The following is a 128,409-nucleotide window of genomic DNA, read 5'->3' as shown; positions in this document are numbered from 1 at the left end:
TTTTTCACATCAAGTCACTCAGAGAAATCTTTTCCGTGCTCAATCTGCTTTGCTGTCATTTCCAGTTTTGAACATATCCCATCAGAGTTGAGCCATCCATCCAATGTAACAGATGGGAATAATCCCTCCCCAGACAAACTCTCCTTCTCCTGGAGGATCCCAAGACTAAAACCACTTTCTTTCACTGCTCTCTTCCACATCTTATCTGTAGGGGTGAACCTGGTCCAATATGAAAAATATCCTTTTCAGCTGCTCCAGGTTCTCCTAATTTTAAACATGATCCTATGGTGATGATAAGAACAAATCAAAATGAAAGCTTTCCACTCCTTACAGACCAGAGACCAACATTAACTGTCTCCGTTTGAAGCAATAACTCAATCCCAATCAAAAGAGCATTCCTTCCCTGGCTGCACACCACCCCTGTGTCTGCCATATTGCTTGAAGATGCCTACATAGCCACATCTTCTTGTGGCAAGGTGGAGAAACAAGGGCCTGGGTGGGATTTGCTCCCCGGACTCCCAGGTAAGAGTCACGTGCGCTAACCAGTCAGCCAAAGGGACATCCCCTTGGCCAAGTAGCCAAGGCGCATGATCAATCAGGTCACAGTGACAGGACGTCCACACTGTCACATTCTACGGGATGACTTTTCCAACAGACTACTCTCTATGACTAAATGATGAGCTCTGTTAACACCATTAACAGGATGAGATCTTTGTTTTTACTTTTAAACTTTTTTGTTGCAACACTTTACATTTATATGTGTCTGACCCGATCATACAGGGAGATCACCTTTTTAATAGGTGCTGACTAAAAATGGGGCTTTGCAGCACTCATTTTCAGTGTGTGCCAAAACTGCCCGCAATACAGCATCAGCTTAAGTGAACAAACACCACAACCAAAATGTGTGTGTGTGTGTGTGTGTGTGTGTGTGTGTGTGTGTGTGTGTGTGTGTGTGTGTGTGTGTGTGTGTGTGTGAGAGAGAGAGAGAGAGAGAGAAACAGAGAGAGAGAGAGAGAGAGAGAGAGAGAGAGAGAGAGAGAGAGATGCTTTTTGCAGAGCTCAACACTATTGGATCAGTGAGTGTGTGTGTGTTTTCCATCCAGTTCACAGTGCCGCACCCTGTCTTCTGCGCGTAAATCCTCCCACATAGCGACACCATCACTCAGCCCGTTTGCCCCAGCAGTAGTAGTAAGGGAAGAAGGTGGCACCCCCCGGACTGGTTGGACTCAGAGATGGGAGAGGAGCGGTGCAGGTTCGGGCTATGACACTGACACACTGGCCGGGAAGGATGGCTCTCAGCAGCCGGGAAATGTTGCGCTTGATCGGATCCGCCTGCCTCTGGCTGTCGCTGCTGGCGGAGGTATGTATGGGACTCGGTCTGGTGATGACCAGGTGGATCTCTTTCTGTCGGCATGGCCTGATCTTTGTACCATAATAACCTGCTCCTCGTTTGATTAATTAGGCAGATAATTGAATTAATTTTCCAATTAAAGCAGCCATAGGAGAGCTCGTGTTGGGTGTTTATAACCTGCACCCATCAACAAAGCGGGTGCAGGTCGGGGCGTTAAGGAGCGCCACATCCGCATTTTATCCAATTACCACAGGCACCGTCCAATTAAACGGCCTCTTTATTGATTCTCACGCACGCAGACACGCATGCACGGTTTTGTGCGCTCTCCACTCTCCCTCCTCGCGGTGCTGTGGAGATGAACCCTGCGCGCCCGGTTGTAACCTGTCACACCGATTCTGGTCAAAGTCAGACGTGTTGGAGCAGAAAACGGCAGGAGTCTGTACTGTCAGGTGGAGGTCAGAGGAAGTGTCCGCTAACATTCTCATGCAGGAACAAAACAAAAAAAAGTAGAGGAACAGTTAATGCATTTGTTTTTAATCTCATCCACTTTAATTTGTAAAACGTGTTTCCTGTTAATGCACATCATGAACTATGCAGAAGTCACGCTCTTCCTTGTATTTTAAAAGGATTTGGGCAGAAAGGGTTATATTATAATGAATGATGAATTTATTTTTTAGTTAATAACACTGAGCTTATTTAAACAAGAGTATTTTAAACGTATTTAATTTAGTACTTTATTATGTATTATTTTAGTTAAAAATATGCAGAAAAAATGTAAATGACCTACATTTGTGTAGCACTTTCTTAGGGTTCTACAACCCCCAAGGCACTTTACAACACAATCATTCACACAGACATTCACGCGCTAGTGATGAGGAGCTACAATGTAGCCACAGCTGCCCTGGGGCGCACTGGCAGAGGCGAGGCCTGCTGAACACTGGCACCACCGTTCCCTCTGACCACCACCAGCAGGCAAGGTGGTTTAAGTGTCTTGCCCAAGGACACAACAGCTGCATTCTCTGGTCGGAGCCAGAATCGAACCTGCAACCTTCCAATTACTGGACAACCTGCTCTGAAAAGCATCCATCCATCCATTATCCATGCCTCCATATGTTTATGTTTGTTTATGTTTATGCATTTAGCAGACACTCTTGTCCAAAGCGACTTACATATCATGCAGGGAATTGTCTGGTGCCTATATCCCCAGCAGTCTTCATGCAACTGCCTGAACATTTTCCCAGCCCACAGCAGTACAGAGACGCACAGGACAAACAACCACACACACATGCACACACACCTAATGTCAATTCAGAGGCCAATTAACCACTACAGTCATGATTTTGGGCTTTGGGAGGAAACCAGAGAACCCAGAGAGAAGCATGCCGAAAGACCCCCAGGCTGGCATTTGAACCCAGAACCTTCTTGCTGCAAGCAAACAGTGCTAACCACTGCACCACTGTGCAAACCCACAGAAAATGTCCTCTACCAAATGACCTAATTAGTTTAAACCTAAAGCTGCTATAGCAAATGCACAGAACAAGATAGGTTTTGAATGCAAACACTGTCCCTGAACACACCCCTCCCCTTGGGTATCTTCTCTGAGACCCTTCTGCAGGAACCGGAAACCCCCATTGCCAGAGGAAACGAGATAGTTCTAAACACCAGTCGCTGTATTCTAGGTCCAAACGTCTTTTATTGACCATGACTTCAAATGGTGTTTTTATTTTTGGGAATCTGGTAGTTTGTCCCAGAGTTGAAGTGGTAGCAGCCAGCTGTTTCTCCTCCTCTGATATTATTGAGTGGAGAACCTCTCACACCAGTGGTGTTCTGTTGCTAAATACACAAGTGTGTAATGAATAGAGGATCCAGGGAAGTGCTGCGGTTTGCCAAGACCAGCAACTTAATGGTCCAGGTTTTGCTTTCGGTCCAAAACGTGTTATTGGCAAAGATTTTGAGACCAATGTGAGATAACCACTTTTTCTCTGTTATCTCCAAAATATATGTACAGCTATACTGTGTTAGAAAGTTGTAAGGAGGCATGATGTTTTCCATCAGGAAGACATCAGATGACATGGGCTTTTTATTAGGTACACCTCATCAGCACTGGGTTGTTCAGCCTTTATCTTCATGTCATCGATTAAAAAGATGTTAGAAACATCCCTCAGAGGTTCTGGTCAATGTCAACATGACATCCGTTATGTGCATCTCCTGTTCCACCACATCTCAAAGCATCTGGTGACTGTGGAGGTCGTTGGAGACCAGTGGACTCACTGTCATGTTCTAGAAACCAGTTTGAAACGATCTGAGGTTTGTGGTGTGTTGTCACACTCAGACCAGCTTGTCTGGTTCCAACAAGCAGGTAACATTTAAACATTTATCCTCTTCCTTCTTCATTCTGATGCTAAGTGTGAACCTCAGCTGGTTATCTTCATCAGATCTAGAAGCTTAAAGGTGTGGAGCACATCTTTGTGGTACGAATCTAAATTACACAAGATTAAAATATGTAACAAACACCATCATTTGTGTAAAAGCAACCGATCAAATGTATCTAAAACATTTCTTATTATTTAGTGGGAGAGGAGTTAAATGCCCGCCCTGCCCCAAAACTGGAGGGTTGCAGATTTAAGCTCTACTTAATCTGTCACAGCCGACGTGTCCTTGGGCAAGACACTTCACACTTTTGCCTGCTGGTGGTGGTCAGAGGGATCTGTAGCGGTGGCAGCCTTGTTTCAGCCAGTATGGCAGCTGTGGCTGCATTGTAGCTCATCACCACCAGTCTGTACGTGTGTGTGCGTGGATGAATGACTGATTGTGTTGTAAAGTGCCTTGGGGGGCTGTAGAACTCTAGAAGGCTCTATTTAAACACAGTCCATTTACTATCTTTGGTTTGACATGTTTCTACATTTTATTTGACAAATCTTCAGCAGAAGATGAAATGCTGACCATAAAACTAAAAATGTTAGCTCTGATGTTTTTTAAGAGAGGACCAGATTTATAATGTAGGAGTCTGTTTCTGACACGCTGTCCTCAAACAATCTACAAACCGATATTATCTGAAATCAGCAGCACAACTTTTAAATAAACCAGTTGATTGACCTGGAAGGCTTTAGAAATGAAGATTCTCACTAACACTCTGTAATATTAAAACTGTAATCTGATATGTTACAAACAGAATTATAGATTAAATAATAGATCGTAGATATTAGCCTATCTTTCAGGTGTATAAAATACCAGATTACAAACAGATGTGAAAACAACCAGCTTCATGGTCGTGTCAACAATAATAATTTAGTTCTGGTCATGCTGTTTCAGAGTGCAACTTCAAGCTTCTGATGTTCCAGACTCTTTTTGACATTTAATCTGAATGCGCTGCAGGGTTTGAAGGGTCATTGATGAATTAAAGAGCAATCTACTGAGCCTTTTTCATTTTCATCTTCAGATTAAAGGAAAAACATCACCAAACAACACGCAAAATGAAGTGTCATAAAACAACTTCAGAATAAAGCATGAGATCAATAAAGCGTTTGATATCAGTCACCAATCTAGATGCCGATCATCATTTCAGTTTTAGGCACAAAATCCCACAAGTTTATTACTTTGTATTACAACTGCACTAAAATGTCTTTATCTGACACAAATTTTGTTTATAAAATGTCTTTTTAAGAGTTAAATAAAAATATTAACAAATTATTACAGAAACATGCTTACATGTGTGATACTTACATCAAATATATGAGCTCATTTATCCATTACATACAAAATGCTTGTAGCTCTTTTTTCTATCCACCTGTATGTGTGTGTATGCGTGTGTTAGCAATCGCCAAGTGGCCGCAGCTGCAGCAGATTATTGCCATAATGGAGCCATGGAATTGACATGAATGGAAGTATCAGCACTCATGTTCTCCATCACAGGTCACCTGTTAGAGCTGCAAAACCATTAGGCGGAGTACTTTCCTCTGGGAGGTGTTTGATTGTTGGTTTTCTAATGAATCTGCAGAAAGCGTTTGTTTGGGTGGTCAGACTGAGACCACTGGTTTGCTGTTATTGTTTATCCTGTTGCACGTGGCTTCACAGTATAAAGCTTGGTTTATGCTTGACACATTTACTTTCCGCATGTTGATGCGGCTCGCGGATGGAACACGCTTCACAACTCGCAGCGTTTATGGTTCATGCGGCTTGTCTCTGCGGTGAGCCAATATTCTCCTAAACTGTAGGGGGCAGCATGGAGCTCTACAGCATGCATCCAACACTAAACCATAGTAAAAGTAAAAATGACTGTTGTTTACAACATGGCATTCCAGCATTTTTAACAGCGTTCTCGTCTTTTCCGACAGTACGAGCTATTTCTCTCCAAGAATTATTAACAACATGTTGATCACGGTGATCTCTGAGAGCTGAATCATGCAAATGTCTGTGTTTACGAACCTCTGCCATACTAGTTCTTGCCAGTCCGCCAAGTTTTTCCGCGTCCGTCCGCGTGGTTAGAAAATGTCCTAGGTGCGCGGTGCGGAAAGTTTGGGCCGTGCGGAGGCGCGGTGGAGGGGCGTGGTTGTTAAAATGACGCAATTTTGCCACGCGGAGCCGTGTGGACCTCGCGGACGCGTCAAGCATAAACCAAGCTTTCAGATCATTTCACATGCAGTCATGATGCAGGTAGACTTTAGCTGTTTCTTATTTAAGCATAAACTTTGCTGTGCCTCAGGTTATGCCTTTGGATGACATTTATTGTAATTTTTAATAGATTTTCTATGTGACTGATTAGTTTGTTCACTTAGAAAAATTCACATTTTCCATTCTGTTTACTTTCATCAACATTTATGGCCATTTGCTCTTTTATAATTCAATAATACTGAATATTTTTTACCCAATTTCAGTGTTTTCACTTCATAAATCTTCATGATGTATGAAGCCTGAAAGCGACAGTCCTTATGTAGTCCTTTATTGTGTGGGGTAGCCAAGCTTTAGTGGGTGGTGGGCGTGGCCACCGCACCGTCCATGCTTAGCTCTGCCCATGGGTATTAGTGTAGTTTTGTGTGCTTGTGTGCAGTATTTTGTAGCAGTGACAAGAGGCACGGAACAGAAGTCATCCGTGCGAAGGTGAAATGTGTTGTCCTTGTTATTGTTATTCCACAGAGACTCTGTGTGTGTGTGTGTGTGTGTGTTTATATGTGTGTGTGTGTGTGTGTGTGTGTGTGTGCGTGCGTGTGTGTGTGTGTGTGTGTGTGTGTGTGTGTGTGTATGTGTGTGTGTGTGTGTGTGTGTGTGTGTGTGTGCGTGCGTGCGTGTGTGTGTGTGTGTGTGTGTGTGTGAGTGTGTGTGTGTGTGTGTGTGTGTGTGTGTGTGTATGAGTGTGTGTGTGTGTGTGTGTATGAGTGTGTGTCTATGAGTGTGTGTGAGTGTGTGTGTGTGTGTGTGCATGAACAATCTTAACTGATTTCACAGATAAAAACACCTCTGTGTGTGTACGCTGCAGTAACAATGTGTACCAGTGTTACCTGTTAGGTTTTTTGTTGAAGTGAGGATACAATGAAACTAATCTGTGAATGGGTCTGAGACATTTAATGTACACGAGTACGTAAACACCACTCTGAAATCCTCACTGCGGCAGTTATTGGACCAACTCTTTATCCGCTGCACGTGGATCCAGATACAATCTAACCACGTCCAAGGCTGGTCTTGATGAATGAGTCAACTGCGTTCTTGGCAGAAACCATTGAATTCGTGAGAACATTCCCTGAAAGTTTCAGAACCGCTGACTCCCAACGTTAGAAATAACGATAATAAAAAAAGAGCTTGTACAAATGAGTTTTACTGCATAACTGATGCAAAAATCTTTCCTCAGTGAAGTTTTGTACAAGGACACTTATTGTCACTCCATGCATTTTTCTGGCAACCAAATCAATTTCTAGTCATATGTTAGGTTTCTCTTTTCATAAATGATTGAATTTCAAATGAGCAAGAACAAAAATTCTCCGCTGCTAATTAACCCTTTCAAACATAATAGTTTCCAGTTTGCCTTTTGTTGGCACATTTGCAAATAAGCACTAAACTGTCATCATATATTACTGAATGGTAATAATGGGAATGTTAATTTATCAAATATATATTTCAGTCAAAACTCAAGTTGATTTGATTAAACATATGAAAATCAATTTTTTTTATTGACACACAAATGAAAATATATATATATATATATTGCTTTAAGATGATTAAAATCTCTCCAGAAACACCCTTTCATGCATGAAAGGGTTTTGGACGTTCAGCGTGGTGATTCTGGAACCTTCTGGCTGCAATAATAATCATAGATTATAAAGTAACTTGATCTATTTAGTGTAAAAGTGTATGCAGTGTGTGCCACTTGTGGTATTTTTATGATTTTATATTTAGCCTAATTTCCCATCGTGACTCATTTGTTCAGATTTTTAAGGTGTATTTTTTATTTCTTCCTCTGAATATTCCACCGATGAGATTCCTAAGGATTTTGTTAAATAAAAATAACAGATAATTAGATATGTTGTTCCAACAAAACAAAAAGTAAAAGTGAAACTATTAAAACTGTTTAAATGTCTTCCTCTTTTCCTGTCTGCAGGTCGTGGCCCAGGACAGTTATTTAAACGAGGTGCAGAACTCAGGTAGGCGGTTCCGTCCATCCTTCCTCTGCCTTTTTTCACCATTTGCTCGTTTTTTGTCCCTCTCTCCATTTTTCCCCCACATTCTGATTGTCATAAAGCACATCTCCTGCTGCTTTTCCCATCTTAAATCCTCCCCCTCATCCACTCCGCTCAGCCTCTCATTTTCATTTTTTCTCCCCGTACGTCCCTGAGAGGAGTGAAGGCTGTGATGAAGATGATGATGGGGGTGGGGAGATGAGCTCCTCCTTCTCAGGGTGAAATATCGGAGCTTTCACAGCGACAAATGAGTGGAATGTGGCGATAATGTAAAATAAAAAACAGCTTCATCATCACCAGATTCCTTATGAAAACCACCTCAGTGCACTTAGGCTTGTGAACAGACTGAATCATTGATCTTTTGTTGCACAAATTGGCCCAAATCATGTTTGTGCAAATTCTCCGCATGTTTGTTTTGTGAGGAGATTTTGTTGCCACACAGACACACCGAGCATGTGACTGTGAACCGTGTCAAATTCTCATTGTGGCTGGGAAATGGATTATAGGACCAGGGAGGCTGAGCGTTCCCATGGCGATGAGCAGACTGTTGTCATGGCAGTAAGGAGGGTGTGTGAGTGTTGCGGGTGTTGTGACGAATTAGAGCCTGAATGACGCAAAAATATGAGGGAGGAAGTGAGATTTGGAGAAAAAGAGAACTAAAAAGGTACGTTTATCATTGTTGAGGCAACACAATGAAAACTTATTGGTTTACATTATTCTTTTATTTAAATTTAATCTGAGTATATTAAGGTTTGATTACTGAACAAAAGGCACACAATTTATATATTTTAAACAACACAGCACAAAAAACATTTTTAAAAAACGTGTAAAATATGGATATTAGCGTAAAAAAATCACAATAAAATGAAAATAAACAAAGTTTTAAGCTTCCAAGTGGAATCCCTCTGTTTAAATGACTAGCTGCACATGAGGGATTAAAAACAAATCTGATAACTAAATCTCAGTTATGAAGGATTAAATTCAGATAAAAGTAAGCAATTTGTCATTTAGCCATCCATTGCAATTTTATTTTTGGTTAAGGGATACTAGGTCATTTTGGCTTGCACCCCCCAGAGATCAGTTTGGAAAAGATTAGTGAAATATACGTCTCCTTGCCTTCATTAGTGTCTACAGGAGTACCTCATATCTAAATCAAACAAATCAGCTGTGTTCATGATCTAAATAAAACATGCTGGAAGCAGACTGCAGCGAGAGGCATCTCAGCTCAACTTTACTAAGTCCAACGGGGAGCGGACCGGCATTCTGGCCACAGTGGCGTCTCCTTCTGACTGGAAATTTAACACTTCTCAGTTTAGTTAGTGAGAATTTAGCAAATAAAATTTGAAAGACTTGCAAACAGACATAATTATGGTATTTTGTGAACAAACTGTGAAAAGAAAATGTGCACGAATGATGCTTCAGTGTCACAATTTTTTTGTTGTCAAGCGTTACAAGAACAAATTCAGTGACACAAAGAGAAAATCAACTTATGTTTGCATCTCAAACGTGTAGCAGTCTAGTGAGATGACCTCATTTTCTTACCATTTTAGTGATCCAGAAAAAACAGAAAATACAACCCGAATAAATGACTCATGTCAGCTCACTCTACACTACTGACAGGAACTATTATCATTGGACCCAAGTTTGAACCATACTCATTATCACAGGGATTAAAGTACGGGTAGAGCTCCTCGCTAAACAAACATTCAGTAAAAGAGTAAATTGGTGTTGCTTTGACGACGTCAAAGAAGGATATCTCACCTCCATCCCAATCAACAAACACCCCAACCTTCTCCACTTTCCCAGCATGCACAGACACACCTGGAGAACTGAAAGTTTCAAACTTGTCCATCAGGAACCAGATAGACCAAAGTCCACAGTCAGAATTCCGAACCATCGCCCCGTTTTTCTGAATGGATGCTGTGGCCACGCCCAAGCACCACTCTGTCTTCTGACCCACAAACACCTCAAAATAAAACTTACATGACGAGAAGCCTCTTTGTCCCAGAGCTGCGAGGTGCATAGTGAACGTGTTGGGTCTCAGAATCTGGTTTCCCCACAAGCCCGTACCGCTGTTGTACCAGACTCGCTTCCCATCGGCAGATACGCTGAGCAGAGGGTGGGCCGTTTCTGGATCGAGTACGATGTTCACTTCATGCTGCTGCATGTATTGGAGCATCACCTCGTTCGATGCATCCGGGCAGTTGGAGAATCGATTTATCTCTTTGTTCATTTGACTCACCAATGTCCGCAGCTGAGAAATGGATCTTCTTAAAGATGTATGCGTGTGTTGTATCTCCAGGTGTTTGGTGAATACGAATCCAGACAGGTCCATGGTGGGTGGCAGAAGGGGCTGGTTCTGGTAGCTCTGGAGAAAACTAGGCAGATCTTTACTCCGTTTTAATTTCTCCAGCTTGGTTGCAGTCTCCTTTAAGTCAGAAATCTCCCTCTCCAATTGATTAATAAGTCCCTCTGCTTCTTCTTCTGCTGTTTTTCGCTTCTCCTCCACTACCCTGACAAGCTCCACCTGGATCTTCTCCATCTCAAACACCAGCTCAGATAAGTCCTGAGTTCCTTTTGCCATCACCTCTTGAGCCTCCCTCTTGCTTTTTTCCACTGACGTCCTCATGTTCTGCACCTTCTGCAGACGTTCTTGAATCTTTCGTTGCACTTTGATCTCCAACTCTCCCAGCATATCCTGCATATTGTTGTAGCCCCACTGCACAGGAACCACATCATGGTTTGTGTGGTGTGAGCTGACGCAGATGTCACACAGCACCACACCGTCATCTCTGCAGAACAACTTCAGCAGCTTGTGATGCTCCTTGCAGACATTGTCCACCAAGTTTGCCACAGGTCCGACCAATGTGTGTCTCCTCAGTGCAGAATCTGTGTAATGTGACTCCAGATGATCGTTGCAGTATGAAGAGAGGCACTCCAGGCAGGATTTGGTTGCAGCGTTTCGAGGATCTATACAGAAGTCACACTGCACCTCACTGCCAGAGCTCTGGAAGGAACTATTTGTCACATGAAGCGATCTGAATTGTGACACCAGCCCTGAAATAAAAGTGTTGACCTTCAGATTGGGTTTTCTTGTAAAGGTCTCCTTACAGACGGGACACCAGCACTTAGCTGCATTGTCCCAGTAGGATGTGATACAGGACATGCAGAAGTTGTGTCCACAGGGAGTGGACACTGGTTTGTTAAAGGTTTCAAGACAGATTGGACAAAGAAACTCCTCCTCAGATAGCAAACTGCTGCCTGATGCCATTTCTGAAACACAGAGGGGAAAAAAAAAATCACATTAACATCTAGTTTGGCTGCCATTTTACAGTAAGAAGATGCAGGGGGCTTTTTCAAACAGATATGGTGGTGGTGAAGGGCCATAAAGACTGGTCCTAGTTGAGATTCGTCAAACATTTGGATTCAGAAAACAGATGATATGTAGCATCTTAGCTCTCTTTGTGTGTGTGTTGTTGTTTTGTGTGTGTGTGTGTGTGTGTGTGTGTGTGTGTGTCTGCTCTGTCTTCTTGATCGAACACATTCCGTCAGTTGTAGTCTAAAGGGGTTCGAATGAAGACATCTGGACTTATTTGGTTCTTTGAAGAAGTTTCACTTCTCATCCAAGGGGCTTTGTCAATTCTGACTGGAATATTCCAGAAACCAAAGAAGTTAATTTGTCTTCATTCAAACTTCCCTTGGATTACCATGACCTGGATGACTGAGAACCTTCACCAGCACATTCTGTCATTTGGTTACACCAAACCTTCTCCCTCTTTTATCCAATACCTGGAATATTTTGGGAATATTTTCCAGAAATGATCTCGTTTGTGATTTTAATGATCTTGTTCATAACTTTAGGAAAAGTGAAGTGGATTTAATATGGAAACAGCTAAACTTTACTTAAAGTTAATATGAATTATGTCAGAATCTTAGGATGACTAGTTGATCTAAAAACAGGACAATTCTGTTTAAAAGGGCGTGGATCAGGAAGTGTGACCAACGAAGGTTTGATTTGGCTCCAACTTTGTCAATAAGCTCACAGTTTATTTTATTTCATATATCTGGTCCATGATCATTCATTTACTATAGTGTTTTCAGTATTTCAGACTTTTTGTCAGGGACAAATTTGTCCCTCACTCTCCTCCACCTTTTCATGCGCTTGCCACCTCTAAACTCACGTTGACCCCGGCTTTCCACGGGAGCCGTCAGCAGCACGTTACTGCAGCAGCACGTCATAGCTGCTGATAGGAACCGCTGTGGTCAACAGAACCTTTTCCACTGGAGCCGTCGGCAGCCGTCAGCAGCGCGAGTCGGCCGCGTCTCAGGAGCAGCATGTTGCGACCTTTACGCGCCGGTTCTATTTCCTACACGCGACGCCTCTGAAACGGGTCAAGTTCGACATTTTTGGGGAAGGAAAGACAGGAAATCGGACGCGGAAATGGAGAGAAGCTCCCGAGATTTTCAGAATAAAGAACGTACTGCCTTCCGGTCGCTTTACTTTAAAAAAGGTTACTAACTGTGCGGCCCCGTGAGAAGTTATCACCTAGCTAGCGGTCTCCTTTGTTTTTCAGGTCCGTATTGGCGATTATAAAACGGACAGAACATAAAAACACAAACATTTTGGAGCCATGTTGTAGTTTTCTCCTGCTTGTTGTTGTGTTTACTGACGAAGTCACTCGTGTGACTTCGTGCTCTGTCGGTGACAGCTGCTCCCCTGCTGATTCGCGTCTCGTGGGAAGGGCCAAGCAGCAGCTTACGCGAGCAAGACGTGCTGCTGCAGTAACGTGCTGCTGACGGCTCCCGTGGAAACCCGGGGTTACAGTAATTTCTATCCACGAATAGAACGCTCGCTGCATATCTTTCTACACATCCTGTGTCGAGGGAATAAAGCATTCAAATTTGTAGAGTTTTGCATGGGGTATTCTTTAAGCTGCTCCATGCTTGCCATTAGATATCTTCGGCCTTTTTTTGTTTTTGTAATGGCGGTGCTGTTGACGAAAGCGGCATCCTGACCAATCACAGTCTTGCTTTCTCCATTTTGTTGTTTGTTTATAAAAGTGGGCTCGACTCTGGCCGTCCTTGCAAGCCTGCTGGAGAGCCCTCGCAAGGACGGATAATGGCGCTACGCGTCTCCGTACTGACGCAGAAGCATAAACTAGGCACACCCTTACCATAACCACCCACTCACCAAAAATGTATGCTTTGCATAATTATAATGTACGAAAGGACATTTTTTATGTTTGTTTTAGGGTTATGGCTAGGGTAAGGGTTAGGACATGCATTTTTGGTGAGTGGATGCTTCCAACTGGCGACTAGGTAGAGCCGAAACAGATCTTGAGGGGGGAACTCAAATCGACGTAACACCGGCTTTAACATAGGATGTTGTAGACCAACTGCTTTGCCTCAGTGCTGAAAACCTGCATCTATGAGCTTGTGGCACAAACACAGGGGTACTTTGGGGCTAGTCGCGACGTCTGGGTTAAACTGGCTGCCTATTTCTACCAGAAAAGTGCGTTGTCGTCACTCTTTTAATAACAGGCTCCAAACAGAAGGCTGCAATTTCAGCTCCGACTTGCTCCTCTTGTGCCGAAGGGACCTGCATCTTTCCCGGTAATTTTTTGTTAGCACAAATTGGCTCATCAGTGTTTACTGGCCCTCCTTTATCGTATGCTTTGAACCTGAAATACTCCCAAATTGCATAAGTTGTGCTGTTTTTAGACACCAAGTTATTTGGTGCGCGACCGGTCATTTTTCTCTCCATTTTTCTCACACTCGAGATGACATTACATTCATAAACTTTATGGAACGTCTCCGAAAATTGGACAAATCATTTAAAACTATTTAAAAGGCAACTAGGCAGTTTTGCTTTGCTTTTAGCACCCCCTAGTGTCCGTTTGTAGAACCACTGCGCGTTCATCTTTTTAACACCTTAATCCAACAGCTGAAATGTCTCCCCAGCCTTGCTTAGTGTCTACAGGAGTGATTCATCACTAAATTAAACAAATCCACTGTGTTCATGATCTAAACATGCAGGAAATGTGCTGGAAGCAGATTGCAGCACCAGGTATGTCAGCTCCATTTTTTAAAGTCCCAACAGAGCAGCCGCCAGTCTGAAGTTGCAAATGGAATATTCTGCCCACAGGAGGTGACAGGGCTTAGGTGGTCTTTCACTAACCCTGTAAAAGGTCATTTTAGCTCATAGTGGCTCAAGAAAAAAAAATTAAAATACGAAGTTGCAAAAATATGGCTTTAAATAAAACAGAAAATGTAACCACATATGTTTATTTTTTTTACATGAAATTACTTTTATTTTCTTTATTTATTCCTATTTTATTCTTTTTATACTTGACCTATGTGCTCAGCTTTTTGATGGTATTGGAATTGATACCGTTGCTATTTTTTAAACACTGGCCTAATGAGTGGGTAAAATTTATTTATACCTGTACTATGTCCTTTAATTGAAATGTTACTAATGTTTGAATTCGCTTCTTAGACTTGTTATAATTTCTTTGAAAACAGGAAACTAAGCTTTTCAACGAACTACAACAAGACTAAACATCACATGTTTTGGTGCGTTCAGCAAAGCGGTACTTGATTTTTTAGACTGTTGGGGGATCACGTGACCAAATGTAACTAATTACCCTTATTGTGTCTTAAAACCAGTAAAAACAGAGAACTGGCAACCTAACTAAATGCTCTGTTAATGTTCATCCATTTGAATCATAAAACCAGTAAAACATTCAAATAGAAGAAAATAAACCCATAAATTATTCTGAAGTCCGTCCCGTGCTGATCAAGTAACTCATGGCTACATGTGGTTCAAACATCCTAAAGCACAAAAATTCACTTTGCAATGATAAAAATATGATAAAAGCGCCAGAGAAGGTGAATTTGTTTGTTTACACAAAAATCTGCGGAGGGGGAATTTGCCACATCACTTGTTTCTAGTAAGTTTCTGGTGTGTACAGAGCTTGTACAGATCAGCTAGAGATCACACAAGAAGACCTTCTGGTTCTAAGTTACAGGGAGAATAGACTTACATGAGCTGGTTTAGGCCTGGACTTCAGCCGCGAGGAGAGAGTAGAACCCACAAAGGTTGTTGTAAAGACTTTCAGTTTCCTTCTCACGCCCCTTAAAGGGACAGGCACGTGTGCGAGCAGGAACTATTTCTAGGTAAACTATCTCCATTTTGTTAGCCCAGTGAACTAGACCTAAAGTTTTCTTAGCAAAAATAATAATATATTTATGAAATGAATTAAATTATATATTTAGTTAAGTCTGGCTTACCAGGCTACATTTTAGTTTCATTATCAGCAACTCTGTGTGATTCACAGTTTCCCGTTTAATTTGTGTGTGTGTGTGTGTGTGTGTGTGTGTGTGTGTGTGTGTGTGTGTGTGTGTGTGTGTGTGTGTGTGTGTGTGTGTGTGTGTGTGTGTGTGTGTGTGTGTGTGTGTGTGTGTGTGTGTGCGTGTGTGTGTGTGTGTTTGGTGGGCATTGGGATTTGCCGTAAGGAGATAACACTGGTGGATGGCCAAGCTGCATGTGTTTCAGAGATAAGAGTGTTGTTCTGTTTCTGGAACACCTCCACCATTAATCGTAGTTTAGTTCTTCCTGTGGCTTTACGGTGGAAGAACTACCAGAGTTTTCAGGAAGAAATACTTCAGAATGACCAAAAAGTGAATTTTATGATCTTAGGATCTTGAAGGCAAGGCAGCGTTATAGCACATTTCATACACAGAAGCAGTTTAGTGTGCTTTCCAGGTGCAAGCTCAGCAAGAACACACAACATTAAAACCAACATGGCAACAGAAAGCAGCAGTTTTAAAAATAAAATTTAAAAATACTCAAATAAAATTAGATATAAGAATAAGATTAAAAAGACAAAGTTAAGGGTGAGCAGTAACAGTGCTGAAGTCATCAACGGTTGACGAAAGCATGACATTTTAAAATTTGGATTTAAAAGTTTCTTGAGTTGGGGCACATTTGAGGTCGTGAGGAAGCTGAATCCATCCGTGTAGCATATAGCTAAAAGCAGCTTAACCCTGATTGGTTCTGACCTGAGGTTCTACCAGCTGACTGTTTCATAAGGATCTCAGAGCCCTGATGGGCGTATATAAGGTGATCCGACATGTATTCTGGCCCCATACCACTGAGTGATTTATAAACTAGTAGAAGTACTTTGACATTGATTCTGTAGTTTACTGGTAACCAGTGTAGAGATTGGTTCTCTTGGTTCTTGTTAGGACTCTTGCAGCAGCATTCTGAATAAGCTGCAGTTGCTTCACAACTTTTTTGGGAAGACCAGTCAAAGGACCATTGCAATAGTCCAGCGTGCTGTAGATGAGCGCATGAATGAGTTTCTCTAGGTCTGGTCTGGACATGAGACCCCTGAGTCTTGCTACGTGATGAAGATGATAAAACGCTGATCTAGTTATAGCCTTAATGTCACCAGTGGAGCTGAGGTCTGAATCAATTATGACACCAAGATTTCTAACCTGGGTCTTGGTCTTTATTCCTCTGGAGCCAAGCTGAGTAATAACCTCCATCCTATCCATCTTATTTATAAAGACAAAAACTTCAGTGTTGTCTTGGTTTAACTGGAGAAAGTTTGACTGCATCCAATCATGAACTTGCTCTAAACACTGACAGAGTGAATCTGGGGGACCACAGTCACTATAGTTATAGAGCTAGGTAGATGTGGGTGTCATCTGCATAACTATGATAGACAATGCTGTTCTTGAAGAAGAATCGAAGACGCGATGATGAAGAATAGTAATCTTTTGTGTTAGTGAAAGACTGGAACAAGAGTGTAGTGTCTACCACTGGGGGCAGTGGAGGATAAGAAAAGTAGGTAAGCGAGAGAAGCGAATGAGGAAACAGACATCATAGGCCCAGTCCCAACACTGTGCATAGGGTGTCCCAAATCTCAAGTGCAAAAGTTGACCACACCCAAGTCTGCATTGATGGGGACTTCGGCAAAGGGTATTACCCACAATCCAATGCTGCGGGAGCAATGGCTGAAGAGCCTTTTCTGAAAATATGTATTTTCAAAAGAAAGTAGATAGTTTTAGGGCAATTAATTTATGCTCTTAATATCTAGACTAAGATTTTATGTGGACAGCAGTGAATGTAAATTACGTCAAATTATTTGTTGGTTATTTTATGCTCCCTGCCTCAATTTGGTAATTATTTGCACACGTTTGTACCACACACTCGAAGCGTTACTGCACACTTCCTCCAAGTGCACTTCACAGCAGACTGTAGAGCGCAGTGCGAGTATTGGGATTGGGCCGTTTACATAAACGCCCCGTGGACTGGCGCTGTCTATAGGAGATGCTGTAGTGGCTGGATGCCATCTTAGATGGGTCTCCATTCGCCCCCAGTGCATTTTTTTCCATGGAGGAATGTGTTTATCCATCTAAAAAACACATTTTACAATGCTTTTTCACAAAATCAGGCATATGGTATGGCATGATTGATTCAATATAAATATAATTACAGGAAATAAATAAAAACATGTTTTTTATATATATATATATATATATATATATATATATATATATATATATATATATATATATATATATATATATATATATATATATATAAAATCACAACAGGTAGGCTAGAAAAGTCTCAGATTAGTCCCACATGATCTGTTTTCAATAGCGTGCCAGCTGTTGCAACCATAGGTTGTACAAAAAGCGGGCATAGTTGCTCACTCCTCATTGACTCCAGTTGGGTTTGGGGAGTGAGAAACCCATCCATTGTGGTGGCAACGCTGTAATGCTGTCCAGCACCCATGGGGCGTCTACATATTCATGTCAATATCTGATTCTGCTACATGTGACGTTGGTTTAAATAAAGTTTGGAAAAGGAATTCTTGCCTACTCGTGCTACTTCCTGATTCAATGGCCGACCATAACAAAGAACCTTTGAATGGGGGGGGGGGGGGGGGGAATTCCCTGAAGCATTTTAAGTTTTGAACCAGTTTTACTGTGTACACAAAAGAGACATTCACCAACACAGCCCCGTCTAAGTATCCTCACAGCTACAAATTCAGGTTTCAGTGCCCACATATTAGAGGTTTTCAGTTTTATCTGCTGAATGAATTCATTATTACCAGTTCCTTTAAAAGTTGTGCCATTTTCCCCACATGTTGAAACAAGTCACTGAGGCCACAATGAAGTATGTGCAACCCGCTTTGTTCAGATTTAAACAGAAAACTTCCTCCTCAACTGGTTGTTTCAGAGGGCTGGGTTTACTCTGTGGGTATGCTGTGAGGTGTTTTTTCTTAAATACTTTAGGATCATGCTGCAGTCAATAGACAGATTGTTTATGGAATTGTGTTTCAAACTAAGCCACGTGGACGTGAAGCATTAGTGACCCTTACTCCACACCACTCTGGCAGGATATTCTCAACATTCCTGCTGAAATAATCTCTTAATGTGAAACTGACACAGGTTTATAAATAATATTACATGAACCAATGTGAACTTTTGGAGACTGAAGTCATTTAACTTATTGACTGCCAGCCGTTTTGTGATCAGAAAGCGCCTGGCTGCCAGTGTTTTAGAGCGTTTTTAGAGTCACAGAACATTGCAGTCTCTGATGATGTCAACCCCCAAACTACCAAAACAAAGAGTAGACTCACCTCTTACATCAGGAAGAAACTGTGTTTCTAGCGTTGTCTGTTCTTTCATAATCTGTTGTCGGATTGTGAGCTGCAGAAGTTTTTCCGGTTCATGCCTCGCTTTTTTCACAGCAGCGGCCCAAAACAATCTCCTAACACACAGATTTTCTGCTGATCACGTGACGTGTGATATTCGTGTGTGAAGATCAGCTTTAGAGCTGTGATGTTTGTTCTCACGGTGCGAGGGCTCGTTTCGATGCCCACCCAGTCAATGCCATTGAAGACTTCAGTCACCAACGGCAGCGATCCGTTGAATTTAAAATGACGACTTTAGTCATCAATGGCCGTAAATGAATTAAAGACAGCGGTTTTTCTCTCTGCTGCATTTGCGTTTACTGTTACCTCATCAGTCCTGCTGAATGTGAACACCATTTCTCAGAACAGAGGCTGTTCAGGAAGCGGTCTATGAAGTTTTTGTGCGACAGCGGTGGAGTTTTACTGTTTAGCAGGGCTACATGCTGAATCTTTTTAAATATGAGTCCAAGTTTTCTTTTAAACCTCCGAGTGTGAATATGCAGGGACGTGTTTTTACATGAGCAGTGACTTCTGAAAGTAGTTCAAAGTCAGTAGGCATCTCTTTGGGACGCACCGTGGATCGTCCGCCAGCTGCCTCAGATGTAGGAGAAATGCTGAAGCTGAAAATAAAAGAAGCATATGAGGCTTGTGCTTTGTAAATTCAGTCACATTCTAATGTTAATGATTGATGAAAATTTTCACAATAATATACTCTTGCAGTCCAATGTATGTCAAAATTGATTTATTTATTATTTTGATCATGTTTCATGGTCTAGTACAGGTTGGCCTGGTGGTTGGACTAAAGTCTGTGGCTCTGCAAACACAAAACACTAATGCTGAGTTCAAAGACAAATGGGACTTCAGACCATTAGATTTCCAAAAGGGAGATTTTTTCCCTCTTTAATCATTGAAAAATCAATTTATCAAAATACAAAATATAAGTAATGCACTGTTAGACTCTTGTTAAACATTTTTCTTAGCTTAAATGAAGAACAACTCCTGAAGATTAACTCTCAGTGAATGCAGCAGGTTTGATAAATTTGAACTGTAAATCTGAATACTTCACTGTCACTCACCCAGCAGCACCTAAATGATGTTTTTATGACTTCTATAATCTAACTGTGTGTCTTGAAGGTCAGAACTACATCGTGTTTGTTTCCAGCCACAGTGGTTTCTGCTCAGCTTGTTTAGGCCTTTTCATTAAAGCATGTGTTGGTTATTAATAAGCTACAGCACAAACTGCCTTCATGTTGTGGCCTAATTCACTCCTCTTTGATGTCAGCAGTTTTCCTCTCAGTCTGAGCTTCACTCCCATTTTATTTCCCAGGGAAGGTTTCTGAGGGAAGCTGGTCACCAGCGTGTTACATTAGGACTGGTTTGATGTTCTGCTCAGCGTGGATTAGGGGTGAACACACCAGGCGGGGTCCTGCTGGACATGAATGAGAGTCAATCATGTTAGCTTTTTATGTTCAGATGAAATGCAGACACGGAGATAATGAGATCTGAAATGAGTTTTACTCCGCTTCTATTCACAAACCATCCACCCCTCTTACACTCTCTGACCCAGATCCGCTTCATTTCATCCAAAAGGTCTTATTCTGATTTCCTCCTCAAGGTTTTCTCATCCTTGCCTTTCCTCTCTGTGCAGTTCCTCTGTCCTGCTCTGAGGGGTTCACAGAGCTGGGGTATTACAACGGCACCGTGTCCCAGACGGACTCTGGGGCCCCCTGTTTGAAGTGGACAGAATTTCCTGACTATGTGATGCAGTACCCGGGTCGTGGGCTCGGGGACCACAGTTACTGTAGAAACCCGGACCGTGAGTCCAATCCTTGGTGCTTCTTCAGACAAAACTCAGGAGCCATTGGGTGGGCTTATTGTGACTGCCACCAAGGTCTGTCTACACCTATTCTGATAAAAAATACAAGTAAACAAAGGTAAACATGGGACTGTTGCCACTTAACATCAAACCCGCTCTTCTCTGTTGTCAGGTGCGGTCCGTCTGGTTGGGAGTTCTGTATCTGGCAGTGGGCGTGTTGAAGTTTACCTGAATGGCCAGTGGGGGGCGGTGTGTAACTCTCACTGGACAGACCGAGATGCCAGTGTGATTTGTCGTCAGCTCGATGTGGGGTAAGAGAAAAAAAAAGCTAATGTTGGTGACACGTCTGTGTTACGGCTCCAGTTTAGGATCCGGGCACAGGTAATTAAATGAAGGTAAAAGGAGTGGGAGGAGTCGTAGGGCTGTTAAATAACAATATCTTTTAATAACATAAAAGGAGGGACTATAACCGCCTCACAGGATAATACCAGTTACACAAAGGGAAAAAGGGCTGGGGAACCAGCCCCAGGAATAAAATACAACAAAATATACCAAGCTTTCTGGTTTAGCTGGAACCTCTAAAACTTTACAAATTAAAGGCTGGTGTTCTACACCTCTGGATCAAGATAAACAAATCAAATAAACGAAACTATAACCACCGTCTGTCTAGCGTAGGACCTCTAAAACACGCACACTATTCGATTACAATCGGACACGGAACGGGAGTGAGGAGCAGGGAGACAACCCATGGGTAAGAGTTGCTCGCCGAACAGCTGATCCCACGTCATCTTTATCCTCTCCGGCACAGCTGACATAATCAGTCCTCATCTCATGCAGCTGGACTCTCCGCGCTTCGACCAGGGTTCCTGGATGACGACACTGCCACAAGTTCATTTTGAGGGAATCCCCGACGTCGCCATGGAGACGAGACGCTCTTCCTGGTTCTCACGCGCCGACAGGTTTCTTCCGCTATGCCGCTCCACAAGGAGTATGCCATAAAAAAAATGAAATACAATAATAACCACAAGCACTTACAGGCCCCACTGAATAGGGGACGTAACAGTCTGATTCAGCTCAAACCAGTTTGGCCGTGCCAGGGCCTGTGGGAGGTTACCTGGGTACCCAGAGAAAACCCGCACATGCATGAGGAGAAAATGGTTACGTCTGTGCAGAAAGGCTGCAGCCAGGATTTAAGCCTGCAATCTTCTAGCTGTGACACAACAGTGCTACCAACAGTTTCACCATGCAGCTTACAAACCTGTTCAGTTTAGTCCAACTCAATTAACAGTTCACTTTAACTCCAAGTGTCTTTTTAATGCAGCTATTTTAGTAACGCTGGATCACTGTAGGGTTAACATAAGTATTAATTTTGGGTTATTTTTAAGTTAAATATACTACACTACATGTGACCAATAAGATGTGAATTTCTATATAAATATGGAAATCCAGTCTGATTGGTCTTTGAATGTTTAACCAGAAGATTTAGAATTCTTTGTTTATTCAGGGATCGTAAGACACTTCGTATTAATTCAAACAGAGTCAAGTTTATAAAAAGTAAGACATTTATTTTCTAAATAATTAAAAACATGACAACTAGAAAACACTTAATGTGATGAATGAATCTAAGTGGATGGAATGTGAGGTGTGATGATGTGTGAATGTGATGTTATCAGAACCCTCGTATCTGGAGAAACTGAGTTCTGAGTGGGAGTGAATTTGGTCTGCTATAAACTATAGTGATGGTTTATAAAACCACATCAGACGTAATCTGTCGCGTCTACGCGCCCTCTCGGAGACCCCCCGTGGTAGATCCGGAATGTGTTGAGGTCCGGGGACCCCAAAGGTACCGAAGTCCGTAGAAGAAACCGCAGTGCAGACTAGACCGGTCTTGAGATGTCTCCAGGTCATGACAGGTAGTTATTTGTGTCTATGGAGGACTCTTAAGGAGTCGGAGTTGGTTCAGCTTTATTCTGAAGGAACCGTTTGCGGTTGGCTGTAGCATGCAACAGGTTTTGACAGCTTGTCAAAAGATGCTCTGGGTTAAAGAGGTATTGCTTCGGATGGTGGGTCCGAAGCTTTCTCAAAAACTGACTCCCTGAACTGAGTTCTGTTTTAACAACGGCCATATTTTGATTACATGGCCAACCAGAATTTGACACGTAAAGGGCTTTTACCAAACAAACCTCAGAACATCAGATAGAAGAGCTCTGATTTGTGGATCAGAAAATCTCTATGTGCAGTGACGTTTAACTTTAACTTGCGTCATGGAGATATGGTGAGTGGGTGTGAGCTTGTCAGTAGATAGTGATTCACTTGTTAAATCAATTTACTGATCATAACATAATATTCATTTCAACTTCAGTAATTTAAGCATAGATTAATCACAACATTTTTATTATTCTTCAGCCATTATTATTCATTCAATGTAGGATTTTTTTAACACTCCATTATTCATAACGTATTCATATCCCTCCTACTGTTTGAAAGTTGAATTAGAACTGTTGTAAAAAAAAAACTTGCTGCAGCCTGCTATAGCTAGTGCTAGCAACGAGCTAACACTAATATGAGCTGACTAAGAAAAAAGCCATGAAGTAAAAAGATCCACTGTCGGACAAAAAAATATTATAACTTACAAATCCAAGTGCAACAAAGCCAGGTCACCAGCAGTGTGATTTTGTAGCCTCTTTTAGCTCCCTCAAACTATTGTAGGCCGTGCCAATGTTCACTCTGGTTTTAACTCTTTGATTCACCTTCAAAGACACATTACTGTCTTACTTTTACTTCCAGGCTCCACCATGGTGCCAACAACTAAAGATTAATACTTCTTCTCGTACTTTTTATTGACGGCAAACAGAAACAGCTAACTGCTAGCCTTTATATTAGCTACCAGCTCTAAAAACAGCTAATGCTGTAAAGCAGAGACCTTCCACTAGTGCTCCCTTATGAACCTCAAAACTAGTAAGTGCAGTTTCTCTCCAGCAAAGGGCTACAGAGTTCTGTCCGATGTGAAGCTGCTCAAGTTTATGGCTCAAGAACCTCTGACACCAGTTTCAAAGCAATAGCTTAAGAAGTTAAAAATAGTCAGATTCTGATTAATTAATTTAGATTCAAAACTCTAATCCTTACATTCCAACTCAATACAGTCAGATTCAGCAAACGTATAATTATAAATGCTCACATGTGACAGTTCAGCTGAGGAAGCTTACAGATTGCATCAGATGTTCAGTCCAGTTTCTTGATCTAACACTTGAAAGCAGCCGACTAACTGAAATAGTCTTCATCACATGCAGATTACTTAATTTTGTTCTAATAAAATTCTTTCTTGCTGACTTTTAGTGACATTGGCACCACACTGCAGCACTCTCAATTTGGCTCCGGCTCCGGCCTCTTTCACTACGAGCGTTTGGGTTGTCATGGAGATGAGGACACCCTGAGTAAGTGTCGGAGCAGGACGTTCGTCACCGGTGACTGTAGCCATGGAAACGAGGCGGCAGTAGTGTGTGCACCACCAGAAGGTCAGTGTGACTTTTACACCATTGTTGCTATGAGACCTGAATATTTTCTCCCCCACAGCTGAGAAACAAGAGGCTGATGAAGGTCACACAATTAAAAGTGTGACAATCTGGGGCAGATGCTGCACATGTCGTTGTCCTCCTCTCTCAGGTACCGGCCCTCCACTGCGATTGGTCGGAGGCGAGGAAGACTTTGAAGGTCGTGTGGAGGTGTTTCATGCAGGACGGTGGGGCTCCATTTGTGACGACCAGTGGGACGACAGAGACGCAGAGGTGGTGTGCAGACAGCTCGGGTTTGGGTACGTTTAAGACTGAAGACAGGCCATAACTGTGACTGGTTCTGTAGCTGCAGGTTCAGAGGAAACTGTGTTTTTGGACAGTATTGCTATCCTTCATTTGCTTTTGACAAGATTTTATCAAGAAGTTCTGCATTGATTTGATTGGTTAACACTTAGATGTGATGTTCAAAATACCTATGGAGTACTTTTTAAAAGTGCCTTCCCTAGACTAAACTGTTCAGTAGGTCTTAGCTAAGAAGCAACCCCACACATAGATTGTCTCTGGATGCTTTATTGTTGGTAGGACTCAGGACTGATGGGAGCGCTCACCCTCTCTTATTTCTGGATGCTCTAAACAATCAGAAAGTGAATTATTCAGAGAAAATGACTCTACTCTTCATCTGACCAAACCCTGGACCTCAAGTAAAATATCAATCAGTCCCTGATGGTTTACTTAGAGAGCATGAGCTTTGCTGCTCTTCTCCCTTTGTGGGATGATGCTCTCACACTGCTCAGGTGGTGATCCGATCCCACAGCTGGATCAGCTGGTGATGGTGCGGGCAGAAGCCTTTTCCACAAACGCAGTAGGTTTTAAAGGGTTTGAGTTTATTTGCATCCCAGTGAGGGGGATTTCATTTACTTTTATTCATTCAGAACATTCTGGAGTTGAAACTTCATCGTAAAACAAACACATAACATTTTGACGATGTTTTTCTATTTAACTTCCAAACTTTTGGCCTTCTAAATATCTCAGAAGAGCATCAGAAATGAAGAACAATTTTGAATCATTTGTGTAAAACATTCAGTTTAAGTATTTTTCCTTTTTTGAAAAGATTAAATTAACAGACGCTGCAAAGAGCTGCTCCTCTCCTTAGGGGCTTAATTAGGAAGTCTTTTTTGATACAACCCAGGAGAGCAAAGCTTTGTTGTTTAAATCAGGATGAATTTGTGTGGATTACATCTGAACATGCGCAGGCGATGCCTCCTCTCAGTCTGAGCTCTCCAAAAAAAAAAAAAAAAATCACAAACAGCAAACAGGTTGTAGCTGTGAAGTGAAAAACATCCCTCAACACGCGATTGCATTATGTCTCCCAAAACACAAGAGACACATCTCGCCCTCTGTGTCTGCGTTCATAAATAATAAATAACCCGGCAGGTTTGTACAGGGCTGCACACAGACTGACGCTCACGAGTTTTGACACAGTTTAACAAAAAAGTTGCTGCGTTTCTTTCCCCAGAAGGGTTGGTTTATTCTCTCTGAAGTGTTCATGTGTGTCAAACACCGACATTTTTTCAGGTTACCAGAGTTTTACCAGTTCTCTGGAGAAAACTGGCATGCAGGTTTTAATATTTCAATACAAATAATAAAAACATTTAATAACTAATCATTTACAAATAAGTAATTCATGAATTTAACACTACTCATATGTAAAAATGTTAAAATTTGATTTCATCACAGCACAAATACACCAACCGTTTGGTTGTTTCAGAAAAGTTTTTGTGGAACCTGTTCTTACACAAACTGTGTGCATGTGTGTGTGTGTGTGTGTGTTGTAGAGGTGTAGCAAAGGCCTGGTCCTGGGCCCACTATGGTCAGGGTTCAGGCCCAATTCTGCTGGATGCTGTAAAGTGCACCGGGAATGAGCTGTTCCTGGATCAGTGCCCCCACGGTGACTGGGAGCAGCACAACTGTGACCACATGGAGGATGCTGGGGTCTCCTGCAGCCCTTATACAGGTCACACACACACACACACACACACACACACACACACACACACACACACACAGCTCCTGTAAGCAGCGGTGACCCCGGCACTGCTATTTATATCTCCAGAGCATCAATAAATCATGACTCTGTGAAGCAGCAGCTTCCTGTTTGAGACAAACGGGTTTATGAGGGGAAACAAGTCGACTCATGTAACTAAACTATGATCAATAATTGATCAGAAAAAGTTAAATGAGAGTTGTATCATTAAAGTGTATTTACAGAGTTTTGGCTTTGTTTCAGATGGGGTGGTGCGGCTGGTTGGAGGAGACAGTCCCTGGGAGGGCCGGGTGGAGGTGCTCCACAACGGAGACTGGGGGACGGTGTGTGATGACCACTGGTCCCAGCAGCATGCAGAGGTGGTCTGCAGACAGCTGGGCTACAGGTACAAACACTAGATGAAAATCAGATTTAATAACATAGTTATCAACACACATAAGGGACTTCCATTATATGCTTTTAATTTAAAGGGCATTCATTGAGTTAGCTATTTGACAATAATTCATTTCACATATTTAAAAACAACATTTTTAAACCTTTTAAAACTCTTTTTTTTTTAAGTTTCAGGCTTAAGCTGAAAAAAAAATCCTAAAGTGTTTACAAATGATCTGGCACTAAATAGGATTAACCCATTTAAAATACTTTCTCTTTTATGGAGTTTGTTTCCTGATATTTTATTTTATTCAGTGAAGTTGTCCATCCACACATCCACATCATCCCTCTGTGATCCTCTTCCCTCATTCTTGGAGCATCTTATTGCCAGGAAAAACCTGCTGATTACTTCCTGTTCAGGATGGACCTGCTAGACAGAAGAAAAGTGAATCACGTACACACAATTCCTGCAGACTGATTGACAGCGGACTCGAGAACTCATTAAATCTGGACGTCACATCCCACAACAGACGTGGCTTGTTTTTGCCTCCGTTTTTACCAGATAAATCAAAGTAAAAATAAAGGATAATGATAAAATTAACCTTTTGGTTCATCTTTTATTGAGTACATAGTATACTATACAATAGACTGCATTTGTTTAAAAAAGGAAGACCCAACGAAGATCCAGATGATACAAACCAGACAAACCAACAATAAACTCACCATTGAATATTTGAGTTTCAAAGTTTTATTTTGTTAAGGATGATCAGAAATATTGGGTTTTTACATTCTGCACATTTGGGGCATATATACTCACTGCTGTAAAAAAAACAAAGCTGAACAAAAAATGAGTGGAGATCAAAACTAGAGTCAAAGGCTGGTATAAGAGAAGGTCCTTAAGAGTCCTTAAGAGTTCTTTATGATCCAAATAATGTAGAAAAGAAAACAGCAATTATGATATTGAATATATTTTGCAGTTTTAAACTAAGATTTCTATGAAAAATGGAGGAGAACAGTTATTACACAAACCAATCTCGCCATCAGTGATGATGATGAACAGGAGGAAAATGACATTGAGGAAGATTGTCAAATATAAAATATTCTTAAATATTAAAATCTCTGATCAACTATGGATTCTTTCGGTCTTTCGGTGACTGAAAGAACGAGATCGCGGATACAAGCAGCCGAAATGAGTTTTCTTTGAAGAGTGGCTGGGATCTCCTTTAGAGATAGGGTGAGAAGCTCGGTCATTCGGGAGGGGCTCAGAGTAGACCCGCTGCTCCTCCTCATCAAGAGGAGCCAGTTGAGGTGGCTCGGGCATCCGATCAGGATGCCTCCTTGACGCCTCCCTGGTGAGGCTTTCCGGCCACATCCAACAAGTAGGAGACCTAAAGTCATGGTCTGTGTCTCTTTGTGTTCCTCATGTGTCCCCTGGTCTTCAGCCCTCCAGATATTCCCTCTCAGGTCCTGTGTTCCTTCAATCTCCCCCAGTCACCCCTCTGCAGTTTTTATAGGTTCAGCTTCTCATTTTATTAGTCTCTTTAGAATGTTTTTTCCACAGGTTTTTGTAGTTTCCCTTCCCCTTAGAGTATTAGTTTATTTAGCTGCTCATCTTGTCTTTAGGTTTTTTTTACTCTTACTCTTAGGTTATGTTAGTTTCCTCCCTGATTAGTTAATTGGTCTCACCTGGTTCTCTCTCCATACACCTGCAGCCCATTTGCCTCCCATCATGCCCCAGTGTATATAAGCCCTGTCTTGTCTCAGTGTCTTGTCGGTCCATTGCTTGTGTGTCAGCGTTGTTTTGTGCTCCAGGTGAGCTTTCGTATCTTGTCTCCATGTTTGGTGCTCTAAGTGAGCTTTTGTTACCTCGCCTCTAGGTTTTGTGCTCTGCGTGAGCTTTCATTCTCCTGGTACTCAGGATTTTGTTTTTGGCTTCCTGCCATTTTGGATTTTGGTTCATCTCCTTAATAAAAAGGGTTTTACTTTTAAACGCTCCTGCTTCATGTCATCTGGGGTATCTGCATCTTGGGTCCTAACAACCTCCTTGTTCTCAACGTGACACCTAAAGGTAGACCCAGGACATGGAGGGACTATGTCTCTCACCTGGCCAGGGAACGCCTTGGGATTCCCCTGGGGGAGCTGGCCCAAGTAGCTGGGGAGAGGGAAGTCTGGGCCTCTCGCCTTAGGCTACTGCCCCCGCGACCCGACTCCGGATGAGCGGATGAAAATGGATGGATGGATGGATGGATGGATGGATGGATGGATGGATGGATGGATCAACTATAGATTATTCTTTTTATTGTTCAATAACTTTTCAAAAATATTCCACAGTAATCTGTTTTTATAAAATATACTATATTGTTTAATAATTGTGATATATTCTGTATTTCTGAACAGTGATATGATGTTCTAAAATTAGCTAGATTATTCTAAAGTGTCTTATAAGTTAGCTATACAGTTGAAAAATAATGTTTAACCTGTTCATGTTATTTTATGTTGAGGTTTCTTTTACCAGAACAGGGTCAACGTCCATATTTGATCATTTTAGAAAAATGTAACAACAGAAATACACTTTGGTTAATAACACCCTGTGGTTGAAAAAAAAAATTAAACTACTTCAATGCGTGCCCTATAAAGGGTTAATCTTTTTTTTTCTTTCAGAGGTCATGCTGAGGTCGTAGCAGACAGGACGTTTGGTGAGGGCGTTGGTCTGATCCTCCTGGATGATGTCCACTGTGAGGGGTCGGAGACGTCCCTGCTGGACTGTAGACATGGCATCTGGGGACGGACTGACTGCTCCCACAGTGAGGACGTGGGTGTTCGCTGCAGAGGGAGATCCAGCCAGGAGACCAATGAAGTGCCGGTCATTGCTCCTTCCACAGGTAAACCATGACAGGGTCAACTGAAGTCAGGCTGATGGAGGCAGCAGTTTGAAGGTTGTTAAAACTCACTAACATTTACTGGTGTTGGACAATTTAACCAAGATCAAAACTATTAGTCCTTTTTTTTTCACAAGAAGCAACAGGATTTTTGTTATATTCAGATTTATTCAGAACATTTTGTCCTTCCACCTAAATATGGAACATGATAGTTTTCTAATGAGAATGCTGGTGTTTGACAGTCTGGACATACAGTCAGATCCATAAATATTGGGACATCGACACAATGCTAACATGTTTGGCTCTATACACCACCACAATGGATATCAAATGAAACGAACAAGATGTGTTTTAACTGCAGACTGTCAGCTTGTATTTGAGGGTATTTACATCCAAATCAGGTGAACGATGTTGGAATTACAACAGTTTGCATATGTGCCTCCCACTTGTTAAGGGACCAAAAATAATGGGACAATTAGCTTCTCAGCTGTTCCATGGCCAGGTATGTGTTATTCCCTCATTATCCTAATTACAATGAGCAGATAAAAGGTCCAGAGTTCATTTCAAGTGTGCTATTTGCATTTGGAATCTGTTGCTGTCAACTGTCAAGATGAGATCCAAAGAGCTGTCACTATCAGTGAGGCAAGCATCATTAGGCTGAAAAAACAAAAGAAACCTATCAGAGAGATAGCAAAAACATTAGGCATGGCCAAAACAACAGCTTGGAACATTCTCAAAAAGAAGGAACGCACCGGTGAGCTCAGCAACACCAAAAGACCCGGAAGACCACAGAAAAAACTGTGGTGGATGACCGAAGAATCCTTTCCCTGGTGAAGAAAACACCCTTCACAACAGTTGGCCAGATCAAGAACACTCCAGGAGGTAGGTGTATCTGTGTCAAAGTCAACAACCAAGAGAAGACTCCACCAGTGTGAATACAGAGGGTTCGCCACAAGATGTAAACCATTGGTGAGCCCCAATAACAGGAAGGCCAGATTAGAGTTTGCCAAATAACATCTAAATAAGCCTTCACAGTTCTGGAACAACATCCTACGGACAGATGAGACCAAGATCAACTTGTACTAGAGTGATGGGAAGAGAAGAGCATGGAGGCAGAAAGGAACTTCTCATGATCCTAAACATACCACCTCATCAGTGAAGCACGGTGGTGCTGGAAGTGTCATGGTGTGGGCATGTACAGCTGCCAGTGGAACTGGTTCTCTTGTATTTATTGATGATGTGACTGCTGACAAAAGCAGCATGATGGATTATGAAGTGTTTTGGGCAATAGAATCTGCTCAAATTCAGCCAAACACCTCAGAACTCATTGGACGGCGCTTCACAGTGCAGATGGACAATGACCCAAAGCATACTGCAAAAGCAACCAAAGAGTTTTTGAAGGGAAAGAAATGGACTGTTTTGCAATGGCCAAGTCAATCACCTGACCTGAATCTGATTGAGCATGCATTTCACTTGCTGAAGACAAAACTGAAGGGAAAATGCCCCAGGAACAAGCAGTAACTGAAGACTGTTGCAGTAGAGGCCTGGCAGAGCATCACCAGGGATGAAACCCAATGTCTGGTGATGTCTGTGTTCCAGACATCAGGCTGTGTTTGACTGCAAGGATTTGCAACCAAGTATTGAAATGTATAAGTTTGATTTATGGTTCTTATTATGTCCCATTACTTTTGGTCCCTTAACAAGTGGGAGGCGCATATACAAACTGTTGTAATTCCTACATCGTTCACCTGATTTGGATGTAAATACCCTCAAATACAAGCTGGCAGTCTGCAGTTAAAGCACATCTTGTTCGTTTCATTTTGATATCCATTGTGGTGGTGTGTAGAGCCAAACATGTTAGCATTGTGTCGATGTCCCAATATTTATGGACCTGACTGTATTCTCAACAACAGAAAATAAAGCTTTGCTCGCCATATCTGGTCTTTGGGGGGTCCTGCTCTGCCCGTCTACACGATCTGGTGATTAGAATAGGAACAAAGATGCACCGGATGACATTTATAACACATAACATCACTTTAGACTGGGCTTTGTGGAGGCACAGGCATGAATATGAATGAGAGTTTTCTTCCTGCCAGGCCCCCTGGTGCGTTTGGTGGGTGGCAGCAGCAGGAAGGAAGGTCGAGTCGAGGTGTATCTCCATGGAGACTGGGGAAGTATTTGTGATTCTGGCTGGAACGACCTGAACGCCGCCGTGGTGTGCAGACAGCTCGGACATAGGTTTTTGTTTCTGTCTGTCTAAAACTGTTTTGTTTTAAAACTGTACAAAAGGATAACATATTCTGGCTTTTCCTCAGTGGTGGAGCGGTGGCAGCTGGAGGGTTTGGTCAGGGGAAAGGACCCATCCACCTGGACCAGGTGAGGTGCACAGGGAAGGAGGAGTTTTTGGGAGAATGCCCCTCACTGGGTCAGAACATCCAGGGCTGCAGACGCAGAAAGGATGCAGGGGTGAAGTGCGACGTCGCACCTCGAGGGGCATCGAAGAAGACCAAGCCTCAGGAGCTGAGCTGTGGGCTGAGGAAGCTAGTAGAGGAAGAGGGGAAGGAGAGGAGCCAAAGAGAGGAGAACATGCTCAGGTACTGCAGGACCATCCATCTTCTGAACCCGCTTATCCACACAGGGTCACGGGGGGCTGGTGCCTATCTCCAGCAGTCTCTGGGCAAATAGGTGGGGTACACCCTAGACAGGTTGCCAGTCCACTGCAGGACAACACAGGACACACACACACACACACACACACACACACACACACACACACACACACACATACTTAAGGACAACAGAGAGAACAATCAACCTGACAGTCATGTTTTTGAACTGTGGGAGGAAGCCAAAGTACCCGCAGAGAATCCACACGTGCACAGGGAGAACATGCAAACTCCTAGCAGAGAGACTCCAGGCCGGGATGTGATCCCAGGACCTTCTTGCTGCAAGGCAAAAGCACCAACTATTGCACCACTGTGCTGCCCACTGCAGAACCACTTACTGTAAATATCCTCATATTCGTTCTCAAACCGTGGGGAAGGAGCTCTCTCTAGTGGTCCTAAATGGAAACTTTAATCATGCATGAAATAAAAAGGTGCTTCAGACCAGATATGCTAATAATTAAAAACAGTAGTTTTGCTTTTATGTCATTAATTTGGAGCAAAAACAGTCATAATAAAAATCCAGCATGTACATTTAATAATATTATTACTTAGGGTAAAAGTAAATGTATTTATCTGATTACCTTCACCAGCATTATATATATATATATATATATATATATATATATATATATATATATATATGTATATGTATATATCCCTTATATGTCCTTAGTGCATTTTTTGTGCAGTCAGGTGTGTTTTTGTGAATAATTTTGGCTATGCAAATGCAGTTTATCTAGTATATTGAGACGTTGTGTGTTTTGGGGGAAATTACGAAAAACAATTGCTGTACTCCATTCAATATAACAGTTAAATAATTTTGTAACATTAATGGAGTTGGTGCATTTTTAGCACCACTGACTTCCATGTAAATAAGTTTTTCTAATGAGTCTAAATATTAGCATTATTATTATTATTATTATTCTGTCTGGGTTCCCAGGCCAGTTGCAGATTCAATTTTGAGTTTTTAATGTTTCCCACTAGACTGCACATTTTCCCTATGTATATACCGGGGCAACAATTAATGCTGCATTCAAAATATTAAATAAATCAATAAAATTGATGAAAATATTTTTATGCCCATTGATGACACTCAAATGAGAAAATTTGCCCACAAAACAAATAATCTGGATATAACACACAAGAAATGTTTACATTTTTTTCCTTTGTTCACATTTCTGGTTATGATCATACACTTGGACAATAAAGGGCAAAATAAAAGGGTTAAACCTCTATATAAAATATTTTATTATATTTTGTGAGTACTGAAGCCAAGGACATAATTCATGTAAAAAATAGGGAGTTATGAAATATTATATGAGGAAATATTGTGTCTGCATTTTTTGTGCACTAAGGTTAAAATTGGGACTTTTTTATTTTTATTTTTAGAAAATATGAAATTACAGAAAAACTATAAAGTAAGCAAAAATAAATTGTATGCCTATTTGTGACACTCCAAAGCTGTGATAGTTTAACCCCAAAACAGGTCATCTGAACGTAAAACATAAAAAAATAGTAATTTAAATTTTTTTAATGTTTTTTCACATCTCTGGTATTGATCATAAACCTGGCAATAAAGGAGTTAAATCTCAGAAACACATGCATTTTTATTATATTTTGTTAGGGCTGAAGCCTAGGATGACATTCATGTAAAAAAATTGGGACATATGAAATATTATATATATATATATATATATATATATAGAGAGAGAGAGAGAGAGAGAGAGAGAGAGAGAGAGAGAGAGAGAGAGAGAGAGAGAGAGAGAGAGAGAGAGAGAGAGAGAGAGAGAGAGAGAGAGAGAGAGAGAGAGAGAGAGAGAGAGAGAGAGAGAGAGAGAGAGAGAGAGAGAGAGAGAGAGAGAGAGAGAGAGAGAGAGAGAGAGAGAGAGAGAGAGAGAGAGAGAGAGAGAGAGATCACCTTTATATTAAGCTCTATAATTTATAGTTTATGCCTTGTTTGATGTCATTCTTCTCAGCCAAACATCACCTATGTGAATTTAGATGCATTTCTTCATTTTTTCATATTGTATTACCACACTGAATTTGAAGGTAAACAAAACATTTTAAATCTGAGTAGAAAAAAATGACATATTTATTGCAGTGAAAACCCCAAATATTTGTAATGAATGCTTTTCAGCTCTCAGAATAGAACTATAGGGTGGGAGTAAAATCAAAAAAGGTCAAATGTTGCAAACAATTGTTAAATGCAAGGTTTTTTGCATAAAAATGCAAGGCATGTCTCAAGTGTTTTTCATGTAAAATTGGTAGAGTTCCACACTTTCTGTCTACCTCTGCTACTTCCAGAAATGTCCACCAGAAGACAGGTTCAGGTTTAGCAAGCCATTAACTTATACACATATATTTACAAAGAAGTTGTCATGACCAAACGCCATAGTTTATGTGTACCAAGCCTCAAAATCACACACAGCAGAACAGCAGAGGCTTTACAAGTCCAGTGGGTGTCCTTCCTGACTTTGTCCACCTGGAGGCAGCATCGAGCACACTCCCTGAAGCAGAAAGCTTTCCCTGCCTGCACCTGGCAACTATTAACATCTGATTTTGTGATGTGGTTCATAACTCAGCCTATAGGATGAGCTTGGTCTTGTTTTTCTTGCTGACTCCCGAGTCCTAACTTATGGTGAAGGGCAGCGAGAGCCATCGGGGCCAACAGAGAGCTCTGTTTGTAGGATTTCATCCTGCATCTGCCACAGATTGAATGCGCAAAAGCACCTTTACTCTTATTTAGTTTTAAGCCCCCTTTGTTTTTAAAAAGCTGTAATCGTGACGCTAAGTGGTTTCCTGGTTGCATAATAACAGGAGTAATGCGACCAGTGCGCTATCACGCGTCAGCTCGTGGATTAACTCCAGAGGGTTAAAAACACATAGTTTTTGTATTCTCTGGCAGGACCACTTGGCCATGGCAGGTGTCGGTGTGGCTCCAGTCTCAGGAGGTGGTCGGTGGCCCCCTCTGCAGCGGGACTTTGATCAGCCCTTGCTGGGTGCTGACGTCTGCATCCTGTCTCACCAGGTAAACGCTGAACTTAATTGTAATTCACTTTCTGTTAGCAGGAGGCTGATTCACTGGAACAAGTCAGCATGTCTACCTGAACTTACAGGTTTGGCAGCGATCCGTCCAGGTACGTGGTTCGAGTCGGAGCGTCTGAGCAGAGTCTCACCCCAGAGAGGGTGGTGGTTCACAAGAAGTTCAAGGGTCAGAGTGGAGGTCATGATTTAGCAATGCTAAAGCTGCCCAGCACCAAGGGTCACTGCCTGACCTTTGCACCCAAGACTAATGCAGCATGTCTTCCTGCTGCTGAGGCTGCAGCAAGAGAAACAACTCCATCATCGTGTGTTGTCATGGTTACTACAAGCTGGTCAGGTCCAGGTTTGTGTTTTTTTTATCTCGGCTTTTTCATGATAAACAGCATTCATGTCTTTTTTAACAGATTTACACATTTACACGTATAAGAGCCTGACTGTATTATTTTACTGTGAACTATTGAATCATTGGTTCTAAATATTGAACCCAAGAGTTGGATGAAGTATATTAGCTGGTTTAGACAGTTTGGTAAATCATAAAAAGCATATTATCTATCGATCACCTGTTGTATTGCTGGTAGGCTGTGCCTGTGATCCATCATTCCAGGAACAGCTGCAGTGATCAGCTTTACTGTTGAAATGATCCTTTAACTTGTTTCTCTTCATTTTTTCTGCCTCTGTCTTACATAAAGACCCATTTCACGCCAAATCCATCAGAAAGCATCAATACTTTTCTGCACATTTGAGTCAAACAGCTGCAGAAGCATAATTTAGTTTAGTTTAACACAGCTATGAGGATGCAGTGCAGTCTAAAATATTAAATCATAAAATCTAATACCAAATGTTTAATATTGAGTGTGAAGCCCTTTGTTCTTGGCCTTTTAAGTTATAAATAACCACCTGATGCACATTTTTCACACCACTAAGGGGAAACTTATAATATTAATTTACTACAAATAAACTAATCAGTGAGGTATTGTAGAAACTGTCTCTTTCACTTGCGGTGGTTGCAGAGCACTGATCTAAATGATCTCATCAGTCTAACTTTGGCGCCACCGTGTGGCTGATATTTAAAGTTTAGGATCAAATATGACAGTCTGCTAAAAATATGATCATTACATCTGTCAAGACATCATTTGAGGAGACTGAGCTGAAATGTTTTCATGGCTCTAGGGTGAATTATGGCTGATGTGTCACCTTTTAACCCCTCCCAGATTCTGTTGTGGCCTCCTGGGTCCCTCTGATGTCGTCATGGCAATGCAAGAAGCGCTATGGCAACAGCTTCTCCAGTCATGGCACACTATGTGCTGGCAGCCCTCCAGACACCAGCCTCCTCCATAGTGACGGTTGCCAGGGCAACTCGGGAGGCGGACTGGTGTGCCAGGAGGAAGAGAGCCGATGGGTCCTCGCAGGGCTTGTTGCCGGGGGTTACGGCTGCTCCGACCCATCCTCTCCAGCTCTGTACACCCGAGTCAGCCGCTTCAGGAGCTGGATCGATGAAGTCATGGACTTACACGGGCGTCCTGAGGAGACGCACACTCTCACAACGCCACAAACTGACCTGACACATGCCGACAGTGACCTTTCACACATATACGACAGGAAAGATGAGCCTTCCCACACACATGGCAAGCTCAAACACACACATGCACACCCTAACCAGCAGCCTCATGTTAAAAGCACACACACGTTCCACACAGAGGATGTGGATAAAAAACAACAAATGGTCTGATTGGGGCTGTGCTGCTGGTTACCACTTGTGCCATGTGACCACCAGAGGAGGAGATTCTCCAACTTAAAGTTTCATTCAAACCTGAATAAGATGTGTTGAAAGTATTTTTCATTGTCAATTTGTTTATGTGAGGCGGAGCAGAGACTGGTGGCTTATTTAGGTCAAGCCTGACCAGTTAATCAGCATGCTATCCAGGACCTTTTACCGATAAAGAACTGAAAAATCAGCACAGCATGATTTAAAGGACAGTAGAGTTCAGAAAAAAAATCCAAGGGGCATTTCAAAGATGGTCACACATGAATCTATGCTAATACCATCCATTCTGTGTCCTCTGTTTGACCTATTAGGAATCTAACCAACAAAATGTGTGATATTTGTGCAGGATGTGCGTCATCTCTGCCCCTCTCCTGATGTAGATTAACTCCTGCAGCAGGAGAGGCTTGTCTTCAAATTAGCGCTTTATAAAACGTGTGTTTATTTTTCAACAGGGCTTATCTTATCAGGGTGTTGTCTTATACCTTAGCTGGTGAAGAGGCTGTAGGGAGCTCAGCTCTTTAACTCAGGACCATACCACAGATTCTGCATGTTTTATCACATTTAATTAGTTTGCTTTTGGCTGAATGGTGCAAATTTTACATGGAAATTACTAAAAATTAGGTCAAGCATTCAGGGTGTGTTCATTGTAAAGAGTGGCAGAAGTGACAAAGGGAGTGATTTTTGAGTTTGCTCACATTTACAAGCACTTTTCGTTTGAACTGAGGTTTGTCTTCAAAAATAAAGAAAAGGCCCAGCTACATTTAGTCTGACCTTTAGGAAAGAAGGTGAATCAACTCAGAATAACAAAAACACAAGGAAGTGAGGGATAGGAAACAGGGTTTGTATAAAACACATGGAGCCCAGTTCTGATGTAGTCTGGGCGAAACTCAGAATAAAGGAAAAACAACATTTTATTCCTGTAATTCTCTAAACTAAACGAATTAAACAGCGGCTCTACCTCACACCGCCTCCTATTATAAGCTGCATTATCATTTCATCAGTTCTCTACAGTGTATGTAAATTAGCTGTAAAGTCCCTCTAGTGTTCAACACGAAGCACTCGGCCAGTCTGAATTCCCCCTTTTGTGAGGCCGTCGCTGCAGGCCTCGCCTGGAGCGTTGACGGCTGACGTTTTGTGAGAAACAAAAAACAGATTTTTACATGATGGCTTTAAATGTGGAGTGCAGCTTGTCAGAAATGCATGCACAGTTCAACCCATTTAATCTGCATAAGGAAGCAGAAACACAACTCAGTTTGGCAAGTGGTTAAATGTTCTGAAACATGCAAAAACGTTGGTATGGTCCTTTGAATGTGTTCAGAAGCTATTGAAGCCATTTAAAGCCGACTGCCGGGTCATATTTATGTTCTTTTGTACTGCTTTAGATAGAAACCGTAGATAGATGCTCAGATAGTTAGCTTTGTAGATAATAAATAGCCTCCCTGATGAAGTGGTGTGAGCAGAGATGTTGAACCAGCCAGAAGATGGCGCTGTTTCTCTTTCTAACAGGGCTCCCTATTAAAGTCCCTGGTGAGTTTGTTTTTCTAAGGTTGTTCTACGTGTTTTGGACCTGTGATGTTCTGTGAGTCCTTGTGTCGTGAAGCATCTTGTTACCTGCTGCTACCGTCCTCAGCCTGCTCTTCTGATTCTGTACATAAGTTCCCAGTTTCACCTCCCCAGACTCGATGTTCTGCTACGTAGAAGCTCCAAGTTCATGTGAATACAGCTTGTCCATAAGATGTGAGGCTGCAGAGTGAAAATGCTCACTCTGAACCCGTCAGCTGTTCCGTGGTGTTCTGTGCTGAATCATGGTGGAGTATTAAAGCAAAAACCTGATGAGAACAACTTCCACGTGTTGCTGTCACGTCTGTTTCCTCTCAGAACAATCACACCATCCCAAAACACACAGACTCAACAATAAAAGGGATTCATTCCAAGAGTATAATTGAAAAGTAAATCTTTTCAGCTGCTGCTTCCAGCGTTCCCTCAAGTGCTTCTAATCATTTCTTTTGTTCCTTCCTGAAACCACGGATCAGAGGAAGGCCCAGTCGGAGCGGATCGACCAGTCTCCATTGACATTCACAGAAACAGTTATTCAGAATAATTAGCTATGTTATTGTCTAATCTAAAATGGGATGAGATTACTAGAATAAAATATTGATGGTTGTGTTTGATTTATTACAAAAACCCTCCGAGTAAACATCTTTATGTTCCCACTGTCAATAAGATCGACTCAGGTTGGATGAAACGCAGCTTTAAAAAAATGAATTATTTATTAGGGAAAATCTAATGGAAGCTATTAGAACCGAGTGGTGAAGAACCTTTATTTTTCCTTATAGGTGATAAATGATTAAACTGCATCTTTGCCTCCAGTTGCCAACACATTGACATGTTAGAGTTAATTTAGCTCCATTTTTCTTCTGTTTCAAAATGGAAGTGTCACCATGTGGAAATACTTCACCGTATTTAATGTTTCACAAATAAAATAGCACAAACGAGTCTTAACTCATTGTTGATTGCTCTCTGAATGGCCTCAGTTCAGAGAAATCGACTCAAACAGGCAGGACTAGTTGTCAGATTCAGTGTTTTGAAGCTACACTTAAGAGCTTTTAACATTTTCAGCTATTGTTTTCAAACCGGTTCCACTGATTCTTGAGTAAGAAATGTGAGCAACTTCCCATTGGACAGGACTCTGCAGCCCTTTGCTGACCAGAAACTGCACTTGACAGTTTTGTGGTTTGGGTTGGAATGCTAGTGGGAAGTCTCTACCTGCTTTATGGCAACAGCTGGTGTGATGGTAGCTGATATAAAGGCTAGCAGTTAGCTTTTTCAGTTCGCTGTCCATCAAAAAACTCAGGAAGAAGAATTTAGTTTTTTCTATTGGCATCATGGCAGAGCGTGGAAGTAAAAGCGAGGAAATGGCTTTGGAGGTAAAGCAAAGAGCTGACGCCAGAAGGAACATCGGTGCAGCCTACACTCATTTGAGCTGGGCTAAAGGAGGCTACAAAATCACGAACAGAAAAAAAAGGCAGCACCGGTATTGTAGATGGTGTGAAAAACCTCTAAACCAGAGATGGAGTCACGAGTGAGTCTCACTATTTTTGTCAACTCCACCTAGTGGTTACTCATATATTACGGCGTTTGGACGTGTCCCGTTCATTTCGGGGGACTCGCACAAACAACGCTTCAAATCAACTCAAGTAACGCATGGCAGCCAATTTAAACATGCGTTTGCGTCATCAAACAGCAAGTAAATCACGGCCCTAAAGCTGCTTTGGTGAATCTACAGAACAAGCTAGGTCACACTCATCCCACCCCTCGGGTATTTTTCCTGAGATGCTTCTGCCTCAACCAGAAACCAACAATGCCAGATGAAAAGAGATAGTGCTAAACACCATTCACTGTTTTTGTAGTTCTGAACATCTTTTGTTGTCTGTGACTTCAAATGGTGTTTTTTTGGGGGGGACTCTGGTAGTTTGTCCTAAAGCAGAAGTGGTAGCAGCCGGCTGTTTCTCCTTCTCTGATATTATTGAGTGGAGAACCTCTCACATCAGTGGTGTTCTGTTGCTAAATGCATGTGCGTAATGGTGGACCCAGGGACATGCAGCGATTCAGTGAGACCGACAACCGGATAGTTTTGGCCCGAAACATGTTATTGGCTGAGGTTTTTAGACAAATGCGAGAGAACCACTTAGTTGTTTGTTTTCTTCTTTGTAAATCTCCATAATATATTTATAGCTATACTATGTTAGAATGTTGGTAAGAGACATGAAAAAAATGTTTTTAATTTTCTATTGCAGCTTTAAGGTCTCACACAATCCTAGCTTCCTTCTTTAGACTGGAGGTCAAAACTGCTGAGTCATGTTAACTTGCTAAAAGCATTCTCACCCTCAGGTGAGCAGGGTGGAGCAGTAAACCTTCCAGTTACTCCAGTATCACAGTAGTTAGCAGGTTTGTGTACCTTTAACAGATAATAATGCAGTTAATCTCAGTTAATCTGGGATCAATCTGCTCTGTAGAAGAGGACAAAACACAAAAAGTATTATTTCTAAGAAAACTAGGAACTAGCAGGGCCTTCATTGGTTTAAATGTTAAAAAGCTACAAAAACCTAGAGGTGTTTGATCATCTGATAGTAAAGATTGTGCACTCAATTTGATGGAGATTAATTCTGAGGGCGTCTGCACCAAAAAGCTCAAGACAAAAAAAAAAACATTCTTCAAATTCCTCTAAATTTCCAGGGAACTACTTACCTGCAGGCCCAAAGATAATTAACTTTACTCGACATCAGGGTCAAATGGGTCCAACCGAAGAACACTTTCTGTAAGATTGAATAAAAAGCTGCAAAAGGCCACACAGTCCTTCTGGAGGTTCAGGAAAGCGTCACAGATGGAGAACATCCAAACCTGGTGAAGCAAAGCAACAGCGATACCAAGTAGGACATCTCAAACAGCATGCAGGTGTTAACCACTCTCCATGCAGGGACTGAAAGGAGCCATTTAGAACTCATTTGGGTGATTAGGAAGGAGCAATTGAGATGAAAAGCTGAGGAGGCCATTAAAGCACTTGAAGTCAGTGCACTGCAGCAAAGATGCAAAGAGCTGGAACAGAGAGAGACCCATTTCTAGATTCTCCTTAGATCTCCCTGCAGCCTTGCACATATGAACGATGAGCGCACAAGCGAATGATGAAGAGGGATTCACACAGCACTGCCTCCAAAATTCAGGAAACTAAAAATGAGGACTTTAAAGACAAACCCAAAGAAATCAAAACGTTCTCAGAAAAGAGGCAGAATGTAGAAGTATCTCTGACACCACATCAGGGCCTCACTCTGTCTGACAGGAAGAAGGTGAAGAAAGCAAAGAATCCCCCACCCCCCCACCCCCACCACCACTCAAATAGAGGGGGTTCACAGGGTTGAATGAAGAAAGGGTTTACGTTTTTAGTTGAAAGAGAAGAAGAAAATGGTAATTGGAGTTACTAAAGAGTCTGTAGAGAGGCAGAAGTGGTTTCCAGTATCAACTCTGCCAGACAATAAAGCTCAGGGGTTGTTTGAAAGCATCAATGCTTCACTTGTTCTCATTCATCAGAGCAAACTGAAGCAGGTTGGGATGAAGTTTCCTTCTAGGATGCAGATATTCATCAGCTAGCAGAACCATATTCTGGGAAACCTGTTAAGAAGTGGGGTTAAGTAGAGCAACCACGAGCATGCAGTGTCTTACTAGCAGTAAATGGCAAACTAATGTTATCTTAAGGGTGTGGGAAACTCGTTTAATCAATACATTTGCTGTGGTCTCTGGTAGGAATCAATGCCTTGAAAGCCATACTTAGGGCAAAAAAAAAAAGCCCAGAAATGCCTGTTTCAGTACGGACAGGTCTGCTGCATCAGAGGGCAGCTCAACACAGCAGGATTTGGAGTCTAATTTCATGATATTTGCACATCTCGCCTAAGATTTGATAACAACAATGCAGCTCTACCACTGACTACTCTGGCGTGGAATTGTTGTGATGATGCTTCTTGTTTAATGTTAATTGCATTGTTGACACTATTCCGGAAGGGCAAACAGGTTTTTGACCGTTGTGGCGTGAAGACGTTTGAATGGGAATGGAAGCGAATTACCCCTGTCACTGTTTCACCTGGAATGCAATTAACATTAAACAAGAAGCATCATCACAACAATTCCATGCTTGAGGTTGTTTTATTTAAGCAAATAGTAACTCAATCAGTCAGCGTCGGATCAACACAGAGCGTCAACCAGGTCCCGGTCTAACAGCCTCAGAAGTTCAAGTAATGGACTTGACTTCTTGATTTCTACAAATAGTCAAAAAAATGTTTGCCCTTCCGGAATAGTGCCTAATGTCAACAGTGACATCACTACCTTTATTCCGACCAGTAACAATGACACGCCCGCCCCACATATCAATTAAAACATCAAGACAAAAGAAAAGGAAACAACATGTTTGGCTCCTACAGGTACTACTTTTCAACCAAATAATAATTTTGCTAGCATAGCATGCACTGAAGTGGTTGATTCCTGGAGAGAAATCTGTCAGATTTGAATGAAAACATTTGGATAGAAGCAGGTGATCAGCTGCATGGAACGTAGCTAGCCAAGTATCATGCATGTTGTTTAGTAGAGAAAATAGCAGCAAAGTAAACAACGGCCAGTGCCCACACTGCAGCCTACTGTCCTTTGAAGTGCATTTGGTGGAAGTTCATGTAAGGATTCGAGTGCATGGTGCACAACTGCCCAAATAACTGCTGAAAAAGGACAAAGGGACAAACTCCACCTGCCAAAAGTGAAGTCAATGCAGAAGTGACAAAAATAGAAGTTTCTTTTATTCTATGTTGCTTTTATATGAGCCTATTGTACTGTGTTCAGCACCTTGGGCTACTTTGATTGGTGGCAGGAAGGCGTTTAATAAATAAATAATTTAATTGAAATGATAAATAATTAGGGAAGTGACAGGTAGCAGGTGAGCCACCAACGCTAGCACTAGCAGCTTGACCCTTCCCTCAGCCTCAAGCGATAAGTGTTACAGCCTAGAAGGCAGAGGGTAGCAGAATCACTCAACCATGGAAGTGGAAACCTCCTTGGCTTCAGTTCAGCTCTTCAGAAACCTCGGGGTGATGGCACAGAGGATTTGGTAATCTTATATGTACAATCATTGATTGGGATGGTTAGCATCGCTTCATCGATTGCAACTTGGCGCTACTTTGCTGCTTTAAATGATATGAAAAATGAACGATAGTTCAATGATCAACTTTGCTGGCTGTGAATAGTGGGGTGGAGCTGTCAACTTCACTACCTGGTGGTGAGCTGGCTTCGATGGTGGGGGGTGCCGGTCAGACATGGCAAGTCTAAATGTATTGTGAGGGTCTGCTGGGAACGCCAGGTGGAGTCTCCTGTCAGAACGAGCTTCAATTCCCACCTCCGACAGAACGTCAATTTCATTGCATTTATTTTTTCCGTTCTTACCCCAGATTTTCTAAATCGTTGTGCTTGAGGAAGCCGTCTTAAATAGGAAACCTTCATCACTGAAATGGTCTCTTGGCAAATTAAGCACCTTGGTCTGAAACTGGATGGAGGACGAATAAATGCACATTTTTCTGTCCATTCATCTTTAAACTGTCCATTTTCAGCATTCACTTTCTCTTAGTGAGAAATTAGAACATGCAATGTGTCTCCCCTCCGAAAAACTGCAGAGGAATAATCAATGAATCAGCTGCTCCAAAAGTCAAGGTAACATGTCGCTCAAGCAGATGAGCAGCTTTCTGTTATTATTTAAATAGAGTGGGATCGCAGCTTGAGGGCCAGAAAGTGGAGATTCTGGGTTTGGGCCGTGGGCTGCCTATTGAGGGACACTGATTTAAAGGCTCAGGAACCCTCTGCAGGTGTTGATGGTGCTGATCAGTGTGACACTTTGAGTCTAGAATATTGAACTTTTTACCAATATTCTAATTGTTTGAGATTTTGAATAAGGGGTTCAATCCTTAATCATTACAATTATAAAAAAAATAAAGGCGGACATATCTGGCTTTGCATGTTACGAGTCTATCCAATACATTAGTGTCACCTTTTAAGTTGAATTACTGAAGTAAATAAACTTTTGCACCATATTCTAATTTTTCGAGTCTAACCTATAAACAACTGAGCTTAAAGCAACGTTTAACTTGTTTTAAACAGCAGTGATTTCCTCCCGTTTATTCTGAATAGTAGTTAGTTGAAATAATCCCTCATAAGTACATTTCTCCCCGATTCTTCGTCATGAGATTCCTCTGATTGCTGTAGAAGGTAAGATGCGGTGAGCCAGAGCTTACCTGGAATGTGTCCCAAAGCCATCTCAGTTTTTGTGAAATATGCGAGGCAACTTTTAGAGCGGTTGGTGACAAAATAGTGCATTAACGCGGGCAAATTGCACCATTTTGTAACTAAACTGCAACAAAAAAAGGAAAACCCCTCTCTTGACTTTGCAGTGTTGTACCAATTAGGTGAATCAGACTGAAAATGTACATTATCTTTTATTTTTATATCTCCACTTAGTCGCCCAGTAAGATACTGGTTTTAGCTCAACCAACTGGTGTGATTCTAATTGAGAGCTTATTGTCAGGCCATTAGTTTGGCCTTTGTGTGCAACACTTTGATCAACAAAACAAGCAAAAGCCAAAAGAAGTAAGCGTTCTAGCGAGCATTCATCTGAAGCAAACGTGTTGCAAAAATATTGACTATTTTCTGGTTCTGCTGGTACTGCTGTGAGACCCGCTAACGACCCGATTCTATGCAGCGACAGACTTCAGGCTCAGCTCTGACCAAGAACACCAAAACATCAATTAGCAGCACAATGCAATAACAGAAACCTGAACCGTGTGTGCTTTATTTTGGGTTTAAACCTCATTAAAGCCTTCTATTACAGATGTTATCAAATCCGCAGCATAAATGTATCCCCAAGCTTTAATCGGTAATTTTTAAGGTCGTGCAGCACCTTTACATAAAACAAGTAGAACATGCAGCCTCAGTTATAAGGAGACTTTTCGTGATCCCAGGTGGCAAAATATCAAATCTGTATAAAAATGTAGTTTTATTAGCCTATTTTCTGTTGTAACTTTCACAGTTTGCAGGATTTCTCTTCTGCTGTACCATGAAGCAGAAATTCACTTTTACTCCTTGTGTAGGAGTAAGATGAAATAACATGCACAGCAGTCTACAGTGTGACTCATTTTTATTTTTAGAGGAAGTGACTCATCTGAAGGAAAAAATATAAGGCCAGCATAAAAATAGATTTCCTTTCGTTTTGAGTAACTTGGCCATTTTTGGCTTATTTCAGGGATAGTTAGGCTCAGTCTTAGAGAAAACCAGGAATTAACGCAAGTCACTGGTTACAATTCAACATGTGCTCACTCACATTTTATAGGCCTCGTTACATAATCCACATCTTTTGTGGATGTTGGGTAGGCGTTACAGTTGTACCGTGCTTTTACATTTTTAACAGTTTCATGACGTTTGCTTGATAGTAAAAAAAAGTATAAAGTAGAATTTCAGAATCCAAATCCAACAGCTGTTAGTATGACTGGAGACATTTGTAGGAAGCCCCTGTGAAAGGACAGTGACGTTTCTTTCAGGACCTCGGCAAAGTCAAAAGTAATTTAAGATTCAAGAGCCTACTTCTGGCTTTTCTCCTAATTTCTTTGACACCAACGGGTCAGAGGTCTCTAACAAGGCGTGCCCCCCGTGAGTTCCTCCCTTTCCGTGTCTTTGATAAAGAGTGAGTGTCAAAGTTAACCAGCTGCTGAGCTCTCATTACTCACAGAGGGAACAGGACCAGGGGAGCTGGCCCAGATCTCAAACTCGCACAAAAACCTGAAAATAACTGAGACTGGAGTGAAAAACAGCACAAACTCACTTTTAAAATAAGCATTACTCAATACTTCAGTGAAATCTGTGCAAAAGGATGGAGAGGGAGACGGGACAAGGAGGGAGGTGTTGGACTGACGGCAGCGATTCTTTTATTTATGTTTGGAAGAATCTGTCACATTTTGAACTTAATCTGACTTTATAAGTGATTATGATGAAGACTTGATGCAGTGGTCGCTGGTGAAAAATTTTCTCGGTAGGGCTACGTGTGAAATATTTCCCTTTTTGGTCGCAATATAATTATTAGATCGAACATTTAGACAATGGCTACAATTACAAAGAAATACTTAATTCCCCTTCTCCAAATAAGCAGCTTTACAGATTCAAATTTAGAGATGCATTACACCATAATACATAATTAACATTGTACATGTTTAAGAACAACTGGAGTCCATGATTTCATTTTTTGTATTTATTCACATTTTATTTTGACATTTGTTTTCTGGCTTGAGTTTTCAGTTTCCAGCAGCCTGTGTGTCTTAATCATCTGCTCAAAGCTACCCACCTAAAAGTGCAATACCAAGCTTCACCAGCAGGGGCACAAACACGACTTCGAGTTAAAGCATGCATCAAGACAGCTGGTGAAAATGCTATTTAACTCAGAGTGCATGTAAACACACAGTTAGACAAAAGTGATAAAAATGCAAAAATGTTGTAGTTTTTTCCCTTTCTTTTCATTTTCAAATTTATTATCAAGGAGGGTGGTGCCCTAGTGCCCCCTATAGACAAGCCACCATTAAAATGTCAGCCAAGGGTTAAAGATAATCTTTTCAACGAGTTGATTTTAGTGTGCAAAGCTGTCAGTTCAATTCAAAAGTTGAGTCACTTTTAGTTAAATTCTAAATATAATCGCTCAAGATTAGACCAAAACAACTATAACACAATCATTGTTCAAAACCATAAATGAACAACTCCAAAGACACAAACCAGTGCTGAAATAGTATTTTTTTATTAAATACTTTCAAGATCCATGTTTGAAGAATAACAAAGCTATGATGAAGACCAACTAACACTCAGACAAACACTTGATAGTCGTCAATTCGTGGTTGCTTTTTCATTATACATCATGACCATGCAAAAAAAGAAAAAAAAAAAGAAAAAAAAAAAGAAAAAGAGGAAATAAAAAGAAACAGCCAGCATCCATGAGAAGGCTGGTGAGGAAAGCGCAGCCCAATAATATATCATTACAACGCAGGGAACACATCAAGGGCCTCATACCAAGCTACGGCTCCTGAACATTTTTTAGAAGATTTTTTTTGTTATTTTGCTTTTATATTTTCATGTCACCTATTCAACATTCTGGATGGATGGAATTAATATTTCAAAAGATGCAAATATATATATTAACACTAGCTCCATCCGTTTTTAGGTAGGTACATGGTAGAAATGTGTAACTGAAACATGCATATAACTAGGTGTCCCGCTCCGATTCCCCAACAGTGTGAGCGGTGTCGGTACAGGATCTACTCGGGTGCAAGATCGGCTCGGGGTCCTTCGACTGCCGATGACGTCAAAGTACGGCAAACCCACTCGGACAAAATACACTACACATCTATACTGTTGGAAAGAATTTAGCAGTTTCGTTTTTAAAATAATGTTTCTTACGACGTAAGTTTGTGTTTATAATGGTATTTGTAAAATAAAACACTATATTTTATTCATAATGTTGAACTCCTCTTTGAGCACATCCCTTGAAGGATCATAGGTATTAGCAACACCTGTGAAATTGTATTTGCAGGAAAGAAGTGTGTCCCGTTTATTGAAGTATTTTGTGTTTAGTTTTTGACGTCTTGTCCATGCGTAGTTCAGGTACGCTCATAGCTGCTAGCCAAAACTCTGGAGTTAAAAGTTTTCTGGCTTTACTAAAATACCTGTCTGTACTTATTTGATTGATGGTAGTTTTACTTTCTATTAGACTCCAAATGTAATCATTTGGCACGTTTCTAATTCATAATTTGTAATAATGTAATCGGTGATATTAGCATTAGCATTCCTATGGGTTTTTCCACGTATATTAGCATTGCGCTCACCACTCGCTGCCAAATTGCAGCCTTTGCGATTAGAAAATCTCCTTTTGTCACATCGCAATTTAATTGCACATGCAGTTAATCGTTCAGCCCTAATATACATGCAGCTCTATGCTAAAAGTGTATTTTCAAAGAGGTAATGATGGATTTCTTTGTAAAAGTTGTCCATCTTTCCAACAGAAAGATTTGCCTGGACCAACGTAACGTGATAACAACGTAACGTGATTACGTAATTCCGTAAGGTTCATGTTCAGCCAATCAACTACTTTGACGTCATCGGCAGTCGACGGACCCCGAGCTGATTTTGCACCCAAGCAGATTTTGTACCGACACCGGCACCAATCTGCCCCCCCCTCCGAGCAGGCACCATTAGAAAACCACCAAGGGTAGATTACATTGATAATTTAGTTCTGATCAATATCCTTCATTTTGTGTCGTCTTTGCTTCCTCCCTCGTGTGTGTGTGTGTTTTCACATGGAGAGTGCAGAACTCCAGCTTGGCGGATCGGCAAGTTACCAATCGACAACAGCAACATCGACGACAACAAAAAAATAATAAAACCAAAGGTTAAAACCAGTAACGACACAGAAAGGAACAAATAAACGATTCAAGAGCAGAGACACATTCAAACACCTGGGAGGGGCGGAGCCATCGGAGGCAGGGGGTCAAAGATACAACCGCAAACACTTCAGCAGCATGACAAGGGTGGCGCCGGTCACACAGCAGCGGTGCAGATATGTTACAAAAGCCGAAACACCTCCAGGTGTGTGTGTGTGTGTGATATGAAAAGATGGCTCACAGCATTGTGGGGTCAGGCGTTAGGGACACGTTGAAATTCTTAATGTTTAAATTGGAGCGTAGGGGTTAAAATCTTCATGTTTTTTTTTGTTTTATTACCCATCTTCATAAACAGTCATGCGGCCATGGGAGTGCCTACAGGAGTGTGTGTGTGTGTGTTCACATTAGCCCTGACCTTTAAGGAGCTACCATAATCTCAGGTATCTGAGGGATTAGAATGAAAGTTTTGAGAAAACAGTCTCTCCTGAAGATGAGTGAGAGTTACACAGGTGTGTGGGTGGTTCCCCAAAATGCACAGGATGAGTGTCTCTTAGATACATGTACATATATTACACCTTTCTACATATATCTATACAAACACTGCATTTACACAGTGATTCACAAACCAGGCCCTTGCAGAAAGCCGAGTGACAGACTGAGGAAATTTTAAAGAGAAGATGAATAAAAGAAGAGGGAAGGAGGGGGATAAACGAGGGAGGAGAGGGGAGTAAACATGCAAAACACAAAAGCATTTCCCGCTCGCCTTCCACCTCCACTGCATAAAAACATAACATGTTAAATGTGAACAACAAAATCCCTCGTTAAACTGAATAATCTCAGCTCTTCTATTTAAAGAGTCTTGATGATAGGGTCAGTGATAGCAAAAGAAAATAAAATGAAAATAAAATAAACACTCCGCTTTTTCACAAGAACGCAAAATGGATCAGGATGCCAAAAAAAAAAACACGTGACCTGCCCCAGTCCCACAACAACACAATATCCGTTCAGTCGGAAAACAAGCACACAAACGAAAACACAAACACGTAAAAAGCCTACACTAAAGTTCTACACTTTGGTGCTTCATGTTTCTGATATCAAGTTTCTCTCCTCATCAAGTTCTCGGAGTAAACTTGATGATCGTTTCCCCCCTCTAATTCATCGGAGGAAATTTTCCCTTCATCTCAACATCCAGGTAGTGAGCAGGACACTCCCATCCCAGTAATCCCTAAATGTGTACAAAAATCTCAGCTGCTTAGCTCCTGCTGCTCTCAGCTCCTCTCTTATTACATAATGATAAATGCTTGGTTGGGTTTTGGTGGTTTCTGGTACATCTAGTCATAGTTTACACTGTATATTCATTACTCATACTCATAAACTGTCACAAGTTCAACTGTATATCCTCTCCTCCCCCAGGACGTCTCATCTTGCACAGGCAGAAAAAAAGATGGCTGCCAGGGGAGGAACAGAGGGCAAAGATGCACCCTCCAATCAGGCGCCAGATGCATGCATCATCTCATGGGGCCGGGGTCTTGTGTTCAGCCGGTCCCCAGCAGGTCAAAGGAGGGACAGGATTGGTTGGTAACGTAGAGAGGGATGCAATTTCGCCCGGCCGGGCTCCTGGCACTAGCCAATCCACGCAGAGGACGCACCTCTTAAACTCACTTGCTGAAAAAACTGCCCCCCACAACTCACTCCAGCAGACTGGAGGCTCAGGACCACTGGGGAGGGAGAGAAGAGGAGCTAGTTAGGGGTTAGCTGGAACTCACTCGCATACAGAACATTTATAAGCTTTGTTTTCCAGTCTGGACATCATTTCAACCCTTTATCTGCTGATGAGTGTGAACACGACAATAGTTGAAGCATCTCTGTTCCCGACTCAAAAACAAATTAGGTCCTATTTTTAGGTGAAACATGTCACGGTCTGTTAAAACATTAAAAACCTGCTCACCTACTCATCTCTGTGCTTCCAATGTGAATTCCTAGAACCTACTAGAATCTAATCTACCCAAGTAAAAAGAACCAAGGAGAATAATGTCCATCACACAAAGTGGGCGGAGCCTGTACACCTTTTGAAACAGAGCATCAGGTTCCAAACCTCAAACAGGTGGCTCAAATGAAATCTACATGGTTCTGATTCCAAGATCAATAGGTAGTTTATTATAAATGAATCGATTTTCTATTGACTTCATTGATAAATATCTGTAATTCCTCACCTCCTCCGGTTTCTTCTTCTTTACCTTTAATAAACAGCCTCCTAAACTGAGGCACAGCAGAGAGAACGCAGGAGGGAACAGGAAGTCATTTCAGGCTAAATTTGAAACAAAGTTCACCCTTTTCTACAGTTAAAGTCCATTTCTGACTGGGCTTTGAATGGTGGCGATGAACAGGGGACGGCATTCAAGATAGTTCTCTATTTCCTGGCGAGAGTTTTAGGGACTCGGTTATGAGCCGCGGGAATTCTGAACACGTTCAACAACAAGTTCTCACAACAAATAAGGGGCAAAATTAAGATAATTTAAGACTCAGTTGCAACAAGGAAAATGTACACAATAATCGGTCACAAATATTTTGTACTCGCGTCATTCGGACCACTTATTAGGCCACCTATTGCTAAAACACTGACCTAACATGCATCAGCTAAAAATGGGCAGAATTTCCCACAATTCTTAATTTCAAACAAGTCACCAACAGCTGCAGCCCACTTAGATCCACCTTAGATATTCAATATTATTGATACAACATTAATCGGGCAGATATCCGCAACAAAATTTAATATCGGGAAAAAATTGGTATCGGTTTTCAGTTTTTAACATGCCAGGGGGTCTCATTTATCAAACATTGATTAAGAATCCTTACTAAAACCGTACTTAAGCTCAGCAAAAAAAATTTACTCATGCCAAGTAGGTTTGTGATCTATCAAACATGGAGTACGCACAGCTGCACGCAATCTCCGCTTCATAAATCAGAGACTAACGAGAAAGGTTCTCAGCTGCTTTTTAGTCACATCCCGCCCTCACCACGCCCACTTACTGCCATAAATAGTCAATGCAAAAAAACCTTGTGGATCTCATGTATATACATAAGCCGGCTTGTTGCAGCATTTTGATCATGACCGCAGATCAAGGAAGCGCTATTTCACAAACAGAAATTGAGGTACTTGTGGGTGAGGTGGAGAAATGAAAGGAAGTGCTTTTGCAAAACAAATAAGAGAAAATCCATGGAGTGGCACAGCGTTGCTGAAGCCGTCAATGCTGAGTTCTTCAGAGAGATCTGTGGCGGATATAAAAAAATGGTCCAATCGGAATTCAATCCCAAGGCTCCCAGGTGAAAGTCACGCACGCTAACCAGTCACCCAAACAGAGATCTCCCTTGTCCAAGTAGTCAGGGCGCATGATCAAACGGGTCACAGTGACAGGACGCTCACACGGTCACAGACGCATGACATTCTGTCTCAGTCTGTCCCCCCGCTGATATTCTGCGCTTCAGGCTGTGTGTGTATGCGCGTGTGTGAGTGTGCGCGCACATGTGTGTGTGTGGGGTCTTGTTCTGTGTGAAAACGAAGCAGTACAAGTGATAATGCTGCAGGGTTTCATAATTTTATCCTTCTCAGCAGCAGCACTGCAGGTGCTCTCCATGTCCAAAATGTGCGTAAGCCAGGTCCTTAGTCAACGTAAAGTTGCTCACATTTTTACGCTAAGTTTTCTTTCATAAATCTCAAAGTTTGCGTGGAAAGTTGCTTACGCAGTTTTCCGACCCCGTTTTGTGCATAAGCAAGCTTTATGAATGAGGCCCCTGACATGTAATATACATAAAACTCTTCAGCTACTTGTCCTCTCCCTAAAAATGTCTAAGTATCAGAGTTAAAGTATTTGAACTATTTTAATTTTGCATGACTTATGAGGCAGAATTTCCTAGGGATGCACCGATGGATCGGCATTTGATCGTAATCGGCCGATAGCGCCCCTATCGGTTTTGATCGGAATTTTCAAAATAGATCAAAGCAAACCGATCAGGTAGGGTTGTCACGGTAACCAGTGTAGCGGTAAACCCCGGTAAAAAAAAAAAAGTTGACAATAATAATAACCGTCTTGTTTTTTAAAAAACTATGTTATCTTGGTGGGTTTACCGTGGCTGCGGTGTAGGCGCGGTGACCCTTACCAGCCACCGTATCATCGGCTGAAGTTGCCGGCTGCACATGCGCGGTTTGCGGTTTACAACCAAAACTTTCTTGAAGCTAAAGCTGAAATAATGGTCAAAGGAGGAGACGGCAGCGCTCAGGACATTTATTATCCCTCAAAGAAGACAAAGTCGGAAGTACGGGCATCTTTTAGATATTTGAAGAATGCCGAGGGAGTTTATAGAAGACGGACGGCTATCCTGTTTGCAGCACGTGCAGAAAAAGTGTCTGTGAAAGGCAGCAACGCTTCAAATCTCATGACACATCTGCGTGACCATCACCCACAACTCTACAGTCAACGCAAGGCAAGTTAACGTTAGCGTTTTAGCTAAAATGCGTGATCCGAGGATTTGGGTTGAGGGAGAATGCAAGGAGTCGCTATATAAAGCAGCCGCAGCGCTGCTACCTGCATATAAACCGTGTCACGGACACCCCCATGTTGAAATGACGCTATGCATTACGGGGCTCCCAGGGGCAGATAAGAGTTGGTCTCTCTCCGAGAATAATTATGAATTTAACAATGATTACTGCCTGATGACATTTTCCCACATCTGCAAAGCTCACTGGAAGGACACAAACCGAGGACAATATTTTCCTGATATAGGGATTATTACTCAAGTAAGGGTAAAAAAGTATCTGATTAGAAGGCTACTTGAGTACTGAGTATCATCTGAACTAATATTTTTTAAATGATGACATCAAACAGACATAAAATAAGAAGTTATGGGCAAATATTGGTATTTTAAAGACTAAAGGGAAAAATGTAAACAAATAGAAAACATAATTACAAAATAACACATTTTAGGCAAAATTTAGACACAAACTGAGGACAATATTTCCTGACATACAGGATTTATTTAATTGTGTGAAAATGTAGCGCGTTTAAAAAAAATACCGCGATAATACCGAAAACCGTGGTAATTTTGGTCACAATAACTGTGAGGTTAAATTTTCACACCGTGACAAGTCTAATACAGACCATTTTAGATTAGGTTACATTTCCTTTATTCCCAGATTATGTAGTTTGTAGCACTCATCATAATGTTGTAGAAAATTTCTGGCCAATCCACGTGATCGGTATCAGTGATCGGTATCGGTGATCAGCATTCTTTGATATCGGTATCGGTGATCGGCAGCAAAAAACCTGATCGGTGCATCCCTAGAATTTCCCCCCGTGTTGCGAACGTACGCTGACCACACAGCACGTAGCTACGTGTAGCTAGCAGCTAACAAACAACTAAAACCAAAACAGAATCTTCACTCAAGGTTTTTCTTAGCTGAAAATCTTTATCACCATAGCTGCAATATACGTACAGAAAAAGAACAAATACATTACTAATACACACATCTTAGCTCAAAGAGAATGGGATTCAGCTGTTGATGGAGGCAAATGAAATGTCCCACTTTTTCAGTCACTAATTTAAATTTAACTAGCGGTCATTTTGTGGAGTAGGTGTTTAAAACACAGGCATGTGTGATAGGAGAAATATGATGTTAGGGACCAAAAAAGTTTTAGTTTTTAATTTCATGAGGGGTAACCCAGCTTATATCGATCTGGTTTATATCCATCAGACACCAAGAGTGGATATAAAATATTGGATATAGTTAAAAAAAAATACAATATTGAGCATCCCTACAAAAGAGCTTTAAGGTTATACGAACTTCTAACCATGGGAATTTTTGTGTTTTGAAATAGCAACAGCAGATTAGACTGTAAAAGACGAAGATTACAGTGGTCCCTAGTTGGAAATAAACATCTCTAACTGCAGGAGGACAATCGAGCCTCTGGGTCTAACAAATTTATCATAAGACCTTAGCGATCAACAATTAGACCTCTAAAGCGGTCCCTGGTGTACACGTTTCATTTACAGAAGGTTTAGACCGCCACACATTCCTGAGTAACACACTAGTGTTCATCTAAAGCCACAAAGTTATACTGACTGTTTTACTGTGAAGATGTTTCGAACAGACGCACCTGATCACTGTAGTGGTGCAGCAGGAGCTCCTGAGCAATGAAAGTGAACGTTCAGCCACTTCCCATCGCGGCGATGCCACACCCGGGTCTCCTCTGACTGGCTGGAACGAGGGCGGCCCGTGGAGTCCACAAACTGCGTGAGGCGAATGTAGGCGATGCATGCGGCGTCCTCGCCGATGAGGTGCACATGGGGGTTGAGCAGGGTGGTGTGTACAGGCTTGTGGTTCTTACTCAGCACTGGACAGAACAGAGAAAAACAACGTGTTCAGGGATGGTGGGATAGTCGTATCTGAGGGAGAAATTTAGCATGAGGACGGATCAGTCAGAATGACAGGGATAAGCTGTCATTTCACTACACTTCAGGCATGAAAGCACATGAAGGAAAACTCTTGGGAGGAAACAAAGTAGACTACACCATCAGAGTGTGAGTGTGTGTGTGTATACAGCAGAGAAAACACATAAAAAGCCTCCTTGATGTTTTGTCTCAAAACAAAATCATCCTTCAGGAAAAGTAACTTCAAAACTGGTAAAAGTAACACTTTGTTTTGAGGAAAACGGATCGTTTTTAAAGTTTTGGTTTGAAAGGAAACTGAATAAATAAGTGATTATACTATTTTTAGGCTCCCAAAGCCTCCTGATCAAAACCTTCAGTGATTTTGGCCTCGATAACAAACTCAAGAGTATGTTTGCTATCCTGGGTCAAAGAGGAGCAGACGTCCTCAAAGTCTGAATGACACTCCCCCTGGGTGCTTTAAATCACATCTGAAGATGCTCCTCTCTAATGCCCAGATGTTTTTCAGATAATAATGTTAAGAACAAGCAGAAAGAGCTATATGACATTTTCGATAAGTTCTTGGATAAACATTTACAACAGATTAAAGATCAACTTTACTCGTATTTTTAATACATTTGCAGTGGTCTCTAGTAGGAACAACCACCTTGTAAGATGTTCTCTGGGAAAAAAAAAACTCTGATGCTCCTGTTTGATGACAGAAGTAAGCCAGAGAATGTGAAAACAGACGAAAGGCTTTGGAGTCTTATTTCCAGATTTATGGACATCTCGGCTGATTGGCTAACAGCAATGCAACTCTACCACTGACTGTTTGATCTGCAACATTGATGTTTTATCTCCACAAATGACACAAGCCTGGAGAACTTCTGCTGTGTGGTGGGGATGCTAATGCTAACGGTTAGCTTCTACTAGTCAAAATGTTCTCTGTTGTTTCCTGGACACTAAAACAATGGACTTCCCCATCATGAGTCAAGATGGGTGAGTCCATGAATGTTAATTGACAGTGCAACGTACAGTGCGGGCCAAAAGTTTGGACACACCTTCTCATTCAATGAGTTGTCTTTATTTCAGGACCCTGACCATTTACAAAGGGGCCAACAAGCGCCAACCACCTCTGGGAACTCATTCAAGACTGTTGGAAAACCATTTCAGGTGACTACCTCTTGTAGCTCATCAAGATGATGCCAAGAGTGTTTAAAGCAGTAATCAGAGCAAAGGGTGGCTATTTAGAAGAAAATAGAATATAAAACATGTTTTTAGTTATTTCACCTTTTTTGGTTTGGCCTTCAGTGAGAATCTACTAATGTAAGTGGTCATGAAAATAAAGAAAGCACACTGAATGAGAAGGTGTGCCCAAACTTTTGGCCTGTACTGTAGATCTATCAGGATTTTCTGAATAGTGTTTTTCTGGTCTGTTCTCTATCAGCAGCTAATGCAGGAGAAAGGTGTAAGAGACTGTTTGTTTTCAGCCTAAATTTAAACTCAGAGTGACCAGAGTGATCATTTTCAAAAATTTCAAAAATAAGTCAAAATGGTTACTCAGTGAACCTGCTCTTTAATTTTAAACAATCAAAACAAAAATGGATACAACTTAATTTTACTGATATTGAGCAACAATTTCACGTGGTAGCAGCTGAGACTTACAATACAAGCTCAGAGCACTAGTCTTCATACAAGATCTTAGCTTTGACCATGATCATTTCTCAACAGTACACCTTAGTACTGCCATCCATTGTTGGCCGCTTATGCGGGGTCGGGTCGCGGGGGCAGTAGCCAAAGCAGGGAGGCCCAGACTTCCCTTTCCCCAGCCACTTTGGCCAGCTTCTCCAGGGAAATCCCAAGACGTTTCCTGGCCAGACGAGAGACATAGTCCCTCCAGCGTGTCCTGGGTCTTCCTTTAGGTCTGGTTGGACGTGCCAACAAAATCTCACTAGGGAGGTGTCCAGGAGGCATCCTAACTAGATGCCCAAGCCACTTCAACTGGCTCCTCTCGAGGCAGCAGATCTACTCTGAGCCGCTCTCAGAGATAGGGTGAGAAGCTCTGTCATCCAAGGGAGAGCCCAGCCACCCTGTGGAGAACACTCATTTCGGCTGCTTTTACCCACGACCTCATTCTTTCGGTCACTACCCAAAGCTTGTGACCTTAGGTGAGGGTTGGCATGTAGATGAACAAGTAAATTGAGAGTTTCACCTTCTGGCTCAGTTTTCTCTTCACAATGACAGACCGGTACAACGCCCGCATCATTGCAGATGCAGCACCAATCTGCCTATCGATCTCGTGTTCCATCTTTCCCTCTCTCGTGAACAAGACCTTGAGATACTTAAACTCCTCCACTTGGGGCAGGATCTCATCCCCGACTCGGAGAAGGTGTTCTACCTTTTTTCGACTCAAGACCATGGTCTCAGATTTAGAGGAGCTGATTCTAATCCCAACTGCTTCACTCAGCTGAAAACCGCTTCAGTGAGAGCCGGAGATGACGTTCTGATGAAGCCAAGTGGACCACATTATCAGCAAAAAGCAGAGACCACCAAAACTAATCCCCTCAACACATTGGCTGCGCCTAGAAAACCTATACATAAAAGTTATAAACAGAATTGGAAACAAAGGGCAGCCTTGCCAGAGTCCAACTCTCAAATGAAACAAATTTGACTTACTGCCGGCAATGGGGACCAAGCTGTGGCACCGGTCATACAGGGACCTAACGGCCTGTATCAGAGGGCTTAGTACCTCATACTCCCGAAGTACCTCCCAAAGGGTCTCCCGAGAGATGCGGTTGAACACCTTCTCCAAATCCATAAAACACATGTAGATTGGTTGGGCAAACTCCCACGCACCCGGCTGGACCCCCCAAAGGGTATAGAGCTGGTCCAGTGTTCCACGGCCAGGACGAAAACCACATTAATTCTCCTGAATCTGAGGTTAGACAATCCGTCACAGCCTCCTCTCCAGAACCCCTGAATAGACCTTACCAGGAAGGCTCAGAAGTGTGATCCCCTGTAGTTGGAACACATCCCGATGTCCACGTGACATTGCGGAGCCGCATCAGCCAACACAACCCTACAAGATCCAGAGCCTTAAGGAACTCTGGGCGGATCTTATCCACCCCCGGAGACTATCCATCAAGGAGCCTTTTGACCACCTCAGCACCAGAAATTGGAGAGCCCAACCGAAAGTCCCCAGACTCTGCTTCCTCACTGCCAGTGGGATTGACAAGGTCTTTGAAGTACTCTGCCCACCAATCCACAATGTCCCAAGTAGAGGTCAGCACCCTACCGTCCCAACTATAAACAGTGTTGGTAGCGCACTACTGTCTCCTCTTGAGGTGCCGGATGTTGGACCAAAATCTCTCCGAAGCTATACAGAAGTCTTGCTCCATGGTCTCACCAAACTTGTCCCACACCCGGGTTTTTTGCCTCTGTGACCACCTGAGTCGCATTCTGCTTGGTCTACCAGTACCCATCAGCTACCTCTGGAGTCCCACAGGAAAAAAAAAAAAGACCCGATAGGACTCTTTCGTCAGCTTGACAGCATCCCTAACTGTTGGTATCCACCAGTGGGTTCGTGGATTGCCACCGCGACAGACACAGACAACCCTGGGGCCGCAGCTCCGGTCGGCCGTCTGGACAAAGCACGGGGCAGGGCTCACTTGGACTCAATGTCCCGCGCCTCCCCTGGAGCATTTCGGAAGTTCTGTTGGATGTGGAAATTGAAACTTCTTCTGACAGGAGACTCCACCAAACGTTCCCAGCAAACCCTCCCAATAATTTTGGGCCTGCCAGGTCACCACCAGATAGTGGTCAGTTGACAGCTCCACCCCTCTCTTCACCCGCGTGTCCAAGACATCGACCACAGACCAGATGAAACAACAACAAAGTCGATCGAGTTGAATTAAAAATAGCAACAAAAAATAAAAATAAAAAATTAGCAATAAAAAGTAATACATTTCATTTTAAAGCATCTAATCTTTGTAATTCCTTTCTGCCCCTGAAGCTTAGCTTTTAAAATAAGTTTCACAATTAAAGGTTCAATTAAAAGCTTTACATTTAGTGCAGTTTGCACTGACTGTTGTTATTTTGTAGTAAACATCTTAAAAAAATAAACAACAGCTTTCTTTAGGGGGAAATCAAAGGCCAGATGTTTTAAAGTTTCCTCCAAAGACATGATGCATGTTCCTTACCTGGCAGCCACATTTACACTGTGTGACAGACAAGTGCAGGAGAACACTTACAGTTTTCAAAGTAGAACTTGTGGAAGTCCATGCCTTCCACTAGGTTTCCCAGAGCTTCTGGTTCAAAAGAGGTGAGTCCAGGATCACAAATCTTCCTGTAGAAGGATAGTGGAAAAAAAAAAACATCTGACTATAACAAAAATTCACACGTTCCAATAAAAATCCACATTTTCCCACCAAGAACTCACGTGTAGGCATCAAAATCTCCATTGTTAATGGCTTCAATCAGCTGCTCCGTTATCTTAATTATCTCCTGTTTACGAGCTGCAGCAAACAGGAAACAGAAAACACAGAAAGAGAAGGACGCTGGTGAGAAGGCCGATGAGACAACTGATTGGCATCTTTTCTCATAACCTCAGCTGGTGTCTCCCTTCACACTCCATAGCTCACTGCTCCTCTTAACCCCAACGCAGCTCGACCTCATCTCAGCGTGTCGCTCATCTTCTCACCTTCTGTGTGACGTCACTGAAATCAGCTCGGCTGTGAGCGCGTGCTGACACCAAACCACAAACTGCCCGAGAACACCACAGGCTCACGAAAATATCTCCAACAAAATTATCAGCTTTTATCACAAGCTCGTACAGTGATCTGACACATCTCAGCAAAAACAAGGGCAGTTATCTCTTTCAGATAATGTGGGACAAAAAAATATTCAGAGGTCTCTGTAATGAAGATTTACCAGAAACTCTTAAAGACAACTTTTTTGAAAGAAAGCATAATTGAAATGTCTGAGTTCTGATGTTTATGACCTTTTGTAGTCGCAGACACACTTTAGGAATCAACTAAACCAACTAGAGATTTTCAGCACTTTGTCATTGTTTCTCCCACAGAAAGCCTCCTTACTTTCACTCATCTCACTTTCAGATTCACAAAATGTCACATTAATCACCCGTCTGTTGAGAATCTGGTAGAGAAAGTTCACGTCAACATTGACGCTCCTTGTATCAACACTCAAAGCAAAAACAAAATAAATAAAATTGGGTAAAAGAAAAGAAGTCCAACATATATTTAGACCAACAATGTGATAAATTACTTTTCAAGGGTTTTACAGAATAAAAACCAGTGAACCTGAACTTGTTTCACTTCATGTTTCTACTACTTCACATTTAAAATTAAGTTATGTGTTCAGGTGGAAAAGAGCCCATCCATAACATAACAGAGGCTAAATCACATTAAAATGCTTTTAGCAGAAAGAGCTACATGAAAGTGTTTGGAAAGTTTGAAAACAGGAATTTAGTGACGTCATCTGTGAGGTTTAATTAACCTATTCCACTTGTCCGTCTACAGTAGTGACTATGTCTTATAGTTCTATGTCCAACCACATTTTACACGCACACGACCAGAGGGCTCATTTTACAAGATATTTAGATGGTATCAGCTCAGTTTGCTTACATGTGATAACATCTGAGGCAGGACTCAATACAATTACATTTAAAACATTGTAACATCCAGCAATGGTCAGTTTTCACCTACAGATTGACCTACATGCCATTCTGCAGACATAAATTTCATTCTCTAAAGTGGATTTTACATCCTAGCTTCCAACAAACCCAGAAGGATACTGCAGCCTTGTTGACATTTCAGGAGGAATAAACAAACAAAGCCTTCTTTTGATAACACAGCAGGATTGCTCATTCTCTGAATAAAGTGACTATTTTCAGCCCATATAAGTTAATCAATCGTGAAATGAAACAACAATAATGGTTGATGAATAATAATAATAATGTCTTGATTAATCTGTGCTTGAATTAATAAGGTTGATTAATCTGTGCTTGAATTACTGAAGTTTGAAATGAATGTTATTATTACAATGAAAGATTTATACATATGATGATTAGTAATGCTTGATGACAAGTGAATCGTTATCTACACTCAGACACAAGGTTCATTAGAGATAAATTAAAGTTGAGTTAAACGTCATGACACAGATATTTTCTTAGCCACAAATCAGAGCATCCTGTATCTGAAAGAAGGCGTGCTGTTCTGAGGTTTGCTTGTTAACACCCCTTAACATGGCACGTCCCAGTTGGCCAAGTAAATCATAATATGAGAATATTAAAACAGAGCTCACTTGACGGCGAGTCAGTTCTAGAGAAAGCTATGGACAGGCCATCCGGAGCGAACTCTCTTTAACCAAGAGTCATTTTGGCAAGATGTCAAAACCCTGCTACACGCTGAAGCTGACACAGCAAACGGTACCTGCAGAACAAAGCTGATACAGTTCCGACTCCCTAAGAGTCCTTCTAGACGCAAACGATTTCATCTATCTGTTGTGACTCGGAAACATCTCTGGACTGGAGCGTCGGCGCTGCGGTTAATCTACCAAACCTCGGTGCCCAGCGGCCATCCGACCTCCCTGACCTCCGGATCCGCGAAGACGGTCTCCAAAGAAAGGATGAGGTAGACACACAAGCCTCTTTTATAAGACACACCATGCCGGCAAATCAGCGTAATATTACCACAATGGTATGTCTATAAACATGCCATGCCGGCATGGCGTTGCGCGAATATTGCGGCATTCGTTCCGCCTCGCTTGGTAGTAATATTGCAGTAATGGTCTGTCGTATGCGCCCTGGCGCAACAGAGGCAGATGTCATGATGACGTGGGGAGTTATTTCTGAGCTCCAGCTGGCAAATGCATTGAAAATGAAAGTAAACACAGGCAATAAGGTTTGCTTTTTGAACAAAATCAGTTGACATGGCAAACTGGAGCGCCGCAGCGCTCCATGAGCCTCTCTGTTAGAGCTGAAGCTCAGATCACCAGAGACTGCACAGGGACTGATGGGGACAGACACCTTTAGGAGCTGCTTGTAAAAAAAAAAAAACGTAACGATCACGACTTCAATCGCAATAAAAGCAAGTTATGTCCAAGATAAACTGAAGTCTGCGGCAGTGCAGACCGCCGCCATACCCCCTTTATGCCGCCATCACCTAATCTTTTATAAAATTGCCACGATTGCACCACATTACCGCCACGGTCTGATCTTATAAATGACCTTTATCCTCCCCAGGGAGCTGTGGCAAGTCCCGTTTTGAAAATGCTATGGTCCTGTAAAAACAGCTACAGATTGCGTCTGATGTGGTTTTGATAAGAACCAACTTCATAGTTTAATGCAGACCAAATTCCTTTTCACACCCAGAGCTCAGTTCTCCTAGATACAAGGCTCTGATAAACACATACCATTAAATCACCACACATCACATCCCATCCTCTTAGATTCATCCACCACAGTAGTCTTGGTTAACTTGTCATGTATTTATTTGTTTAGAAAATAAATTTCTCATCTTTTATAAACCTGACCGTGTGAATTGAGAGGAAGTGTGTTGATCCCTGGAAAAAGCAAAGAATCCTAGAATCTTCTGATTAAACATCCAAAAACCAAGCAGGTTGATATTCTATATTTATATAGAGTATCACAGCTTATTGGTCATAAGTAAAGGTAACATATGAAGCTTAAAAGCAACAACATTTACCCTCTACAACATTAAAGGTGTGGTTCACTTGCATAGTCAATACATTTTCAGTGGTCTACAGTAGGAATAAATGTCTTGTAAGTCGTACTCTGGAGAAAAAAAGTTGGGATGTCCTCTGTTGTTTCCTGGATGCTAAACCAACAACAGACTTCCCCGTCATGAGTCAAGATGGGTGAGTCCATGAATAAGTAACAGAGTGATGTAGATCTGTGATGATTTTCTAATCCTAGAGTTTCATCATCTATTTTCCATCAGAAGCTAATGCAGGAGATAGGTGTAGGAGACTATTTACATGTTCAGCCTACATGAAAAACTCAGTGACCGATTATAATCAAAAATATGGGGAAAAAATAAAATTCAGTGTTCCACACCTTTAAAACTATTTTAATATTTGAATGAACACACTACAACTCTAAAAGCACCCGTTTTATCATTTGTGAGAAATGTAAGTCGCAATTTCTTTGTGTTGAAGATTGTCCCCTCCCAGATGTGTGTAATTAAATTGTATGCCAGTTTTATTGAAACAGATATTAGACATTTTCTCTGCTGATCAATAAAACACTGCTGTTCATCCCCTCAGATTCTGACAAGCATATAAATGAATTCAGCTAATGATTATTTATGTAAAACATAAGAGTGAAAACTTGGTGCATATTGATGTAGCGCTGCTGCATTTGAAATGCGACAACCGAGTCCATCCCTCCAGTGTTATAAGAGCAACATGATGCAATGATGGAAGGAACTTTCTGAAGGGTCTTTGTCACCAGAAACAATTCATGCTTCAGTTCTACAAAAAGCATCTAGCATGCATTCAGAATGAAACATCACACACCGGTTTCAGAATTTCCATCTGCTTGACGCAGAGCAGGCCAACTCAGTGCTTACTTTACTTTGCTGTAGAGAAACCGCTCTAAACATCACCTTTTTTCAATCCGTTAAGTGCCTAACTTATTAAGTTTAAATTTCTACTCCAAGGACCCATCAAATTAATCTATTTTTTAAGCTTTGGTTTGAATTTATAATGTGTTTGTGAATATTACTTACACAGCCAGATAGTTTCAAACCTCCTCTAAACCCAAACCTTTAACTTTAAGCCCACATAAACCCAGTGGACCAGTTATTAACCAGCTGAGAGCTGCAGCTTAAGGTGGAAAGTCACAGGGCAGCAACAGTTGGTGAGTCACTGGGATTCTCAAGGACGTTTACAAAGTATACTGAATTGTTTGTCGAGTTCAGGGGCGGCGTCAGGCCCGGCTACTTGGGCTCAAGCCCCGAATGTTTTATGAAAAGCCCCGGATCTAAAATGTGGAAGTAACATGCAGTACCAAAGTCCAACAGAGAGGGAGCAGCTGGCAGTAGTTTGTATACAGCCTGCCTGAGCCTCCACCACTGAAGAAGAAGCCCTTCAGCAGCCAGCTTCTTCTACACTCTCTGCCTGAAAAGCATGTGTGAAGATGGACATAAGGACGTGTTTTAGACCAAAAGTACAACGACAGAACCCCAGCTTTGATGAGACTGGTGTTGACTCAGGTTTGTGAGTCTTATTTGAAAATATTTGTTGTGCTGCTGGTTTGCCTAAAGTTAGCTTACCATCAGGTAACGTTGTTGGAGAAAGAAAGGGAATATTTACTATCATCTCACACTAAACACTAACAGGAACAATACTCTGCCCTGAATATGTTTAATATGTAGCTTCAGATTAAAAATTATGTGGTACAAGACATATATGATGTTGACTAGTGCGTGTCATGTGTGTGTGTGTGTGTGTGTGTGTGTGTGTGTGTGTGTGCGCGTGCACGTGTTAAGCCCCGGATCTTCTTCAGTCCCAAATCCGCCCCTGGTCGAGTTGTCAATTTCCTTGCATGAGTTGCAGAGCCGTGTTCTCACTTTGGTGGAATAAGAAAAACCGTAATTTAAATTTCTCTCTGAACACTCGGTCATTTCCACAGCCATCTAGCTTAGTTTCTGTGTCCGCTTGAGACAGCGTTGGGAGGGGTTGGTGGCCAAATTGCAAACAAATGGAAAAAACATTGAAATGTTTTTGAAGCAAGATTAGAACAAGAACATTTAGCTGACCGTCCTGCAAATGCTGCCATGTGTTGCTACATTACGTCCCACATGACCCAGGTATAAACATTTAAACGCAAAGAAAAACAAAGCCCACATATCCTTGGGACTTTTCACCCTTTTACCTTCATGCAAAGTGTTGAGCCACAAAGCTGAGAAATGACCCTTTGAGGCTGAGAATCATGAATTCTGACCTTTGACCTTTCCCCTAAACTAAGTTCTGACCATAAGACTTCAGATGTTTACACAAGACTGTTTAATTTACTTCTTCATTCAGGCTGGTCAGAGAGAAACACTTAGGTCTTCTGCCTCTCACGGGCTGTTTAATGACGATAAATGAATCTGAACTTTGTGTCTCCAACTCGTCACCAACAGCTGCAGCCTTTTAGGGCGTAGACGCATGCCTCGATCACGACTGACAACTCATTTATTGAAAGGATTACTTTCCTGGGTTTGATTAGCTCGCCTGTAGGAGTGTATGTGTTGGGACTTACTGGACACCTACAGAGAACTTCTCAGACATTTAGATAAAAACCATCAGATGGATCAGGTTAAAAGTTATTGATGCTGAATTAGGTAAACAAGAACACCTGTTTCACCCTCAAGATTCAAGTGGTGCTCGCTGCAGAGCCACAAAGGTGGAGCTGCACCAGAAGGTGGAGCTGCACCAGTCAGCCCCGCCCATTCCATCAGGGTCAGTCCAATTCCTTCCAGTTGTCAGACTTGATAGCATTCTGGAACCAAAGAGGGTGTTATAGCTAATATCATCTAAAATGCAAGATTGAGGACGGAGTTGAGAAGTTAACTGAACATTTTTTGTAAAGGTTCCATATAATTAAAAATCTAACTTTTGGAACTTTTTACCATGTTATATTGTCATTTCCTCATAAGAAACACACCAAAGCCATTTTTGGCCTCATTCATGCATTTTCCTCCCATCTCAGCTTCAATTTGGTCTCCTCCCCCGAAGCGGGTCTGGTCTTGGTTCTCAAATCTGGATATTCTGGGAATTTTCTGACAAATTATTTCTGAAATGACTTCTACTGAGACACTGCCAGAAAAACCATACATCCCATCTACAAAGAAACACTGGATGGCACAATTACATGTAACGCCACTTGCTTTTTATGTGAAGTGGTTATGGAGTTAAGACTGGGATGCAGTTTTGCGCAGGTTCGCCTCCCAGTAGCGGCAGTATAAAGATAGTTTAAAACCCGTTTTATTCTTTTCTATCTACACTTGCCAGTACTATGTTTACAATTTATTGGTATACCATTTAAAATATAATTACTAATGTGTTTTTTTTATTTGTTTATTTAGCCAGTGTGAGTCCATTTGTGAGCAGAGTTTCAACTAAAATGCTGTTTAGGAACGACCACATTCAAAGAACTTTTAGAGACATAAATATTTTGCAGAAAATAAACATTACAGCTAAAATATAAACAAATTAAATGTTTCAGCTGGCTAAATAGATTGCTGCTGACCCCACCGAGAGTCTAACCATCAGCAGAGAGGAAAGCAAAACTCATGTCAGACGATCTTGCCACTGGACTACCAGAACCCATTCAATGGCCTTAAATGCTGTTGTATCTCGGTTTTGTTGGAGCGGCTGTGGGCAGATATTTGCTAAAAGAAACCTTTTCATTTCAGGATATATTCAGGCTTTGTCATGTAGCAAGTTATATTTTTCTTGTTTAATTGGAGTATAGAACATAGCATTAACAATTCTAAACTAGTAACAGCCGTAATTCACGTGGGTCAGGTTAGTTTGCGATAAGTTGAAAAACAAAAACAGAAGAAGTCAGTGGGCTAGGCGGAGTTTGAGTCAATGGGCGGGGCTGATTCTGGTGCAGCTCCACCTTATGGTGCAGCGCCGCCTTTGTAGTTCTGCAGCGAGCACCCTCTCTCAAGATCTGGCTCTGAGCAGCAGTGGGTTAAAGACGAGACCGGAAGAGACGGCTCAGGACATTTACAACCTGATAAGAAATAAATAATCAACCGCTTTGAAGACAAACGGTTTTATAGCTTGAACAGCTACAGTGAGTAGAAGGCGGGGAGGGCTGGGTTAGTCGTTAGTGCTGGTGTGCTCTTACTCTGCTTAGTGTTGCTTTTAGCAGCGACTGAGTTGCTCCCTAGTGGAGCGGCAGGAATGGAGGACTGCGATTGGTCAGAGTCGGGGCAGGAGCTGTTGCCTGTGCTGTTCCATGCCATGCGCTTTACATCATGCGATGGAACTGAAACACACAACGGATGGTTAACAAACATGTGGATGGACAACACACAAGACTCACGACATACACATGCTTCATGCAGGAGATGGATGCGAGTTAGTTTTTATCAGAATTAGCAGGGAACCAGATGGGCTTGTGACAAACGTGCAGATGGGTGATGTTAGCAGGAGGCAAGATTCATGCAGCTCTCATCATGAAAGACTGGAATGATTACTGCTGCTCACATTCACTCTACTCTTAATGTTCATATAGACTAACAAAGCTTTCTGAAGCATCAAGCCAGTTCTTGTTATGAGCGGATATCATGTCTGCAGGGAAAGGTGGCATGTTCAGGTAGGAAGGCAGGATGGGAGGAGAAAGCCAGGAAGTGATTCAGCTGTTCAGGTGAGTCAGGGTCCAAATAAATTTTTTTTTAAAATACATAGAAAGAACATATATTATAAATAAGTGAGAATATGTCTACTAATGAGTTAAATAAGCAGTGAACCAGAACAAGGCATATGCAGAATGGAGAAGCTACAAGATGCTGTGGTGAGCCGAGTATGGATCCAGGAGAGTCAGACGAGCAGCGAGACCCAACGGAGGACAGTTTAGGACACTCAGCTACAAGGTAAGCAAGGCTACCTCCAGCTGGAGCTGTCATAGGAGGGAATATGAAGTGGTCACCCAGAGAAACACACACTCACTTTCTAACACACGCATTCAAGGTTCCCACACTGGCCCTGATGGGGATTCTACAACTTCTTTTGACTTTTGATAGTCAGGTCTGTGACTAGAAAGTGGATGTGTGACTGTAAAATATTTTAATAAAGACAATAAAGCGGACGTGAGCTATTCTTAAGCAGTTGGCACACAATTTATATTATAATGGGCATGTAAACGCAAAAGAGGTTGTTTGCATTTCTGAAATTGTATCCTCATTAAAGGAACACCCAGCTTATCACAACTTGGATTTATTTTTCTTTGAGGCAGCAACACTGAAGGTTTCCCAACTGTCCTGCTTCTGGAGAACCATGTGAAAGAGGTCCTCCACGTTCCACCAGACGCGTAAGCGCCATGCAACATTATAGGTGCTTTTCCCTACAACCTCAGCGATGTGTCCTTTCCTATCCGGAGCATTTCAAATGTGCATTCCACTAGGTTGGTCTCACGAGACCACAAAATCACTGGAGAATTGCAAGATCACATGTGATTTCATCAGTTCACACAATAACAAGCAAGTATCCAACAGAAGCTTTATTCACTTCTGTCCGTGTGCTGTGGCTAGCTTATCACTCGCATTGAATGAGTGTTGTGTTGTAAATGGCCGAGGGGGTGGGGGGTACATACAGGCCATTTACAATATTATTTTCTGCTCTTTTTACCTCCGCCACAGAGGATAACTGGATAGTTAAGCCACAGGAAATCTGCACATGTCTTATTTTGAAAGTTGCAGGATGCTTTACACTGCTCCCGTGCTTGACTTCCTATCTGGCCCAATCTAAACTGCTGAGCTTGATGCATTCTGGAAGCACAGCAGGTAAAATATAAACCTAAAGCATTAATTTAGCAGAGCTGCAACATTATGCCTCTAGGTTGCATCAGAGACATGCTGCTCTGCACACAGTGGCAACAAAACCATTTAGTAGCTGTATACTACGCTTCAGATGTTATGCAATGGTACGAAGTCAGGCCAAGAGCTTCTTATTCATTTGACTTGCTGCAACAGCAATAAATAAATAACATCAAATAAAAATAACTTGCCACCTTGTCAATACGAAAGCACCAAAAATACTCATCAGCAGATTATTGGCAGGTTTCATAGGTTACCTGTGGAGACAACAGCTCAAGACTAGCAGTCAAGAGTCCATCAGGAAAACACTGACCCCTGGAAGACCACTCATTCAATTTAAAATTCTTAGGACTCTATTGACAATCATATTTCAAAATGTAATTGATTCCAAGTAAATGCAACTTTGGACAAATAAATGTATCTACATGTTAAATGTTTTCTTCTAAACCAACAAGGTTGGCAAACAAATGGTTGTAAAGATGCAACAAAAATAACATGTCACAAGTTTTCCAAGCGCTTTTCTTTTCTCAGATCTGAGCAAACGGGGAATTAAAATCCAAGTTGCAATAAACTGAAATTATTTAGGATCTAGTTCCATTATATTTAAACTCTCCACATGATTTCATTAAAAATGATTTAACTTAAAAATAACTGCCAATAAGAACCTTTCTCAGGCTACGTTCACACTGCAGGCAAAAACGCATCAAATCCGAATTTTTTCCCCACATGCGACCCATATTTGTTACGACAGTCTGAACAGCAAAGATCTGATTTTTTCTAATCCGATCCAGGTCACTTCCATATGTGGTACTGATCCTGATACATATCTGATGTTTTTGTAAGAGACTGTGGTCTGAATCCGTCATTAAATCTGTCTCATACGTCTCTGAGTTAGTGGAGGTGAGCGTATTGTGTTGACGTTCCTGAGGAGAAGCACTGACAGAAGGATTCAGGAGTCTGTCTGGACATCCTGTCAAGTTTTGAAATTAAAAATACAGGAGAGCACGAGAATGGGAGGTGCTGTTGGAGCAAAGCGTTTCACTGGACTCCGTGAGGGGGGGGGGGTCTGTGAATTAACTTATTATAGGAACATTTTCGGTGACTAATAATTCAGGAAGATGGCCGGAATAAGGAGCAAAATATTTTACAGTTTGACTACTTGTCGAATGCTGGTCGCTGTGGGGAGAGCTTTTCAGTCGTAATGTGAACAGCCACGCGCGCGCACGCACGCACACGCACACACACACAAAATCGGATTTACTTCAAATAAATAAATCAATAAAATCGGAATTGAGGACCAACACCTGCAGTGTGAATGTAGCCTTAGATGCCAGAGATTCTTCCTGTTAGCATTCGTTACAGCTGCTGATGGTTTGCCTTATTGTTCTACTAGCCTCGTGTATTTGGTTTAAATATTTTTACTTGTGTTATTCACAAACATCTGACTGAAAGGAATTTAGAAACCAAGAAATTTCCGATTTGCACGTGTAGGAGTTAAAAACACAAGATGAAAGTATTAAAAACCAGCGGGAACCCTAAAGTTAAGGCTCAGTGGATCACAGTGAAGGCGAAGCTCAAACACTGCCAGTGACTAAAAGAAGCCAAAGTGGGGGTGGGAGGATGGGTGTGTGGAGGGGGCGTCAGGTCCTTGCCAGGGGCGACCAAAAAGCTTCTGGTTGCCATGGTTACACTTACTGGCAGGCGAGCTTTGAGGTGAGGGCAGAAGTGGGGGCATCTCCTCTGCAGCGCTGCTCTGACTCAGCGCCGAACTGTCCGCTAGAACACACACACACACACACACAAAATGTAGCCAGACACACAATAAATAAACACAAACACATACACACACACACAACACACAGTCAAATCTCAGACATGTGTTGAAGCTCAGCACACCTGTCAGCCACTACAGTCAAATACACACACTTCACTTCATTGGCAGATAGAAGAAGAGAGCGAGTAAGCACAGGAGAAAAGGGAATAAAATTATTGAGTACCTTTCCTACCTTTCATTTCCTCCTCGTCGTTTGTAGCATTGCTCTCCGTTGATCCCTGAGGTGGCAAAAAAAAAAAAAGAAAAAGAAACATCAAGTTACCAAAACCAACACGACAGGATCTAAGATCAAGTTGACCGGAGCTGTGAGATAATTAAAACTCTCTGAAGGAGACGATCTTACCTTGACTCCATCAGGAGGGTTGTGCACCACTGTGCTCTGAGATTCCTGCAGAACAGAACAGACAGTCTGAGCCATCATAGTGGTGAAACTGTGTCTCTCAACTGGATTTTAATTAGGGTCCACTTACTGCATTTAGTAATGTCACATTTACTTCTTCAATTCATAGATTTAGTCTCTTCTATTTCCCAAAGCCCAGGATGTAGCTCAACAGTCCCAGACCCAAAACACAAGTGTACCATCACTTAGGCCAACCCCCAATAGTCAGCTTTGGGCTTTAAATAAAAAGTGGAACAGTTCTGTTGTACTGCCCATCAATAAAACAGAACTGCCCCCCCCCCCCCCCAAAAAAAAAACAAAAAAACAATTTTGGGACCTGTGACACCAGCTGAGACACACATTCAGAGAAAAGCAACCCAGCTACAACACAACAGAAATGGGACTTACTGCATGCAAAAAATCACTTAAAAACCAATCCGTGCTAAATTTGATTAATGATTTATTTTGGCAGTGTGGTCGGGATGCCAGTAAGGGTGTTAATGAAGATAAACAGAGTGAGAAAAAGTCATGAATGAGCTAAAACATTTAGATAAACCAAATGAAGATGTTAGGCAGGGCGGTTGCAAGACAGGAAAATAATAAAAGGGCCTGTGGTCAGGTTAGGGACTTGACAGATTAAGTGGAGAATGCAGCTATAAACACAGCAGTTGTTTCAAACTAAAACTTGACAGAGTCTCCTCTAGACAAACAACTCTACTGGAGATAATCGCAACACAAGTCATGCTCCTTATGAAGCTGCAAAGGTGCACATGTCGAGCCGGAGATTCAAAGTAATAAATGAAGAGTGGTGAAGGATTTCCAAAAGGCCCGATGCACATCTAGCTCAGGAGCACATGTGCACCTTAGGGGACAAAATGACCAGAGGATGAGCCTGCTGCAAGGAAAGACACAGCACAACACTCTCTGGACTGGAGATGGAGAAGAACAAGCATGATGATGATGAGGATGAGGCAAATGAAGCTACTATGTGAGAGTTAAGAGGAACTGGCACAGCGGTGGCCTACTATACCATCTGAGCGTTGGTTGCCATGTTGGTGTCTTTCAGGGCATTGATGGCGCTCACTATACTGTTCTTACTGTTGTTGGTAGAAGGCTGGGATGAGAACGCAAACAGAGTGAACACAAAAGGCTACAAAAACACACTGATGCATCTGAATTAAAACGCCTTTTCGGGAAACGAGGCTAATGTTCACCCAGGCTTCGGGGGCTGTTGAGAGCTAACAGGATAAATGAGAGGGTGAGTGCCACAGAAAGGCCTCTAGATCATCCTTTTTACTGCCTCACTAACTCTCCATGCCTGTGCCACTTAACACAAAGTAAAATCCCTGAGGGCAAAAACGATGGACAGGGAGGGCAGGAGAAGGAGGAGAGAGCAGAGACTGATGGAAAAACGCTCGGAAAGTGAGCGGCGGACTTCTGACCGAAGCAAACTTTAGGTAAAAAAAAATATTCAACAACAGAAGTTTTAGAAAATCACCAAAGGAAAAAGGTTCTCAAATCTGTGTGTGGAACTACAAGAATTATAAAACGCCACCAAAAAACAAACAAAGCAATAAAATCTAATAGGAAAACAATTATTAAAAATGAAAGATTAAGTGGTTGAATCAAAAGGGAGAAATGGTAGAAGGGATGAGCTAGAGAAAACAGAGGTCGCCAGAGGTCAGAGAGAGGACAAGTCAACCTTACCTTAGCAGAATCCGACTTCTTGTTGAGTAAACTTTTACATGCTGCGAAAATACAGACGATGGAAAAAGAGGAAAACAGGCAAAAATGAGTCTCAGTCGATAACAGCCTCAACGCCATTTCACCCACTTCTTAGCCTCTGGTAAAACTTGAATCTACTGTTTATATTTCTATGAAGCCCCATTAACTCCTACTGACAACGTAAAGCTAGATGTTTTCAGAGAATAACATGCATTTAATGGACTTCTGGTGCAGTTTACCCCAAGCTGAACAGGTTTCTACACTCTGCAAAACCCATTCACATCTTATTCCATTCACTGCCATCTGGGGATAAAAGAGAAACCTGAGAGCAAAGTAAACTTCCTACATCCATTTCCTGTCTGGAAGACCCCAGCAGATCTAGAAAGAGAGTGATGGTCAAGACTCAAACCGCCGCCAGGACGGACAGCGATGAGCTAGGTTAATGTAAATCATTGATTTCCGTTAAAGGCTCCAGCCAGTTTCCCCTCCGTCTAAAGCTTTCTCAACTCTTGTCTGCTTCTTCCATTTTTCTCTTGTTTTCTACCGACACATTCACAGTTTCCAAAACTCTTGTGTTTCTTACCTTCACATAAGAAATGGGAAGGGGTGGGGGGTGGGGGGGAAGGAGGGTTAGAATTTCACTAGAAGAGAGTAGAGATAAGGGGAAGAGTATTTGCAGCAGCAGCATACAATATCAAGTGACAACTCATGCTTCTTAATCCTGGCCGATACGTTGCTTTTATCTGGGCTGGACCATGCAGCATCCAAGGAGGAGAAACGGATGTGACAAAAGAAAAGTTCTCAGTCCACAACGAAAGAAAAAGGAGAGCTGACTGATCTGCTGCTTATGAAGATACATCATCAACCAAAATGTCTGTTTGCTTTAAGTGAAGGTGGAGCTGCCTCGTTCAAATGCTTTCTAAATAAGCCCCCCGTCCTTTAATTGAAGAAGTTTCCCTGGACAGCATGGATGTCGAGATGGCCGACAGTAGGCTTCCTGCACCACTACAGCATCTCGCCAGCCTGCTGGTCAGCAGGAAGGACTTTTGGAAAGCATCTAAAAGTGCATCACTCAAGAATACTTCAAAGGATTTAAAAATTACAACCAACCAACATGCAAAAGGCAGCAAGGCAAATGAAAATAAAAAAAACTAGACATAAGAGAAATGCTTCAAATGCACGTATCAGATTTTACTTTAACGTCATTAGAGGAAAGACCATGAGCAAACTGTCACACCCTGCCTCAGCCAGAATTTAAAAAGAAGCGCAAAAAAGCAGTTCAAGTGGTCAAATTTAGCCGTCATGAGTGCCACTGTCAGAGAGCTGACAACAAACACAGATAGATGACTTAAGAAAGAGAAAATCTGGAGTGATGATGTCACACATGATTTTAGGACTTACAAACAGGCAGCTTGGTCCAGTCTCAGTGAGGAAGCCCGTGTTTTATTTAGGAGGGGTGGCTTTAGCTGACGAAGCACCACAAACACCCCAAGTCTCAACACATCAGTAACACATTGTACAGCAATAGCAGCATCCTGGGACGTCTCCAACAGTTTAGGTCTACACAAAACTCCTTTGAAGAAATGCAGAGCAAAGAGGATTCTCCCGACTAAAACCATCACAGAGAATCTAGTTTGCTCGACAGTCTTTTCCTAATGTAAAGGATCCATGGAGCCACCATAGGAATCGTCGACCTTCACCACTTGTCTCCACTTGGCAGGATCAGAGGAGAGCCATATTTTAGTACTCTTAAACAAGACACCACATTGCATGGGTGAACGTTTCTGAGAGAACTAAAATGGGCTTTGAGAGGGGGAGATCAGATGTGTGATGCCTTTATTCTGAAATACAGGATGGTTTCAAGAGACATCCTGCCTCTAAAATCTCTCCCCACCTCAACATCTGCCTCTATCCTCTCTCCTGCCACAAACCTGGTCCGACGATGGCAGCACGCCAACCCAGCTCTTGCCAGCCCCCTGCAGTGTCAGTTCCCGCCCCCAGGATACATGCCCCTCCTCATCCCCCGCCCCCTTTCACCCCACACCCAGCCTTCCAGACATGGCTGGGGGGAGCACAGGAGCGTAAGGTGTCAGCTGGAAATCAGTATGGAGTTTGCCTGAGATGACAACTTAACTCGTTTAAAGACAAAGATGGCTGCGATTGAGAGGCAGTGAAGTGAGAATGCAAGAAGCACTTTAAGGTGCAGGTTGAACTGATGAGAATGGCTTAAAATAAAGTCTAATGTCTTTGCCATACAGCAAAAACACACCCATGACACCCCGAATGAGCAAAGGCTGTGTGAGCACGCATGCATATGTGTGTGAATGTGGATGAGGATGCTGGTGGAGGTTGCATGCAAGAGTTTGGGGATGGTTAATGAGGGCGCACCCTGCACCGTGGACCCGAGAAGCAGCTGTGTGTGCAGAGAGGAAGTGGATGGGCGTGTCTCTGGGACGTACCTTCCTGAGCCAGTGAGGCCGTGGAGGAGGCGGCAGCAGCAGAGTTGGTATGCTGCCGGCCCACTATTGGACAGAAATGCTACAGTTGGGAGTGGCTATGCAAAATAAGCATGTTCAATCATGGACCTAGAAAACTACAGCGTGTGCTGGCAGCAGCCCACATCCATCCAACACTTTGACAAAAGTGGGCTACAGCAAAGATGTGCACCCCTGTGGTTTCATAGACCCAGGCTTGAAATCGTTCACCATCGACTGACCAATTAATTTGAAACTGAGTACAAGGCTTCAGCAGAAACGAGTCGCTCTCAGCAGACTCAGAGAAAAAAAAATAAACACAGCAGGTCTATAGTCACCTGTTTATAACACCATACTTGCCCAAAATATAAAAGTCCAATATAAGATTAGGCGTTCTTCCATCAACTAGAGCCCTGCATTGGGACTGGGACCTCATAGGTCCCAAAGCAAATCTCACGGGGAGAGGGCGGCAGTACAACTGCTGTGGGCGGCTAAAAATAGGAGGCCCCAAAACTGTTGGTAGGATGGAGAGTACAGAGTAGGTTGGTAACAGAACCCTGCAATGGGACTGGGGTCTTGCGAGATCCCCCTGACAAGATGCAAATCTGGCACCTGTAAGGCTGCCGTGGGCGGGCGGCTAAAACAATTCCCAAATTCCCGGATGGACAGTAAAACTGAGGTAGGTAATAAAATTACGGCCGGAGAGAATAAAACTAAAGAAAAGGAGGGTAAATCTGATATTCAGACGCAGAATGGCCGCATATATTGCAGTATCGTATGAAAGTGACAAAAACAGAGAGCGGGCGGCAATGGTCAGAAAATCAGTGGAAGCGGAATTTAAAACCGTCCCGCGCAGGGCTCCATTTAAACAGGCAAAAGCTCCATGGGCAGCAGGAGAAAGGGACACACACAGACACACAAGGAGAAACATTAACATGGACAAGGACGTTACTTACACTCACATACCATCATGTACATGACACAATATCACTTTCTAACCTGAATACAAACAGGAAGCAGCTCACCTATAATAATTCATTGATGTTAATACATTACATCACAAAGAAATGTCACGTTTCAATTCAGTCTAATGTTTTAAGTGAGAAAAACCTGTATGCACACACACAAAGGCATATTGTTATTTTGAGGACGAGTGGGTGTGTGTGTGTGTGTGATGAGGGGGTTAAAAGAGGTGTAGAGGACTCTATCCACTCTCCTTCCTCCTCTCCCTCTGCATGTGCTGCGTGGGAGGCTGAGGGCGAAGGGCACACCCACCTGAGAAGTTTCTGGACACCAGCATGGTGGTGAGAATGGCTCCCTGGAGGAGAAAACGAAGGAGGGAAGAAGTGAGAGAGGTAGAAGGTAATTTTTATTTGTAAGATTTCCATTTTTTCTGCCATCTGTTTGATATTCAGTCGAAACAGAACAAAATGCTTTCTTTTCATCCATCATAGCAGCAGATTAAATGTATTCAATGATTCAATAACCATCAAACCTTCATGTAGAAGGGTGATTTGTATCTACAATCTGATTAGAGAAATCCACCAGCTCTTAGCGGTTTTATTCTCGAGGTTTTTACATTCGCCTCTATGCAAAAGAATTGAAATGATGAGACAAAAGCGAACAGCCGCTCCTTGAGGCATTACTTTGCATGCATAGCTGTGAATGAAAACTACAGCAAACACAACTGAATGTCATCTAAAATGTTTCAGTGTTGCTGTCAAATAAACCATTTAAGCTTCTGATACTTTAAAATGTCTCCAGGTAACTGCAGACATTTAAGACAGTTCACAACAGCTACTCAAGTTTTCTGTAGATATGTCACACACCCTCACCTCAACACAGATCTTGTACCATGCTTGACTACAGCATTAGAAGACAATCTAAAATAGACAGCTGGTGGACAAGTTGTGGTAAAACCCCAAATTCACTAAATCATATCATGTTGAACAAATTCCAACAGATAAAATACTAGGGGTGTGCCATCTTACCATTTTGATTCAGAGTATTTCGATTCAATTATTAAATGATTGTCATCATTGTTTCATAGCTTTCTCATATTATTTCAGCACACATTAATTCAAGTTACACAATACCTTCTACTCCACAATCCTATTGATGCAAGTTTGAACACACACCCAACATACTTTTGCATGAAATCTACAGGATAAACGTGAATAATGAAATTGAAAGTAAACACTGGTCTTTCGATCTGAAGCTCAGATCACCAGACAGTTCACGGGGACGGTGAAGGACAAACATCTTTTAGAGCGGCTTGTGGAAAAAAAAACCTAAAAAGCGTGGCTTCAATAAGCATAAAAAACAAGTTATGTTCAAGCTAAAGTGGAGTCTGTGAGGGTGACACCCCCTTTTACACCAGCTTCTTCTCTTCATCTAACCCGGGATGGAAACGTGCGAGGTGCTGTAGCATGTTGGTAGTACTGCTATTATATTTTAGTTTAGTTTAACACGACTTTCCTTTAATCCTCCTCATAAGTAACTCTCACGTTCTGTGGCTAAAGCTAATAAATAAGCTGCCGCCATTGCTGCTTTGTTTTTATCTGCTGGTCCGTCTACTAAAGTGTCCGGGCAGCACGCGTAACTTTTAAGTTCCTGCCACGCTTTGCGGCTGTTTCTGGCATTTATTTAAAATCATCATCATCATTGTCATCTTCCTCCGCTTATCCAGGTCCAGGCCGTGGGGGCAGCATCCCAACTAGGGAGCTCCACACCGTCCTCTCCCCGGCCTTCTCCACCAGCTCCTCCAGCAGGACCCCAAGGCGTTCCCGGACCAGATTGGAGATGTAACCTCTCCAACGTGTCCTGGGTCGACCCGGGGGCCTCCTGCCGGCAGGACATGCCCGAAACAGCTCCCCAGGGAGGCTTCCAGGAGTCATCCTGACCAGATGCCCAAACCACCTCAACTGGCTCCTTTCGATTCGGAGGAGCAGCGGTTCTACTCCGAGTCCCTCCCGAATGTCCGAGCTCCTCACCCTATCTCTAAGGCTGAGCCCGGCCACCCTACGGAGGAAACTCATTTCGACCGCTTGTATCCGCGATCTCGTTCTTTCGGTCATTACCCAAAGCTCATGACCATAGGTGAGGATTGGGACGTAGATCGACCGGTAAATTGAGAGCCTGGCTTTCTGGCTCAGCTCCCTCTTCACCACGACAGATCGGCTCAGCGTCCGCATCACTGCAGACGCCGAACCAATCCGCCTGTCAATCTCCCGATCCCTCCTACCCTCATTCGTGAACAAGACCACAAGATACTTAAACTCCTCCACTCGAGGTAGGACCTCTCCCCCGACCCGGAGTTGGCAAGCCACCCTTTTCCCGTCGAGAACCATGGTCTCAGATTTGGAGGTGCTGATCCTATAATCATTAATGAATCCATTTTGATTTGGCGAGTGTCAAATAACGATGCATCGAATAAATGATGAATCGGCACATCCCTTTAACGTGCTGAACAGACTATTTTCATGGGTTTACACGATGCTATAGAATGAAACAGACTTTATGCAATGACGCCTAGATATCAACTGCAAATTTTAGGACAATGTCTTTCCTTTTCTCATACAGAAACATAACAGTCAGACTTAAACGGGTTGTTTTTCTCAGGCATACGAGTCAAAGTGATGCTTCTTGCAAAGTGAAGCTTCGTGGTCCATTGCCATCACAGAGACATCTACAAGCTGCTGTCTTCAGAAACGCCCTGCCTCATGCTCTTGTCTTTACATTTTCATGGTTGTGCTTTGGAATAGTGACCGGCATTATGCAGTGTCCTTCACGCTGTCCAAACCGTCAAACAAACTGATTTTCACAGATAATCCCAAGTGTGAAATGCCCCCATCTGTTTGTCGGGGCATGACTGTGCAAATAGCTCAGTCCGTTGCATCATAATTGTGCTTAGTCACAGATCTTTTTGTAACCGCTTGTGTTTTTATAAAAGGTCGAAATTTAAGATGTTGCTCTTTCAGTTTTCTTACCGAGGCTTTGATTGTTAAAAAGTCATATTCTAACATTTTTATTAGTGATGCACCGTTACAAAATTTTTGGGTCAATCTCCGATATTAAGATCACTGTTATGGCCGATAACCGATATTTGCCGGTACCGATATACTGACATTAATACTTCTAAAATCAGATTTTGTATAGAAAGAAAATTATTAAAGCTGAATTTATGTTATTATGTACACACAACACACACATTTACGGTTCCGAGACCATTTCACTCACTGTTCACATGACTAAACAAATACATATCACCCCCCTCACGCGCTGAAACAGGCAAACAAATGGAGACAAGATGGAAAAAATATCGGTTGTTAATATCGGCCCGGTTTTATTTATCTATGTTAAAATATATGTTAAAAAATGAACATCGGTCGATACAGATATTGATACAGATTTATTGTCCATCCCTAATTTTATGTACATTTTCTAATTACAAATCACAAATCGAACCTGTCTTAAGTAAAATTTTCAAAACTAACCTCAAGGATTATGTCTGGTTTGTATGTTAGTATAAACTTGAATGTGTTTATTTCACAGCTTATGAGGAGAAACTCAACAAGTCAAAAAGAACAATGCAATTATTCACAGGTAAACCACGAGTCCTCGGAGTGGCGTTGCACAGGAAACTACTGAATTCTATTGTAGATTTTTTCCATAGAAAACTAAATAGAAAAAATTGGATGTCCAAACAAAAATAATCAGCACTCAGGAAAAAGCAAACATCCACACAGAGTTGATGAAAGAAAAGTAACAAATTAAAATTAAAGCTGGTCACCTTGAGTTTTCGGCGAGCGTTGAATTTACGGAGACATTCGACTGTTTCCTGCCTGTGCATCATTGATGCCACTGTGGAGCGGTGCTGTAGGAGAGCAGAACCAGAACATCATTATTAACTTTGACAAGAATTAGTGGTTTACCTTTGGTTGCTATGTTGCATTGCTGTGTTTAATGTGTGTTGGTTGCAGATGTTGGCTGGTTTAGGTGGTTACTTACGCAGACCCATGGGTGTTTCAGGGCTTGTTCAGCAGTGATTCTTTTAGCTGGGTTGATTGTCAACATCTGGTTGATCAAATTCTTTGCTTCTGGAGTCACCGTGTCCCACTCTGGGGATGGAAACTGAGAAAAGATTTTCAAAAAGAAAGAAAGAAAAAAAAAAGACATGAAAAGACTGGAAACAAAAAACCTTTTCATGGAGTTTGCATCTGCAGGTTTCTGGCCCGGTCGCCCCAACTGAGTACCAGTTTTATCAACAGTACGCACATAAAAAACTGTTTATTAACTTAGAGAAAATGTGCTAATGTTGCCCAAGCAGAAGAAGAGTAAACTAGCCAGAAAAAACTGCAACGTAACTTGATTAACCAGCAACAGAGAGGGGGATACACCTTCCCATTCTCGAACTTCCACAGAAACACACCTCTGCAATGCGTCAGGAAAGCCCTGATAGGATCAATAGCTTTGGACCACATCTCAACTGGACACTATTAAACATTCAAAAACTGCTTAGCCAACCTCTGCACTGCACCCATCACAAATGCACAACACACACACACACACACACACACACACACCAAGACACAGCAGACCTACGTCGTATGCCCCAGCTTTGATCTGCTGATAGAGTTTGTGTTGATCTTCATCCCAGAAAGGAGGATATCCAACTAACAAGATATAGAGAATAACACCTGGGGGAGGAGATAAAATGGGGAGAGGAGGATTTTGTTACTGCAGAAGGAGCACTCAGCAACAAGTGACTTTTTCCACAGCAGAATGTAATATCATTAGAAAAAAGCAGCAATAAGAAAATATTGATTCATGAGGAAAATGCCTTTGTTATAGGCTGAAATCAGCTCTCTGAAACAGGTTGAAAGATTACAAATTAATCTTTATTTTACCATTTCCTTTACCCAACTAAAATGGGTGCTAAACGATTCGTTTAAATTACCTGACATTTGTTTAAAAGAAATTAAAATAAGCCCACAGACTGCAATAAGCACTAACTCACCACATGCCCATATATCCACAGGTTTGCCATAGGGATCCTTCCTCAGGACTTCAGGAGAGAGATAACCCGGAGTACCAGCAAATCCTGTTCCGAACATTTGAAACAACAAACTTTACTGGGGCACGTTCACACAATGTTGATAAAGGCTAATTTTTTTGCAGTTATAGGACATTTTTAAATAATAACCTGATGAAATATTGTGCAAGATCAGACTATGACAGTCACAAGCTAATGCCCTATAATCATCTCATTCCTGCTGGGGAGTGAGCCAAATACTGGCAGCTTGGCTGCTCGCCAAGTCAAAATGACCTAAGCATGAACTAGAAAGTGGCGGCAAGTCTTTTGGGCAATAATCCCCACTCGTTTTCTTTAGTTCCTAAAGGCAGTGATGTGTTTCTTTGCTGACAATGTCTGAAAGAAGTGTAATCAACAGTAATTACGACCTGGTGGTCAAACAGGTTGCTTAGAGAGCAGATAGAGCTACCTGGACTGGTTTGAGTTTGCTGCTGTGTGTTTTCTTACCAAACCAAGCCTGCTGGTCTCCCTGCACCTCGATAGCAAGGCCAAAGTCTGCCAGCTTCACTGCAGCTCCCTTCATCTTACTGGCCAACAACAGGTTCTCAGGCTGGCACACATAATGTAAAGTAAAATATAAGACAGGAGATCAAGACAAAGATAATTACAGAAACTCGGAAGTAAAGCCAATTCTTATTTTTTATGTATTCAACACAGCTTGTGTGTGGGTGAGGTAAAGGCGTATGAAAAGAGATAGAAATACAGAGAAAGTAGGGAAAGGATGGGTAGCTGACAAATCTCCACAATACCATATATGGTCATGGTTTCGTAGCCATAGAAACCATTCGGGTGTCATTTCAGCAGCGCTGCAGACTGCATGCTAAATGGAAAGTGTACTTAGCGAGAGGCAGCATGTGTGGCGGCGTTCTAAATGGCAGTTGTTTGGGCAGCGGGACATGAAGGGATGCAGTAAAAAGCTCACTCAGGATAAAAGGCCAACCAATCAGACAGGCAGCGCTCCAGGTAATGGCGTTCTTCTGAAACACACAAAGAGCTGCCCACACGTTTCACACGTCTTGAGATTTTAATGCCACAAAAAGCACTTAATGCATTACAATGTAGTCCAAATAATGTTTTTGCTTCTCTGACCTAAAATAACTTTTTATTAAGGATTTCTTTAGATAAGAGGTTGCAGAGAGGCTCTCTTCCTGCACTCTTGAGTCAATCAGCATTTGAGCCAATCAGCAATTTAGGACAAATAAAAGTCCCTCCCATGCTCCTACATAGGTGGTGTGATGTCACTCAGGTTGCCCTGGCAACTTCTGTGGCTATGCCCTCACCTCTTCCCTCACAGCAGAACTAAGATAACATGTGTGTGTTGCTACATGTATGTATGTATGTATTCTTCGAGTCCCCATCATTTCCTCACCATTGGTAAGAGGCAAACGCTTCCACGTGATCATGACTTACCATCTCTGTGCTCAGCATGAGCACACATGCATGGGCACAGGGACATATTCTGGTCAAGGACAGACAGGATGACAGATGTGACAACAGATAGAGAAATAGAGGGGGGAAAGCAAAAGGGAGGGGAATGCAGGGAAAAATGGATGAAGCAAAACTGCAGAGAGAGAGAGAGAAACAGAAACCGAGAGCCATCTGTGTGTTGCCATGGCCACGAGCAGAGGTGTGTTAGAGTGTGTCGTTGTCATGGAAACGGGCAGCCACTCACCTTGAGGTCTCTGTGCACAATATCATGCTGGTGGATATGATTGACACTCTCCAAGATCTGACTAATGCAGTGACTACAGAGAGACAGAGAAAAGAGGACAAACAGGGCGGCGTGTCAGCCACTGGCCTTCATTACAAAAACATGACATGCACTGCACATGATTTGTCTGTGCTGCATTTCACTGAAGCCTAGGGAAATTCTGGTGCGACTGCAAAACTGTATTTCACCGAAACGTGCTTTAGAAAGCAGGGAGGAGAAAAGCCCGGCATCATGTGTGATGATTACAGAAATGAAACTAAATCTACTGCACGTAGAAAGGCAGTAACAGGTTATGCTTGTTTGATACGATGTAGGAGGTTTGTGTGTTTATACGCGGCTTCTTCAACCCCAGCATCTTTCACCGTTTAGCAGCACACTCGATGTTACAATAACCCAGTCTGACCTACAGGAGACTGAAAAGCCTCTCACATTGCATGTGTGTGTGTTTAGCTGACAGAAATTCTAACCAGCTGGAAATAGCCGTATTTTTCTAAATTACTAGCTTAGTGAAAAAGCTCTGAATTATAAAAAAATAAAAATAGACATTAAAAGTAACCAGTGTGTTGTGTTGGTGCTATTACTATCGTCTTCATTATCTCTTATGTAGCCCTGACGAGAATGTTTTTGACAGGAGCTTCATCAGAGTGCTGGCTCATGGTGTCTTGCAAAATTTGCCTACAAGCTAATACAAGACTCATCATGTTACTGTCCTCCTCAGTGTCATGTCGGCTTTCACAATTTCTTCAAGGCTAAAGTTGATGTCATACGTCTGGAGAGATAAGTGTGTCAGAGGTCAGGTCTCGGTTCACTTGTCTGTGTGGGTTTATGAACATGTTTAAATGTCCAAAGCATCACATGCTGAATGGACTCTAAAAAAACTTTCATTTGACATCGACATGGTAAAAATTCTGCTGGAAATCTTCTTTAATGCCATGCTGTCCATCAGCCTCAGCTGTCCAACATTCTTAAACAGTTTAGTTCTTGACGGATAACACAACAGGTCCAGTTAGCATAGGGGAACAGCTGACAATAGACAAATCCATTTAGTGGGTTGGACTAATGCTGTCAAGTGATATTAAGATATGAGCTGAAACAGGGATACAGCACATGAGGAATGCTGGGAATTCTTCCTCAATTCTCCCAGACAAGAATGCTGTGAAAGGTATTTGCCTTCTTACCAAGTTCGTTTTTGCCATTTAAATGTTGCCGGTCAGCAAAAACATTTTAATATAACCAAAGAAAATTTGACTAGATACAAATTTTACTTTTTAAATTACAGTTTAATTTACTACGGTGGGAAAATCCTACCTGGTTCTGTGTGGAAAAGTATGCAGCCTTTAAACTTTAATAACTAACATCCTTGGTGGGAAAAAACTGCAATCTGATGTTTGAGATAAAGTATAATTTATACTTCTGTCAGCGCCACGAGACAGAGACGCGTTGACAGAGACATTTAGTATCGGACTTCTCCGTCAGCTGGGGATTGTCGCAAAGCAATTGCCTGCCAGGACAACAGAGGGCGAAGCGCTATTCTGAGGTATCCTGCCACCATTACAGTTAGGGTTGGGCATCGTTTGATTTTGAATGATTCCGATTCCAATTCCTCGTTTCGATTCCAGTTCCTATCGATTCCCGATTCCGATTCTTTGAAGAACATGACATGTTTTACATGAGCCAGCTAACCATAGGTCCTACTTGATGAAATAATCTTAACGTCAACATGAATTTTAATTCTATGAACAATAACATCACCTTCATTTAGACAAAAACATGTTTTTAAGAAAAAAAGAAAAAGACTTGCAGCACAACCAGTGTGTTTGTTTCTGACCACAACCAAAGTCTGGAAGAAGCCTCTGGGATGAGAGGCTAAATGTCTCCAACATATCCAGAAACGTCCAGCTGTTTTCAGCTAAAACTCTCAGGATGATCATGTCCAGGATGACTGAGAACTACACCTCCATGCTGCAGCAGCATTCAGTCAGAACAGGAAGTGAAACCTAAATGTAGCTGCTGTCAGTAACAATCTAACAGATTTTAAACATTAAAACTCAACAGAGATAGTTCAGAAAGGAAATTAAAATGTTCACAACTTTGTGTGTGATTTATTATTATTATTATTATTATTATTATAATTATTTATTGTGGCAGAAGCTGGTGTGGCCCACCACAGAAAAGCTTCTCTAGCATGATGACTTTAATTATTCTACAGGTTATTGTTCAGCCTTCTCACGCTCCGTGTGTGTTTTTATTTCTGCAGTGAGACAAACTCACCTCACACCGTCCAGAGTTTGTTCTTTAAAGCTTCTATTAAATCCACCGAGTTGACGTATTTTAACAAGTTTCCTCTACGGGAGTTAAAGCTAACATCATGAAGTAAAAGTTCAGCAGACGCGTTTGTTTGTATCTGGCCACTGCACGCAGGGTGGGGGGAAGCGGGACTCATGCTGCACACAGACAGCTGGTGTGATCAGCTCTCAAAAGCCTCTAAACTCACGTTTCTCATTTTTTCGGTCTACAAATAAAACATTTGCTGCAAATCTTTGTACTTTTTCGGTCACAGGTGAATAAAGGTTCATATTTTCATACCTTTTCTGTGATGCGTTCTTCAGTCAGTTTTGTGCCTGCTGCTAAATATCTTTTAACTTTGTGACGGGGCAATGGCAAATTTACAGGAAGCAGCGTCCAGACCAATCACGAGCTTCGGTCTCCGTCTCTTTTGACGGATAGTTAAAAATTGGGGCATGTCTCCGTCACCCTCTGCGTGCCCATCGGAGAGCCCCTGGGCTGACACATAATGGCCAAGGTTTGTCCTGCGTTCAAATTTGCGTGGCGGCCACCTCTAGCTAATTTTGTGCCGCCCCAGCCTGATTTCACTCTGCCCCCAACTATATGGATGTTATTTTAACTGCAGTTGCAGCATTGCGCCACCACAGGGGCACTGTATCAGTAGCAGTGCACCGAAAAGCACTAAAACCGCTGCGGAAAAAGAAGATCAAAAATAGTTTTTCTTGCGAGTTGGTACATATCTACGGACTGTTGACGTCATGATTTTCCCCAGGCTCTTCCATGTAAGAGCAGGGCTGTACAGTGCGACGAAAAAAAAAATGGTCTGGGCGTGTCTGTCTATTTTTAATCGTAGCACTGATGCAACATCTTTGAATTTCTATTTTCCCCAGAACTTTTTTGAACAAAAGTAAGTTACGTGTGAGAAAAACCTGCTCAGTGGCCTAGTGGTAGAGTGTCTGCCCTGAGACTGGGAGATCAGGGTTCGATTCCTGGTCGAGTCATACCAAAGACTTTGAAAAAATGGGACCCAATGCCTCCCTGCTTGGCACTCAGCATTAAGGGTTGGATTGGGGGGTTAAACCACCAAATGGTTCCTGAGCGCAGCTTGTCTGCAGCTCACCGCTCCCCCAGGGGATGGGTCAAATGCGGAGAACAAATTTCGCACATATATCAGTGTGTGTGACAACTAATGGGACTTTAACTTTAAATGCTTTTTACTGGCGCACAGTGTGGTCATTTGGATGCAGTGGAGGAAATTAAAGGAACCAGCAAAGGCAGAACCGGTCCAAAGTTAGGGATCAAAAGTGCAGCTACACGCAGATTGGCTAATGCTAAAGCTAACGGGTAGCAGTCTCACGATCAAGTGGCGCACAGAAAAGTATATGATGATCGTAAAACTAAGAAAGACTAAACTCTACAAGCGGATGAAAAGTCCCCACCATCCTGTTTATTCTGCATCCTTCAGCTCTATGGATCAGAACCGCTGCAGATACGAGTCACATTACTGCTACAGGAGCAGGAAGTACAGCAAGCCGTTGTAGTATATAAACCACAAACGCTTCTATCTTTGAACATAATTAGAACTGGATTATTGCCAACCCGTACATAATGCCACCATTACATTGTTAGCAGCAGAAATTAAATGTTATTACCATTTCCAATACAAATGCATGTTAATGAAATATTTTACTGGATATACTTAAGGTTGTTTTGACTAAGATGAGTGTTATTAATACAAACCTAAAATGTTGCTGAAATATAGATCAAATATTTAAAAATATTTTCACTATAAATATCAGATGGGAAAAAGGGAACTAAACACCAATCTAATGCATATTATTGAGCCTTTTATAATAAGAGTCTGTTATTTCAGCCTGATAATTTAGTTTCATATTTCATATTTTTTAGCAGCAAACCAGTTTTGTTTCACTTGAAACGTTGTCAAACGGAATATTCAATTAATCAACGGGAGCTTAGATTAGAACACTTAATGAAAAAATGTGTTGCCTTTAAAAAAGCGAGGCAGTTGAATGCACAGAGTATGCATGTGCTGGCGCATGGTCAGGATGGTACCACCTCTGCCTCAATTTGAGCCAGGAAAAACCCTGATGGCGTTGCGTGTCTCCGCACTAATGCAGACAGAGAAGTATAAACTGGGCTCAACTGGGTCTCACATCACTGTGGAGGTGTTTTGTCCCCACTCTCCTTTACAGAATCTTTCATTTTAGTCTCAGTAGAGGGTTTTAAGCCTGTTTACATTATATAAATTAGAAATAGACATTTAGAAAGAGACAACACATTTATAAATATTGAAATCATAATAACCTAAAATCAATAAAAGCAGCATTTTGTGATGAAAGATTGTTTCATTAGTACCAGCTTATTCCTTTTGCACTAAAATACAAATGATCGGTGTGCAAAAAAAGAGTGCTGGAAGTAAGGTACATTACTGCACTTGTTGGTGGGGATGCATTGCCTGATAAGAATACAAGCTAACCAATTATGTGTGTGAGCACACAAAGACACGGTGGTGCATTTAACCTGAGGGGAGTGTGGTTTTTAATAAGATTACTCAGTACATTTGCTGCCATGTGTGTGTGCACATTAATGTCAGAGAAGCCTTGTGGGAGGAGCTTACCTGGCATCAGCCTCACTGTAGTACTCCCTTGCTACAATGTCTTCAAAAAGCTCTCCTCCTGTCACTCTGGGACGGGGGAGAGAAGGAACAAGCCAAACAAAGAGACGGAACGAGACAAGGAGGCCAAAGGAAGAAGTTGTTAGCATACACAAACAAACCCCAGACATGCGCATGGATAAAATGTCACCGTGTGTGCGTGCAGAGAATATACTCACAGGTCAAAGACTAGGTAATGAAAGCCTTCCTCTGAAATGCTGTCATGCAGCCGCACTGCAGGAGAGAGGGTGAAGAGTAAGGCCAATATAAGAACAGCAACTAGATAACTGAAAGCATTCTGCAGTGTTTGACAGTTTAAACAAAACAAGAAAAAGCAGACATTTTTACTGCAATGTCTATAGTTTATAAAACTTTGTCATTTTGCTGCTCAGATTTTTATAAACAAATCCCATTAAGCTGAAAAATGTGATGTCTGAACCAGACGGTTGAAAATGCTGCATTTAATTTAAAAAAGCCTGTTTCTTGATTACTGGAACAAAGAAAAGCAGAAGTTTGGTCAAGATGAGTGAATCCAATAACAGGCTTCTGCTGCCATGATGCTGCGGTTATGCGGTAACCACCCCAGCCCTCTTGTCAACTTAACTAAACAACAGCACGATGACAAAGCAGGATCCAGTCAGCAGGAATCAGGCACTGGGGTCTGAGATACAGCTTAGGTTTTAGTGTCAGCAGAGAAACAGTTATAGTTATGTAAAGTGAATATCAGTTGTATAATAAGATGAAGTAGGATGCCCCTGCAGCAAGAAACTAGAGCGACCGTTCTTTCCTCCTCTTCCCATCTGTCTCTTACTCCTCCTGCTTTCATCTCTCCATATGTCTCTTTTTGTGCCCTCTTTTGTTTCAGATCGACTGTAGACAATGGCAAGAAATGTCAAAAAGAAGAGAAAGGACAACAGACGAAGAAAAAAATCTATACAAAGGGGCAAAGATAACAGGAAGATTAGGCAAGAAGTGAAGCAGAGCCCGGGGGTGTGAGGAAGGAAACTAGGACACAAAGCAAAGAGAAACAGGGAAAGCAGTGGTAATGGTGTCATTGACTTTGTCATTCCCCTTCCATTGTGGCTCTCTCTTCTGGACATCTCTATTAAAGCTGCATGTTGTTTGTTTTAAATGCACCCTTGGATAAAAAGTAAAAAATGAGGAAATGAGGAAAACCTGAGGCCTTCACCAGCTGAGTGATTTCTTACACTGTAAGGAGGGATGAGAGATCTGAGCTTAACACAGATAGCATTAAAAAGCCTCAAGCTAAAGGTAGGATAGGCTTTCTCTCAGTCTGTCAAAAATGATTGACTGGTTCAAAGTAATCAATGTTCATCTGAATCACATTTAATAGACTTATACATCTAAAAAACGCACACACACAATAGAAAAAAAAACAGAAGAAAGAATTTGATAGAAATATCTAGAGCAGAATGGGTAGCATGACGTGGTAGCAGCTTAGCCTCTGGTTTGAATCTCGCCTCTGCAGGCTTTTCGGAGTTTGCATGTGTAGGTTTTCTCTGGGTACTCCAGCTTCCTCACACAGACCACACACTTCAGATGAATTAGAGGCTGACCTTCACAATAACCATGTATTTGCATGACTGTTTATCTCACGTATGTCTGCGGCCCTGTGATGGACTGCATCCAGGGTGTACTTTCTCCTGATAAGGGCTGAGAGAGGCTCCAGCTAATCGCTCGCACAGCACAAATCAAGATAAACTTGGGTTGAAAAAACCAAAGATTTTTGTCTTGTTACTAATGAGTTAAGTGTTCGCCCAATAATCGGAAGATGGCAGGTTAGAGCTCAGTCTGTCGCTGTCGTTGTGTCCTTGGGCAAGATGCTTAACTCACCTTGCCTGCTGGTGGCGGTCGGAGGGACCGGTGGAGCCTGTGTACGCCAGACTCGCCTGTCAGTGTGCCCCAGGGCAGCTGTGGCTACAATAGCTCATCACCACCACGGTGTGAATGACTGATTGTGTTGTAAAGTGCCTTGGGGGGTTCCAGGAGTCTAGAAGGTGCCATTTCAAATACAGGCCATATACCATTTTGAAATTAAATTTTTTAACGAGGCACAAAAAAAAACCTCGTCTTTCTCCAACTGCCAGTTCTTCCACTTACTTCCCAATGCTGGGGCTCAGCATCAAATCAAATGTCTTTAAAAATGGCTTTAAAAAAATTTTTTTACAAAGAAAACTGAAACAAAAACTCTTTATTGCCACTAACTAACAAAAGTTGTAGCAACACCCTTGCCATTTCTGCCACTGGTAGTCTGAACATCTTCTTTCTAGTTAAAACGCGTAAAGCTGGTTAGAAAAGCCAGATGTCAGAAGTACAAAACATGCATTGTAAAACCAGAGAACCAGAAAAATTAACTGGCTTTGTAACACAGGCCTCCATTTATAACCCCATTTACATAGACTATTTTGGTGTTTACCATCCCAGAATCCTTGAACTTCTCCATTGATGATCCTAATCTCTCTGAGCTGTAAAAATGTACGTGAACAGAGAGCTGGATCAATTTGTGTCACATATGTGATCAATTTAACCAGAGTTACTCTTTATTTTTGAAGAATTGCAATCCAGTTGTATATAATCAGTTCCTTTTGTAAGTAATTTTGTCAGAATAAAAGAAAACACAGCAGAAGCTTTAATGCTCCACCTGTGAGGGTAAAACTATAAGGCTTGTCTTCGGCATTTAGACATCAATTCTGATTTCATCACAGCTGGACAGGACAAGGTAAAAACAAACAAAAATACAAACAGAACAAAAGTAAACATGCACGTACATTAGGAGTGTGCTCTCTCACAATTCAATTTCAATTCAATTATTCGATTGTTTGCATTTTTTACAACTGTTTAAGTTTATTTTTTATCACGTCATGGCTATTCATGCTTGATTTAGCACATGTTAATTCAACTTACAATTACCTTCTACTCCACTATCCTATTGATGCAGGACTGAAACACATACCCAACATACTTTTGCATGAAATCTACAAAATAAATGTGAATGAAAATTAAACTAAACACGGGCAGTCAGTCATGCTTTTGTAAACAGAATCAGTTGAGACGGCAAACTGGAGCGATGCGGAGATGCTGTGCTTTTGGTCTTTAGATCTGAAGCTCAGATCACCAGACAGTTCACGAGGACTGTGAAGGACAAACACCTACTGGACCGGCTCGTGAATAAAACTTAAGGAGAGTTGCTTCAATCAGCATAACTTCCACACCCCCTTTATATCTCCATCATGTAACCTTTGTGAAAACACATGATTGTGCCACATAACTGCCACAGGCTGACCTTATAAATGACCACAGGCTCCCTGGTGCTGCATCAGCTTTGCAGCAAAGTAACACCATAGTTTAAAGAAACAGGGTGGAGTCGTGGGTATGTTTTATTAATCTTTCCTCAATTGCTGGCTGATTAGGAGGAGCAACCACCGGCCTCATCTCTTCATCTAACCCAGGATGGGAACGTGTGAGTTGCTGTCGCATGTTGGTGTGGTCCTTTTTTTCTAATACATATAATGTTTGCATATAATGGACTGGGAAGAAACAAGGATCATCACAACAGAACAACAAAAATTCAAACGATGGATCAAAGAAGAAATCGAGATCAGAAGACGTGGACCTAACACCATGAACAGAGATGAAGGAGTGTACACCGGACCATATATGGGACATATATGCTCCACTTTGAGGAAGGCACCCGACTTTGCTAGTCTGTGTATTATTAAGGACAAAAACAATGTTGGTAGTGTTGCTGTTGTGTCTTATTTAGTTTTATACAATTTTCCATTAATCTTCCTCACGAATAAATCCCACGCCCAGTGGCTAAAGCTAATAAACAGCTGCCACCAACGCTGCTTTTTTTTTTCTGCTGGTCCATCTCCTAAAAGTGTCAAGGTGGCACGCATATCATTTATGTTCCTGCCACCCTTATTGGCTGTTTTTCAGCTGTTTTTAATAATCATTTATGAATGTTTACAAATCTAAACCAAATTGGCATGGGTCACATGTCGATGCATTGATTAAAAGGTGAATCACCCCTAAAGTGCATGCACGTGAAGAAAAAGAAACTTTTTAAACTTTATTTTTTCCACTTTATAATCAGACTTCTATGCTTTGCATTTAATTCTGTATGGTTATATTTGAGAGATTCTCTGTTTCCCAAAGCCTTTCAAATGAAATCATGGGCAACAGCAAACAACAAAACTCACCGATGTTTGGGTGCTTCAAGAGGCGGCAGATACGAGCTTCTCTCTCAAGCTTCTGATGGTCTGAAACAGAAATACAGTTCATTCCAATTACAAACCAGAATTGTGTTTGGTGATGTAAGCAATACCTCAATATACCACACTTAAACAAAACCCAAAAACCTCACTAAATTGTGCATTTTTACATAACCTTATTTATATGAAGAACATTTAAAGATGATAAAAAGAGCATGGTCCTAGCAGCAAATTTGTTAAGTTAACCGACATTTTCAAGACAAAAAACTACTTTGTGACACAGTCAACTTCATTACCAATAGACCACTGCCTTTAAAATCAAAGCACTGAAACAGAGCTGTGAGACAGACCTCTGACTAAAACCACCACAGACAGGTAACTAGACAGAAGACACTTGCACACATAAACACCAGTGCCTGCATTCGCTCTTTCACACATGCCAAGCACAGAAGGAGATCCTCTGCGTCGGATATGATCTCACAAATGTAAATACTGCCAAGCAGCACCTGGTGGAGCACACAGGAGGCAGGGTAAGATGCAAACAGCTGCAGGAATTTTATTGTTTTGTTAACGGTGCATAAAGGATGTCATCGGCTCTCTGTTCTCTTTTTCATCAATATAATAAACGCCTGGTAAAAAGTATAAGAGCTCCAACTTTCAGCACAGAGACTAATGCAGTTCTCAGAATAAACAGCCCTATTTGTAAAGATATTTTCTGGATTTCCTACTGCTCAAGTTGTGTTTTATTTGCTATATCAGAGAACAGGTTAAGCAAACTGTTTAAGACTGAATACCTCAAACGAGAACAAACTGCATTGCTTGACTTCAGAATTGGATCATCAAACAGTAATCGCATCAAGAGTGCATCTGAACTGTAAATCAAACGCCCAGCATTCCTTGAAAGGGCGCTCATCAACAAACCTTTTCCTCTAGATGAATCACTATCCATCCATCCATCCATCCATCCATCCATCCATCCATCCATCCATCCATCCATCATATCTGTGAATATTGGCAGTGCCTTTTCAGACTGTTTAAGCAAAGTTCATATTATCTTGAGAAATGATGGCATTCTAGTTGCTTAAAATCAAAATTTCTAAATAATATTCTGAATAATTTGGAATTTCAGTTCAATATCTGCAAAACTGACATCTATCCATCTATCTAATCACAGCTGAGAGCTAGAAATATGTGTCTCAAATGTCCCACAGGCACTTTCATTTATTTTATATTATAATTAATGTAAAATAACCTAAATTCAATCTAGAAGTGGCTCATATCCTATCATCCACAACATTACCAGTAATTGTTATTATAAGCTAAATTCATGATGCATCCTTATCTCGAGTGTCCTCTAGTCAGGATTACACTCCCATTTGGGCCTCACAGCTCTCCGTAGATGTTTTCCCGACTAGGCAGGGGAGGAGTTTAGCATTAACAAAGCTTTGGTCGGCAGACACGATGAAAAGGCTTGCTAAAACATACACTAACATCACCAAATGATAAAAGCCATGAAGCCAAATGAAAAGTTTTGAGCAGAACATTGAACCAGAAGTTCCCTGATCGAGCGGATGTGTGAGAACGTTAGGTTATGCATATAACCACTGTTCCCTAAAGGAGAGGAACGAGGTACAACAAAGGTACTATGGGACATCACGCCCTCGTGTGGCCTGGCTGAAGACCCATTTAATCACGCCTGTTAGGCAAATGAAAGTGACGTGGCGTGGAGGCCCTGTCCTCCACTTATAAGCGACCACGTCATTGTCATTCCTCAGTTCGATAGCCGCTCTTCACTGAGCTGGGCTGTGAAATGGGGCAGCCCTGCGTTGTACCTCGTTCCTCTCCTTCAGGGATCAGTGGTTATATGCATAACCTGACGTTCCCTTTCAGTCGATTCACTCGGTATAACAAAGGTACCATGGGACTTATTGAAATGCCCCATGAGCAGCTATCAAACCTGGTCTGAGATTGCAACCTAAGATGGCAAGTCAGATCCAGCAGAGAGAACCGCAGGGGCCACCGAAGGGGCCAAAACATCCAAGCGGTAAAACCTCACAAAGGTGTGGGGTGTAGCCCAGCTTGCAGCTGAGCAAATGTCACCAACTGAAACACCTTTAAACAGCGCCCAAAAAGCAGCCACACCTCTAGTAGAGTGTGCCCTGACCCCTAGGGGCAGCTGGGAGCCAGTGACGCTGTAACACAGGGAAATGGCCAACACAATCCAATGAGAAAGTATTTGCTTTGACAAAGCTTTACCCATGGAGGGTTTGGTAAAACACACAGACAGTTGGTCTGTTATTCTGATACTCAAGAGTGCAATCTATATAAGCCTGCAGAGCACGAACCGGGCACAGACAATGCAGTCTCCTCTGCTCCTCAGAGGCAAAATGAAGACTATGGAAGCCCGAAAGCTTTATGGTCATGGAACTGTAGTTGAGCGGGATGACCTTAGGCAAATATGCAGCATTCGGATGCAGAGTGACCCTAGCTCCATCTGCTGACATTTTCAGACAGGAAGGTGGTGAACTGAAAGAGCATGAAGGTTTCCCACACTTTTAGCCAATACAAGGGCTAAGAGCAGAGCTGTCTCATAAGACAGAAGCTTCATGAGTGGAGCATGCTCTTGAGCTCTGAATAGTATTCACCACAGCCGGGGGAAGACCTTTAGCTAACAGGTTGGACCTTTCAGTAGGGAGGCCTGCAGCTTCCACAGATGTGGGCGAGGGTGCTTTTTTGTGCTTGTGACAGAAGGTCCTGTCTGAAGGGGAGCTTCCATGGGGGGGCTATCATCAGACTGATGATCTCCATGTACCAAGACTTTGTAGGCCACTGAGGAGCCACCACAATTAGAGACCTGCTCGACCTGCGCACTCTCTCCAGTACTGCTAGAATCAGTTCCACCAGTGGAAAAGCGTAGAGGAGAACGTTGGGCCAAGGGTGCACCAGAGCATCCGATCCCATTGGAGCAGTCTGATCCATCGGAGAAAACAGGGGACAGTATGTGTTTATGCTTGACGCAAACAGATCCACTACCACCCTGCCGAACCTCAGCCAGATCTGGGACACCACCTCGGGGTGGAGCCTCCATTCCTTTGACAGAGGTCCGCCCCTGGAGAGCAAGTCTGCTCCGTGATTGAGGTACCCAGGGACATAAGCTGCTCTGAGAGACAGGAGATTCAGATTGCACTAGTGCAGCAATGTGTGGGTCAGATTCAGTAGAGGAAGAGAGCGTGTTCCTCCCTGTCTGTTACATATGACACCACAGTTGTGTTGTCAGTGCGCACTAGCACATGATGTCCTCTCAGGTGACGACTGAAGTGTTTCAGAGTCAGAAACACGGTTAAAAGTTCCAGAAAGTTGATAAGAAACCTTGACTGGGTCGAGGACCATACCCCCCTCACCGCTAAACCCCCACACAGAGCCCCCTAGCCTCTGAGGGAAGCGTCTGTGGTCACCACTATGCATTCAGACACCCTCCCGATAGGGGAACCCTGGCAGAACAGCCTTGGTTCTCTCCATGGGAGGAGAGCTACCATGCAGGCTTTGGTGACCGTCAACCTCCGGCGGGGATCACGTGAAGGATGGACATGATGAGAGCGGACCCAACACTGGAAATGTCACATTTTTAACAGTCCGAGAGGCACCACGGCTATAGAGGAAGCCATCATCCCCAGCAGCTGTAGAGCTATGTGGAGTGTCAGTCTGGCTCCCAGCTGAAAGCGCGTTAAGCAGCTGCGTACCGCGGCAATTCGCTGGTCCGACAGACGCGCTCTGCTTGACCGAGAGCAAATTTCCAGCCCGAGGACGGAGAAACTCTGACTCGGAACTAGAGAACTCTTTCTGCAGTTCACAGAAAACCCCAGGGCTTAAACATGGGATAGTACCCGTGCAGTGGGAGCTTCTGTCTGTGTTCAGGAACTCGCTACTAGTGCCCAGTCGTCTAGGTAAGCGAGGATCTGGATGCCCTTCTCCCTGAGAGTGGATAGTGCGCCTTCCACACATTTGGAAAAGGTGTGGGGCATTAGAGCTAACCCAAAAGGCAGAACTGTGTACTCGTAGGCATTCCCTTCGAAAGCAAAGCACAGGAACTGCCTGTGATCAGGATGGATTCCCACATGGAAATAAGCATCTCTGAGATCGATCGTAGTAAACCAATCTCTGGGACTGACTGTGTCCAGTAGCTGTTTGAGTGTTAGCATTTTGAACCTGTACGTGCGCAGATACTTGCTTAACACATGCAGATCCAAAATATGGCGAAGTCCACCTCCCTTTTTCGGGACAACAATGTGGCAGCTGTACCAACCTATGTTTGTGTCCTCGACAAGGACTGCTCAAATAGCTCCTTTCAACAGTAGAGTCTGAATTTCCTCCCGTAACACGACCACAGCGTCGGTATTTACACATCTACACAACAGAGATAAATACGGGTGGTTTGACCAGGAACTGCAGTCGGTAACCAATGGCAACCGTGCGCTTGACCCAGGGGGACACCGCGCATGCTCGCCAGAGGTGAAGTTTTTCTGCGAGGCAACCGCTCAGCGCCTTGGTGGGGGAGCTGCTGCCCTCAAGCGGAAAGGGAGGCTTTCTGAACATCATGTCTGCCACTGGAGGAAAGCTGCTGTTCTCCAGCAGAGCGGGAGAACACATTTTTTCCTGCTCCCACAGAGGCCGATTGCAGACAGGATTTGATGTGAAAATTGAGCTGTCGTTCACCAGCGGAGCGGGTTGACGTAGCTTTATGGGGCCAATTTGAGAAGCATTGTAGAGACACATTGCATCCACACATTGTCGAGTGCAAACAGCAGTCTTTATTACATTTGTGTGCATGTTTTTGTGAACTGTACAACTCTCGCCCCCTGGGGGTGGTAAAGTCTCTAATAGAGCTCCGGGAGTTGACGTCACGTTTCCCGGCATGCAACAGTTCAAATCGAAACGGCGCCATTAGGCAGGCAGAAGCCGGCAGCCAGACTATTTGTTATTGTCAGAAAACTCAATCAGACAGGAAATATGGTAGATTCCTGTTGTGCCCCAGGATGCAGAACAGACGCGGATGACATAAGGAATGAGCCATCTACAGGATTCCCCAAGATCCGGAGCGCCGCAAACGTTGGATCATTGTAATAAAACACGCTAGTGACCGGGCTGAAATGAAACAGTGGGATCCCGAGAGTAAAGGATTTCGCTTATGCAGTGACCGCTTCATATCAGGTACTTAAACCAATGTTTCCTCAACTGTGTATGGTGTTTATTTTAAATACTTTTATTACGATTCTTAGTGGGCTTCCTAAACTTATTTTGGCGTGGCTTTTTCTGTCTTATTACTCACAGCAGCAAGTAAACATCACGTAAAACGTTGCCTCGTGAGTTCTGCGTGCTGCCGTTTACGTGTTTTATGATCACAGCAATTAACCGGCTAAGCTGTATTTAATTTTTAAGCAATGGTTGATCAATTGTCAGATCACACATAAAAAGCACTTTGGATTGCTATTATCTGTCTCACCGTGACAGATCCTGAGACGCTCCTGCCTGACATATTTATTTTATTCACAAAAAAAAAAATCAAACTAGGGATTTCTCTTGGCGTTCAGTTTATACATTCAAACAGCACAGCGCTCTATTTAAACTATTACGTGTAAATCTGTTATTTGTCCATCCATTTTCATCCACTTATCCGGAGTCGGGTTGCGGGGGCATGTAGCGTTGAGAGGCCCTGACTTCCCTCTCCCCAGCCGCCGGAGCCAGCTCCTCTGGGTAAATCCCAAGGGGTTCCCCGGCCAGGTCCAGTAAGAAGTCCGCTCCGACAGCTTCTGGCGTCGGAGCGTCGAGAGTCCCAGACCTCTCCCCAGCTCCTCCGGCCGGGGGAATCCCAAGGGGTTCCCCGGCCAGGTCTGGTGTAGTCCGCTCCGACAGCTTCTGGCGTTTTTAAAAAGTATCCCAGGGGCACGGTAAGGGTCGGAGATGTTTAGTCTATTTAATTTCTGACTATATAAAACGAATTCTTCGGTTTTAAAGTGTGAAGTAAACTCCGACGAAGTAAAATCCAAGCGGATCCCGTTCACGTTCATGGTTACATCCGTGTTTGTTTACCTTTTTTTCCTGCCAAAATGGCGTCTACTAACTGAGAGTCACGTGGGCTCCGGAGCTCTTTTGGACTGTGGGCTTGAACCGTAGCTGAACCGGTCCGTTTCAACCACAGAAAACTGGTGTTTTGTAGTCCAACATGGTCCAAAACCCGAACAAGGTCAGTCCCCGGATCTGGACGACTGAGGTTTCCTCTTGCGGCTCACAGAGCGTTTCTGTGAGTCCCCAGGAGGGCCTTTACTCCAGGCGGAGTGGCGAGGAGGAAAAGACAGGGTTCGAGCTGCAACCGAACCCTTCGTTGCCGCTAGAGGGGCTGTCCTCTGAGTTAGAGGAGGAGAGGTCAGGTTCTTCCTGTCAGACCCAGGTGTCGTGCGCCACCCTTCCCATCTGGGGATGATGGAGCGTAGCGCTTCAGTCTGTTTCCGCTGGGCCTCGAACTTCGTCTGAATAACATTGAGGGACTGTCCAAACAGACACTGGGTAAAACAGGCTCGTCCAGGTAGTTAGCCCTGTCCGTGTCGGGGACATTAGAAAGGGTAAGCCACAAGTGTCTCTGAGCCACAACAGTTGAGGCCATACCTCTTCCCAACAGCAGAGCGACACCTCGGGCAGCTCGCAGGATGTAGTCCAACGTGACCCGTATCTCATTAATGAGGGGGGCCAGTGGGCTGTCGGGTGGGACCCTTGCTCCAAGGTCCGCCAGGCAAACTGCATGGTTGGTCTGGACCTCCTCGTCCTCGAGTAAGTCATGACCATCGGGGCAAATGTCCAAAATGTCTCCATCCTCTGCCAGAGGAGGAAACTGAGAAGCCTCTAGGTCTGGTCCGGTTAAATTGTCTGCCATCTCCATCTGATCTGCCCAGCTAGTAGCGGAGACTTCGATCACTAGGCTGTCCACGTCAAAGTCGGGCGAAGCCGGGGCCGAACGGGAAAGCATGGGGCCCTGCTGCGAAACTGCAGCGTCTCCCAGGAGACGTTGTAAGAGCTTCATGCGCCGTTCGAGTGTGGGACGGCGGCATTGGCGACAGAACTCGCACGCCTCTGGGTCCACAAGCTCTCTCCTGGCGTGGAGAATTCCCAGACAAACCAGGCATGCTTTGTGTAGGTCCTTCCCGTGAAGAAAGAATCCACAGCCCTGAAGACAGGGGCGCGAAGCGGCTTTCCGTGAAGCAACGTCCAACATGGTGCTTATTGCGAGACACCCAGCAGAGCGAAGCAGAGAAGCTGAAGAGCCAAAAAAGTTAGCGCTCGGTGGGCAGGAATGCTAGCCAGAAGGCAGTAGAGTCCAGTCAGTGAGCGGTTAAGCTATCTTTTAATAGTGCAGCTAGTTGTCAGATGTGTAGTCAGCAAGGTGAAGAGCGTAAGAACAGAGGAATGATAGTGATGTGGTCGCTTACAAGTGGAGGGCGGGGCCTCCACGCCGCATCACTTTCATTTGCCTTACAGGCGTGATTAAATGTGTCTTCAGCCAGGCCACACAAGGGCGTGATGTCCCATAGTACCTTTGTTGTACCGAATGAATTGAGTGAAAGGGAATACACGTAACAACCACTTGGAGACTGAACAAGCTTGTGGCTAATTCTAGCGGCTAGCCGCTATAATATGGCGTGTTTCTTCAAATATTCATAATCGTTTATGCCCACATCTTAACACATCAGTTATTAAAATTTTTTTCCTCAGCTCTACTGAGCGCCCCAGCTAAACAAACAAACATGCTGCCTTAAACTTGCTCTGATTGGTTCATCGTGTGTCTGTCGTGCCAATAGAAGACTTGCAAATTATGTGATTCGGCTGAGAAAAAAAATGTGTGCCCGCACACGCATCCAGAAATAATGGCACAGGTGATAGAACGCAAATAGATGGTTCTATGATCCTCAAGCTTTGGTATATCATCATCACTTTAATCCTTAATGATCTTATATCGTCAGATCGCTCGATTGATCAAAGTCCGAGTCATTTGATTTTGAGTATCTGTCGATTTTGAGTTTTGATCCAGTATTTCGGCAAAGCAGTAAAATAAGAAAAAAAGGAGAACACATCCAAGTTTTCTTTACTTTTTTATGATTATAAAAAGGTATTTATTTATTTATACATTTATGTCATTTCCTTAGTTTATCCGCAGTGTCGCCCTATTCAAATCTGAGACCATGGTCTTGATTCGGAAAAAGGTAGAATACCTTCTCCGGGTCAGGGATGAGGTCCTGCCCCAAGTGGAGGAGTTAAAGTATCTTGGGGTCTTGTTCACGAGTGAGGGAAAACTGGAGCGTGAGATCGACAGGCGGATTGGTGCTGCATCTGCAGTGATGCGGGTGTTGTATCTGCAGTGATGCGGGTGTTGTACCGCAACCTGTCATGGTGAAGAGAGAGCTTAGTCAGAAGGCGAAGCTCTCGATTTACCGGTCGATCTACGTCGCTACCCTCAGCTATGGTTGTGAGCTTTGGGTAGTGAGTTTTGGGAACCCTCCAAAAACAGAGCCTTAAAATAGGGTATCAAAGAATGATACGGTCACCAATTTAGACATGCTGAAATAACACAAAACTGTCCAGTCTTAATGTGTGTAGCAGTAAATGCAAGAATTTACACATGGATGCATGACAGTGTTTGTTTATGAAATAGTTTTATTAAATCCCAGAGATAGAACCCTGCAGTATTCACATGACAGCGAGGGGATGCTCATAAGAAAGCACCCCAACACTCTTTGTGGCCAAACCAACATCTTTGTTTGAGTAATTTACTGAATATTGTGATGCAAGTCTGTATGTGTATGTTTGAAAGGGATGTCTGTCTGTAAACTACTTAGCACTCCTTAACTAGCTAATTGCCATGGGATGCTGTAGCCACAGAAACCTCCCTCAGTCAAGCAAGCAGGGGTCAGACATCACAACTGTAAGGAGGATCCACTATGACTCAGGGGGTGTGAATGTATATGTGAGTGTGTGTTATCACTGTGGTTATGCCAGCCAAGCATGTGCGCGCGCGCGCACACACACACACACACACACACACACACACACACACACACACACACACACACACACACACACACACACACACACACACACACACACACACACACACACACACACACACACACACACACACACACACACACACACACACACACACAGATTACATGACATAAATGCAGGCTGGATTTGCATTCATTTCCCCAGAGCAGCAGCAACCTTAGATAAAATTCACATTCTGCTGCTGAGCCATCAACTTTCACTCATCTCACTGTTCTTCTACAGCAGGTACATGCATTTTACCACTGTACACTATAACTAACACCATCTAGTAGCATGCAGAGAAGGGAACTCTCCCCCATCTGCATTTTTATGGCTTAATTTTCTTTAACTTGTTGCTAATTTGAGTGACAAGTTCTGGCACAATGGTGCTCCTTAAATCTTCCTCCAAATAAGCTTGCTGCAGGTGTAGATTTCTCTCATCTGAGAGAAAGCGAGTGAGACCTGAACCTCCTAATTACACCAGTGACGCAGAACGAGGAGAGATGGGAGGATTACATGGAGTGTCTATTTGCTAGGCGAGGATCACAGCTCCCTGGTGTGTGTGTGTGCTTTGTACAACTATCTACCACAGTGCGGCGTTACTGCAGCACTAATTCATTCAATCTTCTTATTTGTTGGTGTGAGAGTGTGTGGTAGTGGAAGACATGAAAGGAGAGCTGGAGGGTAATTACTGGCACTTCCTGCTGCTCTCTAATTGGCCATCTGCTTTGCCATGGGGCAGACCTACAGCCATCTTACATTAGCTACGAAGGATGGCGACAACCCAACATGCACATGCATTTCTGATAGTGAAAATTTCCTTTAATCTGTTTGAGAAAAGTGTACATTTCAACAGTTAAGAAATTATGTCAAGATACACTGCAGAAAGTGCAAACTGAAGATGTTAATATTGTAGAACACAAGTGTGCATTAGTAATTCAAGACTGCCTAATGCTCCAAAATTAAAAAAATACCTTAAACCCCCATCGTAACAAGAGGGACCAAAATATTAATTAATCTGGCAACATATCTTTACATTTCTATAATTTAAAATGTCAACCCCAGGGAAATACATGTGAATATTAAGGAGACAATGTGTAGTTTTTACCATTAAACTCTGGAAATATCCATCAAAATGTTTTTGAAAAAGGAATTAAATGATGCCCAGTTGTTGAAAAATATTGACGGCTTTGTAACATAACTATAAAAGATGGGTCTAAAATACATGGGAGCGAGTCTAAGTCTCTGGGTGACACTATATTGAACACATCTACCATGTCTGCCCAATGTCGGTACCAGATCGGCTCGGGATCCTGCGTCTGCAAATTACGTAACAGTAGATGATTGGCTGAACATAAGACTTGCGGAAGTTATGATACCACACTTAAAAGTTACGTTTGCACGTTGGCAATGATGATTTTAGTTTGTCAGAACTAATTTATGGTTATAGTCTTAGCGGTTATGGTCATGTAGTCCAAAAACCAACACTTTTCTGAGAAAATGTTTGATTTTTCAAAGGAAATGTAAAATAAAAGCAAACACATCAACTGATAAACAGTGACCCTCAAAAGCTCTTAATTTAGATGAAATGGGGCAAAATAAAATAAAAGAACTTTTTGGAAAAGACACCAAGCAACATTTTGAATGAATGTATATACATAACCACTAAGGAAATATACAGACAAATTCCACATTAATACAAACTGATATGGCTTCACATATAAGAACTGTTGTGTTTTTTGGCAGTCTGATGTTGGTTTTATGTAGTTTCACATTCTTTACAAAACAAAAGATAATATGGTGTTTTATTAACAAATTACAATTATAAAGAAAACATTTAGGTGTTAACAAACAAGAATTTATTAACAAAACTGCATATGTCTTTCCAAAACTTAAGTGTGAAAGCCAAGTGGATTTATCAGAGTCATCAGCAGACGCAGGACCCCGAGCAGATCTGGTACCGACACTGGCTTTTTTACATTCCTGCTAAATCTGTCACTATTAGCTGTGTTTTTACCATCCTTTCAACACCCACTATGTCCTGAACATGGTGAAGTAAGCTTTCGATCAGGTGTGATCCACATGAAGCACACAAACTGTTACAGTGCGCAGCTGCAGCATCACTTTCTCACTGGACGAGTAAATATCGAGTAATAACGAGTAAATATTATCAGAGGGTGAACATTACTCTTCAGAATCAGAGTCAGCCATGACCAGACATAGAGCTTGGTCTACAATGAACAAACCTGTCAGCATTGCACGTTTCTCCTCTAATATATAATAATACTTGAACTCTGTGAGCTCTGCTCTCCTCCTCTCCTCAGTTGAGAGCAGTTTTCAAACTCAGTAAACTGAAATTTTTAACAGAAAAACACCCAAAAGCTTTGCTCAGATTGAAGTTACACATATCTACTATCTTCTGGTGTAAAGTAATAACATCTTGAGGGATTATATTTGCAGGTCGTAGCTCGTTAAATGCAATGTTGCGACGTTGGCGCTTAAAGGGTCAATTCCACTGTCCTCAGCTAATTTTACTGAGGTTAGTACACGTCATAGCCATAAATGCTATGTGATTACAATTATTGACATAATAATTTCTTCCAGTTTTCGGCCTTTGTTTCTTCATTTTTGGTTTTCGGTTTCGGCAAAAAAAAAAAATTTCGGCGCATCCCCAATTTACATAGTTCTCCACTACTAATTTTGTAGTGGCTGCATGTGGGAATGCACGTTTGGGGACAGAGGAGGAGCAAGATCACGGAAGTAGCATGGAGCACAACTGACAACACACACCTGTGTGAAAATAGTAATCAGGATCTAAGCATCCCTACCTGAAATACAAAAAGACAATATAAATACAATAGTAAATGCACCATCTTGGACCGCATATTTGACATGATACCCCAGAACAATGCTATTCCCTCTGTTGTCCTGGTGGGGAATTGCTTAGCAACACTCTCCAGGAGATGAAGAGGTCCGAGAGCAAAACGTCTCTGTCACTGCGTGTGCGTCTCTCCCTCATGGAGCTGATGCAGAAGCATAAACTAGGCTTAACTCTCAGTGTTGCAGCAGACAATGCAGCAGTTCTCCAGTTTCCAGAGTCTCTTCAACAACATAATGAAACTGAACATTCATTCTGCACAGATAAACGCATACTACATGCAGCACCTTGTAAAACAGTTTTGATGTGTATTTGTGCATTCCACAATACAAGGTTTGTAAGATTCACATCACCTACTAGGTGGTGAGGTGGTCAGAAACCTGCAGACTGCCTACTGCTTCTTACCCTCGGACCTAAAAACCCTCCTGCAAAAAAATTTTGTCCATTCAGCACACATTCACGTCTTAAACTTCAACAGTAGCCACACTTGAGCCAGGAGCTTTTCTGTCACAGTCAGCCACAACCGTAATTACAAAAAACATTCAACACCCCTGCAAATCACTAAGGCAATCAAATAACTATTTCAGGTTTAAATGTTGAGTTGCAAAAAATGTAACAGGCATTAAATGTATGTATTAAAGAAAACTTGGCTGTAATTTGATCAAAGGCTTGTCCTAATTTTTATTATTTTGCTGTGTCAGTGAACAACCATTTGTTGAGCAACTGATCACCCAAATCAGCCCTTTGCATGTATAAACAGCCCACTTGTGGCATCTCTGCTTGTTCGTCTTCCTGCTGGGAAGTGGTGGAGCACCATTGTACTATGGTAGTGTTAACCAGCACAAACACCTTAAAAGAGTGTAATATTTTTACTTGTTTACTATCAAATTCACAAACTCCGTAAGGAACAGCGACTTTGTCGCTGAGTTGGCAACACTGATAACAAAAGGAAGGAAAAATCTCAAAACAAAAAATAAAAAACCCACCCAAATCCTACTGGGCAAAGTGCCTGCACCCACAGTAGCTGCCTGTTGCAGATGCTGTGTTTCTGTTAGTGTGTAGGTGAATGGTGTGTCAGCAATGCAGCCTATTGTTATTCTTCTCATAAGACGTTACCCAACATACCTCATTCCCTTGTACTTCATTTCATAATGCTTCCCAGTGTGGAATGTCATCAGTCTCACTGACTATACTTTTCAAAATCACACTCCTCCTAAAGCTCACTTCTTTCTCCAGCGCGCACACGCACGCACGCACGCACGCACACACACACACACACACACACACACACAGTACTTTCTGCCTCTGCAAAGAGCCCGCAGATTTTTTGCTGAGCCCTTACTTTTTGTTGGTGGGCATTAATACTCGAAGCCGCCCCATGTGGCCACTTGATGTTAGGAATAGAACAATAATGTTACGACACACTCACAAAACAGGCCCGTTATTAGCATTACCCCACACTTTTTCCCTCTCTTACACACAAAATACCATCGCAAAGCCAGACAACAAGGCAAACAGGGAGGAGCAAATAGAGTCTGTGGGGTCTTAGTAGTTGATGGAAGATACATTTAGTATAAGTGGATTAGCCTCAATACAAACCAATCCCCCTTCACATTAAGACAAGAGACAGGCAATGAGGGAGAGATGTGGAGGTGACTAGAGTGAATTCTGTGGACGTCTGTAAAGTGTAAGATAGAAAGGAGAAAGCAATTGGAAATCTCAGGGATAATCTTGACAAAGTGATAAGAGTTTGCTTCATCTTTACAATGAGCCACAACCCATAAGTCTGCATTAAAACGACAGAGAAACTAAGGAACTGGATTAGAATTATTCAAATGAATACTTTCCTGCCATCTACTGTTATTGCTCTCATCTATTTAAAGAGAAACTTGATTATTAACACATATCCCACAGATGTAGTCCAATCACACCAAGAAGCTGCAGTTGAGTGTTATTCAATTATGTGTTTATGAGGAAAATCAATAAACAAGTTACTGATATAAGAACTGTCAGACAAAACAGTCTGCAGTGTAAATTATGGGACTATGCACGTTTTCCAAAATTTCTTTCATCGGTTATTGACGCCCCTCCACGGTTAATAGCAGGTTAACCGGAAACCAACCAACCCCCACCCGACGCACACAAACATTTGCCCCAGCTTGGTAACAGCTTGGTAACAAACTACCTTGTGCTGCCTTCCTCATATTACATCGCAAACCAAATGAAAGCCTTTTACAAGCCCGGAAGCATACATCTAGTTTTTTTATCAGGTTGGTTAACTTTTTATTGATCCGGAGAAGCTTTAAATGACGATCGTCTTGTTTTTGCTTGGGTAAGTACTGAGTTATGTTATTTTTTCATTAACTCATGATAATAATGCTATAGCTAATGCTAACGATCAGTAGGTGCTAGGATCTACTTGTAACTAACATTTTGTGCCTTTTAAATACAACTTTCTGGTGTGTTTGTTTGATATTAATAAGGTATATTAACACCATGTTGCAACACTAAGCTAACTGCTAAAAACATTAGCACTCTGAAAGCTATTTGCAGTGAGGAAATGCGAACACAGTATCAAACTGTTGTCATTTTTATGGCTGTTTCTAAGCAACTGTTTATTGAAACACTCAGATTACTGATCAACTTCTGCCGTATTCTTTCAGTACGATCTTTTTTATTAAGTATTTTATGGCGCACTATAGTCAGGACTTGAAAATAGCACTTGTCTTTGTCCCAGTTAGTGATTGTAATGACTGTTGACTGCAGTGCCAGCTACTTCCGGACCCCATCTGCATTTGGTGATGTAGATGCAACGTCATGTGAAACCCAGCAATAGGAGGATCTTTTGTGATGTCAGTCTTAATGTTTCTCGCATTGCATCCCGGTAGTGTGTGGTAAACAAGCAACACATTTTACCTATAATTTGGTTGTTTTGCCTGTTTGGAGGAGGATTCAGTGAAGCAGATGGATCATTCTTGCTGTGTGGTTGATAGTTTGGCCCGTGGGAGACTTGATAAAAAGTTTTATTGGAATTTTCTTTATAGACGACCGCAAAATACAAAAGAGATAATAGGAAGCAACCCGGACTCTCCGAAGAAAGCCTGGACTCCTGCAGCAACAGACAGTTTGCAAGGCTCATTTAGTTCACAGTTAGCCCTTGTGACCATTTGTTAATTATAAAAGATGTTTTTAAAAACATTCATCTTTGTGTATTTTAAATGGACAGCGTCATGTTGTTTTTGCGTTGTGATTCAGGTGTCTCAACTCACGATCATAATAATAAAGAAATAAATAAGGGCACAAATTAATGAAGACTTACCGGCTTTGCAGTTGCTGTGAGGATTTATCCATTTTCTTTGGCCATCACCCACAGGTGATGTAAATAGTGTGACTCTGCTCGTCAGAGGAAACTGCTGCTATAAACACGACCATGGCTTTCCATTTTCAGATGAGATCGGCTCAACTTTTCTCAATAATACAAAATAATGGTAGGCCTCCAGACGTTTGAAAGTCTTTTAATTTTTCATGAGTGAAGGGTCCAGGGGCTTTCTGCTGAATAGGAATAAATATCTCTCCAGCAGATTAGTTAAAAAATACCGACGAATTGGACCAACGTTTTCAGTCACCCCAGAGCTCATACGGGCTTTTTTAATAACTTTAATTTTCTCTTCAATACAGATTTTAAGCTTCTCTCTAGACCTCCTCTTGTCTTTAGACACTGGAATGTTTATTTATCGAAGATTTTGTCCGTAAACTAGGGCTGGGCAAAAATAAATAAATAAATCGATTTTATCTATTTATCGATTTTGTAGTTTAAAACGATTTTTATTTTGCAAACTCGAGTTTTTTGAAACAATAGTTTTTTCGGACTTTTCCGCGTTTCGTCCTTGTTTGGTTGCCGTAGTAAGATATGAGGCAGCCCCCACCCCACCTACACAGTCAAAACAACATGGTAGCGTGTAGCAGAGAACTACTTCCAAAGAAAGGCACAAGTAATTCCGTAATTTGGAACTGGTTTGGGTTTGATGCAGCAGACGAAACACAGGCGAAGCCTTGCTGCAAAATATGTTTCAAGGCTGTTGCTACTGGAAGCAGCAGTACAACAAACCTTTTCCAGCACCTAAGGAATAACCCTATCGAAGAATGGGAGAAGTGCAGCCGGCTCCATAGTGAAAGCGGCTCCTCTAGCACACCTGCTAAAAAGCAGACTACACTTCCTGAGAGCTTTACAAACTGTGTACCTTATGACAAGAACGGAGCGCGATGGAAAGCGATTACAGAGGCGATCACGTTTTATATTGCCACAGACGTGATGCCAATTTATTGTCGAAAAGAGAGGCTTTAATCACATGCTGAAAGTGTTGGATGCGAGGTACGTTGTCCCCAGTCGCAAGTGTTTTGCCGATGTAGCGCTGCCTCACCTGTACAATACAACTCGGGAAAAGATCCGTAGCGAGCTGGAGGAGATGCAGTTCTACTCAGCCACAACGGACCTGTGGTCCAGACGGACGACGCAGCCATATCTGAGTCTGATGGTTCACTACATCAACACTAGTTGGACTCTGCGCAGCATCTGCCTTCAGACAGCGTATTTCCCCAACAACCACACTGGTGACATAATTGCCCATGGCTTAAAAGACACTCTCAGCTCCTGGGGACTTTCGGAGGAATGACTCGTCTGCATGACAACTGATAGTGGCATCGAAAAAGCCCCTAAGGACAAAAACTGGCCCATCTTGCAGTGCTTTGGCCACAGACACCACAACGCTATAGGTAAGAGTTGGTGTAAAATTAAATAGGTACACATACGTGCACATTGTAAAGTACTGTTTGCTTATAATTTAATAGCCAGAACATGCCTGGTAAATATTTCAACTGGTTTACACACATAGACTGGGTTACAAATATAAACCTGACTTTTCCTTAATCTGCATTCATTATACATTATGTATTAACCTGTGTTACAGCTATTAAAATTGTGATAAAAGTACAAAACAATTTCGAAAATTCACGTAAGCAAATATATAGTTTTAAGCTTGGAGTGACAACCAATATACTAAATTTCTTTTCACATTTATTACAGAGAATGGTGTGAAGGATCCAAGGATCGATCGGGCCATAGGGGCCTGCAAAAAAGCTGTATCAGCCTTCTCCTACAGCTGGAAAAAAAGGCGAGACATGACACACGTGCAGGCTGAGCTTGGACTTCCCCAGCATCTTTTGATCTCAGAATCCCCAACACGTTGGGGGTCTCGTCAAAGATGATTGAGCGCTTTCTTGAGCAAGAGAAGGCAATAACTCGTGTCCTGGGTGCAGACAAGAAAACGCGCCATCTTGTTCCCACGTGGCAAGATTTGGAAGTATTAGAAGCCACCAACAAAGCAGTGAAACTTCTCCAGGACTTCACTGATGCACTGTCAGGGGAGTCATATGTCAGTGTGTCATGTATCAAACCAGTGCTGCATTTGTTTAAAACAAGTCTCCTCCTGCCAGAGGAGGAAGATTTGGAGCTAACAAAAACAATCAAAGCTAATATCATGTGTTACCTCGAAAGTAAATACTGTGATTTGAAGACAGAGGAACTTTTGGACATGGCCACACTTTTAGACCCAAGGTTCCGTTCAACCTACATTGATGCAAGCAAACTGGAAGTTGTCAAAAAAAAGAGCGGTGTCTGAGATCTCTGCTCTCTGCAACTCTACCACAGAGGAAGCTGGTCCCTCAGCTGTTCAAGAGAACACCCCACCAAAAAAGAAAATGACTCTGGGTGCCTTCTTTAAAAACTGTGCATCATCCACCACGCTACACGCACAATCTGAGATAACATAAATTGAGACTGAGCTTGCAACATATCTCCTCATTCCAGACATAAGAGCCAGACACAGATCCTCTTGAATGGTGGAAGCTGTATCAGCCCAACTTTCCAAGGCTAAGCTTACTGGCTAAAAAATATCTTTCTGTTCCAGCCACTAGTGCCCCCTCAGAGAGAGTAGAGTGGGTGGAGGAATAGTTACCTGCAACCGGCCTGCCTTAAGCCAGAGGTTGTGGACAGGCTCATCTTTCTTGTAAAAAATGTTTAGAATGAGCATGCACAATTTTTCAGAGATCTAACAAGCACGTGTTTTGTTGTTATAGATACAAGTTTACATTTGTTCATTCTTTGAGCAGGCTATACAGCTCCAACACCGTGCTCTTTGCTAACTGCTTCATGGTTGAACACATTTGTTTGGTCATGAGATGAGCTCATTTCTTCTTCTGTAGTTGTCCAGTAAAGATATTTAGATAGCGGCACAGTTGCACCCCCTAGTGGCACAAATATTTTACACTCCAACACAGCAGGACTTGAAACAGTTAACCAGGCAAAACTATTTTACCCGGTTACAACATTAACAGCAATTAATCAGTTAAATGGTTATCTGGGTACATCCCTAGACGATTTAGTTCACTGCAGTTTGCAGGAAAGTTGGCTAACATGTGGCATAAAGCACAAGTTTATATCAATGGCAACATATTTTGTAGGCCAAAGCCAGAAAAAGAAAACATAAGAAAATGAATATCAAAATGGCCAATTAAGGGATTGCTCAATATAAAATTATTTCTAGTTAAAGGGCTCGTTCACTGAGAGACCAAGTAATAATCGTCGTCTTGTCAGACATGAGTACCACACGTGCATATTTGCCACAGAACTCAACTCACGTATCCGCAGCTTTTTGCGTAATTTATAGGGGTGAGTCGTACCAGCATAAATAGATGCCAAATTGCGTACTGGCTACGCAAAATGCATACAGGTTGGCGGTCAGACATACTAACTCAACTTGAGACTGTTATCCACACCTTCATCTCCTCACGCTTAAGACTACTGTAACTCTCTTATCACATGTCCGAGCAAAACCTCCCTGAACCGTCTTCAGGTGATTCAGAATGCCTGTGCTCGGCCTCTGACCAAGTCCTCCAAATACACCCACATCACCACACTTCTCCTCCTGCCAGTCAGCCTCAGGGTTAATTTCAAGATCCTGGTTCTGGTCTATAGGGCCTTACATGGACAAGCACCATCATACATTGGTGATCTTCTTAGTCCCAACACCCCCAGCAGGTCCCTGAGGTCCAGTGACCAAAGCCTACTTGGTTGTGCAGCACCAGGCTAAAGACCAAAGGTGACAGATCATTTGCTGCTGTGGCCCCCAAGGCTCTGGAACTGTCTCCCCGAGCCTGAGATCAGTGGACTCAGTGGTCTCCTTTAAAAAGCAGCTGAAAACTCACCTGTTCAGGCTGGCTTTTGTGTGACCTTCATCACCCTCTCCTTGTTCTGCTCTCCCTACCTATTCCACCTTCCCCAGGATCCACTGATTTCCCTCTTTCCCATTCACTCGCTCTCTTTTTCTTAACATTCTTCTTCTTCTTCTTCTTCCATTAGGCCCGCAGCAGCGCTTTCGCTGTGAAGGCCTATTGAATCTGCTCTGTTTATTTTTCTTCCGCCAAGTAAATTGGCTTTTTGGAGGCCTTAACATACCCGAAAACTCAGGAATTATTGCACACATGTCAGGCATGGTGTAAAATTTGGTATTTTAAAAGGTCCCAAAAAATATCACAATAAAACTAAATCCACAGCGCCCCCTAGAATGAGAAAAATACCCCCCTCCATAAACCTTAGTTTGTCATACAGTTATGAAATTCTATACACTTGTAGTACTCAACAGTCCGCACAGAAAAGTCTCTTGCAACCATGGTCAACATCAAACAAGAAGTCGGCCATTTTGTTTTGAAGTGGTGATTTTGACCCCGTTTTGGCCGTTTCTAGGGTCCGCTTCTGATTGATTTACTCGATAATCTTTCGCACGATCGTTTCGAAAGTTGTGGGAAATTGCTCAGAAGGGATGGGCGATCAAATAGAAAAAATAAAACTGACTTTTCGTATATGCTGAGGGAGCGTGGCCAGGCCTCGAAGTTCGACTACTCGCCAAAAAAATATAAATGGCTATACTTTCATACTCTAATAAAGTAGTTACAAAAATTTCTGTGGTCATTCGATATCCAGCCACATCCTAACCCCAACCCTAACTAAACTGAATGGTCGGGTGATGACATCACGCAAGCCCCGCCCCCTCAGGACCAAAAAGGTGAAGTTTTACTGTGATAGGTCCCAGATCGCCCCACTTCACTTAATCACCACACATTTGTAGCTGGTAACTCAAGACAAGTGGGTGTTTCTTGGCGTCACTTTATGGAAGTTTTAAAAAGAGGGCGGGGCTGTGGCGGCACGGCGAAGTCAGGCGTACTGCTGTGGCCATACGTTTGCCTCCCATTTCGTCATTTCTAAAGATATCGCCACGAAACTTCTGGTGAGTGATCCTAGTCCGGCCCCCTAAAAAATCTTATGTGAAAATCTGGTGGGCGTGGCCTATGTTCTTAAATAGCGCCCCCTAGGACTGTTAAAATTTCAGCCCCAAGCCATGCTTTAACTGGAGGATTACAAAATTTGGAACACTAATGTAGTGTCTCAGGACCTACAAAAAAAGTCTCTTGGAGCCAAGCACAAAGTCGCACAGGAGGTCGGCCATTTTGGTCCAAGTACTCGATTTAGTGGTTTTTGCACACATTGTTTGAAGAATGATGCCCCGTTGCCCTTTTCACCGATCACCTTCAAACTTCTGCTATATACTCTTAAGCTATATGGGAAAATTCAACCGTTGGATTTTTCTAAAGTTGAAAGGTGTGGGCGTGGCTAAGCCTCAAACTTTGACCTGTCGCCACGCCACTCCTTTTTTCACGGCTCCCTATTAGACTCCTTTCACCCAATCACCAGTAATCTCTGGCAAATAGCAGTAGACAGGTTGAGGTAACTTGGTGTCCAGTATTGGCAGGTTTCAAAAAAAGGCGGGGCTTTGGGAGCATGGCAAAATTCGCCATCACGCCATGTAAATATGTTTGCTTCTCATTTGCTCAGTTATCATGATATCACCATGAATTCTCTGGTGAGTGATCCTAGAAATGGACATGATAGGTTTGTGGGCGTGGCCTATTTTCTGAAATAGCGCCCCCTATGACCATTAAAACTATCAGCCCCAAGCCATACTTTGACTGAGGATTACGAAATTCGGTACACTAATGTAGTGTCTCAGGACCTACAAAAAAGTCTCTTGGAGCCTAGGGCAAAGTCGCACAGAAGGTCTGCCATTTTGGTCCAAGTACTCAATTTAGTGGTTTTCGCACACGTAGTTTGGAGAGTGATGCCCCATCGCCCTTTTCACCAATCACCTTCACACTTCTGCTATATACTCTTAAGACATGGGGGGGAAATTCAACCGTCTGATTTTTCAAAAGTTGAAAGTTGTGGGTGTGGCTAAGCCTCAAACTTTGATCTTTCGCCATTACATTACTTGATGTAATAACTCCCATGTGCATGATCAGATCCATATCAAACTTTGTGTGATCACTGACCACATCTCAAGACAGTGACGATGTGGACAGCTGATATCACCTACGTCCCTGACAACAGGAAGTCGACTGTTTTATGGTGAAATGCCCTTATTTGTCCCCTCTAACTTAGTCAGCATGACATTAAGTTCATGCACTGACTTCATGATGCTGTAATGACCATTTAGTTCTGATAGCTTTCCAGAAAGGGAGGGTCTCTGATGCCATGGCGAATTCTGGCGTGATGCCGTGACCTTACGTTTGACTGTAACTTCCGTAAACAGCCTCTGATCTGCACAAGACTGAACATGGCAATCAACAATCATCCCTTTAGCCAATGAGGCACAAACGGTTGGTGAACGTTGTATAATATCACCACAGGGCCCCCCACATACCTTTAAAACTGTAATAACTCCTACAGACGAGGTCACAACTGCACCAAACTTGCTATATGTCATTACACAAAGGCACCCAACACAATCCTGTGGTCATTGGTTGATATGGCTTTAGCTCCGCCCCCTGACAGATATTAGGCCCTGAATAACACATGCATGATGCAATTCACACCAAACTGCACACAAATGATTGTTGTCAACCTACAAACTTCTTCATGGACCATTTCCAAAATTTGGGACAGTGCCCCCTAGATACAATCAAACCTTTGTAACTTCTGCAAAAAAGCTCCAAACTACATCAAACTTGGTGGGAGTCATCACACAACTGCATTCAACACATGTATGTGCTCACTCAGTCAAATCACTTTAAGTCCGCCCACTTACAGCCTTTTGGCTCTAGATGACCCATGCAACGTTTGATTGATGTCAAATTAACAGAAAACCATCTTTGATGACCAAAGATGACCTCTATGGGATTTAGTTGTAAATGATCACAGCGCCCCCTAGATGGGTTCAAACACTTTTTTACCCTTACTTGAGTAATTAACCCTATATCAGGAAAATATTGTCCTCGGTTTGTGTCCTTCCAGTGAGCTTTGCAGATTTGGGAAAATGTCATCAGGCAGTAATCATTGTTAAATTCATAATTATTCTCGGAGGGAGACCAACTCTATCTGCCGCTGGGAGCCCCGTAATGCATAGCATCATTTCAATATGGCGGTGTCTGCGGCACGGTTTATATGCAGGTAGCGGCGCTGCGGCTGCTTTATATAGCGACTCGTTGCATTCTCCCTCAGCCCAAATCCTCAGATCATGCATTTTAGCTAAAACGCTAACGTTAGCTTGCCTTGCGTTGACTGTAGAGTTGTGGGTGATGGTCACGCAGATGTGTCATGAGATTTGAAGTGTTGCTGCCTTTCACAGACACTTTTTCCTGCATGTACTGCAAACAGGATAGCCATCTTCTATCAACTGTCCCTCGGCATTCTTCAAATATCCAAAAGATGCCCATATTTCTGACTTTGTCTTCTTTGAGGGATAAAAAATTTCCTGAGCCCTGCCGTCTCCTCCTTTGGCCATTATTTCAGCTTTAGCTTCAAGAAAGTTTTGGTTGTAAACAACAAAGTGTGCATGTGCCGCCGACAACTTAAGCAGATGATACGGTGGCTGGTAAGGGTCACCGCGCCTACACCGCAGCCACGGTAAACCCACCGAGATAATATAGTTTTTTTTAAAACAAGACGGTTATTATTATTGTCAACTTTTTTACCGGTGTTTACCGCTACACCGGTTACCGTGACAACCCTACTTACTTAAATAAGTTTGATTGAAATGTTATTTATTCAGCAATTAGCGTTACCTTACACAGTTGAATGTGCTTAGAACCAAAGGAAGTAAAATCGATACTGTAGGCCCCATAAAAGCAGAACAAACACAAGCAAAGCATTAATCAATCAAGTGAGCGTCCAGATTCTGTTCTGAACGTTTCTTCAGAAATGTATTCACTTGTGTTGCAGACAGACTACCTGTCTAGCTTCATAAAGCCCATTTTGCAGCATAATAAAATTTCATGTGGGTTTATCTTTTATGGTAGTTCATCATTGAGTCTCCTTTTCTGATGCAACTGTGGTAAGCCAACGAAACCTTAATGAGTGGAACAAACCAGACGTTTATAATCAGTTCGCTTTAAGTATTTCTACACTTCAGACTCCACCGACCTGTGAAGATGTTTGTAACTCAGCTTGCTGAAGCCCTTAGCTCATATGGAGGTCAGAGCTGACTAATAACAGGAGCTGAACACCACCAGCATACACAGTTCAGCAGCACATACTAGAGGTGCAGAGGAAATGGTAGTTTTGTCAGTTGCTAAATTAAAGCTAAAATCCTAAAAATGGTTTTGACACTTTAATTACCGACTAATTAAACTGGCTGACATTGCTGGCTATGAAGAGTTTTTGCAGCAGACCACTTATGTAAGCAGACAGATCAGTTATGCAAAAGCATTCCTCTCTACTTCCTAAAATGTTAAATGTACAGCAACATAAGGGCTTTCACAGCTTAAGTTGAGGCTAAACTTATAAAAAGCATGAAAGGAATCATGCAAATACAAGTTTCTGCTGGTGTGGTACCATACCTCTTGCAGAAAGCTTCTTAGTGTTGATGATTTTTGCAGCATACTCCTGTCCGGATGACTTCTTAACACACCTACGAACCACTGAAAATGCTCCCCTAAAAACAAAGAAAACAAACAACCAGAAATTAGTTCCTTTTCACAAGCGCTCGCCTGCACATACAAAGTGTGACATTTAGAACAATCCACACAAGCAGCAGTGGTTTGTTAGTGAATGTAACCCACACACACATACTTTTAACAGCCATTTGCATCAGGGCATCAGTCTAGGTTATATGAAAAGATGAGATAAGCAATCAGCAATAATATCACATCTGTTAAGGTCTTGGATTAGAAATGAATGACAATGAACGTCTGCTAATCTTTGAAATACGCTCAATAGGACTCAACCGACTGACAGAGTAAAATGGGTTTAGAAGAGACAACAAAGACCAGCTGCCGTTCTCACTACAATAGTCAACATTTATTACATTCACATTATCAATGAGCTCAAGCACAAAAGCGAGAACAATGCTAACAACTGCTACGCTAAAGAGTTTCACATTGACCTAGATGAATGCTCTCCATGCTACTCTTGTGATTTGCAGTATTCACAGAGACATAATTACAGCTGATTTCTGTGGGTGCCTGTACATCCTGCAAGTTTTAGTCTTTCCAGCTTTTCTGACAAGAGCAAAGCAGCTTTTTACGACTGCCGAAGGCTCCTGCCGCCACTTTCTGCTGCACTCTGCTCCTGCGACTCTGCTTTTAGCTTCAATTATTTAACGGCAAACGAGAGGTGACAGGTGACACAAGTACAAGTCAGTACTTGGATGTTAATAACCTATGACAGAGCAAAATGCAATAACAAAACAGTTGCAGGGGGTAAGGAAGCAGAGGTGCATGCTAAGTCGAGAATCAGATAGTGGAGGCCAGATAAAGTGTGGAGGACTTATAGGTGTGTGTATATGTGTATGGGAACACCGGTGGTGCAATCACTGCCATTGATTACTGTCAATTAAAAAAGGACAGAGTGGAAATGGCAGATGGAAATTAGGGCTAGTATATCTTTGTGGGACCAATGTTGCCCTGCTGCTGCTAATTCAGGTACAAATAACAAAGAGGGAGCAGCTACCACAGACAAGAGAGCTATAGTCTGGAGTGCACATTCCTGTGACACATACATCAGATTTTGAGATAAAAATGCTCAAAAACTGCATACTATTATGTTTATGTTTTGGCATTCAATTATCTATATTCCACCTAGTAGAATGGTTTTGCTAGTAAAGGTTTGTGACTACAGCTATAACATGATCCAACTGTCTCTACAAATTTACACCTCAAAACATCTATTAAACATCTATTATAGGCATAAAGAGATTGGGCAAGTCAGAAGAATGCGTTTGCTCGTGGGTGATAGAGGTGAAGCTGCTTAGAAATTGGGTCACATAATCTAGTGATACAGTCATCACAGTAAGGAGAAAACACACCCTGCCTCCCACACAGTAAGACGGTCAAATAGAGATAATAAACGTCGGGAGTGGGTGATCGCCTCAGTGATAAATCTATAAAGGGGAAAGAATGTATTGATAACACGGATGATGGACTGAGCCAGCATTTCAGAGCAAACAGCGCAGCCTGCAGCGAATAACTTCCTCATCGAGTCATTCAGGGGTGCCTAGCCTTTTTCTACACAGTTACACAAACCATCTACAGCTGCTAGAGAAGGAGAATAGAGTCCGGCCTAGTTAGCTGGCGATGAAAGCCGCAGGTATACCGAGCCCGAACAGACTAGCTGTCAGAGCCGTGGGCCGGTGAAATGTCACACGGCTCCGGCGTCTCTCGGTGCCCCGCTGACAGCTCCGGCTGACCAGAAAACACCGGTTCGCGAACACGGAAGGGCGAACAGCCGTCAATGCAGCAGCCTGTGCGCGATATTTATCGTCGCTTGCAAATAAAAGGCGCAACGATAGTTGGCTAAATCGGCTAGTTTATCAATATCGGCATGGTAGCTGGTTAGTGTACCTTTATTTAGCATGACCGCAACGCGACAATACCCACTCCAACAGAGACATGGGCAGGCATTTATCACCAAACCTGTCAGTCAGAACGCGATTCGAGTTAAATATCACCTGCTAGCCGGCTAAGCAGAAATAATACGAGGCGAGGTTGCGGGGGTGGGGGACAAAACGTCAAGACAAACACGATGCACACTGCTGCTGCTTACTTCCCGAGCTCCTCGTATAGCTGGTATTCGTCGGTAAACCGTGTGGAAGTAGCGGTGGTTGCCATGGTTGGAGCCGTGAGAGGGGGAGCCCGAGCCTTGGGGTACGACGGCGGCTGGCTCTCGTTCGGGGTCCGAGAGGAGGGTAGCCTAGCCTCCAACACTGGAACACCTTTCTGACAGGCAAGCAGGACTGAAGAGGAGAGAGGCGAGCAGGGGCGGAAAGGGAGAGGCGGCGACGATGATGGTGTATGTGTGGAGCAGGGGGACAAATCCTCGCGAGAATAGGAAAGTATGGCAAGCCAATTAATCTTTTAAAAGTTAGACGGGATTTTCAGTGCTGGTGCCCATATTTCAGTTTTCTTGTCAAAAGTAGCAATTTGTCGAAATAATTTAAAAAAAACCTCTGACACGAATATAGAATAATAGAGTAAAGCACGTTCTCTGTGCAAAGCAAAAATTTATCATATTTCATCATATACCCACCAAGTATCTTAAATATGACACAATAATAACATTGATAGAGAAGTAGAAATATATATTCGTCAAATTTCATTAGCCAACATATTGTTCAGATTTTTAAATATTTCATAAGTACAAATGTTTTGAACATCATCATTGGACTTAAAAGGTCATTCAATAACAGTCACTAGGACTGTTTAGAATTCCTATTATGACTGGTTTAAATTTATTTTAGACATTAAAATGACAAGACTACGATTACTAATATATTTTGGATGCCTCGATGGGATGATATTTTAACGAAAGAGGTTAAATATCCCGTAATTCTAAATATGATACTGAGATTATGTTGTTGCAGCCATTAGTCAACAGCTGATATGTTCCTTATGCTAGAGAAAATGTTAAATCAAGGATATCTATCCTATAACCAGTGTGTCATTACCAGGTATGATGGCCCCTTAAAGCTGCTATAGATATTTGGAAAATAGACATCCATGCCTCTGTAAAAGTTCTATCATGGAATAGCTTTAAATACATTGTAGAGATAAAAAATAATAATAAATAAAAACGAAAGAAAGTGGTTCTTTCTCCAAAAACCTCTGTCAAAAACATGTTTTGAACTAAATGCAACTATTATACAATCTGGTGTCAGTGTCACCTAATTGTCACACTTCTGCACTTCCCTGGGTCCTCCACTCATAATGCCATAACAGCTTTAACATTTTTATTATTATTTTGTAACGTGTGTAATTGTATAGGTAATTGGAAGTTTGTAGGATCATCCCGTCTCCCAGCAGATAATGCTACTGTTGTGTCCTTGGGCAAGACACTTAACCCTCCTTACCTGCTGGTGGTGGTCGGAGGGACTGGTGGCGCCTGTGCTCGGTAGCCGCCTTTCCGCGCGCCCCAGGGCAGCTTTGGTTACAATGTAGCTCATCACCACCAATGTGTGAATGTGTGAATGACTGATTTTGTTGTAAAGTGCCTTGGGGGTTTTAGGACTCCAGAAGGAGCTATATCAAATACAAGCAATTCATCATTTTACTATCACTGGTTTAAAATTGGAAAAAAAAAAAAAAATCCCAGTATGCTGTGAGTGGGCATATTCAAATATAAGCTTTAGAAATAAGAGCATAATTTTAATGTCCTCAATTTAAAGTCCCATGAACACATATGTTGGTTTGGCTTTAATTTTTATTTTATAAATGTATTGAGATTTGGGTGGCATCATTATATGTCACAATGGCTTGGCATAAAATGGACCAACAGTGCCTTCAATTCAGTGAAGTAATTAAAAATGTGAGGAGATGAAGCTGAATAGTTTGCTTCATTTAGACTCAGTCATGTTGTAGAAGGCATTAGATCAAGTTGAGCTGACATTTTGCTGAGAGGCACATGGCTCCGCTGAGGGACGCGCTGGAAAACAAATTTGACACCCAACTTTCGTCTCTCCTAATATCTTCCAAATATTGTGAGGAACCACCCAGCAGAATTTTACTGCACTGCCTGGGATACACCCAAGCCCTGTGTCACACCTCACTGCAGAAGAGACAAACTTATATAGCCTATGGGTTATAAAGCAGCATGCTGCAGGTCACTGAGTTCAGAAACCCCCACTTTCTCTCTGGAGAATCACACACACAACCTAAAGACACAAAAACCAAACCATGCACACACTCTTTTAGTTGCTTTGGTCTCTTTAGTGACTTGTTACTATGATTTGAGTAACTGGTGTTTTTGCCGTCAAGTCAGGCGTAGATTCTGCTTCTCCATTTGAAAGGAGTTCCAGAATTCCCTTTCTTTTAGCTTTTAGCTCATGTTTAATTTTGATCAATTAGCAAATTCGGTGTTTTTTTCCAGGAAATATGAATAAATTCCTTTCACTGTTGCTATTTTGTGTGTCTTTAAGGACATACTGAGTACCATTTAGATAATTCAGCCTTTTTTAGAAGGCTGATCTTGATCTTTTTAGCATGACGAGTCAAATTAGCATTTGACACATTTTACATTTAGCTCATGTCGCCGAAGTTTATTCTTGTTCACATAAACTTTTTGTTGTTTTGAATCTCTGTGCTCATTTTTTGTTATCTGTGCATTTCATTTTGGTTCTTTAAAATTACAACAAAATTTCTATTTGGGTTCTACATGGGTGTATTTGGCTGCTCGGTGGTAAAGTGATTTGTGCCATTACCTCGCGGCAAGAAGGTTTCAGGTTCAATTCTCTGGGGTTTCTCTGCGTGGAGTTTGCATGTTCTCATTGTGCACACATGGGCTCTCTCTGGGGACTCCAGCTTCCTCCCACAGTCCATAAATATGACTGTTAGGTTAATTCTCTTTATGTGAGAGTGTGTGCACGCATGTCGGCACCAGCACCGCACAACCCTGGACGGATACACGGGTACAGATAACGTATGGACGAATGATCAATTTTTTATCTTAAAATAATCATTTGATGTTTAGTTTCCACATATTTGGTGACATTTTGATACTCACTTGAGCAAATGTGTGTGTCTTCAACATCATTCTGTATCTCTTTTAGATCCTTCAGAGTCCATATTTGATTGCTTTGCATCTCTTTGTGATAGTTTTGTTTCACATGAAGGCAGTCACTGCTCTGAAATAATTTAACATATCCTCAATTTATGTGTCGTTATTTACGTCTCTTCCATGTTTACATGGGATGGATAACATTTATAGGTAGGGACTTCACTCATGGATCTGTACCCAGTATGTGTTCATGAAAAAAGTATGAAACACATCAAAACACACACACACACACACACACACACACACACACACACACACACACACACACACACACACACACACACACACACACACACACACACACACACACACACACAACACACACACACACACACACTTCAGGGATCTATTGATTATTGCAGGCCTTGCTCTTGGTGCAGGAGGTTTCTTCCAGCTCCAGATTTTACCTTGTAATTGAGAGGATGCACTTGGACGTAAACAAGAAAGATGGGGATGGGTGGTGGGAGTTGTGTGACTGCTGTATCAGGTTTCCACTGCCGAGTGTGCACCTATGCTTTTTTCCACTGAGTGAGGGCCGTTAGCTTGGCGGCGTTAAAAGATGGTGTCACACAGATCCAGAGTGCCTCGCTAAATGTTTAATGTGGCATGAGTGGGAGGCCATCACAGGACAGGCGGGTGGGGCTGCAGGGAGCTGTAGAGCTTGAGAGTTACAGTTAGAGGCTCAGTGTGTGTTCCTGTGTACGTGTGTGTGTGTGTGTGTGTGTGTGTGTGTGTGTGTGTGTGTGTGTGTGTGTGTGTGTGTGTGTGCGTGCTCAACACTCCAGCCAAGAGGTGGGACAGAAAACAGCACTGACAAAAAGAGAGAGAGAGAAAATAAAGAGCAAAACAGCGATTTCACTTGAAAATCTTTGTGCGTGGTTGTCAGCGTGGGAACACAAAACACTGAAAAGTTCAAATATTGCGAGGCCATATCTGCAAGTGCAGCCTGCTGAATCGGCAATGAAGAGCAGGGATAGCAGGCCAGCGTGTGTGTGTTTGTGTGTTATGTGCAAGACAAATGAGCACTGCAACGGAGGCTACTGGCCCTCTTCTGCCCTGCTTTTCCTACATGCTAACCCTGCTGCCTTTCCTCCTCTTCCTCCTCAGCCTCCACAGGAGTTATATAACAGTGAACTCCTCAGCCTTTGTTATCTCACACACACACACACACACACACACACACACACACACACACACACACACACACACACACACACACACACACACACACACACACACACACACACACACACACACACACACAGAAGAGAAAAGAAGGCATAATTTCAGCTGAGATCGGCACTTGGTAAGGCTCTCCACATTACTACAGACCTGCAGGATGAAGTCTGCAACAAGTCTGAATGTGATGCTGATAAAGTGCGCCATCTCACTCTGAAGGCCACCAGCTGACTTTGGCTCCCCTCCTGAGTTTGTAATGGAAAATTTGACAGAAATTTATGTTGCCATTACTTACTGTTCCCATGCCACCCTGCACTGAAAAACAAAACACTTGATGGCTCTAAATGGCAGGAAATTGTTGATCCTGCTACAAACTGATGATCCTAGCACAGAGAACCATTCTTCAGAATAAATCAGGTGATAAAAGTATGTGTTTTATTAATGTCTGTGCACCCCGTACATCTGATCCCTAATGCATCCAGCATGTATACAAATGAGATAAATAGGAGTTTCAGTAGCTTTGATGTATTCAGGCCAGACTCTTCCTTTAGTTGTGACTAATGAGGACGTCATCCACCGTAACAACTTTCAGGGCGGACGGGGCCAAGAGTTGAGTCATGACACACCCCATCCTCCGGTGCTTTGGGAAAACGATCCGACTGCGGTGAATGAGTAGCACTCTCTTTTCCTTCAGCTGATATTGTCGTGATGCCCTGAAGCATCATGCCGCTAACCCCCAGCTGCTTTATAGGTTTAGTCGTGTCTGTGACCGACCGGGCGTCGGTGAGGAGCTGCGTAGTTGCTGATTAAATTCTGGAGTGCTCAGTCAGCTCAGGCAGGATGAATGAATAAACCATGGCTTGATTTTTGAGGCTCATAGCAGAAATCAATCCTTCTCATCTCCCTGCTCTTGACAAATATTCCTTTCATGAGGAAAAAGTCACCATCCTCTTTTATGATGTCCTAAAATGTACACCGTAAATTTGGCCATTGTGTTTATTTTTATTAATGCATTTAAATGTTAGCAGCATAACAAAGGACTCTGTTGACATAAAAGGAGGTTATTCTTCAAATGACCTGAAATGCTGTGTTTGTTTGCAAAGCAACAAAAACACAATAGCTTAATTCCTCTTCATTGGTTTGTTTGACACACCTTTGATTCAGTTAAAAAAGTTTCAAATATTAAAGCATCAAACTGTAAATGGTGAAATGAAATGAGTTTAAATGTTCCTCTTTCCCTTTTAGTTTCAATAACTCAACAGTACTCGTGTTTATGTGCTGTGTTACATCTCCTCAGACTTTATTTTACATTTTTATTATCACCTGCCTCCAAAAAGTGAAACGTGAGCTGTAACCTTTGGAGTAAACCTGATTCAAGATGGCTGCTACAGCTAATCATATCAGCACACACATAGTTTGCATATTGAGCTCATTTATGTGGGATAGTAGTTGAGTCTTCTTAACAGATATGTGGTGCTCCACATGTTACACAGTACATCAGCTCAAAGCTGGTGCAGACAACCCTGTTTGTTTGCAGAATGAAACTGATAAATGTCTCACATTTGTGTAGCACATTTCTCAGTCAGAGGACTCCAAAGCGTTTTACACTTCAGGGAATCATTCATCCGTTCACACACATTCACACGCTGATGGTGATGAGCTACAATGTAGCCACAGCTGTCCTGGAGCTCTGTCACGCTTTGAGTTGGGGGAGGTTAGGACCCAAGATGCAGACCCAGGCTAACACAAGGCAGGAGTAGTGAAAATGTAAAAATCCTTTATTTAGGGGTAAATCCAAAGGGCTGGAAGCCAAAAACCAAAAATTCAAGAATCAAAATCCTGGGAATATCCAAAAACACAAGAGATCTGGAGAAATTCCAAATACCTAGAGAGGGGGCGAGACAACGCTGACTGGACCAACAACCACACTGTGACGCAGACAGGGTTATATACACAAGGGCTGGGTGATTAGGGAATTGTGCACAGGTGAGACCAATAAGCAGAGGAGGAGCACAACGGAGCAGGGGAGGAAACCAGACATAAAAATGGGGAAGGGAGCAAAGGGAACTAAAGGGAGAAAACAGACTGGATAAATCACTTAACAGAAGACTAATGATAAAAGGTGTCTATGGAAAAACGTAAGGGAAACCTAGAGAGCCTGGAGGGGGTTGGGGAACCACAGGGACGCTGAAACCTGGGGGAACACCTAAAGGGAAAAATCCTGGAGCGGCCTGGGGAACACAAGGAGACACATGAGGGAAACCTAGAGAGGGATGGAGAACACAAGGAGACACATGAGGGAAGCCTAGAGAGGGATGGAGAACACAAGGAGACACATGAGGGAGACGCAGGGCGCAGACCATGACAAGCTCACTGACAGAGGCAAGGCTGGGGTACACATCAGTCCCTCTGACCACCACCAGCAGGATGAAGAGTCTTGCTCAAGGACCCAATGGCTAACGTGGATGGGGCCTTCCTCCTGAGCCAACAAAAAGACCACCAGAGCTGATTAATTTTAGCTAACACCAAGTGGCTGTAACTCTGTTACAGTGCATCTGGTTTTACATCACTTATCCACATTTTGTTTTGTTACAGTCTTATTCCAAAACCATCCCAAAAAAAAAAAAAGCAATAAGAATAATACATAATGTAGGATTCTATGAGCATACCAGTAACCTATTTTTAAAATCTAATCTGCTTAAGGTCAACAATATTGTTAAATATAACTCAGCGCAAATAATGTATGAAGCAAAAAATCAACTTCTTCCACTGAGCTTACAAAAACATTTTAGGGAGAGAGAAGGAGATTGTATGCTAAGAAGCCAAAATAACATGAAACAATCATGTGTACGTACCACATAAAAAAGTATGACCATTTCAGTCTGAGGAGTGGTTTGGTGGAAAAGCATAGAGGAAAACATAAAAGATGTAAAACTGTTGTACAATTCAAAAGATTATACAGAAGAAAACTTTTGGGAAATTACTAATTTGCTAATGAATTATGATCGGCATTAAGGACTTGGTAAAGCAATTAAAGTCAATAAGATCTAATTTTGAATTTTGATTTAGGATTTTATTTAAGATGTAAAAGTATAAGTGTTTATATGATTTCTTGCTAATGTGAAAATTCTAATTTTGCTTATTGATTTTGTTTATGATGTATGTGTAGAGATGTTTATTTAGATTTTGGAAATGGAAAGATGTTGAGGGATTAGGCAATGAAAAACCTTGAGATTCTCCCTATTCCCCTTTAAGGATCAAAGAGGAATCTCAAAATCCTCTAAATAAGAACATTTTATTTTCTATTTGATTTTAATTTGTTTGAATGGTCTGAAGTGAATAAAAATAATAATAAAATGGATAATTTTTGTCCTCATATTTCTACACACAACTCCCTATAATGACAACATGAAAAAGTTATTTTGGGATTTGTCCTAATATATATAAAAAAATCCTGTGTACATAAGTATTCAGAGCCTTTGCTCAATACTTTGTTTATGGTAGCAATAACAGCCTGGAGTCTTGTTGATGCCACAGGCTTGAGACACCAGTCTCTGGGTAGTTTCACCCACTCCTCTTTGCAGCAAATCTCAACCTCCATAAGGTTGGATGGGAAGCATTGGTGCGATTGCTTTGATATGGGTGGACCAGTTCGACCCTTGCAGCCGTGGTGAGGAATCTTGGTCCATCAAGGGCTGGTATCCAGCATGTTTTAGTTGTTTCCCTTATCCAACACACGTGATTTAATTCAGCAGATGATAAACAGGCTTCTGCAGAGCATGATGAGCTGCTGAACAGATGATTAAGAGAGTTAGAAAAGAGGAACAACTAAACATGCTGGATAGCAGCCCTTGAGGACCAGGGTTTCCCCATCCTTGTACTGGTTTATTATGATTATCCAGACTCCTGTAGGATTTGGAACCAGAACATATCAGTGTGTTATCTGAAGTTAAAAAGAAATGCTGAGACAAATACTTAAAACTGACATAAAAAAGTATTTTTTGAAAAATAGCAATATTTTTAAACTTCTTGAAAAGCTGTTGTTGTAGGTGTTGTAATCGTTGTAACAATTACGCTCTAAAATCTGAAGTGCTTTTTTTATAGTGTTATTTTGTTACAAAAATGTTACAAACTACAGAACTACAACTTGTCAGTCCCTATAAGTTTTTAGGTATCTGGCTTGACTGCACACCTTCATTTGACATTCACATTAATTCCTTACTTTTTTAAAGTCAAGTCAAGAATTGGGTTTCTATTCCGTAACAGGTCATCCTTTACTCATTCTGCAAAGCAAACCTTGGTCAAAACGACAATCCTTCCTATCTTAGATTATGGTGACATCATTTAGGACTGCTTCCCAAAAACTTCTTCATAAACTCGATGTCATTTATCTCTCAGCAATCCATTTCGTCACTGGTGCCCCATTCACTACTCATCATCGTGATCTGTACTCACTCGTTAACTGGCCATCACTCCATTCCCGCAGGATGTTACATTGGTATCAGTCTATTTGTTTGTTGTTTGTTTTTATTTCAAACATTAACAATAAAAATATAAAGTAAATAACATAATTTGTAACAATCAACATTGTTTGAAATGGAGGTAGGTTGAAGTATTCACATTGAAGGCCCTACCCTCTTTACATATTTAATGTTTCAAAAGAGAAAAAAAATCCAATTTAAACTAAGAGTATCAATTCATTCATTTGAACAAATTTACACATTTAAAAATAAATAAATAAAGAACATGGAAAGGAAAAAAGAAATACATCAGTCACTGTTGCAACTGCAGTCCAACAAAACAAGGCACTCATCTATACAGTATCAATAATTTATCAACTTTTCTAGGTTTTTACTGCCCTTCATTTCTATGTGAATAAAAATGTGTTCTTTGAATTTTCTTTTAAATTGGCTTATGTTCTTCCTTTGCTTTATGTCAACTGTTAGACCATTCCATATTTTAATACCTGTCACTGAGATACACCAGCTTTTTAATGTATTTCTGAAAAGATTATGTTCAAATTGATTGAACTTTTTGAAATCAAAATTGAAAACCTTTATGTGTTCATCAATTAAATTGATTCTTTGTAAGTTACTCTTGTATGTATTTCCCCACACTTCAGTACAGTACCTCAGATAGGGTAAGAGAAGTGTACAATATAATGTATGAAGAGCTTTACAATAGAGAATATGCTTTGTTTTTGTTAGGATGGCAAGACTCCGAGCCATTTTCCCCCTAACATATTCAATTCATATTTACAAAACAATCATCGGTAGAGCCCCGTCATATCTTTGCTCATTACTCAACACTTCCAACAACCAGCGCAATTTAAATTTTAGTTACCCAATCTCTATGATTATTCCCAAAGCTCGCACTTCCTTTGGCCGCTCCTCATTCCAGTTTGTTTCTCCCAACGACTGGAATGAGTTGCAAAAAATCACTAAAACTCACTCCCTACATTCCATTTTCTATCTTCAATAATTCATTGCAATCAATAGTTTCTGATCAATGTGTCTACTTCTGAGTTCTTAAAGAATGTTTTAAGTCTGTTTTGATTGCTTGTACATATTTTAATTGAGAACTTCTTGTATATTTTTATTTTATCTGTTTTTGTTTGGTGTAAAGCTAACTGTGCGCTAGCTGCCTCTTGGTCAGATTGTTGTTGTAAATGAGAATGAGTTCTCAATCGACTCATCTGGTTAAATAAATAAAACAAATAAATATGCCCCACCACCCCTGCCCAATGCCGCTACTAAAGTCTTAACAAGAACCAAGAGAACCGAGCACATCACTCTTGTTCTTAAATCTCTACACTGGTTACCTGGTTTATCTCTCGCCAAATAAAATATTTACTAAGCAATCACGGTGTAACCATGGA

At 42.2% G+C, this 128,409-nt stretch overlaps 3 protein-coding genes across 20 annotated transcripts; 1 reads left to right on the top strand and 2 right to left on the bottom strand.

The window, feature by feature from the left end:
- Nucleotides 1–1,129: 1,129 nt before the first annotated feature.
- Nucleotides 1,130–36,925, top strand: si:ch73-127m5.1 (neurotrypsin). The gene is made up of 14 exons (XM_015962885.3): nt 1,130–1,360; nt 7,941–7,983; nt 20,380–20,622; nt 20,720–20,858; nt 23,884–24,062; nt 24,211–24,358; nt 25,895–26,073; nt 26,347–26,488; nt 29,137–29,357; nt 31,451–31,592; nt 31,670–31,948; nt 34,926–35,048; nt 35,137–35,405; nt 36,274–36,925. Exons 1-14 carry the CDS (start codon nt 1,262–1,264, stop codon nt 36,789–36,791), a joined length of 2,724 nt encoding a protein of 907 aa, XP_015818371.3. The 5' UTR covers nt 1,130–1,261; the 3' UTR covers nt 36,792–36,925.
- LOC107387739 (E3 ubiquitin-protein ligase TRIM39) lies at nt 8,723–15,186 on the bottom strand. The gene is made up of 2 exons (XM_015962886.3): nt 15,063–15,186; nt 8,723–11,292 (listed from the first exon to the last, which is right to left on the bottom strand). Exon 2 carries the CDS (start codon nt 11,288–11,290, stop codon nt 9,620–9,622), a length of 1,671 nt encoding a protein of 556 aa, XP_015818372.3. The 5' UTR covers nt 11,291–11,292; nt 15,063–15,186; the 3' UTR covers nt 8,723–9,619.
- A 13,386-nt stretch (nt 36,926–50,311) lies between the features above and the next one.
- On the bottom strand, nt 50,312–118,555 carry LOC107387740 (calcium/calmodulin-dependent protein kinase type II subunit gamma). 18 transcript variants are annotated; one of them, XM_015962887.3, is made up of 23 exons: nt 118,347–118,555; nt 116,144–116,238; nt 92,218–92,277; nt 88,174–88,228; nt 87,959–88,024; nt 82,996–83,068; nt 81,771–81,873; nt 81,249–81,332; nt 80,834–80,928; nt 80,240–80,362; nt 80,022–80,105; nt 76,505–76,547; nt 75,215–75,277; nt 72,738–72,778; nt 72,061–72,144; nt 70,995–71,039; nt 70,815–70,869; nt 70,513–70,593; nt 67,128–67,268; nt 59,682–59,757; nt 59,494–59,588; nt 54,973–55,209; nt 50,312–50,538 (listed from the first exon to the last, which is right to left on the bottom strand). In XM_015962887.3, the coding sequence occupies exons 1-22, from the start codon at nt 118,409–118,411 to the stop codon at nt 54,977–54,979; spliced, it is 1,860 nt and encodes a 619-aa protein (XP_015818373.1). In that variant the 5' UTR covers nt 118,412–118,555; the 3' UTR covers nt 50,312–50,538; nt 54,973–54,976. The 18 variants fall into 18 exon arrangements, with proteins under 18 accessions (XP_015818373.1, XP_015818374.1, XP_015818378.1 ...); XM_015962888.3 differs by having other exon boundaries at nt 70,824–70,869; XM_015962892.3 differs by lacking the exon at nt 67,128–67,268.
- Nucleotides 118,556–128,409: the final 9,854 nt, after the last annotated feature.

This window comes from Nothobranchius furzeri, chromosome 16, assembly GCF_043380555.1.
Source record: "Nothobranchius furzeri strain GRZ-AD chromosome 16, NfurGRZ-RIMD1, whole genome shotgun sequence".
NCBI lineage: Eukaryota > Metazoa > Chordata > Actinopteri > Cyprinodontiformes > Nothobranchiidae > Nothobranchius > Nothobranchius furzeri.
This window is presented reverse-complemented; position numbering and strand designations above follow the sequence as displayed.

Bases quoted from the DNA above. Each gene is read 5' to 3' on its own strand.
- si:ch73-127m5.1 (XM_015962885.3), top strand. From the start codon at position 1,262: ATGACACTGACACACTGGCCGGGAAGGATGGCTCTCAGCAGCCGGGAA. The intron at 20,859-23,883 runs GTAAGAGAAAAA...GCTGACTTTTAG, and splicing joins TGTCGTCAGCTCGATGTGGG to TGACATTGGCACCACACTGC. The intron at 35,406-36,273 runs GTTTGTGTTTTT...AACCCCTCCCAG, and splicing joins TACAAGCTGGTCAGGTCCAG to ATTCTGTTGTGGCCTCCTGG.
- LOC107387740 (XM_015962887.3), bottom strand. From the start codon at position 118,411: ATGGCAACCACCGCTACTTCCACACGGTTTACCGACGAATACCAGCTA. The intron at 81,333-81,770 runs GTAAGAAAACAC...TGTTCGGAACAG, and splicing joins AGACCAGCAGGCTTGGTTTG to GATTTGCTGGTACTCCGGGT. The intron at 59,758-67,127 runs GTAAGAGCACAC...TGTTTGCTGCAG, and splicing joins TAAAAGCAACACTAAGCAGA to CTCGTAAACAGGAGATAATT.
- LOC107387739 (XM_015962886.3), bottom strand. From the start codon at position 11,290: ATGGCATCAGGCAGCAGTTTGCTATCTGAGGAGGAGTTTCTTTGTCCA.